The sequence below is a fragment of the Pituophis catenifer genome, unplaced genomic scaffold (assembly GCF_029215685.1).
Source record: "Pituophis catenifer annectens isolate HBS135680 unplaced genomic scaffold, rPitCat1.0.hap2 SCAF_13, whole genome shotgun sequence".
NCBI lineage: Eukaryota > Metazoa > Chordata > Lepidosauria > Squamata > Colubridae > Pituophis > Pituophis catenifer.
In genome coordinates, this window is record NW_027256893.1 from 1,219,118 (window position 1) to 1,360,861 (window position 141,744).

A 141,744-nucleotide genomic window follows, 5' to 3' on the forward strand; every position below is an offset into this window, starting at 1 on the left:
ACCTCAAAACATCTTGCATCTTGATACAGCTTTGCAATGCATTCCTTTCAGTTCCAGCTTCAGTGCAACTTGTTAACTGTTTATTGTCTGGCTAATAACTCTTTCGGTAACAGCTGCTCTGCCTCAAGGCCAATCGTTGTTTTATAAATACCTGGATTATTTTAAGAGCTGCTGGAAGGTTTAAGAGTTCAGATCACCAGGACCAAATGGATCACACCCCAAGGTTCTGAAGAAACTGGCAGACATGATCTCAGAACCACTGAACCATGTCTTTCAAAGATCCTGGAGCACTGGGAACTGCCAGAGGACTGGAAAAGAACTGATGTAGTTCATATCTTCAAAAAAGGGAAAAAGTGGATCCAGGAAACTACAGATCAATCAACCTGACATCGATACCTGGGAAGATCCTGGAAAAGATAACCAAGCAATGAGGCAAACAAAGTCATAACCAGAAGTCAAAAACGAATCTCGCCAGATAAATCTTATTGTATTTGTTGACAAAGTGACTAAATTAGTGGACCAGAGAAATGCTGTGGATAGAATTTATTTGGACTTCGGTAAGGCATTTGATAAAATTGACCACAGCCTATTTACTTGATAAGAGAAAAATGTGGGTTAGACAGCATCACCACCAGATGGATTTGAACTGACTGACCAATTGCACCCAACATGTAGTCCTCAATGGAACTGCATCTACATGGAGGGAAGTATGCAGTGGAGTACCTCAAGGCTCTGTCTTAGGCCCAGTATTCTTTAATTTCATGAACAATGAGAGAATATAAGGGGAACTCATCAAATCTGCAGACAACATCAAACTGGCAGGAATAGCCAAGATTCCAGAAGATAGGTTCAAGATTCAGAAAGATCTTGACGGACTTGACACTGGACCTTATCTAACAAAATGAAATTCAATGTAGAGAAAAGTAAGGTTTTACATTTAGGCAAGAAAAATCAAATGCACAGGTATAGAATTGGTGGTACCTGGCTGAACAGGTACCATCTGTGAAAGGGATCTTGGAGTCCTAGTGGACAATTGCTTAAATATGAGCCAGCAGAATGCAGCAGCTGCCAAAAAACCAATGCAATCCTAGGCTGCATTAATAGAGGGATAGAATGAAGATCATGTGACGTGATAATACTACCTTATAATGCCTTGGCTAAGACCACAGTTAGAATATTGCACAGTTTTGATTGCCACAATATAAAAAGCTGTTAAGACCCTGGAAAGAGTACAGAGAAGAGCAACAAAGATGATTAGGGGGCTGGAAGTAAAACAACATATGAAGAACCGTTGTAGGAATTGGGTATGTCTAGTCTAGTGAAAAGGAGGACTAAGGGTGACATGATAGCAATGTTCCAATATTTGAGGGGCTGCCATAAACAAGAGGGGGGTCGACCTATTCTCCAAAGCACCTGCAGGCAGGACAAGAAGCCATGGATGGAAACTAATCAAGGAGAGAAGCAACCTAGAACTAAGGAGAAATTTCATGACAGTGTAAACAATTAACTAATGGAACAGCTGGCCTCTAGAAGTTGTGATGCTCCATCATTGGAAGCTTTTAAGAAGAGACTGGACAGCCATTTGTTTGAAATGGGATAGGGCAGGGGTGTCAACTCAAGCCCCCCAGGCTGCATCCGGCCCACAAGGCTGCCCTGGAAACAGCAAAGGACCAGCCTGCGGTGCCTCTGCCAGCAAAAATGAAGTTGGCCCTTCCAGGCCCCATTTTCAGCTTGGACAGCCTCCTGCAGCCCTCTGCCAGTAAAAATGGAGCTTGGGGTGGGGGTGGGGGTGGGGGTTATTGAGACTCCATTTTTGCTGGCAGAGGGCTAGCAAACCAAAGCAGAAACAAAACAAAACAAAAGGAAAAATGTTTCCCCTTTTGCATTTGAGCATCCGAGAAGGGACAGGAAAGAGGAAAGAAAAAGAAAAAGAAGGGAAGAAAGATGGGAAGAAAGGAGAATGAAGAGGGAAGGAAAAGGAAGGAAGGAAAATCCTCCCTTAGGACTTGGCCACCAGCAAGGCTCCTCTGGAGGACAAGGATTTGGCACTCTCCCTGGTCTCACCTTCCTCCGCTGGAGACAATGGATCCCCCCAGCCCCCCCCCCCCCCCCGGCCACCACAGGTGCCCTGACAGAAGTGATGTTGAGTTGGCCACGCCCCCCAGCCTCCCCCCCACACCTGATCAAATTCAACCCTGATGCGGCCCTCACTGAAATTGTGTTTTACACCTCTGCTACAGGGCATCCTGCTTCAGCAGGGGGCTGGATTAGGAGGATCTCCAGGGTCCTTTCCAACCCTATTACTCTGTATTCTGCAACTTTGTAGGTCACTTGCAGGGTTAGCATTTGCAGATACCGTGTGATCATAGCTGTGCTTCAGTTACAGAGGGAGGAAAAATCTATCTGTTGGTTGATCCAATATGGGGTACCACAAGATCCGCTCTCTCTCCCTTATTGTTTAACATTTATATCCAGCAAGAAGGAAGGGTCGTTTATCAGTTCAGAGTGGGTAACGTCAATGTGCTGATGATGGACCCAGATTGTTCCGGGCAATATACTGACTCTGTAAGCAGCTTAGAGAGCACTGTGAAGCAGTATATAAGTCTAAGTGCTATTGCTATCATGAATTATATTTACCTCTACTCCAGACTTAGCTGGTTCTTGCCCAATCCTGGATGCTTTGCAGATTTGGAAGGAAAAAACAGACTGAAGCTGAATCCCAGTAAGACCAAATTATTGTTCATTCAAAAACAGTTTCTGCACCAGCTCTGAAAGAATTCCTCCCCATTAAGGAGCATGGCCATGATTTGGGAATCTTTCGTACAGCTTCTGTTGTTAAGCCGATGGTAGTCATGGTTTGAGAGACTCTCATCCAGCCTTCTGGCATCTAAGGCTTCCCTATAAGCCATTAATGAACCCTCCTGAGTTCAGTCATTAAGCCAACTGTGAGTTCATTTAGGATAGGATAATTTAACAGTAGGATAATTTATCTTACATTCACTATTTTATGAAGAATATTTGAGGTCATGGACTTTGCGAGATTCAGACGCTTGGTTCCTGAGCTAATAACTCTATCAAAAAAGGTGTTTAAAACATGCCAAATTGCAACTCTGGGAAGCCCTACTTGGAACTTTCCTTGGGTTGATGTAAAACCATTTGGGTGCAGTTGCAAATCGACCACATTGCGCTACTGCCCAGCCTAAGTTTATTGGTCTGGATATTGTGAGGTTTGGTTTACACGGAGTTCAAGATATGCTACATCCATAACTCTCTCCTGATCTATAAGCAAGTCATCCTGCCAGCCATCAAAAGAGAAAACTTCAAACTGCTGGCAATGGAAGCTTTCTTCTCTAAATGCTCCCAGGCAGTGCCTTGCCCAGTACAGACAGGAAACCATCGCTTCTCCTTTCTGAATATTGGGGTTCTCTTCTTCTCCCCCCTGCAGGCACCTTCTTTTGCCAGCTCCTTCAAGCACAACTTCTGCTGACCTTGAAGAGCCCAATCCATGCCAGGTGGTGATGTGGGCTCTGGCTCCACCCTTATCAGTCCTGATCTGGGCTGCCTCCTTTTTCTCAGCCATCTGGGGAATAACCATAACCTTTCCTTTCCTTCCACCTGAGCCATGCTGGGCTTTGGGTTCCCTGCTTCTTAGTCCTCCAAAACGCCAAGACTACAACTTGGTCTCCTCCCTCTCAGCTGCCCACTCAGCCTTTTGCTCCTCCTCACAAGGTGGCCTTGAGCTGGCACTTTCAGCCTTCTGCCTTCACATTCTCCTCTCCCGGCTTGTTCCCTTCAGATTTCTAGCCATGACCTGCTGTCCAAATTTCCCTGCATTCATCCAAGGCAAGGTCTGGCTCTCCCCTTTCCCTCGTTTCCCTCCAAGATGACTTGTGGTTCTCTTCCCCTCCCTGCCTGGCGGCTTTGATACCATTTGGGGGGCCTTGGGCTGTTCCACCTTAAAAGAGCTTTTTGCAACCTATAAAGTTTATTTCCTTGTCTATGCAATTGGCATTTGCTCCGTACAAAATTACATTTTACAGTTTTATTTTATTGCTAATAAAAAAGTAAATAGTTGTTTCCCGTTGCCATTAAAAACAGAAAGATTGCAATCTGGCTGGGGATGGCGGGGAGGCCAAAGGTGAATTCCCAAGTGATAATTGTGGGCAAGGCTGTGTGCATTGTGGAGTGATGAATGGCAGTGCCCCTCTTCACACACAACACACTGATCTGGGCCAAAGAGCAGGGGATGGGAGAGGTTTCCTCCAAGGAGCCCCCACCCTCTACAGGAGACAAAGAACTTCATCCCAGTAGGCCTGCTGCTGCAGGAAAGTCCTAGCCAGCCAACCGGCCCAGCTCAAGTGGAAGAGGAAGAGGTCAGAAAAAAGCAGAGGTGTTGTCCCAAAAGTGCTTTTTCCAAAAGGCAACTGGGCTTTCTTGGTTTTTTCTCTGAAAATGTTTCACTTCAGAACTGAAGAAGCCTCTTGGATGAGAAGCTAAATGTTTTCAGAGAAAAAACCAAGAAAGTCCAGTTGCCTTTTGGGACAACCCTGGCCTGGAGGATTGAGAACCTCCATAGACAAGCAGGCTGGTTCTCGACAGAACTCGTGGCCAACTCATCTCTGAAGCCTCGGTTGGCTGCAGTGGCCGAGCCACGCCACTACCCAGCGCATGGCAGAGACTTGCTGTCCTTATCTGCCCTGGAGAAAAGTCCATTTCCTCTTCCCAGCAACAGCCCTTCCAGTCTTTCGGGATGCCTTCGTGCTTCCGCTCAGCTGGCATCCAATTCCTCCTCTTCTTGGGATTTCGACTCCAAGGTGGTCACCCATTTTTGTTGCTGTTCTCAGCACTTGTTCCAGTTCCTCAGCATCCTTCTTATACTGTACAAGCAAAACTGGACACAATATCCAAGTTACCAACTTCTGTGAACTTGACACTATATCTCTGTTGCTGCATCTAAAACTGCATCGGTTCTTTCGGCCACTACAACACACCTCCGCTCTGTTAGGACACCAGGGCTCTCTCACAAGTAATACTGCCAAGGCAGGTCCCAATTGTTTTTGTTATCTGGGCATCCAGATTTTTCTGCCACACACAGGGCCCAATACAGTAATCCACAGAGTGCCAGGGCATACTTTCCTCCATGTGGACATGGACCCATAAAGGGCCACATACTGACTATGGTTGTTCAGTCCAACTGTAAATTCATCTGGTAGTGAGACTGTTCATACCATATTATTCCACTTTATCAAGATGGTGTGATCTACTTTATCAAATGCCTAGTCACCTTGTCAGAGAAAGCAATAATATATATTTTTAAGAATTCTAATACCGTAATGACATCTGCCAGTTCCTTTAACTCTCGGTCTGGTCCTGAGAACTTGATTCAGGGCAGCTAAGTGTTTCTCTCACCATTTCCTCAACAATGTTGATTTGCATTTCTCTTTTGCAACCCTCTGCCCGTTCATGATGATGCCATCTTGTCAGATTCAAGATATCTTTCAATTATCTGCTTTTGCTAATCTGCTCTCTGCTCTCCGTTTTTTAAACTTATCCCTTTTGTTTCTGTTTCTTAGTGAATTATTTATACAATAATGTCAGTTTCATCAGCTGTCTCCCATTTTTTCCTCTTTGATATTATTTGGATCTTAATTATCTGATTTTTAAAAATTTCCAATCCTGCTGAACTATTTATCACTTCAAAATTTCCATCTTTGAAATCCTTCCCACTGTTTTTCATTTACTTACTGAAATTGTATCTCTTGAAACTACCTTCAGTTCCCACTGCTTGCAATATGTTGAATTCTAAAATTACATAAAATAACATAGAAAAACAGAGTTGGAGGTCTTCTAGTCTGACCTCCTGCTCAAGTAGGAAACCCTATACCATTTCAGGCAAATCTCTTCTTGCAAACCTCCAGTGATGGACACCCACAACTTCCAGAGGCCAGTTGTTCCACTGATTAATTGTTCTCCCTGTCAGAAAATTTCTCCTTAGTTCTAGGTTGGATCTCTCACTGGCAAGTTTCCATCTGTTACTTCTTGTCCTGCCCTGGGGGGGGGGAGCTTTGGAGAAGAGGTCGACCTCCCCTCCTCTTTATTTATTGGTTCGATTTATATGCTGCCCTTTTCCGGAGACTCAGGGCAGTGACAACAATGCATTAAGCAATAGCCTTCATACTTTTGTATATACCTGCTTAGTAGGGCTTCTGCCCCCCCCCCCAGTGGTGTTCTTTTTTATACAAAGTCAGTTTATTGCCCCCACAAACCGGGTCCTCTGTGGCAGCCACTCAGATATTAAGAGCTCTGCTATCAAGTCAGCCCTGGTCCTTCTCTTTGTAAGACTAGACATGTGGCTGGGAAAAGAGCTGAAGCAATGTAGTGGCATACTGTGGCCCATTTTAAGGTCCTAATTTCCTCCAAAATGGAGGAGCCATTTTTCTCAGCAGGCAGGTCAGAGCGTCCCTGGGCACAGCAATAAATCATTCTAGGAACACAAAACACACATCGTGTGACTCAAGGGGGAGGCACCGATGAGTTGCTTTTAGTGCAGATGTAAATCAGCTGATGATAAAGATCAGCTACTGCAGAATACACTAATCTCATCCCATTTATGTGTTAGCTCCAGGGCTTCCACCTATGCATATTTCCTGTTCTTACATAGTAAATTAGTAAGAAGTTGTGTCCTACATTTTGGATGAGTCTCCAGTTTTGCTTGTGGGCTTCAGCCTTCATCATTAGTGGTGGACCTTCTTTGGGTAGTCAGGAACTGCCTTTATCTGGAGGCAGTTTGGGTGAACCCTTTATTCATTCTGACTTGAATTCTAGACTGAGGCACCTTGGATCATGTTTCAGCCTTTTGAAAAAGGCTCAAATTTGAATTCTATAGTCAGTGGCATCTGATAATCTTTGGAGAGGCAAGATTTGGGTGGTGGAGCCTTTTTCTCCCAAAGCTCTCTATGTGGTCAGAGCCAGGGAGGCTCCCAAGGGTTTCCATGGCTCTTCCTAGAATAGGCTGCAATGAGAATGGTAAGACCTTAAAGAACGGTATTATGCAGATTTGGAATAGTTAGTGGTAAAAGGAAATCAGGCCGCCAAGAACACGGTGGCTGGACACTATCAAAGCTGACACCAGCCAGCGCACAGAACAACAAAGAAGCAGTGCAAGATCGGAAGATGTGCAGAGACCAGACCCATAGAATTGCCGAGAGTCAGACTGGACTGGATAACATGCAGATTGCACTGAGCCATGTTCTGTTCTTAAGTAGAAGTACATCAATCCACTTTCCCGCCATGATGACAGTGTCATCTGCCTAAATTTCAGTCTGCTTTAATACTGTTCTGAGGTGGAAATGGCGCTATTTGCCCAGAATTGTTTTGGTTGGCAACTGGCCCAAAGGGCTGTATTCTGCTTGTTTCTGCCGGGCCTCTGAGCCCCTTTTTAGTGCATGGCACTGTTTATCATGGCACTGTTCTGGACCATCTGGCCGTGAGGTGCGCAGATGGTCCTGTTTTGTGGCCATTCCAACAGGAAGACTCGACATCTCGGTTGTTGTCCTCTGGCATTTCAGAGTTGTTTCATCTCCCACATTGCTTGTTACAAGAAACCACTGGAGAGATCTGGCTATCTCAGAAAGTTGCTGCTCAGCCTTCAAAGGGGCCAGATAGAAGAAGCTGCAAACCCCCATTATCACCATTACTGGCAGGTTTCAAGTGCTGGTTTGGACCTACAAAGTAGAAAACAGTTTGGGGGATCCATGAGCAGAAGGGCCCCCATTTCCTGCAAGTGCTAGATTTTCTGGAGAAACCCTTCTCTGTGATGTGATGTGCAATTGGTGAGACTCAGAGAAGCCTGTCTCGTTGCCCACTCTTGCTTGGAGTTTCTTCTAGGGTAACTCCTGGCCCTGGCATCGTGCCCTTCAGGTAGGAGCCTCCCCATGCAAGTTGTTTGATCCTTACAACTGACAACAGGCCAACATTTTTATTTATTGAATGTTGATTTTAAGCATTTACCTGTAAGGAAAGAATAGACATCAGTGATGGCATGATGATAAGATCTCCCCCTTTGGGCCATTCTGCACAAAGGCAGTTGGAGAGCTTGCTCCAGGAGTAATTAGACTCAGACTCCGCCTCAAACCATGGGAGAAATTAGGGAAGAGAAAATTGTTTGCAGCACTTGTGCCCGATATCGGTAGTGGGAGATAGAACATCTCATAAGCAGCATCCTCTTTCTGAAACCTCCAACACAGTTAAGTGGCATTTTCGGCCAGAGGGGTGAAATACTCAGGTTGGGCTGGGCAGCTGCCCAGGGTCTATCAATGCCAGATAGTACCAGGCAGGAAGCGCAAGGATTACTATCAAGTGGCTGTGTGGGGAGGGACCTAGAGAAAGCATAGAAGTTGATCAGCCTGACAAGGCGCAAGTGGTTCTTTCCCCTCTTTGCTATCAAGAGGAACCAGATCCATGAAGGCTGAACCTCTGGATCCAAGATCCAGTTGGTGAGGGCAGCGCAGGAACCAATGGCGATCTCAGACGTGGCGTTCTGCAATTGTCACTGGATCCTTCTGCAATATTTTAATATTTACCTGTTAATTACTGTCCCAGGATGTTCTTCTTTGGACAGACAGATCTAAATGGAAAGCAGAGAATAGCTGCGGTTTCACCCTTGTGCATTTTCTGGCAGCTTCAGTCACAGCACGGAGGCCAGCAAGGATCGCTTCCCTGGGGGTTGAGCTGCCTGTCTCTTGGGAGGCCCGAGCCCTGGTTGTGGGAAGGCAGCAGCTGCCACTCCCGTGTGCAGGAGGGGCAAATAGTGCAGCTGCTGAACAAAGGCCTCCTTAGGCCAGCTGCTGTTAGGGGCCCCTCCGGCCACCCACAGGCAGAGGGGAAGGAGGAGAGCAGGGCTTGAACACTGCTCAGATCGGACCGAAAATGCTCGAGGGGGAAAAGACTTGGTCTTCCTTTTGGGAGCACTGCCCTTCCCCATGAAGGCCCTCTGCTAAGGCTGGGGCTCCGTCCCCCTTCCCGGGGAAGAAGTGCCTCAAGACACCAGTGGGAATGCAGGGAAGGCATCCCCGAGTGGGCTGTTGGGGGAGGGGGGCTGTGTCTGGCACAACTAACCCATCAGCCCCTGGCCTACAGCTTCCCCCTCCCCCCATTAATGCAGGGAAGAGGGGCTGCTGCCTTTGGGCTCCCTCCTGCTCAGCCCTTGTGCCTCCCCAGAGAGCCTCCTTCACAAGGGACGAGCGAAAGGGGCCTGCGACTCACTTGAGGGCCGCTCGGCCTTGGGGGGGGGGGCACTTTTCGCAATTCCACTCGCGCATACAAGAACCGTAAAGACGAGGCCGGCCTCCTCGCCCTCCCTGCCCGTCGCAGAGGAGGCGAAGGCCCGACTGGCCCTTCCGCTGCGCCCGGCCTTCTTGCGGCTCCTGAGGCGCAGCGCTTCCCGGGCGGCGGGGAGCCCTCGAGGGCAGCCGCCGAACCCCTGCGCCCTCGGCGGGGCCCGGGTCCTTCTGCGTCCCCCACCCGGAGAGGCCTTCAACTTCTCCCATTGGCAGCAAGGCAGGGCAGCTCCGCCCTCCGCCTCTTTTTTACAACTCCTGTGGCGCTTCCCTCCTCACTCCGCCGGCCGAGGCGCGCTCGGGACACCCCGGCGCGGCCGCCGCCTGCCTTTTGTTCGCCGCCGCCCGAGTGGCCGCTTGCCTCTGGCGCAGCCCCGGCCTCCCGGTCCCTCCTCCCGCCCTGCCCCGCATGGAGCTGGGCTGGGCGTGCAGCCTCTCGGTGTGGCTGCTCTTCCTGGGCAGCCTGGCGCTGCGCCTCCTGCGCGCGGACCTGTTGCTGAGCCGGCTGCTGCTGCTGCGGGTCGGGCTGCTGGCCGTCCTGCAGGCGCTGGGCCAGGCCGTCCTGCCGCTGCCGCTCAGCGCCGCCCTCACGGGGGCTGCCTGCTGGCTCGTCTCGGCCAGCAGCGCCCGGCGGAAGCGGATCCCCACCGGGGGCAAAGCGGTGGTGGTGACAGGTGAGTCCGGCGGGCCCGCGGCGGAGCCTTCGGGGGGAGAGCCGCCCGGCGCTCGCTGGCGCCACAGTCGCTCCCGCCGAGCCGGTGGCCCGGAGCCGCGCCAGAGAGGGTTAGGGTTAGGGGCTCCCGCGTCTGCTCCGAGGCGGCGGGCCGGCCTGGGCGGGGTGCGGGCGAGCAAGGGGCCCCGGGCGCTCTCCATCCTTCTCGCTCGGGGCCGGCCGCATCAGGACCGAGCCTGGTCTCCGCGCTCTCCGGAACGGGAAGGAAGATGCTGGCGCCGGCAAGGCGTGCTCGCTGCTCAGAAATGCGCGCTTATCTCCCGCCGGCCCAGAAGGGGCCCCTCCGCCGCGGGGGACCGAGCGGGGCCGCGAGAGCAGCTGGGGGCTGCCGGCAAAGCGGACCCAGCGCCTCTTCCGACGGAGAGCCCGGCCGCCCCACCAAACCCCCCGCTGGCTCGCGCCTTTTCCCCGGCACAAGCGGCGGGATTGCGTCCCCCCGACGCCTGCCCCCCGGCCCCGGCTCCTCCCGCCCGCGGAGAGACGGCGCTTGAGAGCCTCGTCCTGGGCGGACGGCGGAGACGAGGCCAGAGGTCGGCGTCCCCGCCTAAGGCCCCGGCCGCGCGTGCTCGACCCCTTAGGTCGGCTCAGGCGCCGCGGCAGCAGCAGCCGGGACGTGGCCGGTGGAAGCCGGATCCTGCGCGGCTCCTTCGGGGAAAGGTCAGGCGCGGCCGGGGCCAGGCTGGAAGAACGCGGGACCGGAGAGCCCGGATGCCAGCGCCACGACGCCCCGCAAGCCGGCTGGAGGAGGCGCGCGAGGAGCTGGGGCTGGCGGAAGCCGCGGGCAGGCCGAGTCCTAGTTAAAGGCGTCCTTTCCAGGAGGGCGGCCCGGCCCAGTCTCGGTGAAAAACAAGGCCCGGAGGTGCAGGGATCTGGTATTGAAGCAGAGGAGAGGAAGGCAGGAACGGCCGCCCCTGAGGCTGCCTCGGCTCCACCTGTGAGCGCCCCCACACCTTGGATGGGAGGGACCGGTGGGCGCTGAGGGGTCAGGCTTGGCGCAGCCTTTTTCTCTCTGCCCAGTGCTGCCCCTGCTTTGCTCCCTCAAATGAGCCTCTCCTCCAGGAGACCGTCTGACAGAGAGAAGGCCCCGCGTACCTGCTTTCTCCCGGAGAATTTGCAGACCAGCTCTTTCTATAAATCTATTCTCCCTGGGCTGCAGGTGGTTTTGGTGGTGACAGCAGGTGCAGCCTTTCTGAACAAGAATAAGTCTGAGGAACAGTTTGGTTGGTGGGAAAATTACAGTTACTAACTCTGTAACTGTAAAAATTATGACTACTAATTCTGCCAAAAATGTGAGTTAGACAGCATCACCATCAGATAGATTCGTAACTGGCTGACCAGAAATGGTACTCAATGGAACTGCATCTACATGGAAGAGTTGGAAGAGTTGGGGGTGGGAGGCACTGTGTTGCGGTGGTTCTCCTCCTTTCTCTCTGACCAGTCGCAGTCTGTGTTGACAGGGGGGCAGAGGTCGACCTCGAGGCCTCTCGTCTGTGGAGTGCCGCAGGGATCAGTCCTCTCGCCCCTTCTGTTCAACATTTATGTGAAGCCGCTGGGCGAGATCATCCGTGGCTTTGGGGTGAGATACCACCAGTACGCTGATGACACCCAGCTGTACATCTCCACCCCAGGCCACCCCAACGATGCCCTTGAAGTGATGTCCCAGTGCCTGGAGGCTGTGCGGATCTGGATGGGGAGGAACAGGCTCAGGCTCAACCCTTCCAAGACTGAGTGGCTGTGGCTCCCGGCATCCCGATATAGTCAGTTGACTCCATCGCTGACTATTGGGGGCGAGTCTTTGGCCCCCACTGAAAGGGCTCGCAATCTGGGAGTCCTCCTGGATAGGCATCTGTCTTTGGAGGAACATCTGACGGCTGTTACCAGGGGGACCTTTTATCAGGTTCGCCTGATTCGCCAGTTGCGGCCCTTTCTTTCTTTTTTTTTTTTTATTGTAAAAGTTTTACCATTACATTTTCACCCCATTTTCACCCCCCCTAACCCACCCCAACCTCCCCAAACCCCCCCTAGCCCCCCCCTAACCCTCCCCTCCCCCCCGGACTTCCATAGAATGTACCCCATCATTATCCCCTTTATATAAAAAAAACCTTGAACTCTAAAACCCCCCCAACCCCCATATCATTTTTCATCTTCAGATAGTTCAAATATTTCTATCTTAATATAAAATAATAATAATAATAATAATAATAATAATAATAATAATAATAATAATAATAATAATAATTTTATTTCTATACCGCCCTTCTCCCGAAGGACTCAGGGCGGTGTACAGCCTGTTTAAAAACACAAACAAAACAACAATATAAAATTTAAAATAATTAAATAAAGTGGCTCAGATTTAAAACCCCAATAAATTTAAATATCCCAATTTAAAAGCTATTGTGTTGTTAGTCCGGCCTGGCGGAATAATAGGGTCTTCAGTGAGCAGCGAAACGCCCGGAGGTCGGAGATCTTACGAATTTCCGGGGGCAGTTCGTTCCACAGGGATGGGGCTCCCACAGAGAAGGCCCTCCCCCTGGGCGCCGCCAGTCGACATAACTTGGTTGACGGCACCCTGAGGAGACCCTCCCTGTGGGAACGGACTGGTCGGTGGGAGGCTATTGGTGGCAGGAGACGGTCTCGGAGGTACCCGGGTCCTGTGCCATGGAGTGCTTTAAAGGTGGTAACTAACACCTTGAATCGCACCCGGAAGACCACTGGGAGCCAGTGCAGCTCGCGCAGGAGGGGTGTCACATGGGCACAACGAGTTGTGCCCATAACCACCCGCGCGGCAGCATTCTGGACCAGTTGGAGCCTCCGAGTGCTCTTCAAGGGGAGCCCCATGTAGAGAGCATTACAATAGTCCAACCGGGAAGTAACAAGGGCATGAGTGACCGTGCGTAGGGCGTCCCGATCCAGAAAGGGCTGCAACTGGTGAATCAGGCGAACCTGATAAAAGGCCCCCCCTGGCCACGGCCGTCATATGCTCTTCTAAAGACAGCCGTGCATCTAGAAGGACACCTAGATTGCGAGCCCTCTCTGTGGGGGGCAGAGATTCACCCCCAATAGTCAGTGATGGCACCTGCTGACTATATCGGGGCGCCGGAAGCCATAGCCACTCGGTCTTGGAGGGGTTGAGTCTGAGCAAGTTCCTCCCCATCCAGACCCGCACGGCCTCCAGGCAGCGAGACATCACATCAAGGGCATCGTTGGGGTGGTCTGGGGTGGAGATGTACAGCTGAGTATCATCAGCGTACAGATGGCACTTCACCCCAAAACCATGGATGATCTCACCCAGCGGCTTCACATAAATATTGAACAGGAGGGGCGAGAGGACTGACCCTTGCGGCACCCCCCATGTGAGACGCCTCGAGGTCGACCTCTGTCCCCCTGACAACACAAACTGCGAGCGGTCGGAGAGGAAGGAGGAGAACCACCGCAAAACGGTGCCCCCTATTCCTAACCCCCTCAACCGCTGCAGCATGATACCATGGTCGATGGTGTCAAAAGCCGCTGAGAGATCTAATAGGACTAGGACAGAGGAGCAACCCCTGTCCCGAGCCCTCCAGAGATCATCCACCAACGCGACCAATGCCGTTTCTGTGCTGTACCCCCGCCTGAAGCCCGACTGGTACGGGTCTAGATAGATAGCTTCATCCAGGTGTCGGGAAAGTTGTCGTGCCACCACGCTCTCAACAACCTTCGCCACAAAACGAAGGTTGGAGACTGGACGATAGTTAGCTAATTCAGCCGGGTCCAGGGAAGGCTTCTTGAGGAGGGGCCTCACCACCGCCTCTTTCAAGGCGGCAGGAAAGGCACCCTCACTCAGAGAAGCATCTATAATCCCCTGGAGCCAGCCTCGTGTAACCTCCCGGGAGGCCAGTACCAACCAGGAGGGGCACGGGTCCAATAAACACGTGGCGGCACTAATCTTACCCAGAACTCTGTCCACATCCTCGGGAGTCACAGGATCAAACTCCTCCCATATAACATATAATTATATTATAACATAATATAATACTATCTTAATATAATACTACTTTCAGTGAAAAGCTATTTGATACTTCCTAGTTTGATATTTGTTCTGCACATAATCTATCCACTTTTTCCATTCACATTCATAAGTCTCTTGCGAGCGGTCTTTTAAATATGCTGAAATCTTCGCCATCTCAGCAAAACTGGCCATCTTCAAAGTCCATTCTTGAACAGTAGGCAAAGCTTCATTTTTCCAATATTTACCTATCAACAATCTCGCTGCTGTAATCATATACAAAATCAATTTTGTTTCATCCACTGTAAAACCCTTAACTATACCCAAAAGAAACAATTGTGGAGAAAATTGAATTTTTTTCTTCAAAACATTCTGCATGACCCACCAAATTTTTATCCAAAAAGCCTTAACTTTCTTACAGGTCCACCAAATATGATAATATGTAGCATCTGTACAATCACACCTCCAACATTTTGGCTGAACATTAGGGTACATACACGACAATTTCTTAGGATCTAAATGCCATCTATAAAACATTTTGTAAAAATTTTCCCTCAAATTCTGCGACTGTGTAAATTTAACATTCTGAACCCAAATTTTCTCCCATGTTTCCAACATCACTGGTTCTTCAAAATTTTGTGCCCACTTAATCATACAGTCTTTAACTAGTTCAGTTTCTGAGTCCCTTTCTAACAAAACATTATAAAGTCTTTTAATATGCATTGGACCTTTCTCTTTTATATGTCTAACCAGCTCTTCCTCATGCAACATAATACCAATTTTTTGGTCCTCTTTCCATCTCAATTGTAGTTGATTATATTGAAACCAAGTTAAATTAATCCCTTCGTCCAACAGTGTCTGTAAAGTCTTCAACTGCCATCTGCCCGCATCTGTAAAAAGAACCTCTTTGTATAAAAACCCCCCGAGTGACATTATATTTATATTCCACATAATATGACCAAGATCCAGCCATAGCGGTATTTTATAATCCCATTTGAATCGGTGCTTCTTCCAAACTCTCATCAAAGAATCTCTAAGTATATGGCTTTTGAATACTTTATCCACTTTGTTGTCATAGAATAAATAAGCATGCCATCCAAATTCAAGGTCAAAACTTTCTATATTCAGTATTCCAGTCTTTTTCCTTCCAAACCAATCACTTGCTGAGGTTAAGGCTGCTGCTTCATAATATAACTGTAGGTTTGGAAGTTTAAGACCTCCCCTTTCTGGAACATCTTGCATAATTTTCAATTTCACTCTCGGTTTTTTCTCGTTCCAAACAAACTTATTCACTCCAGTTTGCCAAGCTTTCAATTGTTTATCACTTTTAAGCACCGGAATCATTTGAAACAAGAAAAGAAATCTTGGCAAAACGTTCATCTTAACTGCTGCTATTCTCCCAAGTAAAGACAGCTGCAGTTTTTTCCACATCTCCATATCTTTCTGTACAACTCGCCACAGTACTTCATAGTTATTTTGAAACAATTTAATATTTGATTCTACAACCTGAACTCCTAGATATTTAACCTTTGGTACAATCTCAAAACCTGCCTTATTTTGAAGTTCATGTCGTCGATCTTGTGTCATATTTTTAACTATCATCTTAGTTTTTTTCTGATTCAATCTAAAACCTGATACTATACCATAATCTTGTATAATGTCTTTCATCTGGATTATTGATTCCATCGGCTGTGTTAGGGTAACAACCAGATCATCTGCAAATGCCCTTATTCTGTAATCCTCTTGCCTTATCACTATACCTTTCAAGTTATTTGAATCCCGTATTGTGTTCAACAAGACTTCTAATGCTAAAATAAATAACAATGGGGATAACGGACAGCCTTGTCTGGTCCCTTTTTCAATATTAAACTCTGATGTCAAACTTCCATTAATAATAATCTGTGCCTTTTGTTCTTGGTAAATTGCTGAGACCGCCTGTATAAATTGGTCTCCAAATCCCATTTTTCTTAAAGTCTTTAGTAGAAAATTCCAATCCACTCTATCAAAGGCCTTCTCCGCATCCAAAAAAACCAGCACTGCAGAGATCTGTTTATTCTTCTCAAGATATTCCAATAAGTCTATAACTTGCCTTACATTATCCTTCATGTATCTGCCTTCTATAAATCCCGCTTGGTCATCGTGAATCACCTCTTGGATTACTGGCATCAGTCTGTTGGCTAATACTTTTGCATAAATTTTATAGTCATTATTTAAAAGAGATATTGGTCTATAATTTTCCGGTTTTTTAGGACCTACTTGTTCTTTTGGTATCAAAGTGATATATGCTGATTTCCATGATGGGGGTATTTTACCCCCTTGTTGTATATTGCAAAATAAATCTCTAAGTTGTTCCACCATTTCTGCTTGTAAAGTTTTATAATATACTGCAGTCAATCCATCTGTTCCAGGAGCTTTAACTGTTTTCAGTTGTTTAATTGCTGCGATTATTTCCTCAACAGTTATAGGATAGTTCAATCTTTCTTTTTGTTGGCTAGTAATTTTTGAAACTCTTTTCTCTTCTAGATATTTTTCTATAAGTCCATTCTGTATATCATCTTTAGCATATAATTTAGTATAATAATCTACAAAAACTTCTTTAATCAATTTTTGTTGAGAAATTTCTTTCCCTCCAATATCAATACTCTCAATAGTCCGCAAGCTCTGCTTCTTCCTTAAAGTGTAGGCCAACCATCTTCCTGGTTTATTAGCATTACAAAACGTATTATGTTTCGCATATTGTAAATTTGTTGCAGCTTGCTCCGCCAAGAGCATTTGAAATTGATCTTTCAAAAGTTTTATAGCACCAGATATTCTTTCATCTGTTGGGTTTTTAATGAGTAACTGTTCCTTATTCTTTATTTCCACTTCCAATTCGGATCTTTTCTTTTGTCGATTCTGTTTGTGTTTAGAATTCATATAAATGAGTACCCCTCTCATATACGCTTTACTCGCATCCCATACAATTTCAATTGGGGTACCCTTATTCAAGTTCATCTCAAAAAATTCTTTCATCTGTTTTTTAAGTTCTGTTATATTTTTTTCATATCTAAACAAATTTTCATTTAGTCTCCATGACCTTCTCTCAGTCTTTCCCATCTCAATTTCTATCCATACAGAACTATGATCGGTTAAAGTTCTTGGAAATATCTTTGTTCTTTTTGTTTTAACAAGTAAATCATCTGATAACAAGATAAAATCAATCCTGGAAAAAGATCTATGTCTATCAGAGAAAAAAGTATAGTCCAATTCTTTTGGGTTATAAATTCTCCAAATATCTTTTAATTCCAAATCTTCTTTCATGTCAAAAAAAGTCTGTGGTAGTCTGAGCCTTACTTTCGCCAAACTCTTTTTATCTAGTTTAGAATCGATTACTCCATTCCAGTCTCCCATTATTAAAATAGATCTGTAATCCCATTGCAATATTTTATTATGTAAAGTCTTATAAAAATGATCCTGTTGTTGGTTCGGAGCATAAATTCCAATCAAAAGAATTTGACCGCTTGCCGTATGCAATTCAATTGCGATAAACCTACCACCTTCATCTGCTTCTATGATTTTAGCAGACAATCTTTTATTTACATAGATAACCACACCGTTCTTTTTTTCCGAGGTTGAAGCTATAAAATGTGTTCCTAATTTAGAGTTTATCAAGTATTTATGATCTTGAGTTCGAATATGAGTTTCTTGTAAACAAATTATGTCATTATTAAATTGTCTCAGGTATGTAAATAACTTCTGCCTTTTTTGTGGTGGATTTAATCCGTTAACATTCCAAGATAAAAGCCTAATTGTCATCTTGACCTTTCTGAAGCGATGAGCTGCCTTGCCTCGCTTCTTCTGAGGTCTTCGGCCTCGCTCCCCCCATGGCTTCACTTTGTGTGGTGCTTTTAGCTCCCCTTTTATGTTGACTTTCTTATTGTTGTTTTTCTTTTATTTGCTTAGAAATTGCACGAGTTATGCGCTGGTCCTTAACTTCAGGGATCCGAGCTAGATCCAAAGCGGCATCTCTTGTTGACAAAATTGGTGAAGATTCTAACAGGGATTCCTCCATAAAACCTCCTCCTCCAACAGCTCCCTGCATTTCCACTAATTCCATCTGCTTGGACTGTTGTTCCCTCTCATGCTGAGGTTGCTTTTCCTTGTCACTTTTTGTCTCCAACATTGTAGATGTACGTGGGGATGATGATCTTTCTTTAAGAATATTATAATAAAAATATTCCGCCTTCTGAAAAGTATTCAATCGATGGCTCTCTCCATTATATTTCAAAATTATACCAGTTGGGGCATTCCACCGGAATGGTATATCTTGCTTTTGCAATTCATTCACTAGAAACCTATATTCTTTTCGATCTTTTAACATCTTAGGTGGTAATTCCTTGTAGATTCCAATTTGAGCTCCCTCCACTTGTACAGAGGAAAGAAAGGATCTTTGCAAAATATCATTTCTTATTCTTCTGTCAGTAAAATATATCACCACATCTCTGGGCAATTTTCTTTGTCTAGCCACCCATGAGTTCACTCTGTAAATTTTGTCTATTTTATAAACCACGTCTGCTGGGTCAATTTTTAACAATACAGCCAGGGCATCCGAACAAATCTGTCTCAGATCTTGCCTATCATTCTCTTTTATTCCTCGAAGCCTTATAGCAAATTCCATGGATCGAAACTGTATCATTGTAATTTCATTTTCAACTCTCTGCACTTTATTGTCCACATCAACAATTTTAGAATCAGTATCCTTCATTTTGACATTAACTTCTGATTTAAATTCTTCCAGTTTGGAATCCACTTTGGTAATGGTTTCTGCCAAATCAGAAACCACATTTGACAATTTGTCAGACACCTTGTCATAGTTTTCTTTCATTGCCTCTTTAAATTCATTAATTTCTTTCTTCATTTCCTGTTGTGATTTTTGAAATTTATCATCCAGAGCCTGGGTAATAAAATCTTTCAAACTTTGTACATCAAAATCCTTTCCCTCACTCTGCTGACTGGGAGGGGGCTGCTGTTCCGGTTTGTGAGTGGGAGATCCCTCCCCTGCAACCTTTGCTTCCTGTTTCTTTGAAGCCATTCTGCCACGTAAATTAACTTTTCTAAAAAAAGGAAGTCTTTTTTCCCCCCCCTTTGCACCTCCACAAAGTCCTTTAAAAAAGTCCCCCAGATTTGATCAAATTAGAAATTAAGTAAGCTGGAGCAAGCTCAGGTTTATTTTAAAAAGGAATTTTTCTTCCACTCTTCTCTGTTCGCTTGCTACAAGCAATGCTACAATGTAGCTTGTTGAAATAGCTTTGCGAGATCACTCTCCCTTTCAGCTCGTTAACACTGGAGCGGCGCCATTTTTTCCAAGCCGTTTCCGCTCGCTCTAACTTTTCCCAAATCAAAAGTTCAAAAACAGGAAAATACTTGCAGTTTCTTGGTTTAGGGGTTGAGGTTGTGTTATAGCAAAATTATTTTTTAAATGTTTGCTGCAGCCGGCTTGCTCTGACAGGCAGAGTCGTCCCACGCCGTCCGGAGTCTCCGCAAGTTAAAAGGGAGCCGCGCCCGTTTCCTCCCCAGTAGCGGACTTCTGGGGGTTCACGGGGGCTCAACCTGCCTCTTGCTTCCCTCTTCTCCTCAAATCCTCAGGATTTTGGAGTTTTCAAGCCGCTCCCCTCACTCGGAGCGGCTCTACAGGCGGCGGGGCTGGCGGTCCTTCAGAAGCGACCGTCTTCGCCGGTGGCAGACAAACCCGGAAGCCAGTTGCGGCCCTTTCTTGATCGGGATTCCTTGTGCACAGTCACTCACGCCCTCGTCACCTCTCGCCTTGACTACTGCAACGCTCTCTACATGGGGCTCCCCTTGAAGAGCACCCGGAGGCTCCAGCTGGTCCAGAATGCAGCAGCGCGGGTAGTGATGGGAGCAACATGGCGCTCCCATGTAACACCGCTCCTACGCGAGCTGCACTGGCTCCCGGTGGTCTTCCGGGTGCGCTTCAAGGTGTTGGTTATCACCTTTAAAGCGCTCCATGGCATAGGGCCTAGCTATCTCCGAGACCGCCTGCTGCTACCGACGACCTCCCATCGACCCGTGCGCTCCCACAGAGAGGGCCTCCTCAGGGTGCCATCAGCCAAACAATGTAGGCTGGTGGCCCCCAGGGGGAGGGCCTTCTCTGTGGGGGCTCCCACCCTCTGGAATCAGTTGCCCCCAGAGATAAGAAGAATCCAGGACCTCAATGCCTTCCGTCGTTCCCTGAAAACCTATCTTTTTCAGCAAGCCGGGTTGGCTTAAGAAGAAATTTTTAAAATTTTTAAATTCTTTTAATTAGTCTGTGATTCTTAACTTTGGGCCAAAATCTATATATATTTTTAAATGTTTTAATATTTGTATTCTATGTTTTTTATCTTGGCTGTACACCGCCCTGAGTCCTCAGGGAGAAGGGCGGTATATAAATTGGAAATTAAATTAAATTAAATTAAATTACATGGAGGCCCAAGGCTCCATCTTAGGCCCAGTACTCTTCAATATCTTCATCAATGATTTGGATGAGGGAATAGATGGGGAACTCATGAAATTTGCAGATGACACCAAGCTGGCAGAAATAGCCAACACTCCAGAAGATGGGCTCAAGATACAGAAGGATCTTGACAGACTTGAGCATTGAAATTAAATGGGTAAAAAAGTAAGGTTCTTCATTTAGGCAAGAAAAACCAAACACACAGGTATAGCATAGGTGGTACCTGACTAGAGGACCTCCAAGGTCCCTTCCAACTATTCTATTCCTATTCCTATTCCTATTCCTATTCTTCTGCTGCATTTAGAGTGAGAAGTTTCTGGTGCAAAGACCTTCAAAAGGAAAGTATGGAATGCTGTTCAAGGCAATGTGGTACCAGCCAACTCTATGTACAACACTTCCTGTGCTTTCTGATGGGGTCGTTTGGGGTTTTTTGAACTGTAACTCAGAGCAGTGAGGATGGATGCTTATAAGCTTGCTTGGTCTGAAAGCCTTGGGTCAGCGGTCGGTTGGAGCCACAGGGAGCATCCAAAGGACACTAATCTGGTGCTGTTTGCGACTGGGTTCAGGAGAGGCTCTGTTCAAGCCAGATCATTTCTCAAGTGGGAGAGGTGCTCAGAGGGGGCCATTTGCGGCTCTCCACTTTTTACAGCCACCATGGAAAAAGTGAATTGAACTCGAATTAGACACATCTGGCCATGCGGTGCATTAGCTGCTTCTGATACACTCTGTTGCACAGTCTGTTCCCAGGTCGAACGACACAGACTCCAAAAATGCCAAAGTGCAACTGCAGACTCTCTTAGTGATTCTGGCAGCTTCTTCATCTCTAGGAAGAGAAGTTTCAAATAGCTTCTGGCCAACTGGGTGAAGCCCATTTGCTTGGGGCTGCTGCTTCAGCTGTGCTGCTCTAAGTCATAACGCTGGCCAATGACCTGAATGCATTTGGTTTTAATTAAGAATAGAAATCTGTACGCCTCAGGTTTGCAACCATTAGCTAGTCTCTACTTAGATCAGATTCTAATGTGATTGTTGGAGGGGGGGGAATAGAGTGGATCCCTTTGGTTAATAAGAAAATGATTGGGCTAGTGTAATCTGTTATGTGTGCTTTGATCTCTCAATTCTTTCACTATTATCATTCTCTGGACTGTTTTGTTGGTTAGTGCTGTAGGATACAGGGTTGTGATGGTTCCAGAAATTCAGTCACAGAAATTGGGTTCCTGCTTGAAAAAGAATCATTCAAATAAGTGAATCCTGTATTTAAGCTCAACAGCCTCTCAACTGATTGAAGCCTTCCAGATAAATGGCTGCTTAGCCTCGCTTGAGCCAAGAGAAGCTCCTCTCTGGGTCATTAGTTCCCTGCCAAAGGAAGTTTTTCTAGGATTCATGCAGAATCGGCCTTCCTGTAAGTTAGATGCTACTATTCTCTGTCCGTTCTGAAGTGAGAGTGAACAGGTCCTGGCCTGTTCACTCTCACCTTTCACTCTCACTCTCATCTGACCTTTCCAATACTTCAGCAATGTTATAGTATTATCTTCCCCCTTCAGCCATATTTCTCAGGAGTATACAGCCCCAGCTTCTCTTCATAGGGCTTCCCAGGCCCCAGGATAGTTTACAGTGCCTTCCTCTGAATCCCAATTTCTCAATATCCTTCTGCACTCTGCACTACATGGCTGGAGACAGAGCTCAAGATGGGATGTGACCAAAGAGCCTTGGTGGTACAGGGGTTTAAAGCACCCTGTTATTAAGCTTATTAAGACCAGCTGCCTGCAATTACTGCAGGGTTCGAATCTCGCCAAGGCTCAAGGTTGACTCAGCCTTCCATCCTTTCTAAGGTAGGTGAAATGAGGACCCAGTTTGTGGGGGCAATAAGCTGACTTTGTATAAATATACAAAAGGATGAAGGCTATTGCTGAGCACATTGTAAGCCGCCCTGAGTCTTCGGAGAAGGGCGGCATATAAATCAAATTAAAAAAAAAAATTAAAAAAAAAAAGCAGAATGCTGGTAGTCCTCAGATTATGACTGGTCACTTAGGGACAGTTCAAAGTTATGATAGGTCCCCTAAAAGTACTTACAACTTGGATCCAAAGGCCAGGGACCCCTCCCCATGGTTGCATGATGGCATTTGGGTGCTTGGCATCTGGTTCACATTTATGGTGGTTTCCTGCATCCCATAGTCATGTGACCATGATTTGCGATGGTTTTTTGCTGGAAACTGGCTTTTGCTTCTGGCTTCCAGGCAAACACATCCATTGTGACCAGTGGGTTTGCTTAACGACCGCAATGTTTGCTTTACAACTGCAGGATTTGCTTAACAACCACTGCAAAAGATGTCATCAAATCAGATCAGTCGTCTGGGTACCTTGATTTATAACTGCCATGACATACGATGAAAATTCTGGGCTCTATGATAGTCTTAAATTGAGGACTACTTACTGCAATTAGTTTCTGTAATTTAGAAATTACATTTCTAAATGTAGCCTAAAATTGTATTTTTTTTAAAAAAAACCACATCCCTAGATTGGCTCATTTTCAGCAATTAACTACAATTCCAAGATGATATTCACAAATAATATGATCTGCCCAGTAGAGAAATTCAGCATCCCTTCAGTGAACATTGGTTACTTCCAGTTGAAAGGCTGCCCATCTTCCCTATAGGGAGACTCTGGGTGACTTACAGATTATAATTGTTATTGTTGCTGCAACAGATTAGCAATAATGTACCAATAGTCTACAGATTATTATTGCTGCTGGCCATGGGATTAGAAAATGGGCATAGCAATCCCTGCATCAGGAGATGTTACATATTACTTAGGAATGCTTCCTGTTCTTGCTGTTTGGAGGAGAATTTGGAATTGTCAGATTGAGCTTTCACAGTTTAAGTGACATGATTAAGACTGAAGGATTGCCTACGTCCTTGTGGGGAACAGAACCAAGTTTAAAATCATAAAATCACAGGCCTGGAAGGGACTTTGGAGGTCTTCTAGTCCAACCACCAACTGAAGGCAGGAGTCCTTATTCCATCCCAGACAAATGGTTGCCCAATCTTTTCTTGAAGACCTCCAAAGAGGGCACACCTACAACTCCCAGAAGTTCTATTGGTTCATTGTTCTCAGTGTTATGAAATTTCTCCTTAGTTCTAGGTTGGTTCTCTCCTTGATAAGTTTCCATCTACCGTGTTTCCCCGAAAATAAGACAGGGTCTTATTTTCTTTTGAACCCTGAAAAAAGCTTGGCCTTATTATCGGGGGGGGGTCTTATTATTTCGGGAGTACAGGAGGCCCTGGGCGGCCTGCGCACTCACAGCTGGGAGTCGGCCCAAAAGCACCAAGCCGCACAAGTGCCTGTCCCCACCCTCTAGGCTTCACCACGTTGATGTGGGCGAAGCTGGTGAGCATCAGGTCCTTGAGGGGCTCATAGCCAATGCTGCCGGCACCCACCACCAGCACCCCATGCGGAAGCCACGGCCTGGCCAGCTCTCCCTGCAGGGTCCAGCTCCAGCCATCACCATAGAGTGGGAAGCACGCTCCTAGAGCGGCCGCTGCCCTGGCTGGGGTTTGGAAGCCGCAGAAGCAGAGTTTGGGGGAGAGAAAGAAGACTGCTGTTTTCCTTGCATGCAGCCAAAAGCAGAAGCAGCAGAAGTCTTTCTTTCTCTCCCTCAAACTCTGCTTCTGCGGCTTCCAAACCCCAGCCAGGGCAGTGGCCGCTTTGGGAGTGTGCTTCCCACTCTATGGTGACGGTCACCGGAGGCCTCCCCTTCCCCCCTGCTCCTCTCTGCGCTGATCGCCCTGCAGTCCCCCCACCCGAGCGCTGACTGACTGGAACCCTCCACCTCGGGAGTCACCGGACTTGACGGTGATCGGGCCAAACTTTTTCTGGGGAAGGGAGCCTCGCAGGACCCTTGCCCACCCGCCCTTCCTCCTGCAGGTCCAGTTTACTCTTTCCAGGCGCTGGGCAGCCACGCTGAGGACAACCTCGACAGACATAGCTCAGTTGGCCCAGCCATGGCCAATGTTCTTCGCCTGTGGCTGCGCTTGGCTGCAGGGGGCCGCTGGGCCTCCGCAGGCGGCGGCAGCAGCAACACCTGCAGCACCTTAGCCATCCCTGCCGAGATCCATGCCCAGCTATGGGATGCGCCAGGCCTGCCGTTGTAGTCCTCTGCAACTGCCCGCCACACAGGGAGGCCTCTCTGCCGCCAGTGGCTGCTCTGCCAAGGAAGCCCCGGAGCGGCGATGCTTGCACTGGGGCTGCTGTGGCGGGCACTAGGTAATGCAGGCTATACAGATGCGGTGCCTGGGTGTGGGGGCAAGAGCGGATGGGCCGCCACCAAGACTCAAGAGCAGGAGCAGGCACTCGAGGTCTACGGTTGGTGTCACGGGCGTCGAAAGGGGTAGGAGTTTGCAGGGATGTGGCTGCCTTGGGAGGATTGGGGGGGTGTGAGGGACCTGTGTGTATGTGTGAGGGGGGGGCTTATTTTCAGGGGAGGGCGTATATTTAGACCCACCCCAAAAATCAGGCTTGGACTTATTTTTGGGACATGTCCTATTTTTGGGGAAACACAGTATTACTTCTTGTCTTGCTCTCGGATGCTTTGGACAATAAGGTTTTTTGTGACAGCCCCAAGTATTGGAAGACAGCTATCATGTCACCCTAATCCAGTGTTTCTCAACCTCTACCACTTGAAGAAGTGTGGACTTCAACTCCCAGAATTCCCCAGTTGGCATGGCAGACTGGGGAATTCTGGGAGTTGAAGTTCATACTTCTTCAGGTTACCAAGATTGAGAAACTCTGCCCTAATCCTTCTCTTTGTGCCCAGTTCCTTAACCATTCTTCATATGTTTTAAGCCTCCAGCCCCCTAATCATCTTTGTTGCTCTTCTCTGCCCTCTTTTTTTGTATCGTGATGACCAAAACTGGATCAGTATTCCAAGTGTGGCCTCACTGGTGTAATGTAGAGCAGGGCTATCACTTCCCGTGATCTTGATGTTGTGCTTTTGTCAATGCAGACCAAGACTGCATTAGCCTTTTGGGCAGCTGATATCGGATAAAATTATTCCAGAATACTTTGGACTGGAAGAAAAAAGCAGTTCAGTTCTATAAATAAAGCTAGATTGCTCATTGGAAGCACTTTATAATGCAGCTAAAGTTAACTATTCTGAACGCATAATGCAAAGCAAGAGTCTTGGAGAAAGCTCTGAAGCAAATCAACACCCAGGCTGGCTAGATACCTCCTGCCATTGATGACACAAGCAGGACTTTACAAGAACTTAGAGAAATAATTGTAGACAGACAATCTTGGCAAAATGTTGTCTGTCCAGTCACAAAGAGTTGCAAGAGACTAACAACCTCACTACAGATGGCGATCACTTAATTTCTACATCACTTTCTAGGTCTCTCTATGGGGAGATCAGGAATTACTTCAGTCATCCTTAGATGAAATTATATTAGCTACTGAGATTGCTCTTCTTTCATTTTATCATTAATGTTCCTTCTAATGTGAGGATTCACACTCTTAGTTTTAAGTGAGGACATTGGAGTTATCAGGGCCTGGGGCAGGAGCTCTTCCCTCCTGTGCCATACGGGAAATTTTAGCGGAGAGCAGCATCACCAGCCATCCCCAGGGCTCTCTGATTCAAGCCCATCGCAGATGCCTTGCTTGAAATATGGCAGAGGAGTCTCAGGATTTTGTAGGATTTTAGTCGTGTGATCAAACGTCACCCTCCAAAGTGGCTTGTTAAAACGCGTAACTAAAGGTCTGGTAGTTGTCTGACTGCTGAGTCACTTTGTGTGCCGGTTGCCCTGCCTTCCTGTGTTCCAGAGGAGAGGTGTTCCAGATGCAAATGCAAGAGAAGCAGGAATGCCCGTGCCATGAATTCAGCCCTCCCTGGGGAAGCCCTGCCGCCCTTCTGGTGGGCAGGAAGGGAATTCTCCGCCCTCCCTCGGCAAGGAGGGCCTGGAGAAGCAGATGTTCCTTTCAGCACCAAGGAGAGCTGCAGGGGGAGAGCCTGCTCCAGCAGAGGGAGGGGGCCGAGGCAGAGCCTTCGGGGATCCCTTCTGGGCACCACAGTCCCCACCTAGGATCAAGGTTCATTCTTACTGTGTGTGCGTGTGTGTCTGTTGAGCAGCAGGTAGTGGAGCAGGACGGAGACGCCCCTTGGCTGAGCTGAGAAGTTCACTTCATTAGATGTGGTTTCCACAGGTTCCTTGCCCTATTTGGGGTGACCCCCACTCCTCCATCTATTGCCAGGAAACCAAGTCCCTGAGACTTTCCTCAGACAACAACTCGGATGTAGCAGAGATTTGCCTGGTGGAAATCCTTTCAGCTCTGAGGTTTCCCTACTCAGTTCCTAACCACATCTTCACTAAATCAGTTGAAGTTGAAGCAGAGAAGCCTTTTGCAGCTTTGGGAAGATGGAGCCTCGTGGCTCCATTAACTGAAATAGTATGTATGTAAAACACTCCTAATTATGTCTTTTCCCACAAAAGATTCTGATTTCTGAATGAACCCTTGTAGAATTTGTCTAACTTTTTTTTCTGCAATTTCCAGACAAAACAGAATTGCCAAAGGTCAAAACAATATAAGACGCATTTTGAGTTGGGACCACAGCTTAGGGTGTAATCACATGGTTCCTGGGAGAGGAATCTCAGAAAATGGGAGAACATCTCAGGACCCCTCCTACTGTGTTTCCCCGAAAACAAGACTGGTCTTATTTTCTTTTCGGCTCCAAAATAAGCACTAAGGGCTTATTTTCGGGGGATGTCTTATTTTTTCCCCCATGTATTTTAAGAGTACATGGGAGACCCGCTTCTTCTGCTTGCTTGTGGCGGGTCAGGAGGCCGTGGGACACACCAGTGCCACCGCCCTGTGCCCTGCACCCGCTTACCTCAGAGCCCCTACAGCCAGGCCATCCATGCCCCAACACCTGCCTCGCGTCGGCAGCTCCAGCAGCCTCATCCAGCACAACCTCGCGTGGCAGCTGGCCCACTTCTGCTTGCTTACGTGGCCGCAACAGAGCAAACAGAGGCTGAGTGATGTGCTGGTGCCACGGCTGTGAGGCAAGTGGCGGTAGAGCTGTCCCACGTGCCCTGCTGTCCCTCAGGGCCCCCCCAGCCAGGCCATCCAAGCACTGATACATGCCTTGCAGCCATGGCACCATCACCTCACTCAGCCTCCTGCTCCGTTGCAGCCATGCGAGCAAGCAGAAGTGGGCCAGCAGCCACACAAGGTCCTGCTAGACAGGGTTGCTGGAGCCACCACCTCAAGGTGAGGCAGGTGTTGGGGTGAGGATGGCCTGGCTGTGGGAGCCCTGAGGTAAGCCAGTGCGGGGCACATGGGGCAACTCCATCCCACCTCACTTTGCGAACGTGGTACCACAATGGGTGGTTGTGCGGCTGTGCAGGCGCTTAAGTAGGGCTTATTTTGGGGCTGGGCTTATATTGGGTGCAGGTGCAAAAACATGGTCTTATTTCTGGGATAGGTCTTGTTTTCACGGAAACACAGTAATATGGCTGAAGAAGAGTCTGACAGGAAGCCCCTCTGCCCTCATCCTGGTCCATCTATGCAGCTGGTGTTTGTTAAGATTGCCAAGTACTGCGTGCACATAAACACCCCCAGAGATGCACAATATACTTGGTTCCAGAAAAGAAAATGAGCAAGTCTGCTGCCCATAAAGTGGTTGATACCCATTTTCTTGTTCTCCCTTCCTTGTTTCTGTGTGGTCTCCTTCTTAAAATGCAAGCCCAGAACTAGATACCAAAGGTCCACCTGACTGGTGACCAGAGAGGAAAGGTGATTCTGTTGAACCCGAGGCTCTGTTAAGGATCACATTTGCCATTTTTGGAACTGCATCACAGTCTTGTCCCACATTTGGCTAGGAGACTCTGGTGCCCCAAGCCCTGGGCACATGTGTGGTTGTGCACTATCCCCACTTTACTTTTCCAATTTAGAAGTAATATACAGATTGGCCAAAATTGCCAAAATACATGGTCTTAGAGGTTGACAGTGATGAAGATTGCTTTGGTTTTTATTATTATTTTACATTGATTGTTGGCAAAATTCATAAAGACTCTTGGCAGGCCACAAGACAAAATACACTAGAAACAGCATGCAATAAAAGTGCACAAATGAAAGATCCTTAAGTAAACACAAGAGAGTTTAACAAATCTTGAAATGCTGAGCAGGTTAAAATCAAGACCAGCCATCTCTGGGAGGGCTGAGCAGATTCCACCAGGGTGGGAGAGACTGCATAAAGACCAGGGCAGCTGCTGAAAGGCAGTGCCTCCCACACCTGCCCCCACTGCTCGGATTGAGGGCCTCTCGGCGAGGTCGAACTGCTCTGGCTGGTTCCATTGGGGAGAGCTTCCTGCAAACCCTCCAGGCTCTACAATTGAACACTGGCGTTGGAGATGGCTTAAAGGGCAAGCAGCATTGGCCCTTGGGAGCGGGCCCTCGGGACCCATGTGCTGTTCTTACTGGCGAATGCTAAATTTGGAGCGATCTTCAAAGGCATCCCCTTGAAAAGCATGGCAGTGGGGATGAGGGCAGCAGTTACTGTGGCAAGAGCTCCCTGGTCTGAGTGGGCTGCAAGCGGCCCTCTGAGATACAAACCTGTCCGTCCAGGGTGATGCCGCTTGTCAAGAGACACCCTGAGTAGGCAGAGAATCCAGTGGGTCAACAGCAGCCAACTGGCCTTTTTCTCTCCCTCATGGCCTCCAGGCACTGGGACTGGGCTTCAAAACCAGTCTGGCCTGGACTGGTGAAGGGAACTGGTAGCGTCAGCACACGGATATTGAAGTCCTGACCTTTGGGTGAGTCCTCCTAGTGCCGTGATGGCGAACCTATGGCACTGGTGCCCAAAGTAGCACGCAAAGCCATGTCGCCTGGCACGCGCAACCTTGCCTTTTTGTTTTCTGAGTTTCTGGTGTGCATGCCACAATCAGCTGTCTTTTGCGCATGCGGCAGTGCCGAAAACAGGTGTGTGCATGCGCACCGGCCAGCTGATAGGTGTACATGCGCGCCAGAACCCAGAAGTTTGGCTTTTCCGGAGCATGATCCCTTCATGCACGCAGCAATGCTGAAAACCAGCCTGCGCATGTGCGCCAGCCAGCTGATTATCTGGTGCGCATATGTGCTAGAACCCAGAGGTTTGGCTTTTCCAGACCACGGCCGTGACAAGCGCACACGCATGTGTGAGACATTTCAGTGTGACCTTTTCGGCACTCGGTGCCGGAAAGGTTCACCATCACTGTTCTAGTGGCTTCATGGAAACACAAAAGAGGAGAGGGGAAAGAACTTCATGAGAGACTGGGCTTAAACCAATTTCTCCTGTTCTCCCCCCCTCCCCCCCGCAACTGGACACTGAACAATCCATGCTGGACCCATGAAATTGCACACTTTTTGTCGAGTCTCCAACTTGTCTTTTTAGGGAAGGTTGCGGAGGGACTGGTCAGCTTGCAGGCCCAGATACGAAGCCTTTTCAATCAGGAGTTTAGGCCATTGATCACCCTTGCAGAAGGTTTCCAGCAGGCTCAGGATGAGCTACAGGATCTCAGCAGCTTTTGATCCCATCAGTCCTGGCATCCTTCTGGATGGCCTTAGGAGATGCGGAGGCACTGAGGAACTCGGTGTGCCTGTGCCAAAGATGTCGTGTGGCGGTTTCATCTTTTCCTCATGACAGGTAGGAAAAAAGATGGACAAAGCTGTGAGGGAAATATGGGAAGTTGCTGTTAGAAAACAGCATGGTCTTCCATGAAGAACCATTGTGCGATTTGTGCCTCACTAGAAAATCCTACGGCACACTTTTTCTTCTGGATACATTGACTGGATTCACAGAATATGGTAAATTATACCCAGGTGAACGAAATACAACTGCTGACTTCACATTCCAGGTCATTCCCAAACAAAGCAACCACACACGTTATTGGCCAAGACAAAGGCTGTGTTTCTATAACATGCTGAGTCAAAACTTGCCAGGCACATTTCAGTCGGGTCAAGCACAGGACTGTTGGATGGGCGGAGGGCCCACAGGGGGTCCTCCCAGCCACCCGAAGAGAAGCTGAGCGGGGTGCTGGAGGCCGTGCGGGCCCTGGCTCCTCCGTGATTCCGAATTTCCAAAGATGACCAGGAGGAAGGGATGGTGCTCAGATTTGTCAGTGACACGTATACTGTAGAGAAGTGGTTACGTATATAGGAGAGAACAAGAAGATTCGGATCTGGACATGCTTGAACAATGAGCCAAAATGAGCAAGAAGAAACTTAACTGGATGGAAGAGATCTGGGAAATCCACTAAAGGCATAAAAGAAGGAGGGGGGGGGGACACTGGCCCAGCAGTAGTACCTGTGAAAAAGATCACAAGGCAATCACAAGTAGGACATGGATCAATAGTGAGATGCAGGTACTAGAAAGGCAAAATACTTAGGGATGCATGAACGGGGGCATCAGGCACAGTTCAAGGGAAGGCCCTGTCCCCCTCTGCTGCCCCGAGCAGGGCCCCCTCAGCATGACAGTTCAATTACAGCAACCAATGGGTGTCAGGGCAGAGAAAGGGAACAAGACAGTGAGGGGCCTGGAGGCCAAGTCTCACAAGGAACAATGAAAAGACTGGATCTGTTTGGTGGGAGGAAGAGAAAATGGAAGGTGAAGGCTTCGGATGTGTCAAGGTTGATGTATGGGAGGGAATGGACTTGGCCTCAGGAAAAGGCCCGTCCCCATCACTGGAAGTCTTAAAACAAAGGCTGACTATCCAAAAGGCTCTTGCAGATTTGCACCAAACAGCAGATGGAACTAGATGATTTCTGATGTGAAGCCTGAAAGTGCAATAGAAGCATTATTTTACAACCTCTTTCATTCCAACAAAATAACAGAACAATTAATATATGTACTAGAAATGTGATGCAACATTAAAATTTAATAGAAAAGTGCCTAGAAACATCTATCCCAAATGAAGTAGCTCCAGAAAGAACAATGACCAAATTACTTTTAAGATCATCTCTTTTTTTTTTGTCAGAGAAAGAATGACCCAGGTTGGGTGTTGACAGATATGCAGGAATCTAAAGCATCTGCCTGTCTAGCAGCCTCTTTAGAAACGCCGCAACAGCAGAGAAATCCTTTGGCATTTGAAGGCTGCCCTGGGGTTACCCACCTCCTCAGAAGCCTCTGGGGTAGTTGAAGGAGCAGCCTTGGGGCCTGGCTAACGTCCACCATCAGCTGGGTGGCCTCACAGGGTTTGTTCTCCAAGGCCATCAGACTGACCTTCCAGAGAAAAACCAGTTAAAATGCAGAGATGGGTTCAGGTGAGTTCAGGGATGAGATGGCCTCTTGCTCCAGGTTCGGTAACAGGATCACGGGGTCCGGTAAGCTCTGACGCTACTACAAATGGAAGATTGGATGAAGAAAGTCTGGAGGTAGAAGGCATCACCTGTGCAGAAATCCAGCCAGAGAGGGATCCTGCTAGAAAACAAACATCCATTTAGGCATGCAGGTTTATTGATAATATTGGTTTGCTCCCCCTCACTGGCTGCTTTGGGAGCAAATTATTGCAAAGGTCAAAGCACTGCTTTCCTTTAGTCTTGAGTTCAAGGGTGGCCCCTGTTTGGCCAAGGAGAGAAAAGGTCCCCTGGGCTGGCCGGGCTGGTTTGGTGCCCTTTGGGTGGAAATGTCGGGCCAAGGGAGTGGCAGCCGGTGTGCACACAAGCCCACAGCAGCCACTGCTTGACGCGCTGGCAGCTAGCCGGCAGCTGTTAATGGTTAATGTTGCCATAAATCTGCTGGAGAGGGAAGTTCTATCACCATACCTATCAGAGGGGGAAAGAACATCCTGTTCCAGATTGTTTTCATTCCTCCCCCTTTCCCTCCTGCTCAGCGTGAGAAAGTCAAGTCCACCCCTCCTCACCCTCCTGGGGGAGGAGTCCCCCCCTCTCCCCTCCGCCATTTTCTCCATTTGTGTGAGGCAGCCTCATCTCCTCTGCGCTGCAGGGTTGGAGGCCAAGAGCAGCTGCTTGGAGCCCAGGCGGAAGGACAGACTGCTCTCAGTGTTGCAGGTCACAGGAATGGAGCCCTCCCTCCCCCCCTGCAAGGAAAGCATCCTGGGGCTCCCCCCTCCACTGATACATTACAGTTTGCAGGACGCACCACTCGGGGGTTTCCTGACCGGCTGCCACCCAGCCCTCTCTGCTTTTTTCTACCCCCCCTCCTTTCTGAAATGGGGCTGGTTGTAATTTAAGCAAGAAAGTGTGATGGGTGCTCTGCCTCCCCCCCCCACTTGGTGGCTGAATCCAGAAAGAGGCAACCCTGGGCCACTGGATGGGCCTCTGCGTGGCACTGTTAAGACTCTGGTTGCTGTATGCCACACTCTGGTCTTATGAAGTGACTGATTTTCTGGGCATGCTCAATAATACTCTGTATCGTACAACTAATTCATGCTTGCACCTTCCAAGCAAACTAATAGTGATATAATATTAGCTCATTGATTAGATGGGATTAACAAATTGAGAGAACTTCCCCACCCCCTCAACACAAGCTGTTCTTACACTCAGTGGTTGGTGAGAAACCTCAGTTCCATGTTTGATCTGCTGCCATGGTCCATAAAAGCTGCCAAGCTTTGAACGAGGGGAAAAGCAGGCCAAGGCCCAAAGTCCCCTGCAGTCAGTGGGGACTGCAAGCCACTCAGGCTCCTGGCATAGGTGAGAAGCGGGTGCAGCCGGCCTGGGCAAGGGCTGTGCAGGGACCAGAGGCCCAACCAACAGGCGTGAGGGCTTTGGGGCCTTTCACCAGCTTGGCTGAGCGGGAATGGAGGCTCCCTCATCAGCCGTGGCTGGGCACTTCCTTTGAGGCGGCTCTTGAAGATCCTTTGGAAACCTGTGATTTTTAATGCTGATTTTATTTCCTGTCATTTTAATGTTTGCTTTGCTTATTTTATATTTTTGTCCTTAAACCTTTTGTGTTTAACATTAAATGCATATTTCTAGGCTGCTCCAAAAGTTCACGAAGTTGCTCTGTGTGTGTGGGTGGGTGTGTTGATGTGGTGGGAGGTGAGGGCCTCTCTTGCCCTGCGGCGTTCTGCTGGGTCTGATTAATGTCCTGTTTAGGCCTTCTGAGAAGCATCCCTGCTCCATGGGCCGTTCCTGTCCTGGTTTAGGGTCCCCTTTGCCCTGAATTGACAGCAAAATGTTAGTGGGGAGAAGGTACCTCCTCGGGAAGAAGCAAGTGCAGGAACATAGAGAACGACTGTGGATGATGGTAATGAAAGAAGATGGCAACTATTTTGTGCTGCAACCAGAACTGCTTTCAGCTGAGCCGACTGGTCAAGCGAGGCCTGGTTGGCCTTCCCATCATTTCCATAATCCCAGTTCAGCCCGATTTGGGAATAGGGCCTTCTGGGTGCACAGAACACCAGGGCCTCTGGCTTTGGGGCTACTATCGAAGTCCACCTCTCCTATCTCCCCACACCCTCAAATGCCAAATTCTGAAGTGGGTCTGGAAAGCTCAGACAGGAAGAAGGGTCTCTCCCGCAGCTGAGTTACAGGGGCTCTTCCATAATGAACTTGAGACCTTTGATAGGCCCCCACAATGCCTTCTACTCAGCACCTGAGTGAAAGTTGGTGATTGCTCATTTGTGGAAGCACAGCACAACACCAACCCCCTTGTGATATCAGCCTATCTTTGAAGTGCTGTTCTTGAAGATGAAGCAACTTGGCTCAGATTGACCTCCCTGCGGGTCCCACCATCTTCCTGGTACCTGTTTCTTGATGTTAACATTTTTTTGATGGTGTGATGATTTTTTTACTTTTTGTTATTAAATTGTTTGGCTCAATCAAGGATGTAATCTTGAGGCTGACAAAATGATGGCCTCCTGGCATCGATCAATGCAGAGCTTTGCGGTGCTTTGGGGACTCTAAAAATCCAAAATAGTTGCAAAAAATAATTAAAACTGAAAAATCAAAAAGTTGTCAAAATAGAGAACCTAGTTGATATTGTAAGGTCTCTGGTCATACTTTCACTTCCAAGATTGAGGTGCTCATTTAAATTTTTCTCCCCCTTCCCTCCCTTTGTGCCACTGTTTACAGCAAAGTTCTTACTGGGGAGAAGTCAACCACAGAGTCCAGACTATTTTGAAAACTTGGGTTATTTCTGGGTTCTGCATGTTCCTCTCTCCTTGTGTTTGCCAGGGCCCAATAAGCAAGACCTCAGGCATTTAGTGATACTATACAAATACATTTCATGGGGGGACCCTGTACCTGGCCCAAATAGTGTTTTTAAATTCCCATCATTCTCTCTGGGAAAGTTAAGTATACAGTTAATTCAATTGAAATTAATTCTTAACAAGATTTTTATTGTGATGACCTATTCAGTGCATTTAAATGTCTCCATTTGACTTGTGATTATTCTTTGTTTAAAAATTGTGAAAAACAACAGATTCTTGGAAGCCTTAAGGGTAAAGCATAATCGTCCCATAATCAGTTGATTCTTGGCCCCCTCTCTTCCACATATTCCAATATGGCCCGCCTTTGTGCTTTCATCGTTTCTGTCTTCAAAATAACCATGGAAGGGCAGGGCAGGAGGTCTCTTGTCCAGCTCTCCCACCTCTTTCTTTATGCTCCCCAGGATGCGATTCAGGCTTTGGGAAGGCAGCTGCCCAGCATTTGGACAGGCTGGGGCTTACCGTCTATGCCAGTGTGCTGGACCTGAAGAGCTGTGGGGCAGAAGAACTTCGGCAGACGTGCTCCCCACGGCTGACCCTCCTGAAAATGGACCTTACTAAAGCAGAGGACATTCAGCGAGCCCTGCAGTTCATCAAGGCACAGACCGGAAGGACAGGTAATTGGCCCTCAGCAGCTCTCGGTCCCATAGAAGATGCTGAATAGTCTCCGTCTATTCAGAAGTAGCTATCCCTCTTTCCTAAGATGCTGATCCCCAGGGATCATCTGACTGAGGGGATGAGGATCATGGAGACTTCTCCAAGTGGGAAGACTACGACTGGCCTTGAAATGGTGTCCAGTCACTGGCCTATAAATGCCAAAGGAAAGTGCCCCCAACCTGTTTTCAGAATTTCCTGTGTCCATTGACCTAATGTGACCTGACCTGACCTCCCTCCCCCAATGTGCTGATTTCCAAGGTCTCTGCCCCTCTTTGCTCTTGGCCACGTCTCTCCACCCAGGCCCTGGCCAGCGTGTCCTCCTGTGGAGGGAGTTGATCTGAGATGTTCTGAGGACAACTGTTCTGCCCATAGAAGAAGCAATCAGAAAATAGCCACTGCCAGGGATTACTGGTTTTCGTGGGCTAGACTTCATGTTTGGCTTAATTCGTGCCCCCCCCCAATCTCCTCCTTCTCTCAGGCTGCAGGGAGCATTTCCATACTTCACTGTTTTGTTTCAATGGGCAGGTCTCTGGGGCCTCGTGAATAATGCTGGGTTCAACGACACCATTGCCAACGCGGAGCTGACACCGCTGCCCCACTTCCGCACCTGCATGGAGGTGAACTTCTTTGGGCCCTTGGAGCTGACCAAAGGGCTGCTGCCCCTGCTCCGCTCATCCCATGGCAGGATCGTCACAGTCAGCAGCCCGGCTGGTAAGGAACCCCTTCAGAAAACGGGGCTTGCTCAGGCTGAGCCCACAGGAGAGAGTTAGGCCTATGACGAGAGTGACCCTCAACCACCTGGAAAACAAATGTGGTTTTCTGGTTCTGGTTCTTTAGCAGATCCTTCTGAGGGCTTTATCTGCAACTTTATTCGCTAGAAATAGGTGTGTCCCAGTGGTGGGTTTCAATTTTTTTTACTACCGGTTCTGTGGGCGTGGCTTGATGGGTGTGGCAGGGGAAGGATACTGTAAAATCCCCATTTCCTCCCTATCAGTTGGGACTCGGGAGGCAGAGAATAGATGGGGGTGGGGCCAGTCAGAATTTTTACTACTGATACTCCGAACTACTCAAAATTTCTGCTACCGGTTCTCCAGAACTGGTCAGAACCTGCTGAAACCCACCTCTGGTGTGTCCTCCCCTTCCCTGGACTACGACAGGTTGCCACAGCAACTTGGTGCATTGTGTGAACCGAGGCCCTTGTGCCAAGCATTGTGCTCTATGCAACTGCAATTAAAGTTGCTGGCTGTTATCCTGCTCACCAATAACAGTGACCTGTGGAGATCTCTGGGGAGGAGGCCCTTGAAGCCTTTGGGATGGCCAATGAGAGGCCTAGCAAGGCTTATTTGTGTTCCCTCAGGCAATATGCCCTACCCCTGCTTGGCCAGCTATGGGACCTCCAAAGCGGCTCTCAGCCTTCTGATGGACACCTTCCACTGTGAACTCGCACCCTGGGGGATCAGAGTGAGCGTGATTTTTCCTGGGTACTTCAAAACAGGTAAGGCTGAAAATACTTGGAAAATGCTGTGCTGTATCCTCCTCCTCATTCTAGCCATGGTCTATCCACTCAGTGGTGGGTTGTCCCCGGTTCGCACCGGTTCTATAGAACCAGTAGTAAAACTGGCAGGAGGTTCTGCCCACCAACCCCGATGTCATCGAAACGCTTCCGCGCATGCGCAGAAAAGCATGTGTGCAAGCAAAGCAAGCACACATGCACGGCCCCGCTGCGAACCGGTAGTAAAGGTAAGTAGGACCCACCCCTGTATCCACTGCAGGATGAAGGCCTGTTCCACATGTTTCCAATACGGTCCTGAGTTTGCCAGTTGGGCCTGCAGTATTTGCTGATGTTGTCAGTTGGGCCTGCAGTATTTGCTGAAGTTGTCAATCTGTCTTGTTTAAGGTCTCTTTTGTGGACACTTTTTATCAAGTGGAATCCATTCTATGACTGTCTTGGTCCACCTGCCCTCAGTTCTTCTTGCTATGTGACCGGCCCATTTCCATTTCAATTCTTTGACTCTTGATGGAATTATATATTTTCATTTGTTCTCTAATCCATGTGCAGGCTTTCTATCTTGTCTTGTGATCCCGAGCATGTATCTTTCATGGCTCTTTGTGCCACTGGTAGCTTCTGTATCAATTGTGAGGTTCATGTCCATGTTTCACTGACATACATTAGAGTAGGTAGCACACACTGATTGAAAACTTTTCAAGCGTAAGGGGAAATTGTTCTTCAGAATTAGGCTTAGCTTGCCAAATGCCTCTCAACCACATTTAACAATTTCCTTTATTGCACCACCTTCCATTGAAGTATACAGTATATCTCTGTTGTCCAAGGTATACAGCATATAGTGGTCTACTATATCTAGTTCTTCTGCAGATATAATTTTTTTTCTTTGAATTTATTGAATTTATTAAACATGACCTGGCTCTTTTTCAGGTTTATTTTTAAGCCGAATGGTTCTCCTGCTTCGTGCAGCTCTTGTATGTGGCCTTGTAGCTCTTCTGGGTCTTGTGAGAAGAGAACATCATCATCTGCAAATCTTAAGTGATTTAAATAGGAGCCATTGATTTTTATTCCATCTTTTGCCCAATCCAGTTTGCAAAATACTTCTTCAAGGCAGACCAAGAAAAAGATAGGCGATATTGTATCATCTTGTGTATGACATAGCTGTGCTATGTATGGATATGTGCATTTCTCCCACATACAGAAACTTGACATATACTTTAAGATCTCTGCTGCTTTCCAATGAGATTTTTCACCGCAATCTTCTGAGCTCAGCAATTTCCCTGGAAAGTAAATGCATCTCAGGAATTGGTCATGCCAAGAGGTCCTTATCAGTGGACGTTTCTCTGCATGTTGCATGACTTAGCTACTCTCGGGGAAGCTCACCAGGGGGCTTCCTGTGTATCCTTGCTAACCTTCCTTCACGAGCGGGTATTCCAGAAGCCCTACAACAGAGCTCGAACAGGAGACGGGTGGCCCTCATTGGGGTGGAACCTGCAGCAAGGACTCTGAATGTCTAAAATGATGGTGAGATTGTGTCGCATGCTGTGTAGAGCAGGCAAACACTCCTCTGCTCTCATTTAAAAATACAAACCGAGATTCTTGGAAGACCAGGCTTTACATTAGCAACCATCTTGAGTTTTACAAACACCGGCCTTCTCTGGAGCCTTATGAAAGTAAAGCTCTCCTCCTCTCTCCCTTTCCCTGCCTTACAACAGGTGGCAGCTGTAACCCCGAGTACTGGAAGGAGAGGAAGGACCAGCTCCTTGCAGCTCTACCTGACGACCTTCTGGAAGCCTACGGAGAGGAGTATCTTGAGGAGATCAACAGGCAGTTTGTGGACTTCATGAAGATGGCTGTGGAGGACCTCAGCTCGGTGGTGGACAGCATCACTGACGGCCTCCTTTCCCCCAAGCCTCTGCTAAAATATTACCCAGGGAGAGGCCTGTGGCTCATGTACTTCATCCACCATTACCTCCCTCACACAGTCCGGGACCTTTTCCTAAAAACCTTTTTTATCAATCCAAAACTGCCACAGGGATTGTGTCCCAAGGCCTGCCACACACAAAAGCTGTTGTGAGAGCTGCTCGGGTTCTTTGGCACCATCACCAGAGAATCTCTGGAGAATGTTTCCTTGGAAGGAATGTTTCCTTTTTATTCCACCCGTTTCCAGCTAGCTAGAAGAGGAATTTGTTCCTATAGAAACAAGCCAGGGCAATTCTGTCAGTCCTGGGTTGTCTCTCACAATGACTTTCCTTGGGGGGATGGGAAGCACAAATGCCCTGGTCCTAGAGACAAGGCCCGAGACACCTGGGTCGGGATAGAAGCCGCATCCTTTCTAAACAAAGCCTATCTGGACTTTCTCTCCCCCACCCCCGGTCCCCCAAAATGTGCCAAAGGAGAGGTCAGAAGCTGCTGCTAGCCGAAACAAAGAGCTTCTGGGCACCTCTAGTCTACCATATACCTCCTTAAAAGTTGCCTCAAGTAAACTAAGCTACCTTCTCTTGCCACGTGCTGGGCAAGGACTGACCTCAAAGTCGTGGCCTTTGGCTTCTTGGTGAACCAACCTCCTCTGTGGCTTGGGCCAGTTCTCCTCCTCCGCTGCAGCCCTCATCATTGTGCAGGAATAGCATCAAGGGGACCTCACTGTTGAGCCAATGGCCTGCCATGTTTTTTCAAAAGGAGCACAACTGTATTGTTACTTAGTTAAATAAAAAAAAAAATTATTGAATTGAAAATTATGTTTTACTGGGAACCACCCAGATACTGTTGAGTTCAGGCCAGGAGCTCATGGCTGTGACCCCCCTTAAAAAGGCTCTGCAGTCAGAGAAGCGGTGGCCTCCCACCCCTATTAGCTGGCTCCGCAGAACGAGGCGGCCCCCTTCCAGGCTAAAAGGAGGGCAGGACAACCATGGAAAGAACCGAAGAGCTTTCTAGGGCAGGGCTCTCCAACCTTGGCAACTTCAACTCCCAGAATTCCGCCCCGTGTCTCTGGGAGTTGAAGTCCTCCAGGCTTAAGGTTGCCAAGGTTGGAGAGCCCTGTTCTAGAGGCTTCTCAAAGGAAAGCTTCTTAGCGCCGGCCTTTGCTTGTTCTGCTATTGGACATCTAGGATGGGGCTATCACTTGCCACACACTTGTTCAGTTTTTCTTATTTGCTATACAGTTGCTTAAAGTTGTATTCCATGACACGATAGAGCAAATTGAAGAAGTTTTCATCTTTTCCGTAGGTCAAACAATTTCAGATTAACTGGGAAATAACAGAGTTGGAAAGGACCGTGGAGGCCGCCTAGTCCAACCCCTGCCCAAACAGGAGACCCCATTCCGGACAAATGGCTGCCCAACCTCTTCGTGAAAACCTCCAGTGATGGAGCACTGTTAGTAAGGTAGCAAGCAGAGTTACCAAGGATTAAGTCCAGAGTATAAATCACTTTATGTTCATGCAAGCAAACCTGCTGGGGTTTCTCAAGCCCCATCAGCAAGTTCCCTCTGCACGGCACGCACCAAGTCAGGCGGCTCTCCCCCTGGAACAGACCTCTGGTTGGAGAGGGGAGCCGAGACCAGACACATGCAGAGGAACAAGGGCTATTTGGATGAAGAGCAGGAGCTACTTGGCCTGAGAAGCAAGACGATGGAATAGCCACATTCAAATATCTGAAGGGCTGTAAAGAAATCGGGTGTATTAGCCATTTCTCCAGAACAGGAAGACCCAGAGGCTGAACTACAACTGGCCCTGTTGGCTAGGATTGCTGGAACCTGGAGTCCAAAACCATCTGATAGGTCAAAGTGACCCCAGTCCAGCCCCAGAAAGCAGGATCAATCAAAGGGGCAGTTTCCATCTGGTCTGCAAGCTCCTCTTTCCAGGGAAGGTCCAGGTGAAGAGTGGTTGCGTGGCAGCTTCAGAGAACTCTGGGTGAACATTATCTAGTCCCCTTTCAGTTAGGGATTCAGACCAGGGTTGGGGACAGACGGCATTGATTGCACCATGGAGGACCTGTGGCAGGAGCAGCACTCGATACCACCAATCATGGAACCCTTCTGGGCAGGCTTGGCAAGTTGGGGATGGTAGCACTGCATTGTGCTGGTTCTCCTTCCTCCAGGGCCAGTTCCAGTCATTGTTGATAGGTGGGAGAGTGCCAGGTTGTGGCCCCTACTTTGTGGGGTGCCTGTTCTCTCTCCCCTGCTCTTTAGCATTTACATGAGGCTGTTGGGTGAGGTGATCCATCGTTTGGGGTGAGACATCATCAGTACGCAGACACCCAGCTTTACGTCTCTACGTCCCATTCCCTTGAGTGATGCCGTGGATATCCTATCCCAGTGTCTAGGGACCGTTGGGGACTGAAGGTTGCAAAACAGGCTCCAACTCAACCCTAGCAAGACAGAGAGGCTGTGGGACCCCTGGAGACAAGACTTCCATGTCTGGTTCTGAAAGGGTTTGCACTGCTCCAAACAGACCCAGTGCACAATCTAGGGCAGTGTTTCTCAACCTTGGAAGCTTGAAGATGGGTGGACTTCAACTCCCAGAATCCCCCAGCCAGCGCTGCTGGCTGGGGGATTCTGGGAGTTGAAGTCCACCCATCTTCAAGCTTCCAAGGTTGAGAAACACTGATCTAGGGGATCCCCTGGACTCCTGCTCAGAGCAGGTGACACCCATGGGTGATGCACCGGTTGCCTCCATACTTGTACTGGGAGGCCCTACTCACAGTAACTCATGCCCTTGTAACCTCCAGGTTAGACTACTGTTATACACTCTACATGGGGCTGACCTTGAAGACCACTGGGAAACTTCAATGGGTGTAGAATGCAGCCGCATGGGTAGTAACTGGTGCCACCTGTGCAGCACACGTAACACCATTTCCTGTGTGGGCTGCATCGGCCACCAGTGTGTTTCTGGGTGCAATTCAAAGTGCTGGTGGTTACCTATAAAGCCCAATCTGGCTTGGGACTGGGGTACCTGAGGGATCGGCTTTTTCCCATAGTCTCTACCCATCCGCCAAAGAGTGTCAGCTGGCAGGGACCAGAAGGCAGTATTTTCTGCAGTGGCTCCTGCTCTGTGGAACATCCTCCCTTCAAGATCCAGTCCTTCTAGTCTTTTGTAAAACTTTGAAGACCTGGCTTTGCTCCTGAGCCTGGGATGCTACGTGTTTCCTGACTGTATTGTTAACAGGCCAAGTATCTTGCTCTTGTGTATCTTGAGTTGGATGTTTTAATGCTTTTTTACTGGTTTTATTGTTTTAAAAGTTTTTTTCAAATTTAATTGTAATATATTTTATGAACTGTAAGCCGCTCAGTCATTGATTGAAATGGGTGGCCATAGAAATTAAACCAACAACAAATTTAGTAAATAGAGTACGCATTAGAACCGCCCACTTGCAAGAATCAAGTGGAAGCCATGGGATGATCCTTGGATCCTTCCGTTCACCGTTTAGGGAAAAGCTGCTTGTGATCAGCCCAAACTCCCAAGAAGCCCAATCTTTGCGGTCAAGTACAAGAGGCCAGAAGACAGAAACAGTGTTTCAGTGGTTCATTACATGGTTTAAGAGGAAGATACACAAACACTGGGAACAGCACAATCACTGAGCACACACGGAGGCTCTTACCCACAAAAGCCAGGAAAAGGCAGCATTTGACTGCACCCACAGGGGAGGAGACCCAAGTCTCGGGAAGCTGGATAGGGCAGGCCAAGCCCATTTTCTGAAGAGTGTTGCAAAGGGATGAACGTCTATCATTTTTTGCTACTCAAGTGTAGGAGGCCTGGCAACAAAGACATCCCCCCACCCCCAATTCCCTACGGGACAAACTGCATGCTCACAATGAAAACATGGGACTTTCAACAAGAGCTCTGGGCCCGTTCAGAGGGAAGCTTTTTCGATTACCATTGGTAGGAGAAAAGTTGCCTTTGAGGTCAAAAGCACCAGCCTCACCTGATTCAGGTAAACGGGCTGATGCAGGTGCCCAGCCAGGCCTTACGAGTGCCCAAAACAAGGAGTGGGAAGAGCTCGGAACCATCCCAGGCAGGGAGATCCTTGCCTGAACTCGGGGTCGAGACCCTCGGGGCCCTTGGAAAGACCTACCACTGACCATATTGGCAGGAGGACAGGGAGGGCTGGAGCTGCTGCTTAAGGTCAGAGCCACCACTTCCTGGGGAAGACAGGATGGAGCCCAGCCAAGCCAATGCTGGGCCTGTTTGGGGACCCAGAGGCCACCCAGGAAGGGAGAAACAGGCAGGGCCATAGGAGGGTGGAACTGGGGGGGGGACGGCCCAGGGGGAGGGCAATGCCTTTTTAGCAGCACTCCAAGAACAGGATCACTTGCTAAGCAGCCACTTCCAGGGTGCCTCAGAAGGGCCGCCCTGACCTGGGCTGAAAAGCCCCTGATGATGGTGGCAACAGGCAGCAGATGTGAAGAGTGGTCATGAAACGAATTGGTCACTCAGTGGGTCCCAAATGGAGCCCCCAGGATGGCTGCGGATGTGAAACCTTCTGATGCGCCCAGCAAGATGCCTTCTCAACAGCACAACGAGTTGGTACAGATACAGCACAATTTAGCCTGTCCGATTCTGTCAGGCACAAGGAGTCCAACAGGAAAGGGGGATGCATGTGGAAATCCTCCTGCCTGTTTCCCCAGGCAGGGCTGCAGAAGCCATCCAGGACATCTACGGGCTTTGCCAGACAAAGGGAAATACTCAGAAGATGGGAATGTAGTTGTCAATCTTTGCTCGGTGGCGCTGCGCAATGCATTCCGCGATCCACACAATGTTGCGACATTCTTGCTCCTTCAGTTTCACAAAAGCGTAAAACACACCAAAATGGAACTGGTTCAGGAAGGCCAGCTTGTTCAGCTTCACCTGCAGGGAAGAGACACACCTGAGCAGGCGTCCTGCTATTCTGGGAAGCCCCAACCGTCCCGGGGAAGAACCACTTTCTTCAATGGGATTGGCAGGGGAGATTTTTGCAGTACTGGCAGACAGCATCGCATATGGAGGGCTCCCACGTGACCTCTGCTGTGATGGCCACCCTCACCCAGAGGTGAGCCTGTCGCGGCTGAACATTGGCCTTAGAAGCATGGCTATCCCCCTGCTGAAGTCAGGCAGCTGCTCTTGAGGGCGCAGCTCACCACTGCCCTGCTCTGGACTAAGGGAGCCCCCTGGGCGGAAGCAGCAGAACGGACTCTATGCTGCGTCTGGATTTATAGCTAGGAATTGAGGATTCTCCTCTATTCAACTGCAACTTTAGCTATGGCATAAAGGTATGGAGGGCAACAAGGCTGAACCACAGGTTCTTTGTCCAAAGGCCTTCAGCAAACCTGACTGCATGGAGTGAAAAACTGCAGAAGACAGCAAAGGATGGCTTTGAATTAATCCGCTGCCATCTTCTGATGCTCATCATCCTCACAACACACAGAGGGCAGCCTTAGAAAAGGGTCCCAAGAAGAGCCACAGCACAAGAGGGAAGGCTCCTCTGGCTGCTGCCCCTCCTTCTCCCTTCCTGAGGCTATCACAGGCTGGGGAGAGGGGGCTTCTCTCTTTGTCATAGAGTTAAAGAACTACATGGGTATGGGGAGCTCCCACCTGCTCACCTCGTGCTCAAAGAATCGGTCTTCGAGAGTTTTGTCACCAGGGTTGCTACCTGCTCCTTCAAAGAGCAATTTATATTCCTGCAGGAGAGAGAGAAATGAGGGGAGAAGCTGGCATCCCACACACCCGTGAGGCACCTTTCCTCAAGCAGTAAATGGAATACACTTTGGTTGAGAGGTTGTAAGAGCAAAAAAAGGCACCACTCAGGCTGCCTTTATGGACATGTGCCAGAACATCCTCTCCGAGACAGGGAAGAGCCAATTTGGGGTGGTGGCTAAGGGGCTGCTGACCTCGAAACCAGAAGACCCTAAGCTCTGATTCTGCTTCAGGCCTGAAAAGCGGCTGGGTGACCTGGGCCAGCCCTCTCCCTGCCCAGCTCACAGGAGGAGAAAACCTGAGCTGCCTTGGTTAATCAAAAATAAAGGAAGGGTAAACATCAACCCAGTCTCATTTTCATTTTCATTTTCATTGGACCAGTACAAGATGAAAGCAAGAAGAAATGTCCTCTCAGCAAATGCTACCACCTGTACTGGGAACAGCAGCACATCCAGGACTCCAGCCCAAAGATCCAGAGGAGGCCAGGCTGGGCCATACCTGTACTGAGGAGAGTCACAAAAAAGACACCGGCTCTAATGTAAAACTCAAAGTTCAGAAGGACACCAACGCAGGCAGCACTGTTCAAGCCGGACTGCCCTTGTGAACTGGGCTCTGTAGCTCCCTCGCACTGACCAGCCCCACAACACACGGGTGCCCTGGAGCCCTTACCGGGTAGTAATTGGCCACGGTTTTGACTTGCTCGTAGTCATCTGCCCGAGCGAGCTGAGCCAGGCCCTCGGGGTGGAGTTTGCCACAGTGGGGGAAGAGCTTGGCGCGGTCCTCCTTGGACAGCTCGGTGCCAAAGGAATTGATGGTGATGATGAAGGCTCTGCGATCCGCTTCGAACTAGAGGGAAAGAGGGCCAGGTCAGCAAGGGAAGCAGTCGTGGGTGGGTGGGTGGGTGGGTGGGAGGGTGGAACCAAGGCAGCATCAGAGACAAGAGGATGGGGTACAGTCCATTCAAAAGCATAGAAGAGACCAAAGATAAAAATTGTGAAAAGCTAGAAAACACAAAAATATATTAAACTATTAAGTAGATATAAAAAAACAAGTCCAAAAGAATTTAAACTTGATGATGAGCATGAAATTGCTAAAATGTGTAAACTTTTGTTGAGATTTTAAAGAGAAGAGGAACAGGTTAACAAATGTATGATAAAGTGGGCTTTTTGATTGCAATGCAGGCAGTCCTCAACTGAGATTGGAACTTCGTCACTAAGCAAGGTGGTTAAGACAGTCATACCCAATTTTGTGACCTTTTCTGCTACAGTCATTGTGAAAAACTGTGGTCATTAAGTGAATTGTGGTTAAATGAATCTGGCTTTGCCCATTGATTTTGCTTGTCAGAAGTAATTATGTAGTATGTATAAAGACACTTCAAATGTTTGTTGGAAAAACAAACAACACGAAGGGACATTTTAATCAAGTTTGGGTATAAAAAGGCTGAAAAAATGGATTCAAATACATAGTTTGATACAGAGGATTTTAAAGGTTAATATTTAATTAAAGCCAGAACATTTCCTTTTAGGACTAATGGTAAACAGTTAGCAAAAAGCCACAAAAGTTTATTTAAAGATACAATTACTACAATGAAATTATTATATGCACTGAGATGGAAAAAGGACACCACCCACTGTGGAGGGATGGTTGGTGAAATTGAAGATCTCACCGAGATGGTCAAATTAACATTTGATTAGAGAAAAGATTATCTGCATTTACTGGACCTAATCCTTACTAATAGAGAATAAATGATAGAGGGAGTTGAAGTTGGCAGAACCTTGGGTGAGAGTGACCATGTCATATTGGAATTCAATATAATGCAAACACAAGCAATAGAACATAATCCAGTGTCTTAAATTTTAAAAGAGCTGATTTCCACAAACTCAGAGAGAGCCTAAAAAAAATTCCATGGATGAAAATCCTAAAGGGGAAAACAACTCAAAGAGCATGCGAAACTCTGACAAATCTGATCATAAAAGCCCAGTCCAACACCACTGAAAAAGAAAAACAAGAAATCCAACAAGAAACCAGCATGGCTGCACATCAGCTACACTCTGATAAACTGAAAGACAAAAAGGAAAAGTACAAAAATGGAAAGAGGGACTAACTAAGGCAGAGTATCAGCAGATAGCCAAAATCTACAAAGAAGAAGTCAGGAAAACAAAGGCTCAGAATGAACAGAACTAAAAAGTATTGTACAGGCAATTCATGAAGATGTTAAGGAACGAATAAACAAAGTAGAAGTAAAAGAGGTGAAAGAGATGATGGGGAAAAATGAACGACGACTGAAAGTAGTGGAAGAGAAAGCAGAATCAACAGAGAAAAAGGTGGAGGAGATGGACTATAGACTCATAACAATAGACAAAATCAGGAAAGAACAATTATATATCTGGAAATGGATAAGGCTGAATTTTATTTAAGATTCCAAAATATAGAAGAAGAAAAAGGAGAGAATTTACCCGAAAAAATTGCCAGAATACTAGCAGAAGCAATGGAAGAGAATGCAGAAAAAATATTAAATGGGATAGATGAAACTTTTAGAGTACATACAAGATACGCAATGAGAAATAATCTACCCAGAGAAATACATGTCAGATTTACCAAACTGAGAACTGAGAATCTGAGTCTTCGGAGAGGGATGGCATATAAATTGAATTAATTAAATTAAACAGAGATTTTGCAGTTTATGAGGAACATGACGATAAAATATAAAGGTAGAAAGATAACAGTGTTGAAACAAGTCCCAAGAAGGGTTAGAGATCTAAGAAAAGAATACCAATTCTTGACGAAATGCTTGAATAAAAAAGGAGTGAGTTTTAGATGGTTGGTACCAGAAGGAATTTTGGTGAACTGAAAAGAACAAAGACACAGATTAGATACAGTAGAAAAGGCAGAATTATTTTATCAACAATATATAGAACACTAAGAAGAAGAGAGATTGAGAGAAGAAGGAGGGGCAGGCTACCAGGAAGAAAAAAGAGAACAACTAAAAGAGACAACCAAGGAACAAGAACAGAGGGCAATAAGAGAGGGAGCAAGAGCGAAGGAAGCAAAAGAACAAAGGGAAATAAAAGTGACTAGATCAACTAAGCAAACAAATAAGTAAAATATGGAAGAATTAAAAATAATATCAATAAATATAAATGAACTAAACTCAGCAATAAAAAGAAGAATATTTAACAAATTAGAAAAACTAAAACTAGAGATTATATGCTTACAAGAAGTTCACATTAGGAAACAACATAAACAGCTGTTGGAGCAGACAAAATTGGGAACATTATATACAACGCTTGCTAATCAAAGTAAAAAAGGGGTAGCACTATACATTAAAAAGACAATCCAATCTAAGCAAATCTTTGATGATGAGGAAGGAAGGGTGTTAATGGTCGAAATAAGAATGAACCAAAATAAAATATTGTTAGTGGCAATATATGCCCCAAATGATAACCAAGAAGAATTCTATGCAAAATTGCATAAAAAAATAATACAATATGAAGATGAAGATATATGTATAATGGGAAGATTTCAATGTGATTGTAGATAATGAATTGGATTACAAATCTACAAAAGTGAACAAGAAATTTAGAAAGACTCTTCCAAAAACATTTTTTATAATGATAGATGAATTAAGTTTGCAAGATGCATGGAGACAAAGATACCAAAAAGAAAAGCAGTATACATTTTATTCAAATAGACACTTGTCGTGGTCAGCATCAGTTCTCCATTCAGGTGAAGAGTGTTTGGACGCCTATGGGATGCTTAGAAACGGAGCGGGTGTTGTGGCCTGCCAGCGGCCTGCGCAGCCTGTTGCTGATCCCGACGATGAGGAGGCTGGTGTGGTGTTGCGCCAGCAGCCTGTGCATGCAGGGGCACACAGAGCTGCCAAAAGGCAGGAGTGGTTCCTCAGGAGGAGGTCTCCTCGAGAGGAAGGCTTGGGGCTAATTGGCCACTCCCTTAGCCTATTTAAGAAAGAACGCAGCTTGTAACAAGCTGCAGGAAAAAACTTTAGTTCGCTAATCATCGCGTTGGGATGTCTCTGCAACCTTGCTTCTGGACTTTCTGCCAACTCCAGTAAGACTCTGACTATCTTATCTGTTGAATTCTGGCAGGCTGTTAAGAACGTTTTATTAACAGCCAGCATTTGCTAAAACTGCGTTATTTGAGTAAACTAAGTTTTGTTCAGAGTTTGTGTGTGCTGTGTTCTTTGGGATCCGTAGCTGGGGCAGAACAGCGGGTGGCTTTTCACTTGCCAGATGAAAAGTGTCTGGGCGGTAGCAGAAAGGAATTGGGGGAGGGAGGGAGGAGCAGGAGAAAGGCACCGCAAACACTTTTCACGCCCAGAATAAAAGTTTCTGGCGTCCGTGATCTCGTGAGAGTTCAGGCACCCAGTCCCTGCAAAAGAGAATTACCTGTACATTTTTTTAGCCTGAGGGAAACTGTTCTTACATGCAAAGAAAAAAGAAAAAAAGAAACCAATGTCCAATACCTTGTGCCATATTAAGTTTTTCCAGACTTGAGCAAAAACCAAAAGGAGCAGAGCTGCCTTCTTACAGGTCGTAAAACAGCTGGGACCCAGCACAGGCAGAGACATCCAAGGCTCCTCCTCTCCTGCCAAGCAAGCAGGAAGCTGAACCCCCACAGAGCAAGTGCTAAGTTGGCTCCTACCTCCAAAATTGGGCACATGGCATCTGCTGTTGTGCCTCCCAGGCTCTTGCAGAACTTGTAGAAGGACTCCAGGTAAGCCTGGGGAGAAATTGGCCAATAGTTAAGATCTGGACAGCAAGGCCGACAAGAGCAACCCATGCAAGCTACAGAATGGCCCACAGAGAGTTTGGAGCTGACAGCCTGGAGGGGGCACTGCCCTCCAAGAAGGTTGGGGGGGGGCACCCAGTTTGGCAGAACAGTGAGCAGCTTTGGGACAGGGGAGAATCTTGAAACCAAATCCCCAGGTGAGACAGTCTCTACGTATGTTTGGGAACATACAAAAGCAATCAAAGCAGACAACGTAACGGGTGGGCAATTTGCAGGCTACTTTGGGCATTAGCACTTAACATCTCCCCTCCTGAAATCTCTGAAGGCAGATGGACTGGCCTTTTCTTTTCGGAAGATTCAGCCAGCCAGGCTGGACTATGAAGGCACACAAGAGCTTCTTAAAGGAAGCAGGCATCCTCGGCCAAACCTGTCCAGCAGCCCCTTTGCTCAACTCTCTGCCCAGGGAGCTTGGCAGACCCCACCCCACCACTTCCCACATTCCTTTTTCGCTTTGATATCCACTGGGAGCCATATGTTTATGACCTCTGGCTCGTGGGAATCTGTCTGATCAAGCAAAGTAGGTAGAAGCAGCATCCTGGGCTTTGCCAGGCATGAAATGAACCAGGAACCTGGAGCAATCAAGCCAGTCCTTGACCTCCGTGCTTGGAGGCCGAGGGAGTGGCAGCAGCTTCCCACAGCACACCTGGCATTCCCACCTCCTCACTCTCCCTCGTCTCACAAAGTGCCAACACACTCTTTCAGCAGCACTACCAGTTGTTATATCATGGCAAAAAATTGTTACACTGAACTCCCACAGGGCAAAAACTCAGGTCTTCCATCAAGTGCTACAAGTGGTCCAACTCACCTTTTGCCCTTCAAATCCAAATGGATGCTCATCCCCCATATTTACTTCTCAAATATAACATGTGTGTTAAATTAATTCTGAGAGTTCTCTTAAACAAGTAAGTCTATCAGATTAACTCTCCCTCTGGCTGCCATCCAGAGACAAGAGCCAAACCCGGGGGTTCTCAACCTTTTCTTCATCACGGACAACCCCCCCCCCTTAAATACCATTTGTGGCTACCACCAAGACTCAAGATTGAAATCGTAACATTTCTTCAAGCTTTTGCAGAACCTCTGTGATGACATCTCAAAGACAGGTTGAGACCCCCTGGCCTAACACATCCTTACAAAAGCAGGACTTCTATAGAAGTTGCTCTCTACTATTTGTTTACTCTGCAGTTCCTATGAGGGACTGAGGAGAGCAAAAGGGAGCCTCCAAGGTGCAGGAGGCTGAGGCCTGGCCAACATGGCTCCTGCCCCCCACCCCGCTGTGGAGGAAGAGGGGGCTTTGTCCTGGCCCTTCTCGCTTCAGTTCGTCCTGCAGACCCAGCAACATTGCACAAATGGGAGAAGCTTTGTGGCACCGCATTTATTCGTCTCTTAAGCACTAACCTTATATAAAGTGTTTCGTATAATTTCTATGTTCATCTCATCCAGGTCCTGCTCAGATATGCAATCCTGGAAAAAGGCGGCTGAAAGAGAAGAAAAAGGGTGAGCAGGAGAAGAGAGACCCCTTAGCATCCCTGCTCAGGCCTGCAGCTATCACTGCTTTGTGGAGGAAGAGGAGGAGACCCCTCACCTAGCAGGCCCTGAGGTGCTCCACAAAGACTCAAGCCAATGACTAAGCTTGGCAAGGCTGCCAGTTTTTCCGTCCACCCAGGACTGAGCTCCATTTGATAGCTACCCTCTTATCTTACCAAGAGGTGTGTCCACCAGGATGGCATTGTATAGCTCAGCTGGTGTCTGGGCAATATTCACAGCCTCCATCTGCTCAAAGCTGCCCAAGGGATGGCACTTGGGTACCAATTCTGCAATGGAGCGTTGATGGAGTGTCCCAGTAATCAGCAGAATGACATTATCGATCATGTAGCTGTAGCTGAAAGGAAGCCACGACAGCAGGGTTAGAAAGCAAGCACCCCGTCCCACCCTCTCTCCAGGGCAGTTCCTGTCGCCATCCACAGAGCCTCATCACTCACATATACAGTTGTGCTCATAAGTTTACATACCCTGGCAGAATTTATGATTTCCTGGCCATTTTTCAGAGAATATGAATGATAACACGAAAACCTTTCTTTCACTCATGGTTAGTGTTTGGCTGAAGCCATTTATTATCAATCAATTGTGTTTACTCTTTTTCAATCATAATGACAACAGAAACGACCCAAATGACCCTGATCACAAGACCTGATGAACAGAGGTCAGCGTGGCATTGTGGCAAAAGCATTGGATTAGAACTACAAAGACCCAGTTCCAAGTCTGTCCTCAGCCCCAGAGGTTTGCCACATGGCACTGGGTCAGTCACTTTCAGCCTAGCCACAGCAAACACAAGAAAATCACAGGTCTTCTCCGGGAGGGGGGGGGCAGCCCCTTCATGCTCAGAAGCAAGCCGAAGCAGGAGTCTGAAAGCCCTGCCAGAGGTGGAAGTAGAGCAAGGCTGCTTTACTCTGAGAAGCTTCTCAAAAAGCTGCAAAACCCGTTTGCTTCAAATGATGCCTGTTTTACTACAGATCTTTCATAGTGAAAAGGTAAGAAGGCTCCTCTCCCGAGCAGAGTGCGCAGACCAGCCCTTAAGGCTGGATAGCAGGACTGATCAAGCCTGCCCCAGATTTATTTATTTATTTATTGGTTCGATTTATATGCCACCCTTCTCCGGAGACTCAGGGCGGCTTACAATGCGTTAAGCAATAGCTTTCATGCTTTTGGGCTTTTTGGGCCCCCCTAAGCGGTGTTCTTTTTTATACAAAGTCAGCTTATTGCCCCCACAATCCGGGTCCTCATTTTACCTACCTCGGAAGGATGGAAGGCTGAGTCAACCTTGAGCCTGGTGAGATTTGAACTTGCAGTAATTGCAGGCAGCTGGTGCTACTTAACAGCACTTTAGTCTGCTGTGCCACCAAGGCTCTTCCTTGAGATGCCCTCAGTCCCACTGCACAGCCCAGGGCAAGGGAAGGCAGCGTACCCACAGGCTCTTGAAGCCTCATCTGGGCAGAACAGCAAAGCTGCCAGAGCAGACAGTGTTCTGAAAAGCAAGAGGGCATGGACCCAAAAGATTTAGGGGGCCAGGAAAGGAGTTTGAGTTCTCTGCTGTATCCCAAGCAGTCCTGAAAGCAACCAGACCCAGCTTCTGATCAGGACAATCAATGTTTCCACTGCCTGCCAATGCTTAAGATTTCATCACACCCGCAGAGTCAATTCTCATGTGACCTCTTTACATTTTTGGCCTTTAACTCTCATTATAAAACCAGGAGTTAGTGATTTAAAACACTGGCTGTCACATTTCTTTGTCTTCCCTTTCTCACTTGTCTATATAATTCTATCATCATATCCTTTCTGTTCAGTTCCTCAGTAAATGACTTTTGAATCATCCATCCAGGAAGCCAGAGATGCTTAAAATAGACTTTACCCTCCTAGGCACCTGCCTGCTTCTTCCGTGCATCCTAATTCCACCCATTCTTCTGCATTTCAGATCCAAAGCAGCAGATCCAGCAGCTGTCTCCTCAGTTTCAGAAGGACAATGGAAGGATTCTTTTAGGCAGGCAAGGTCAAAAGGGGGCTTTGAGAAAGGACTTTATGGATCACACCAGTTCACTTACACCAGGAACTGAATTTCCTTGAGCCATGACAGTCCCACAATTTTTTTGAGAAAGTCATTGTCCATTCCAAGACTGAATGCCATTTTGAAGGAGCACTTCCATCATCCATCAATAATTTCAAATCATCCAGATGTTTAGATATCAGATTTTCAAAGAACTGCTACGCTAGGGGTAGGAAACCAGCACACTGCTACTTTCCCACAGTTTTTTGCCACCTTGGTGCCACGCAAAATGACATTGCTGAATCACAGTGATATAATATTCTGGAATTTAACTGTAAACAATATCTATGTATGTATGCATGTATTTATCAAATTTATCTAGCTGTTAATCTCACAAGAGATTACTCTGGGTGGTGTACGATAATCACCCATTATTTTTGTATCCTGTTTCCGGGGACCCCCAGACCTGACAGCATAACCAGGTCTTGAGGGACTTCTGGAACTTTGAAAGGGAGAAGGGAGCTGATCCAATGTTTGGGGGCAGAATCCTCCACAAGATGGGTGCTGTGGCAGAGAAGGCCCGCCACCTTGGACCCACCAAATCTAAGTCCCTGGCTGTAGGAGGAGTGGCAAGACCTGGTGTGGAGTCAAAAAAGGAATCAGCCTAGTATCTCTACATAGCCACAAATGGACTGAGTCAGGCCCTTATTGAATTCTGTTGACCCTTCTCTAGTGCCAAAATAGTGCTAACCATTAGTTGAGTAGATTCCTGTGTACATGCATGATTAGCAATAAAATCAGTTTAATTGGGCCTTCATGTGTGGGTCTCGTCTTTTGCGCCTGACACTGGCAGATGGCATCAGCAGCCTCCTCCTCTGCCAATCTAGTGGGACAGGCTGACATAATCAGTCAGAGATCAGCTGTGTGAATATGAATCTCTCCAGCAGAGCTTCCCAAGGACTTTTCCATTCCTCAGCCAGGAATCTGGAAGCCCCAGTGTGAGCACAGCAGCGCTAACCAAGCCCACGGATGTCTTGATATTAGGAGCCCCCTCCCATAGTCTCCTTCTGCCAAGCATCCTTTACAAGGAGACGGGAGGGTGGTGCAGCCCTTCAAAATGGGGAGAGGGGGCAGAGGGGAAAGCAGGGAGAATGTGGGGACATACACTCTTCAGGAGGGGTTTAGAGAAACCACCCAAAGGAACAGGGGATCCCAGAGAGGTTTGTGGCTCAGTCTATAGGGGCCCAGGAATGCGCTCATAGGCCTGAGAAGAAATGATCTTTTTTTTTAAAAAAAAAATTGATTTATATGCCGCCCTTCTCCGGAGACTCAGGGCGGCTTACAATGCGTTAAGCAATAGCCTTCATACTTTTGTATATTTATACAAAGTCAGCTTATTGCCCCCACAAACCGGGTCCTCATTTTACCTACCTTAGAAAGGATGGAAGGCTGAGTCAACCTTGAGCCTGGTGAGATTCGAACTTACAGTAATTGCAGACAGCTGGTGTCTGCCACCAGGCCCTGCAGACTAATGCTTCCATTTCGGGCATAAATACTTGGAAAATTTATTTCTGAAGCACTTAGTTAGAGATATGGTTTGATGGCAAAGCCAGGTTCACTGTGTTTTGCACCTGGCCCCAGATTTTAGTAGCCTGTTGTATAACTACACAGCCACACTCTAAAAAAAACAAACAGTGGAGCCATGCTGCAACTGCATCTACCTTCAAGATGGGATGCGCAAAATCCTACAATTTTGGGTTGTCCCCAGGTGAGGCAAAATGAGTTGCAAGGGCAGCTGCAACCATGTGACCAATGCTCCACCTCTTTTTTACACACCTCCTCTTGCCACAGCCATGCTTGGCCTTGTGTGGCCACAACCTGCAACCGCTATGGTTGCAATGTAGCTGGACTGTGCAGTGGGGTCCCTGACTTAGAACTGGTAACTCTGGAAGAGGATTAGTTCCCTGCTTTGGTTTTTTAGCAGCCACTTCCATTAGGCTTCATCACTGTTCTGGACAAAATAGCAGAGTTGGAAGGGATCTAGTCCAACCTCTGCACAAGCAGGAGACCCTGTACCGTTCTGGATAAATGGTTGTCCAATCTCTTCATAAAAACCTCCAGGGATGAAGCACGCTAAAGACAAGCCATTCCGCTGATTAATTGTTCTCACCGCTAGGAAACGTCTCCTTCTTGACCTTACAAAATATGTCTGTGTTGTCTCCTGAGGACTCCTGGACAATCCCCGCAGTTTTTTCAGCAAGATTTCAGAAGTGGTTTGCCATTGTCTCCTCCCTAGGACTGAGAGAGAGGAAATGGGCCAAGGCCACCCGGCTGGCTTTGGGCTCAAGGCAGGACTAGAACTCACAGCCTGCCCACTTCTAGCCTGGTGCCTTAATCACTACACCAAACGGGCACTACTCAACCACAAAGGAAAAAACAACATGAACATGGGATTTCTCACTCTTGTCATGACAAGCCTGCTAGGTTTTCTTCTGGTCCACGATTCTGCACAGTAGGTAAGTGGCTCCAAAAGAAAATCTGTCTGAATTGATTTAGATGAATTAGCACATGGCTGTGACCTCTAGATGATTCGACCTGACATCTGGAACCAAGCAGGGACAGCCCCAGTTGTGAAAACTCTTGGCCAGACAAGCCAGTAAAACCACCACCCGGGAAGAAAGCGTCTGGAACACCGCCAAGGCAATCGCAGGAATGCAGTCATCAGGAGTGGAGCTTCATTTGAAAGGTAGTCCATTTTTTAAAAGTTATTATACATGACTGCTGTTCTGTTCTTAGAAAGCTTCTTCCTAAGAACAGGGAAGGATCAGCTGCTGCTCACGTTGGCAGTTTTGGCTGGACTGCCCCCACCAGGAACTCCTCCTCTAGGTTTTACAAGCTAGAAAGTAGAAAGTATATTCCTCATTTTTGCAGATGGTATGATAGAAAAGCATATATCCCAATGCAAGTCATTCAATGACTATCTTGAAGATCGCCCAATATTATCTGGTTGTTGCCGCAAAAAAATCAGCCTAACATTTCTCTGCCTGGAGCCAGTGACCATTTTGCACTCCTCGGCTTCCCCAGGGGACCTCAAACTCCAGTGCCCAGAGGCTTTCTTAGGAGATGCATAAAAGCAGCCAACTTCTCAGACCAGGCCACCCAGCACAGCAGATCGCCATTCAAAGCAGCTAAAAAAAAAACATTTTACAATTTCCATAAGGGAATATACTTATAGTCTGTTTAAACAGGAAGCAGAACAATTGAATGTTATTATTAAACTCTTTTAAATATACAGGTAGTCCACACTTAATTATTGTAACTGGGATGGGCAACTTTGCCATTAAACAAAGTGGTCACTAACTGGGAAATCACATGATTGCAACAGTGGATGCAAAGAGGCAAGATTAGTCATTTTCATACTTTTAAAAAATATTTGCTTGACTTCCGTTGGCACCGCCGGCGTCGCGGATGGTCTTTTCAGACTGCCAGCCCCGCGATTCCGTTGGAGCCGTTCTGACAGCGCTAATCAGCTGTCAGACGGCTCAAAAACCTCTCCTTCGGGAGAAGAAGGAGAGGAGAGCCGGTGGGCAAGGGTAGAGCTCCCTGGGAGCCCCTGGAGCAATTCCAGGGGCTTGGAGGGTGAGAGCTCCCCGTTCAGCCCACTGAAGCTCCGGATCCGTGGCGACTCCGTTTTAAACGGAGCTAGACGCCGGCGACCAACTCTGCTGTCAACAAGAAGATTAATTGATTCCAAAAGCAGGCAGAAGGGAAGCAGGAGAACAAGCCTTTGCAAGTATGTTGCTTAACTCCTGGGATACATTGTTTCTATTTGATTTTGCTGAGCGAATGGCGTCTTTATTATGGCTGGACTGAAAGTGAAAGCTAAGTGCTTGTTAACAGATTTGTGCTTAGAGACTGGACTTAAGCTGCTGGGATTTGAGAGCTGAGTGTAAAAAAGACTATCTTGCTTGATAAACTACAAATAAATTTGAGAAAGTTGCTTAAGAGATGTTTTGGCTTTGAAAAGAAAAATTTTCTTAAAATAATATGGCTTCCAAGCAAGGAGTTTCTGAAAGTGGTGGAAGCTCTTTAATGGCGTCAGAAATGACACAGAGAACTGATTCACAGAGCCAGGAGGATTTTTTCAGAGATCTTACAGAATTTATAAAGGAAGCCACGAATAACCAAATGGCAATTATTAATAACTTTACAGCAACCATAGAACAAAAATTTATAGAGCTGGTGGAGGATTTAAAAGCAAATGAGGATGTTTTTGAAGGAAAGCACAATGACAATGAAGGAGACATTTTGATTAAACAGAGAAGCTGGATTTGGCTGATTCTCAAGGAACTTCAAACCCTTTTCCTGCCCTTGTGGAATTAACCAACAGTACTTTTCAAAAACATAATTTGGAGCAGAGAGAAGAAGAAACTGATCAGCCCTACGAGGTTTCGGAAGATTTGGCAGAGGCTTTCACACAATTAATTGAAATGCAACAACTGGACTTTTTTTTGCAAACTCATCGAGTTAACTCTTCGTTCTATGGACTGACTGATTATATAAGCAAGAAGAGTCGATATGGGGGCTCCAAATCAGAGGAAATGATTCCAAGAAAGGGGCAAGTTTTTAAAGATACATCAACCCCCAGTTGAAAATCAAAACCTCCTTAAAATAAAAGCAAGAGGGAGGAACAAAGATTGGAAAAAATATAGAAAGAAAGGAAGAAGGGAAGATTAATTTTCTTTGGTTTAATAATTGATGTATTAATGACTAATTACAATGATTAAGTAAATGAATTAAGAATTCAATTAATGATTATTTAAGGTTTAAGGAAAAATATTTGAATCTTGAGAATAAAAGTAGGAGGGAGAGTAAAATGATTAAGAAAATGAACTAAGAATTCCTTACAGATGTATTATGAGAACTTTAGGCTTTGAATGATCCATTAGTGTTTGTTAATGTTTTTAAAACTCTTAGGCCTAAAGGATTATATGTTACCTTGAGTTTAAAGGGAGGTTGATGAATAATTTGTAGAAGGGCAGTTAAGGGGTCTAGGGAATTATAGTCTTGCATTATTAGCATATTTTAGCGTATGTTTGATAAAACTTATACCCTTTTTTTCTTCTGGGAAGTCGGGGAAGGGGGGTGGGAAGGGGGGGTGGAAGGGGGTTTATAAATGTTTAAATATACAAGTGAAAATGTTATCTGTTTGATTATAAAAAATAATAAAAACCTTTTATTCAACAAAAAAAAAAAAACTTGCTCCTGGGGAAGAAAACTATGACAAATCTAGACAGCATACTAAAAAGCAGAGACATCACCCTGCCAACAAAAGTGCGTATAGTCAAGACTATGGTTTTCCCAGTTGCAATGTATGGCTGTGAAAGTTGGACCATAAGAAAGGCTGAGCGCCAAAGAATTGAAGCCTTTGAACTCTGGTGCTGGAGAAGACTCCTGCGAGTCCCTTGGACTGCAAGGTGATCAAATTTGGCCACCTAATGAGAAGGAAGGACTCACTGGAGAAGAGCCTAATGCTGGGAAAAATTGAGGGCAAAAGAAGAATGGGACGACAGAGAATGAGGTGGCTGAATGGAGTCACTGAAGCAGTAGGCGTCAGCTTAAATGGACTCCAGAGGATGGTAGAGGACAGGGAAGCCTGGAGGAATGTTGTCCATGGGGTTGCGATAGGTCGGACACGACTTTACAACTAACAACAACAAAAAACCAGCATTTTCAATTCCTGTCCACAAGATTTAGTATCTGGTCTCATCATCCCAACGTTCTTTCGTTCATTTCTTACTTTGCAGAACATTTAGAGTAACTGCCAAATTTTCTGTTTTGGACAGCTTAGGCCCCCCTTAATCTGGAATTGTCACAAAATTCCCCTCTTTAAATTCAATTCTCTTCAGCTTCTAATGAATTCAACACAGAAATTCAAGGCTAGAATAAGGAGTTGTGATCTTAGTGAACAATTCATAAGCATGAAGTAAGAAAGACTCTAGAAGCTCAGAGTTTTCCCTAGATAAATGAAAGCAAAGAGTGTTGTGTTTCCACATAATCCCCCCCCCCCCCCCGGTGGACTTGTGCCAGCCAGATTGCCAGGGCTTTTTGGCCCTGCAGATCCAGCACTTACGTGATGAAATCCAGGAAGCTGGCCAAAGGCTCGTAAGCGTGATTCCGCATGTGGCGGAACTCCACAACCATCTTCTCCTTAAGCTTGTCATCAATGACAGAGACAGTGAGAGGAGAGGCCTCATTTGCCAGGAAGTTCCCATAGTCCGTACTCTGGAGATGAAGCTTCAGATCTGAAAAATTAAAAACAAATTTCAGGCAGGAAAATTGATGGAAGACAGACCTGGCAATCACTGACAATAGTTTCCCCCCTCTAGGCTGGAGCTTGGCATTTTTACTTGCTTAATGTATAAGGTATGTCAGCTGCCACCTTAGCCTTGCTTGTGCTTCACCACTAGGCAGTGAAAGACCTCCATGAACTGTGGGGGGAGGGGGAATGAAGGGGGGAGTGCCTCGGGAAACTAAAGCAAGCGCTGTATCAGTTGCCTCATACCAAAGAGGTGGGGGGGACATACCAAACTATGCTTGGACTGTCCTTTAGGAAAACATCTTGCCTGAACTGGATTGGTTGCACTGGGGGAAGCAATGAGAGACAGTTAAGGGAAGGAAAAGTAGAATTTAGGGATTTTGGCGCACAATTTTCAGTTTTGGCTTTGCACTACTGCAATACACTTGATTTCTAATAAACTATACCTTTCTCAACAAATGGAGCCAAGGATCGTTTTTAATTAGAAGTTTGTGACAGGTCTAACAAGGGGTACCAACTGTCTTTCTAGGGATCTAGAAGCATCAGTCCCTTGGGACAAATCTCTGACAAAACAGGCACCTCTTTCCAGTGCCTTTTCCTATCTAGTAGCTAAGACACCTTCTGGAAGGCGTAGCTGCTAGGGAGACTTGAGTGGCCCTGCATGCTTCAAATCCAGGTCACTGCTGAGTCGCACTTGAGAACCCAGAAGGTATTCTGCAAGAAGATTGCATAGACCAGTGATGGCTAACCTTTTTGCCACCGCATGCCAGGAGGGGGGGACGGGGGAGGGTTGTGCGCGCACGTGCCCACACGCATGCGCGTGCAAACCCCCCCCCGCTCCTGGCACATGATGGCCTGGTAGGCCCGTTTTTCTTTCTTACATGGTTCCAGATCCTCTCTATTTATCTGGGAAGGGCGAAAACAGCCTTTCTCACTCTCTCTCTCTCACTCCAAAGGCCTGAAACGGCCCATTTCCCAACTCCTGGTGGGACAGGAAGTGACGTTTTTTGCTGTCCCCAGCCTCCAGAGCCTCTCTAGGAGTCTCTGGAGGCTGGGGACAGCAAAAAACGTCACTTCCTGTCCCACCGGGAGTTGGGAAATGGGCCCTTTCAGCCTCCGTAGGGCCTCCAAGAGAGTGGAAAAGGCTGTTTTCGCCCTTCCCAGATACACAGAGAGGATCTGGAGCCAGGTAAAAAAGAAAAACGAGCCTTCCCCACCCCCCAGGCCCTCCAGAGGCAGGAAACAGCCTGTTTCCCTACTTCTGGTGGGCCCAGAAGGCCCGAAAATCAGCTGGCCGGCGTGCACATGCACCCCAGAGCTGAGCTGGCGTGCCCACTAATATGGCTCCGCATGACACCTGTGGCACGCGTGCCATAGATTCTCCATCACGGGCATAGACTGACGACAAACAACGGCATGACAAAGTAACAACGGTGTATTGGAAGATCCACAAGAAATACCATTTGCCTGCAAGCAAGAACTGGTCAGACCACAAAATAGACAAAATAATAGAAAACGTAGACGCTAAAGTGGTCTGGAACTTTAGAATTCAAACAGACAGGCACTTGCCCAGATTCTACAACTGTCAATAAGAAAGACACAACCCGTCTGAACAGTGGACTTGCCAATACCCGGAGACAGCAGAATAGAGAAGATAACAAAACAAAACAAAACACAAAGACCTTAAACAGAAATGGAACGACTTCAGCAAAAGAAAGCAAAGATAGCATCAATAGTCCTAGGCTCCTTGGGTGCAATCCCAAAACAGCTGGAGCACCACTTGAACAGCATGGGCATTGACAAATTCACCTTTGATCAGTCAATTGCAAAAGGCAGCTTGACTCAGAATAGCTGATATCCTGCGATGGAACCTTTAACACCATCAAGCATCAACATCTGCCTATCTGAGGTCTTTGGGAAGGACTTGACAGATGGATAAAAATGCCAAATCCAGTCTGAACATCTGCTTTACTATGCGACGAACAATAATAATCGAAGTCTTTTTAGCCAAAGAAATGAAGTGCAAAGCACTAGGAATATAGAAGTGGGCAATTGATATACCTTCAATCCACTCCTACATCATACAAGACCCAAATTAAGCATCCTTGAAAGATGGTGGATTATTTTTTTTTACTTTGTGAGGGACCTGTCTCTCCAGCTTCTCAGTATCCCAACAACTACTCCTGCCGGACTGCTTCCCCATATCTCCCACCTCATGCAAATGTTCCTCAAATAGCAAATGTTCCATAAAAAGAACAGTCTTTTCTTGCTGCAAGTCCAATGCCAGCCCCAACAGACTGAGCTAAGGCAGCTAGAATAAAGACTAGTTCAGCTCCTCTCAGAACAACTGGGAGCCTTAATCTCCCTCTGACCTTTTCAGTGGTTCAGTTTGACATGTTCTAGCCAGCCAAAAGTCTCAAGTCTTGGGGTAGAGATGAGGGGACAGAGAGGGGGGAAAGTGTGAGAGAGAAAGTGATTGGAACCAGATGGAATTGACATGCTTCTAAAGACTTCTCAGATTTTGGGAATCTGGAAGAGTTCAAGGCACTCTCTGCCTTCAGGGAATCCATAAATTGCATAATTACTTTTCAGTTCAATATCAAAAAGGCAGAACAGAGAAGGTGAGGGATTACATGCTAAATCAGGAGACCCAGAGCACCACTTTCTTAGTGAGTTGCACAGAGATAGAATGGAGGTAGTCCAAACATGAGTGCAGCCATGTATGAAGCACAGTCTAGAAAATGTTGACTTTCAGCTTCTGGGTGAGGTTTTACGGCATACTAGATGTGACCAAAATAGTAGAAAAAGTGAGTGAAATGAACAATGGCCAGTGATGATTCCTGGCCAGTTAAAGTCTTTCTGGGCAAAGGACAGAAGGAGAGATCACCCATCTGTGCCCCAGACAGCAAGGAGATTGCAGGATGGAAGTCTTGTGGTCCTCTCATGAATAGAGCGGGTGGGAGGGTCACAGAAAAAAACAGCTTGCTTGCACTTGTCATGCCCAACTTTTATAGGACATTGAGTTCAACCCTTTACTTCTTAAATCAATCTGAGATATAATCAATTTACAGTTGAAAACAAGAGCACAAAATAAACTTCTTGGACAGTCAGCTTTCCTTCCAAATTACAAAAAGCAATTGTACTTAAATCACTTCCAATTAGAATACTGCACAAAAGGGAGAAGTATTGTTTTTTTGATCAACAAACTTAAACCTAAAAAATGTATTATATTGATACATGAAATGAAATCATGTATGAAAAAGAGTGATGTTCACTTTTAAACAATAGAGGTTCAGATTGAACTTGGTCCAAAAATTGAAAGAATTGTTAGAAATGTTTAAAGGTGAACTGCACTGAAAATGACAAAGAGCCTTAGCACTTTGGATTCTGAACATCTACAACAAGAATCTGAGGGAGAGATCGCCATATTGGGCATTACAAATCCTAAGTTTTTGGCATAAATATGGAATATAAATGCCTAATGTGGAATATAAATGGGACAGGTGATCCTCAAAAAAGAAGAAAATTGTTTCACTATTTAAAAAATTGAAATAGGATTTATAGTCTGTTTACAAAAAGCATATATTTTAAAAAAGGATTTAACATTTGACTCGTTACCCTGATACCTGGGATAACATCAATGATGAGGAAAAAACAGAAACGTACTGGCTTTTATCTTATACCAACATGGGGAAAGGGCCTGGCACACAATGAGCGCAACTGCAAACAGAATTCCTGATGCAGCAACAGAGAACAGCTCCCAGGAATGAAAAGGCAGCCTGCTTGAGGTTCTGGTTCGTGGCTCAAGAGGCTAAAGAGGATGAGTTGCTCTTGACTTGGTCTGGATGGGGTTCTTCTACCGTGTTTCCCTAAAAATAAGACCCTGTCTTATATTTTTTTGAACCCCAAAATAAGCACTTAGCCTTATTTTCAAAGAGGTCTTATTATTTTGGGGCACGTGGAGCAAGATGGGGATCCTCTTGTCGTGTTACCTGATTTCCAGCTCTGCGTTTAAATATTTTTGGGGAGGCTTATTTTAGCGCATGCGATTGGGCTTATTATCAGAGGATGTCTTATTTTCGGGGAAACAGGGTATGTCCCTGGTTGCTGTTTGGGATCGCTCAGCTGTTGCTGGATTTGAAAGAGTTGAAACAATTGCAGCCAGAATGCCAAAAGTCAATTTAGCAAGGGTTCCCTCTGCCTTGGTTACAAGTCCTGCAAGGCACTTTGTACTTCACTCTTAAGAAGTATCCAGAAATTAACAGATTAACAGAGTTGGAGGGGACTTTGTAGGTCATCTAGTCCAAGCAGGAGACCCGACACCATTTCTGACAGATGGCAGCCCAGTCTCTTCTTGAAAGCTTCCAGGGATGAAGCTCCCACAACTTCCGAAGGCAACAGTTACAACAGGCGCAGAATGAAAGGAACAGCCAGGCCACTGATACAAGATAGAGGGACCATCTCCTTGCACAATTTAAGTCTTTTTTTAAAAAAAAGGACGAGCTGACAGTCTGCAGGGCCCCATCTCCCACCAGGAACCGGTGGCTAGGGGAGGCTGCAAAGGCCCTGCTGCCCCTGCTGCAGAAACCCATTTCGCTCCCACAACTTCCCTTTTAATACTTTTCAAGATTTTAATTTTTCCCAATTTTTAATGGGTTCTGTGTTTTTAAAGCTTATAAGCTGCTTCGAGTGTTGAAATAAACTGAACTGACGGGATATCCATTCAGAAATAATTGAACAAGAAAGCTTATATTTCATATTTTCAGTCATTAAAGAGACACGAAAGCAGCCCCGGTTGGAACCGCACGCAAAGCAGCCAGGCCAAGAGAAGAAGGCGGAGAGGCCGCCGCTTCCCCTTTTTCCGGCCCGCCGCCAGGCCCGCATCGCCCTCAGCCTCCCCGACTCCGAAGCCGCGGGGCAGCCCGGCGTTCAGCCCTCGAGAAAGCGGGGAGGGGGCCGCGGTGGCCCTCCCGGGAGCGGCGATCTCCCAAGCGGAGGTCCGTCCGGGAGCCGAGCGCCGGGAGCGCCGGGGCGGAGGGAGGGAGGGAGGCGCCACCGACCTTCCAGGCTCTCGCACTGGACCAGGTTGAGGTAGTCGGCCTGGCTGAGCACCCCGGCCTTGAAGCCGCGCACCAGGCCCTCCAGGTAGCCGCTGTCCACGTTGAAGTAGAGCTCCGGGAAGCAGGAGAGCAACATGGCGGCGGCGGCGGCGGAGCCCGGTCTGTCCCGTGACGCCCAGCACTTCCGCCGCCGCCGCCGCAGCAGCGGCCATAGAGACGGGCGGAGGAGCGGCTTCCGGCGCCGCCAGAGCGCCCGTCTGCGTGGGAGCCGCGGTGGGGCGCCTCTGCTGGACAGGCCCGGGAAAACTCCGCCGGAGGGATGAGCGGGTGGGCGGTGTCGTCGGAAGCTTCGGTTGTTGGAACGGGAGTCCGAGAGCCGGAAGGGGGCCGGGAAGTGCGGGCCCCGCTCGGGCAGGAGAGCCTGGGCCCTTCCCACTGAAGCGCCCTTTCAGCGGCCGGCCTCGCTCCCCAGCCCCTGCCAAGCGCCCCGAAGGAGCCGTCCCCGGCAGCGGCTGGGAAACGGGGCCAGGCGGGGGAAGGGGCTCCTGGGCCCGCCTCCAAGAGCTGCGAAGAGGGAGGAGGCGGCCGCCCCGACAGCTGCCAAATGCGGGAGGGAGGGAGGGAGCTCCTCCTGCAGAGCAGACGGTCGGAGGCACCGAACCAAAAGCCTCGGGAGCCGCCAGGGCACCTGCAGAGCCGCCCCGGGGCCTTCGTGTGTGTGTGTGTGGGGGGGGGGGGGGGGTGACTCGCTTTCTGGGCCTGGCTATAAAGTCCCCGCCTTCCTCTCCTTCAGAGGGCAAGGGCCATTCCAGAACGTTCCCTTGTTGGAAAGCCACCGTAATGGCCGAGGGGCCTCTAACCATTTGGGGAAACGGGGTGTGGGAAGGGCACCCCAAAGAAGACGGTGCCAGGAACCCCTGAAACAGCGCAGGAAATGAAAACAGCCTTTTTCCTTAGCAGAGTAAAAAAACCGGAGACAAGTGCTCGGGAGATGATTGCAAGTCTGGGCAGACTGCCAAAAGCTATTACTAAAAATAAAGCAGATCCTTAAGGAATCAGCCTAAAAATAACTCACCGAGGCAAAACCAGAACTCCCATTTCCTGCCCCTTGATAGGATTAACCCCCAGGATAGGAAAGACAAAGGTCCTGGGACAGGATTAATCCATTAAGGCAGGAAGATCCAGGGCAATCACTTCAACCAAAGGCATATATCAAAACCCATCAAACTCTTAGGAGCTTCAAAGGAAAACCAACATAAGGCATGAGTTTGCCTCCCTAATCTGCTTGCAAGCCAGGAACACTCCAGCTGTGTCATTTTTTGCTTCTTGCCTTCCTACATTAAAAGAATTCCACTTCCTGGCAGCTGGCTTCTGCATCCATTTCTTCTCAACATCTGTGGTGTGTCCCAGTTGGGAACGAACCAGGGAAATTTCTTCCAGCAGGTGTTTTGAGGGGACAAAGGCAGCACCTTCCTTAGGTTCTTGGAGGAGATACATTGGGCACCTTTTGCTATCACTAGATGTTACAAGACAGACAAATATCCTGCTGATCTTTCATAGAATGTGTTCTAAAACATTTTTTGCAGCACCAGACTCTACTCCTTTTTCCTGTTTGATCTTTCCTCCCAAATCCCATATTTCTACAACCTGAAAGATAACGAAAGACAAAAGAGATTCTGGAGAATCCTGGGCTGGCAGATACAGTTCATTTAGTGACTGTTCGAAGTTACGATGACACTGCAAAAAGTGACATGACCATTTTTCACACTTATGACTGTTGCAGCATTCCCAAGATCATGTGATTTACATTCAGATGCTTGACAACTGGTTCAGATGATGGTTGCAATGTCTTGGGATCACTTTTTGTGACCTGGCAAGCAAAGTCAATGGGAAAGCCAGAGTCACTTAACAATTCTGTTACTGATTTAACAACTGCAGTGATTCACTTAATAAATGTGGCAACAAATGTCATAAAATGGGGCACAAATTTCTCATTTAGCAACATAAATTTTGCCTCAATTGTCGTAAGTCAAGGACTACCTATAGTATACCTAGGACAAGTTCTCCAGAGACACTCTTTGAGTAATGTTTACATTTGTTTTTTATTCTCTTTGTACTATTTGCCATTCTCATGGGTGTTACCATATTTTTCACATGTATGAGATCTGTTTTTGAGTCACCTCTCTATGTTTTTTAGTTCTGGTTTGGAGAATAGGGAATAGTGCTCCCATTAGAAGAGACCAGAGATAGTTTGGCTCCTGCCTCCTGAGTTGAGGCAAAAGGATATTTTTGTAAATAAAAGATTCTGAACACCATATTCTGGAAAAGAGAAATCCATGGAAAGTAGGGATAGGTTTGAGCAATAAGGTAAAAGTCAGATGATGGCAATGGTGGAAATAAAATGAGAAGTTGGGGACCCTGTTAACACTCCTGTTTCGGTTGAGGTTGGGTGAAAGCTTAGAGATCCTAAATGGTTGAAGCTAAGGCTAAAGTGCTTTTGGCTTTCTGGTTTTACTTAACATAATTAATGAAAAAAAAAAGGTCACATTTCATGAGTTCTTTCTCATAGGTGATTTATTGGAATGTAAAAGGAATATATATGGACCTCACATCTATTCAAGATTAGTAAATGGCAGCCTGCATAATGCAAGCTAGTTCCTGCTACAGGGGAAAGTGCTGCTGAATTTCTTGCAGAAGCAGTTAGCGTTGAAAAAGCGGCAGTAACAAGTGGCACACGGGTCACAGCATGGCAGTTTGTGCCCAAGGCAGGATTCCTGGACACGGACACATCTCCGCGGGGAACGCCCTTCCCGCTCCTGGGCCTCCAGTGCTGCTGACATCATCTGCAAGGACACCACAAAGAGGCTCACAGTGGGGCAACATTTAACACAGGTCTGAGGAGTTCTAAAAGGAAAGTACCTGGAAAATACATTAAAAATGCAAAGTTGCTTTTTGCTAAGGAGAGAAAACCATGCTTGTATGTATGGCAGTTTAATATGTACGTTTTAAAACGAGTGAAGGCATTAACTAGAAAAATAGTTGGGGGCTTTTTTGAATTAGGGTTTATTATTGAATCTCCAAGTCTTGTTTATAGATTATGAATGGGTCTCTAAGAGGGGCGCATGGCCTGGTTAGCCACCAGTGGGCAAACCTGAGTTTCCTATAGCTGCCATCAGTAATGCAGCTTCCCAGGAGGAGAATTGATCAGCCCATATTTTTACCAATTTATTAATGTTTTGAATAAGACACAGCCATGAAAAACACAGCTAAAAGTAAGCCTTAAACTCATGTACTAATATTTTAAAGAAAATATACCGCAGCAACCGAAGAGGATCCAGAACTGTTTCTATTGCAGAAACGGTGTCAGAGACATTAATCTTAAATGCCAGCAGTAGCAGAAACAGCTAAGTCTAAAACTGCTCTGAAAGCCTAAGTTATGATCCGTATCTTAGTCATTTAGGTGCCAGGAGATTAGTTGGGTTAGAAGGGTTAGAACACCATGAGCAGGCATCCTTGCCTGCTCATTCTTCGCTCCGCTCTTCACATATAGGCAGAAAAACTCTTAACTGGTATGCAAAGCTTGAATAAAAATACACCAATGTGGTTTATTTTTATGTTTATACACATGGAGGGAAGCATGCAGTGAGCTAACCCAAGGTTCTGTCTGGGGGCCAGTGCTCTTCAACATCTTCATAAATGATCTAGAAAAGGGGATAGGAGGAGGATAGATTCAAGATTCAGAAGGATCTTGCCAGACTTGAGCATAGGGCATTGGTGAAATCTGGCTGGATCTTTCCAGCTCGCGCGAACCAGTAGCGCCGGTGGTGGGAGGCTGCGCCCACCCACCAAGACGTCATCAAGTCATCACTCTTTTACCCTCTGCACATGCGCAGGAGAGGTACGTGCACACTCCTGTTCCCGAACCAGTAGCAAAGATAAGTGGATTTCACTGCTGGCATAGGGCCTAGCTGATAAGATATAATAGCTCATCCAATTCTACAAAGCATCTGAAGGCAGGACAAGAAACAATGGAGAAATTTCCTGACAGAATAATAAATTAGTTGCCTTCAGAAGTTGTGGTTGCTGCATCACTGGAGGTTTTGAAGAAGAAGGTTTTGTCTGAAACGTATAGAGTCTCCTGCTTGAGCAGGACATTGAATTGAAGACCTCCAAGCTCGCTTCCAACTACCGTATGTTATTCTGTTAAAATGTAATTCAGTAGAGAGAAAAGGTTCTGCACTTAGGTAAGAAAAAACAAATGCACTGGGACAGTATAACCATGGCTGAACAATAGCAACTCTGAGAGGGACCTAGGAGTCCTAATGGACCACCAATTAAATATGAGCCAACAATGTGTGCAACTGCCAAACAAGCCAATACAGTCCTAGGCTGCATCAACAGAGGGATAGTATAGAGCTAAAACCAGAGACATTTTTATTGGGAATATTACCGGAGAAGTATAGTAAAGAAGATACATATTTGATTATTCATATAATAACTGCGGCTAGAATAGTATTTGCAAAAAATTAGAAAGCTGATAAAAATCCCATCAGAAGGTAAGATAATAAAGAGAATTTTAGAATGTGCAGAAATGAACAGATTAACATTGAGAATAAAAGATAAAGAGGAATCGATGTATTTCAAGACATGGGGAAAATTTTATGATTGGTTAGAAAAGACATATGAATAAAGGTATAGAGATAAAATGGATAGGGAAAAGATAAATAAGAGAAAAAAGAATAAAAAGAATAGAAACCCAGATGACACTAGGTAAATGAAAAAGGGGGGGGAGGGAACTATAAAAAGTGTACATGAATGATGAAATAGTTGTAGTTATTAAACAAATAAGAAATTGAAATGAAAATGTATATGAATAGAAAATCGGCTGCTCGGATACCATTCTAGATTGAATTGAAAGTGGAAGCAACAAGGGAGTGGAAAAAGAGAGAGGGGCAGAGAAAGGGGAAAAGGGGAGAAGAGAGGAAAGGAGAGAGGGATAGAAAAGAGGGAAAAGGAGAGGAAGAAAGGGGAGGGGAAAGAAGAGCAGGAGACAGAAAAGGAAGAAGAGTGGGGGAAGGGAAGGGAAAGTAGGAAAGGGAAAGAGGAGGAATGAAGAAAGTAGAAAGGGTCAGAAGAAGGAAGAGAAGGGAAGAAGAAGAGGGAGAGTTGTAAATAAAAGAGGAAATGGTAAAAAGGCAGCCCCAAAAAATTAATAATTAATAATAGTTAAAAGACGAGATGAATGATTAATGATGGATAAGATAAGATAAGATTAATGATGGATAATCTTCCGGGTGCGCTTCAAGGTGTTGGTGACCACCTTTAGGCTTAGGGCCGGGGTATTTGCGAGACCGCCTTCTGCCGCCGATAGCCTCCCACCAACTGGTTTGCTCACACAGAGAGGGCCTCCTCAGGGTGCCGTCGGCCAGGCAGTGCCGGCTGGCGACCCCCAGGGGGAGAGCCTTCTCTGTGGCAGCGCCTGCCCTCTGGAATGACCTGCCCCCTGAGATACGCACGATATCAGACCTCCGGACTTTTCGTCAGGCCCTGAAGACACACTTGTTCCATCTAGCTGGGCTGGCTTGATCCCATCCTCTCAGTTTTAATTGAATTGGTTTTAATTGGGTTATTTTAATTACTGGGCCGAAATTATTTAATTGTTTTTAAACTGTTTTTTAAATTTTATATGTTATGTTTTATCTCGGCTGTGCACCGCCCTGAGTCCTGCAGGAGAAGGGCGGTATAGAAATATAATAAAATAAATAAATAAATAAATAAATAAATAAATAAATAAATAAATAAGAGACTGTACATTTAAATATGCTTATGAGAAATAAAAATAAAAAAAATTCAAAAAAAAAGATAGTATCAAGATCACAAGAAGTGATAGTATTGTTTATTACTGTAGCAGCTAAGCCACACTTGGAATACTGCATCCTATTCTCATCACCATGATACAAAAAAGATGCCGAGACCCTAGAAAAAGTGCAGAGAAGAGCAACTAGGATGATAAAAGGCTGCAGGTTAAATTGTATGAGGACTGGTTGAGGGAACTAGGTAGGTCTAGTCTAATGAATAGAAGAAATAGGGGTGAAATGATAGCCATCTCTGGTACATGAGGGACCACAGAGAGGTGGGGTTGACTTATTCTCCAAAGCACCCCAGGGCAGGACAGGAAACAATAGGTGGAAGCTTGTTAAAGAGAAATCCAACCTGGAACTAAGGAAAAACTTCCTGACAGTGAATGTAACCAACGAAACAATTTGCATCCCAGAGCTGTGGGTGCGCCAAAAGATTGGACAACCATTTTGAGGATTCAGTTGCTTAAAACACTGTTGCTGTGCGCTCCCACATGCCTTAAAGCACAGGGAAGAAGGAGAACTGGTGTGGACAAGTTCAACTGTGATGACTTGAGGATGGGATTTCACTTGGAAGCTGTCAAGATACTTTCTTACAGCCTATTTCCAGATGTTTGACACAATTGTTAAGGAGCTTCCATATCTAAAGTTGCATAAGGGTTCTTCCAGGTGGACAGTCAGCAAACTAATCTGGTTATCAAGAAGTTTCTTCTGCTGTAAGGCAATGGGGACCCTCCAAACATGGCATACTCTGGTCTAAACTGTGAGGATTGCTTTGTGTAAAAATTGATATTCCAACTTTACAGAAAGGCATTCTGTAAAGTTGATCACTTTGCTAACTGATGGATTAGCAAAACATCTGCAAGAAATCCAGTTTAGAAAAATAAGTGGCCAGATTACACCATCAGTCCATGGACCCAGCTGGGCCAAGGCACCCCAGAGTGTAAGGAAAGCCACACCTGAGAAAATGGGCCTTCTGCATGCAAATCATGGGTTATGGAATAGCAAACATTTCTATAGGTTAGAAGCTTTCAGGGCTGGAAAGGAAGGAGCCTCCTCTGGCATCTATAGAGGAGTCTGCAGAGTTCCTATCCATCACAGCAGAAAACAATCAGCAGTTATTTTTTGGAGATTTGCTTTTTGCAGGAGCAGAAAAAATGAGTCAAAAATTATTTAGGTTACCATCATGCTGGCTTCTGGCGCAAGATCATCTTGGACTCTTGGTGTTTCCAGAGCCACTTGTTTAAAATCTGTGAAAGAAAGTAAGAAAGTGAAATTAGATTCCAAGAGCTGAAGGGGTTTGAGAAACCAAACTGGACTAAGGCCTATTTCAGAAGCCCCATAGTATTGTGGGAAAGGAGAAAGGAATTTATTGTTTTTACAGAAATTATAGAAGAGCATACTAGTCTTTGAAATGAATACACTGTGTACTTACCTAATCTCATAAATGTTGCTCAAGCCTAAAGCTGCAAGTAGGAACAAGGGGATGAGAGGTATGTTCAAAACTGGTTTTAGCTAGAATTTGCTGGCATGGTAATTGGATCAGAGACAACCCTCAGAAACCAATAGCTACTAAAGATAAATTGTAAATAAGGGGCAGGGAATAATGTATTCATTTTAGGTGCCTTGGATAGATTGTGACAGCCTGAGTGCTCAGCCAATGAGGAAAAGGTGGGAGGTAAACCTGCAACGGTGAATATAAAGAACATAAACAAAATATATTGATGGCTTGGGGTATGTCCACTGTACCTGCGAGTATGTGATCCACCCTCTTTGCAAAGTAGTAAAATAAAAATTACCATTGTTTTCTTTTATAAGTTTTGGCTTGTACTCATTTCAAAACCTAGACAACGAATCCCACAGTATCAATAAGGCTAACAAATAATTCTCCAACAAACCAATACACTATTAAAACCTCTAGCTTCAAATGCTTAAGAAGTCATCTGCATCCTTCCCATCAGAGGTTGATCTGAAAGCAATTCCAGCAGAGATCCAGGTAGGGGTGGGAAAAGTTCAATGAGAACAACTACCACCCAGGTAATGTAGGCAACTCTGTTCTATCTGTTGAGCTTCATGAGGGTCCATTGGGTATTAAATGTAAGGAAATTGGGAGAGAGATGATAACCCTCTTGGCAAACCTCCAACAGTAGTTCTAAGCAAGAGAAGGCATTGCTCATGAGGATTAGTTCTTGCTAAATAGAACATAGAATATTAGGGTTGGAAGGGGCCTTGGAGGTTCTTCTAGTTCATCCCCTGCCTGTGTCAAGAGACCCTACACCTGACAAAAGGCTGTCCAGTCTCTTCTTGAAAACCTCCAATGATGGAGTACCCACAACTTCTAATGGGAAGCATTCCACTGATTAACTGTTCTCAGTGATAGAAAACTTTTCCTTAGTTCTAGTTTGGCTCATTCCTTGATAGGTTTCGATCGATTACTGGTACTTCTTGTCATGCCCTCAGATGCTTTGGAAAATAAGCCGCCCTCCTCTTCTCTCTGACTATCAGAGAGTCTCTACTCAGACTATCCTATCAGCCCTAGTGTTAGACTAGACTTTCTCAGTTCCCACAATTACTCATGATATGGTTATATTTCAGACCCCTAATCACCTTTGTTGTTCTTCTTTGCACTCTTTCTAGAGACTCACCATCTTTTTTTATTGTGGTGACCAGAAGTACACACAGTATTCCAAGTGTGATCTTACCAGTAAAGTATAAAGTGCTACTGTCACTTCACATGATCCTGAAACTATCCCTCTGCTGATGCAGCCTTGGACTGCATTAGCTTTTTTGCATTAGCTGCAGCACACTACTGGCTCATCCTTAAGTGGTGGTCCATTAGGACGCCTAGATCTGCCTCACTTGTGCTTGCATGGAACCAGGTCATGCCTATTCTGTAACTCTGCATTTGTTTTTTTTTTCTTGCCTATGACCAGTGGTGAAATCCAATTTTTTTTACTACCTGTTCTTGGTGGGCGTGGCTTGGTGGGCATGGCAAGAGAGGTGATATTTGCCGGTTCTCCGAACTACTCAAAATTTCCGCTACCAGTTCTCCAGAACCTGCTGGATTTCACCCCTGCCTATGACCTTACTTCTACCACCACTGAACCGCTTCTTTTTGGAGAGAGCTCATTGTTTGAGTCTGACAAGATCCTTCTGAATCTTGAATCTGTCCTCCTCCTATCCCCTCGTCTAGATCATTTATGAAGATGTTGAAGAGCACTGGCCCCCAAACAAGACCCTTGGAATACCTCACTGCATGCTTCCCACCATGTGGATAAACATAAAAATAAACCAGTTTTACATAGCAGTGGAGAATTTTTCTGCGCTGTGAAGAGTGGAGCGAAGAATGAGCAGGCAAGGGATGCCATGGTGCTGTAACCCTATGGTGGAGCCCAACTAATCTCCTGGCACCTAAATGACTAAGATACGGACCATAACTTAGGCTTTCAGAGCAGTTTTAGACTTAGCTGTTTCTGCCACTGCTGGCATTTAAGATTAGTGTCTCTGACACCGTTTTCTGCAGTAGTAACAGTTCTGGATCCTCTTCGGTTGCTGCAGTATATTTTCTTTAAAATATTAGTAGATGAATGAGGAATAGAGGAATCAGTATGAGAAGACAGATGTTAGATATATATATTTTTGGGGGGATGTTTAATAGTTTTTTTTTTTAACAGGTCTGAATGCTGATGATTATTTCTGGTCATGTTTGGTTGCTTTTTCCATGTGACTGAAATTTGACTATTAGAAGATAATAGAGGACAAAGATGATTAAGGGTTCTAGGACTATCCTATCTGTGGTGCTAGATGGAGTTGCAGTGCCCCAGACAGCCCCAGTGTGCAATTTGGGGTTCCTCCTGGACTCATGACTCATAGAGCAGGGGGAACTGTGGCTCGGAGCACCATTGCACAGCTTCATATGCACCACTTGCAACTCGTCCTAGGTTGGCAGGTTCTGCTCACTGTCACTCATGCCCTAATCACCTCCCAATTGGGTGACTGTAATGTGCTCTACATGGGATGAAGAGTTTCCAGGAACTTCAGCTGACCACAATGCAGCAGCCTAGACAGTGACTGGATGTGTGTTCCTCAGTTAGCACAGTACAACTCTGCTCCATCAGCTGCACCGGTTGCCACACTGGGTCAAGGGGCATGCTTTGACCTTTAATGGCAGGGGGACCAGTTATTTGAAGGATGCCTCTTCCTGATTACATCTCATCCCATGACATTGAGCAAGTGAGACATCCAGAAGGTCCCATCTCTGGGCAGGCCTTCTTCGCTCTCTTCTCTGAAGTGAGCTCAGCTCCATCCCTCCTTATTTACCAAAATCCCCCAATGCCTGGTTTTGTCATCCAGCCTGGTGGGGGAGCTTAGGGGACTGCTAGAGATGGCTCCATTGCTGATTGAATCTCTTCAATTAGTGGATCTGTTCTTTTTTTTTTTAATAAGACTGTCATGACATGTTTATGGTTTTGTTTACTTTTTTGCTAAACATTGCCTAGAGTCACTTCTTGTGAGATGGACAGCCATATAAATTTGATAAATCAATAAACAGGACTTTTTTCGCTTTGCAAATAATTCTTGCTTCCATCAATTCTTATACTGATTTATCTATTTTCATTTATTGGAGATCTCATCAATGTCATGCAATCACCACATTTTTGGTTTTCCTATTGATCCATTCAAACTTCCAAGGAAGTAAGAATTATTTGCAAAGGTGGAAAGACATGAAGAAGTGTAGTGAATCGTGTGGTAAAAGGGACATTTCCGTTATCTCTTATCTTATGTCTTTCATTTTTTTGGATGGTTATTTTTATTCCTTCTTTGGAATTTCATGTGCTGCATCATCTTAATGTCTAGGCATGACTGCACTTTGAAGGAGAAGAAGAGGCAGAACTGGGGGGGGAGGGGGCTGGAGTCAAGAGAGGAATCAGTCTGAAGTAGTTAAGTTACCACAAACAATCAAAGTCTACCCCCCTCCTTCTTCCTTGAATTCCATTGACCAGATTGTTGTGCACAGAGGTGAGCAATAAATCTTCTTAAATGGAACTTAATGTGTGGTTCCGATGCTTTAGCCTGAAACTTTAATATAGTCTTGTCTTTAAATCTCTGTGTCTTTCCACTATTGGAAGGAATGAGGTTGCTTAAATATCTCATTGGTTGTACACTTGGATACTTCTCTCTCATTCACTGGTGGAGCTGGACACAATGTGCAGCAACACCAGAGAAATTGCACCAGTAAGGTTGCCCACAGATAATTGAGGCAACCATTAATGGTTTAGGCAACAAATTGAGGTGACAAATACAAATAACCCCATCAAATTGCCCTGGACTTTGTAAATGATGTTCCTTTCATAGTTTAAGTTTGTACTCATAAACTTATTTTATTTGTTTGTTAGATTTATATCCCATCTTTCCTCCAGGAATCAATACAACAATGATCCAGTAAAGGCTGATCTGAAAAAGAAAGACCCAGCCACACCTCGTCCAGTGAACTTGCACGGCTCACTGTCAAGTGAGCACACACGCACTGTGTGTGCATGTGTACGCGTGTGTGCAAGGCCTGGAGTCTCTCCAGGCCTATCAAAGATGTGTTTCTCTGCTGATCAACAGGAAGACTCTGCTCTGTTAGCTAGAAGACCAAGGGCAGGTGGGTGCTGTTCATGTGGGACGGAGTAGATGTATTTTACAATCTACTGTAAGCTATTTGGTAATCATTCAGTCACACAAACACAACAATTTTTGGCTAACAAAATCAAAACAGCCACCAAGCGAAAACTATCCGGTATGGGAAGGTGTGGGAGTATACAGGAAATTCTCTTCTTTCTAAGAATGAATCCTGTCATTTTTATCAACTTTTTCTATTGACCAACAACCAAACATGGAAACATCTGGAAGCTGCATGGAGAAGACTTCCCACCCCACTTACCTGGGATGTGGACCTCCTTGAGCATCTCAAGGCCTGGGGAACTGGGCCTGCCTGTCTCTTCCAGGACGGGTCCCCTCTCATCCAGATGGCCATGGCCAGAAGCCAGGAAGGCAAGGGTCACCTGTAGGACTCCCAAGGATAGCAGCAGTTGCCTCACCATGATCCCTGCAAGTCACCTGCAGGCCAAGTGGATGGGGAAGAGTTCAGGAGTTGTGGGAGACCCACCTAGAGCCACTAAGTGACAGTCGAGCAGAAAGCTGAGCTTGCCACCTCATGGTCTCCATCCATCACTGCACAAACACACATTCAAGACCCTTCCCAACATCGTCCTTCTACCCATCTCCCTCCTCATTACTCTGCCACAGCAGGTGATTTTCAATTACTCAAAAAACAGAAATGGATGCTGTATATTATTTTCACTTTAAAAAGCACATTTCACCAACCTGCATCATGCAACAGTCCAAGATAAGTCTGGCTACCTGCAGCACTGTAGGTGCTGTACCTATTCAGATTTGCCAGGAGACCAGACAAGCCTTCATCTGAGATTCCTGCTCTGTGAGGGGGATTGGATAGGAAATCTTCACAGTGCCTTCCAGTTCTATCATTCTGGAATTCTATGATCAGTATACTTTTTCTGTCATTTCTGACACACTCGGGGCCTTATTGTGAGATACAGGCATGATATTTAATTCCAAGGACAACATATTGTAATAGTATGAAGGCTATTGCTTAACGCATTGTAAGCCGCCCTGAGTCTCTGGAGAAGGGCGGCATATAAATCGAACCAATAAATAAATAAATAAATATTCACTTCCCTGTGCTGTTCAGATGTCTGAGGTGCACATCTCCATTGGAGGGCATACATCACCTGCCCCAAATTAAATGCAGACAATTGGAGGGGGGCATGCTTGTTTTCCTTCAAAAGGGCCCTGTGTGCGTCATAGTGGGACTAATGCAGGCTAATTGATCTATTAGAAGAGCAGCTGTGCCTCCCAAAGGATGTGAACAGCAGTGCAGAAAAATATCTATACCTACATCTATATCCCATAAAAGATAATAAAAACTAATTAAATAAGATGTTCCCATGAAAACAGTATCTTCATTGACATTTTGGCCCCAGAGTTATTTTAGCCAGCAAATAACAATACCTTACATTTGAAGCGAGACTGCCTGGGGATTGGTTGCAACTCTCCATGGTTTTCCACTAAAGGGGGGAGTGAGGGTGGTGGGCTGCAGAGGCGACAGGGGGAGATGTTCTTTCAGGCTTGCAAGACTGATGTCACCTTTGCAAGGTAGTCCTGACAAGAAGCACAGCTAGATTAAACGTTTCTGTTCTATTGTAAAGTTACATTAACAGAATCTTGCAAGTCTGAAAGTTCATCCCTTCCCCGCCATCTTTATAGTCCAAGAAACGGGGGGTGGGGACGACACCCTCGTTCCACACCCACTTTCCAGGCTAAGCTGCCTCTGCTCTGGCTGCAGCTCTTCCCCTGCCCCCCAAGCTCACTCCCACATGCATCAGGCCCACGGATGGAACCCAAGCATGCTTTGGGTAGCAGATCACAATTCACAGGCTGTCTCGGGAGGGAGACCATTCTTAAGTGCTGTATCTCAAGCCATTTAGGGTTTGAGGGATTGATGAGCGCCATTTCAACTGAATCGATGGGTCAGACAGTTATGGGGATGCCTTAAAGCTTAAAGGATTGGTGTGATGTATTCTACTTCATGCTTCCTGTTTGGCTATTGAAGGATTGCATAACAGGAGCACCACAGGGTTCAAGTGAGAGACATGGGAGCCCTGTAATCCAGCCCCCCCCAATGGCAAGCCATGGGACCATCTTGCCATTGCTTCATAGTCCGTGGAGTGAAAGGGGAAGAATCCACATTTTGATGCATCGAACTGGCTCTGAATGATAGAAGCAAAGACTGGAGATGCTGTAGTTCCTCCTTGCCCAGCGCAGGCATCAAGGACTGAGCCTCAGGCCTTGCTTAAACAACCCCAGCGAGCGAGAGAGAGACAGCCACACTCTCAAATAGCTTTTACTGGTCAGTTTGTCAGGCTGTTGTTGTTGCCTGCCAATAATGCAAGTAATAAATTGGCCACTTTGCCAAAAAAAGGGAATGCTTGACCTTGATGAATCCATTCTTCTCCTGCCAAGCAAGTAATTATTTTCTAAATGCTCACAAACTGACCGCTTGTTAAACTGTTCCAGAGTTTAACTCCGTTTGAGTTGAATTGAATTGAATTGAATACTTTATTTGGCCAAATGTAATTAGACACGCAAGGAATTTGTCCCTGGTACAGAAGCTCTCAGTATACTTGCAAAGCATCAGAGAAAATAATAACAATGTGGGACTTTTGAATCCAAACAAACAGACATCTGGCCCACAACACACCTGACATCACTATTGTGGAAAAGAAAAAAGTCTGGTTCATTGATGTTGCAATACCAGGTGATACACAAATTAACAAGATACAACTAGAAAAAATAACAAAATACCATGATCTGCAAATTGAAGTTGAGCAATTGTGGAGGAAGAAACCCATGGGTTTACCAATAGTAATAGGAGCCCTTGGAGCAACACCCAAAGGATATGTGGAAATTCTGAACTTCTCAGACCTGAATATCCTGACTTTGTAAAAAATACCCGCCTTACTCGGACCTGCCTATGTACTCAGACGTTACCTTAACAGCTCTTAGGCCCTTGGTTTGGACTTGAATTGTTAAGTTTTTACCAATCCCAAACTGTGAATCAAATTTTTATTATTATTATTATTATTATTATTATTATTATTATTATTATTATTTATTAATAATATTAATAATTAATAATAATTATAAATTAATAATAAATACTATTATTATTATTAATAATAATATTATTAATATTATGTGGAAAAAGAAATCGTGTGTTGTCCCGATTATAATTGGAGCCCTTGGAGCAATACCCAAAGGGCTACCCCGCTATTTAGAAATTCTAAATTTGCCGAACTTGAACATTTTGACTCTACAAAAAACCACCTTACTCGGAACAGCTTACATCCTCCGACGATACCTTAACAGTTCCTAGGTCCTTGGTTAGGACTCGAGCTGCTGAGCTATTAACCAGCCTCAAAGGCTGTGAATCTCACTAAAGATTAACTAATAATAATAATAATAATAATAATAATAATAATAATAATATCATTAGCACCGGTCAGTGGTATTTGTGACACATTTTTAAATGTTCAGTTGAGTGAATTTCATGTTTAATGAATAAAAAAGATAATAATACCATTATTGAAAAAGGGGAAGTAAAGAAGATAATAAAAAGGATAAATAATAATACTACAGCCACACTGTATAGATCAATATACTGGTACACGCTCATTAGACAGACAATTAGGTATTTGGCTAGTCTGAAATGACATAGATATTTTCCCTTTTTTGAAGTCCAGAACATTTGGCTTCCTCTGGTCCTCCGGCTCCATTCCTGCCTCCAGGATTTCTTAAGGATCCTAAAAAGGGGTTTTTAAGCAGAATAAATCTGGTCCTAGAAGTTTAAGCTCCTTCATGGGAATCATTTATTTCCTAACCATTTATTTCTCTTTATTTGCAGTGTCTCTCCTTTTACTTAGGAAGGGAGTTCTTTCGGGTGTTCTCCTTATTTTGGGTGTCAATTTTGCTTGAGTCCATTTGGACCTTTCCCCATCCAGAAGACTAAGCAAAGCAGTTATGGTGGCTTTGAAGGACAGGAGGAAGAGCCACCCAGAGTTGTGGGGGCTTCATCACTGGACGATGTTATCAAAACTAGACTGGACAACTGTTTGACCGGGATGATATAAGATCTCCTGTCTTGAGCAGGGGGCTGGAAGGCCTCCAAAGTCCCTTCCAGCCCCATGATTTTATGTTCTATGTTCTATGAAAAGATGGTTTAGATAAATAAGTAATTTAATTTGATTAAATAAAGGACTGAGGATCAAATTCGGTATTCTAGGAGGTGCAAATTTTATTTATTTATTTATTCATTCATTCAATTAATTTTTATCCTGGTTTTATTACTTGATAGGTAACTCAGGGCAACAAACATTTTACTATCACCATATGGCTGGATCACTTGCTCTCTCTTTCAGTGGCAGGAACACGGCCCCTTCTTACCCCTTGCAGGAGATCAGAAATATGCACAGCCCCCCTCCCATTCTGGGGCAGAGTCTCTAGTGGGGGCTTGCAAACTCAGGTCTACTCAGCTCCAGGATGCCTCTGCCAGGTCTAATAGAAGGGGAGTCAATGGAACCTGGCTTGTTTGCTCCCGATTTCAAGCAATTTAGTAATGATGGGGGAGGACTATGTTATGCTAGTTAATAACCTCTCTGCCTGTCCAAATGCTGCCCTTCCTGCCTCTGAGGATGTCTTGTTCCTATGAGGTGTCCTAGTACTCTCTCTCCCCCTCCCTCCTCCCCCCAATTAACGCAGCCTCCTGTTCTCACCAACTTTGCCCAATAAGCTTGTTTCCATCTAGAACTAGAGGTTGATTTTACCTTCTTTCCAAAGTTGGATTTTGTTCTTGGCTAAGGTCTAATTCAAGGGACACGGTGGCTCAGTGGCTAAGACGCTGAGCTTGTCGATTGAAAGGTCGGCAGTTTAGCGATTCAAATCCCTAGTGCCGCGTAACAGGGTGAGCTCCCGTTCCTTGTCCCAGCTTCTGCCACCTAGCAGTTCGAAAGCATGTAAAAACGCAAGTAGAAAAATAGGGGCCACCTTTGGTGGGAAGAAAACAGCATTCCGTGCACCTTTGGCGTTGAGTCATGCCGGCCACATGATCACGGAGACGTCTTCAGACAGTGCTGGCTCTTCGGCTTTGAAACGGAAATGAGCACTGCCCCCTAGAGTCGGGAACGACTAGCACATATGTGTGAGAGGAACCTTTACTTACCTTTAAGGTCTAATTCAGCTATTCATAGTTAGGCTAGAACTGGGCAAGTCTTTCCATGGCTTTATCTCTGCAAGATTCAGCTGCTCAATTGTCCCTGGGGAATGCAGTCTCCTTCTCTGTCCCAGATTGGGGTTCTCACCAAAGCTGCGGCAGCCTCACCCCCATCAGGCCAGCTCTGGAGGGCACCTATGCCAGGAGAGGCATCCTACAGAGGTTGAGTTTTCTCTCCTGTGGCCTCTCGGGGGTTGAGAGAGCTGGCTCTTCTGCTGCTACGAGAAGGGCTGTGCTTAGTTCCTATCCCTCCCCCTCCCCCATCTTCCCATATTTAAAGATTAAACACTTAAGTTTTGCACAGTTCCAAGGGTTAAGGTTCTTCCTTTAAACCCAGCATCTTCATCTGGGAGAGAAGGACATGCTCATGCTTCCTTGCCTTTGTTTCAAACCCTGGTGACTTCTTATTCACCAGAGGCTCAGCAGGTGGTGGCAAGGCCAACTTCCATCTTGGGGGTGCAGGTAGGGATGCCCGAGTGGACAGTTCGGTCAACTTAAGAGAAGTTGGTCCCCATTCCTGCTGCCATGCCATGCCTGACTCAGGGATGATTTCCTACCTGGCTAGTGACAAGAGCAATAGCACTGTAGAATTTTTTTCTTTTTTTCTTTCTTCCGCCCCTCTTCCTTTCCTCCCTTCCCTCTCCCCACACTCAACAGTCAGGACACCTTTTAACAATGACCCAGAAGAGTTGCAAGAGAACCAGAGCAGGGACTGACAATGAGGTAGCAAATCTTGTACAGTATGATACAGGAGAGCTCTCTGATCTATGGGGTCTTTCCAATCTGGCGAGTGCTTTCTGACCCATAGCATTTCAGGTTCCCCCCTTGCAGCTGCCTAAAGATCACTCAAGTTGCTCTTGTTCTATCCCCTTGCAAAAGGTTGAGAGCCCTCCAGATAATTCTTTTCCCCCACCCCCATCCTAAGGTAGGTGATGATGAAGTTGGGGAGCAGGAGTCTGCCTTCATCTCCCCGTCATAATCATCCTTCTGCCCATCCCTGCCTTCCTCTGGAGCTCCTTTCAGACATTCTCCCAAAGGGAGAAAACTGACCCACCGCCAGAAAGTCTAGTCTGTTCCCAGGCTGTGGCTCCCATCCATGGACTAGGACGCAGCCACAGTCCAAACTGCTTACCACGAGAGATGGAAGTTCGCCGTACCTGGAAGTGGTTGCCAGCCTCTCTTGTCAAAAGGTCGAAGCTCTGCAGAGAAGCTGGTTGACCACAGCTTTATATCCATCGCTCGGAATCAGTTGACTGGAGCACATGGTGGCGATCTAATGGGTGGGAGGGATTCTAAACAAACATAATATTGATGCTCCTCCCGTGGTCTCCTTATCGGCACCTGGAGGAATATCACGTCTCCTCCTGGGATATCATTGAGGGTCCTACCAAATCCCCAGCCGTTTAGGCGCCCAAAACCTTTTTATTTCATCAAGTCAGGCTGGCCTAATCTCTTCAATTGTGTATTTTAATTTGGATTTTTAATGGGGGATTTTAACTGTCGGGCCAAATTGTTTAATTCATTTTAAAATTGTTTTTATATTTTGTATTTGATGTTTTTTACTTCTGGCTGTTCACCACCCTGAGTCCTTCGGGAGAAGGGCGGTATATAAATTTAAATATTATTATTATTATTATATTATTACAAAGAAGTTTCTTCAGCACAGAGGCCGCCTGAAGAGCACTTTATGTACCGCATGGGGAGAAAGCATGGGATGCCATTAAATGGAAAAAAAAAAATAGCATAAAACTAAACCATCAGAGAGGCTTATTTTCAAACTGTTTGAAAACCAGGATAGTTTATTAGATTTCTGCAAACAGCGATAATATGAAGGATTCCTTGTGTTAAGTCTCAAATGTCTATCTGGTTGTTTAATGGTAATTGTAAGGAAGACACCAATCCTTTGTCCACTTGTCCCTCAAATTAATTGGAGCTTGATCCCTGATCTCTGGTTTTTAGACGTTCATCTCCCTCTGAGCTGCTGACCACCGGGTGACTGGCTGCTCTTTGCTAACTGTAGCAGTCAGATTCCTAGAGACCAACTGAGGGAGAAAACACAGAGCACCGTCACGATTTACCAGTAGAATTTGGAGAAAATGTGTTTTTAAGTCAAGAGATTTAGACAACCAAGCAAATCTATGCTTAAAAAAGAAGAGAAAATGCAAGCCTTTCTTCTGGGGACACCTAGAGAAATGGACGTGAACAGGTAGGAATCAGCAGTCATATCCTGCAATATTTGTGGTATACAGATAGTCTTCGACTTACAACAGTTCTTTTAGAGACCATTCAAAGTTACAATGGCACTGAAAAATGTGACTTACGACCATTTTTCAGTTACCACCTTTACAGCATCCCCATGACCATGTGATCAAAATTCAGATGCTTGGCAGCAGATTCATATTTATGACCATTGCTGTGTCCCAAGGTCATGTGATCATATTTTGCAATCTTCTCACAAGCAAAGTCAATGGGGAAGCCAGATTCACTTAACAACTGGGCTACTAACTTATCAATTGCAGTGATTCACTTAACAAGTGTGGCAAGAAAGGTCATAAAATGGGACAAAACTCACTTAACAACAGAAATTTTGGGTTCAATTATGGTTGTAAGTCAAGGACCACCTGTATTACTGTTCCCGCTCAAGAAGAACCTGGCATGTATTTGTAGCAAAGGCATCAAGAAGCCATTGTGGGATTAGTGATGATGACAGTCCAGCTGGTGAGGAAGGGGGGAATTTCGCATTTCTGATAACGTTTTCCTTAAGGCGATCAAATAAAGAAGGAAGCCCAGCGGAAGAGAAAGAAACGTGGAACTTATTTATTTATTTATTGGTTCGATTTATATGCTGCCCTTCTCCGGGGACTCAGGGCGGCTTACAATGCGTTAAGCAATAGCCTTCACATACTTTTGTATATACCTGCTTAGTAGGGCTTTCGCCCGCCCTCCAAGTGGTGTTCTTTTTTATACAAAGTCAGCTTATTGCCCCCACAATCCGGGTCCTCATTTTACCTACCTCGAATGGATGGAAGGCTGAGTCAACCTTGAGCCTGGTGTGATTTGAACTTGCAGTAATTGCAGGCAGCTGGCAGCTAAGTGCTACTTAACAGCACTTTAATCTGCTGCACCACCAAGGCTCATTCACCAAGGTTCATTCTTATTCTGTGCCAGAATTCAGAAACGAGTCTCCGTCCTTTGCTGCCCATCTTGCTTATTGTAACAAAGGAACCTCACAAAGGCTGTTTTAAGGGGGCTCCATTGGGGAGGCCTGTGGGGCAAACTGAACTCAGACGCCGCCTTCTTGACACGGTGGTTTCTCTCATCCTGACCCACATCTCAGCATATCCGTGAGGCTGCTGGCCATGAGGATGTCTTTGCAGGAGCCTCTCTTTGGCCACCTAAGACTATGGCAGGCAGACCTCTCTGCTGGGCCTGGCCCCTTCTGGCTTAGGGGCCTTGGCCTTTGCTCACAGGGACCACCCTGTCCTGGGAACTGTGGTCCTGTGCCTTAAAAAAAGAGGTTCCCAGTGCCTGATCTGGGCCCCAGATTCTGGAGGTGCTACTTTGGTGAAATCTGTCAGGGGGGGAGCTGGAGGGGCCCCCGAGGAGACCACGAAGGCAACACACACCTGCAAATACAGATCCACCCAGGTGGCCTGGCTGTTGCGCGATGGGGGGAATCTCACTCGCTGCAGGGAAGGCAGCCAAGGGGCATCGACTGCCTTGGGCACAAGGGCCCCGGGGGCTGTGGGTGCGGGATGCGCAGGGAAGCTTTGGCCCCTTGGGGGTGTCTGAGCTGCACCCGGCACCCAGTGGCGGTCAGCAGAACCAACCTAAAGATCCGCCCGGGCTTTCGAGATGATTCCGCTTAGATGAAAAGCCATACAACGAAGTTCACAAACGAACAAGAATTGGGGGAACTTCGCTTTGGGTTCAGGCGGTGCCTCGCTTTGCTCCCGGGGGCCTCGGGCACCTCTCGGCCTGCCTGAGTCCCACTTACACGTCGCTGGGCGAGCTCCTTTCTCCCCGGAAAGGCCGGCCTGGGCAGCCACGCGTCGAAGGGGAGATGAAGGGGGTGTCAACACTCAGCCCAACGACGGGCCGCGGGAGGCTTGGCAGGGCCGAGGGGGGAGCCCATCCGGCCGCCCCAGCCGAGCCCCGCACCGGCTCTTCCTGAGCGGCATCGCGCCAGAAGCCCCGCCGCGCTCGCTCGGAGGCAGCCGGGCCGGAGGGGCGATTCTGGGAAGGGCCTGCTCGCCGCCCCCGCCTCGGCCAATCAAGGCGCTAATGGGCGCTGCGGGGCCTTTCCGGGAAAACGCCGCGCCCGAACGAGCCCGAGCCGAAGCGGCCTGCTGGCTGGCTGGCGGGGGTGGGGCGGCGCGGAGCGGAGGGGGAAAGGACCCCCAAGGGAGCGGCAGCCCCCCCAGCCCACCCCCGCTGACCGGGGGCCTGGGCTGCGCGGAGCTTCCGGGCCCGGCGGGGAAGGAGCCTCGGCTGCGGTTGGGCCCCATCCACGCGGGGTCTCCGGCTGGGGGGAGGGGGGGCTGGGCAGCGTCCGGAGGATGGACCCCCCCCAAAGGCCCCGAGGCGGCCTGGCTGGCCGGGAGGCAGACGGAGGCAGCGCGGAAGGCCGGCCGCCCCTTCGCTCCCTGGGACTCCGCCGTGTGGGGAGGGGGCAGCGCGGGCCCTCCCCCCATCGGCTCCCGAAGAGCCCGGCCGGGCCCTTCGCCTCGGGAACCCTAAGAAAGGCGGGCCGCTCGGCTGGGGAGTTGAGTCTCCCCGAGGCTGAGAAACGGCGCCTTCAGCCCCTGGTGGGATTGGGGGGCTCCGGGGGGGCGGTTGCCAATGGGAACCGGGGTTGAACGGTGACGGGCGAAGGTCTGCAGCCTGCGCTTGTTTGCTGCCAAAGCTGGAGCCGGTAAACAGGGCCGCTCAGCTCAGCGGAAGGGAAGCCATTAGCGCCGCCGCGGAGAGAAGGCGGCTGCCGCCCACGCGCTGCCGTTGCGCTGAAAGCTTTTTAATCTGCAAGCGAAGCGTCGCACGGATGTTCTGGCCCTGACATTCAATAAAGGGCAACATGAAAACGCGCTTCCAGGAAACCAGAAACTCCCAAACAGCCATTAAAGATGCACGGTCAACATGCGGCTTCCCCCCCCCCCAAATAAAACTAATGCAGGGATGTGAAACTGACGCCAGAAATAAAACTAATGTTGTTGGCCCTGATCAAAAGTTTCCTTCCCATGAGAGAAGGTGCTGCGTCCAGCAATTCTCTCCCCAACGGTCTGCCTTCCAGGAGCTGCTGCCTCACCTTCCTGCTCCAAGGAGAGACTTCAAGGTTTATCTCTGCTCGGCTGGGGTTACAAGGGCCTTTTACAACCCTTGGAGTATTGTGAATTGGGAGGTGGGGGAATTAAATCCATTTTCTTTAGCTTAACATCTCTGTCCCTAGACTCAGAAAACCCCACCCCTATCCAATGAAGAAGAAAAATAACAGCTCTCAAAAGAAACCAGCATGGCTGCATAAAGAACTTTCTGATAAAAGAAAGACAAAACAAACAAGTATAAAAAGTGGAAAGAGGACATAACTAAGGTAGAATATCAGCAAATAGGCCGAGCCTGCAAAGATGAAGTGAGGAAAGCTAAGGTTCTTAAGTCTTGCGACAAAAGTCAAAAATAACAAAACAAAACAAAACAAAAAGCTGCTTTGAACATGTAAAACACAAGAAAAAAGTCAAGAAAATGATCTGTCCACGATTCGACCAGAAGTGTGGCGGCGAGACAGTCGGGGAATTAGCAGGCTCTGATGAGCTCCGCGAAAACCCAGACTGACAAACTGCTGCCAAGGGGTCTTTGGACCAGAACCATCCTGTAGGGACAGGGAAGAAGGAGAGGCACCTTGGAAGACCAAGAGGAACAGGCAAGTTCCTCGAAGTTCAGAGGAAACTCTATGACTCCGCGGCGGGGGACGGCAGCCATTGCGGCTGTCACGAAGCTGGGGCAACCAGACTAAGCATTGAGCAGGAGTGGTGAATGGAACAGAGTTTTTTGAAGCCGGATGAATGACAGCCATCCATGGTTGAAACAACAATAAGGAAAAAATTTTTTAACTTTAAGACCCCTAGCGATAAAACAGCAGGTAATGAGCACGGGGGGGGGGGAGATTTTGAAGCGTAATCTTAAAGGGACAAAAACCCAATGAAAACTGACTTTTGAACAAAATTATTTGGAAATAATTTGGAAAATTTTAAATAACTAGAGAAATTGCCCCAAGATTGGTTAAAGGATCGGAAATAAATAAATAGATCCTTTCCCCCCCCCTTTCTTTTTCGAATTTCAAGAAAAATAAAAGAGAATGGACAAGAAGCCCTGTAACAGAAGTGTTGTATAAATAAAAGGAAAAAAGAAGTGAGAAGCGCTGTTTAAATTCGAACTGGACTATAAAACTGATTTGATATTTTTAAAGCTAAAAAGAAAAAGAGAAGCTAAGTAAGATTGTTAATGTAGATTGAAACAAAATGGATATTTGTTAGACAATCGGAAATTGTGGATTGCAGAGAGACACCTTCAGGAGTAAAAAGGAATATTGCAACTTGGTCTTTGTTTTGGAAAATTGTGAACTTTACAGATAACAGCCGTGAGAACTGTTGGGGAGGATTTCTTTGTCTGCAAGCAGCTTGACTTTGGAAAAAAAATGGAACTTTTACAACGGAACTTTTAAAATTGGAATAATATTAAAAAGAATAAAATGACGCAGAAAATTAGAGAAATATTAAATCGATTTACTCATGGAAAATGGAAATAAGAGGAATAACTACAATGTTACATGGAGGATTAAAATCTGAGGACACAAAAGCTGAGATGGAGCATACACAAGCGGACAAGGAAATGAAGATGGAGAAGACATAGAGGCTGAAAATAAAGAAGATAAAGACAATGTGTTTAAATATGAAGGAGTAACTGAACATGTGGATAGTAATAATAAAAGAGAGGTTTTTAGAGATTACATTGGGATTAACAATGAAAAAATAAAGAGATGGAAAGAGACAAATAAGGAAGGGAGGATGGAACAGAAAGAATATAAAGCACTTAAATGATTACACTGGGATTTACAGTGAAAAGATAAAAAAGAGAGAAAAAGGGTGGAAAATAACAGGAAATATAGGGCAAAATAGAAGAGTTGAGGACTTTGAAATACATGAAATCTCATGAACCCATGAGACTGGAACTGGCAGATCACTGGGAAACGATCCGTTTCATAATAGCCCCCAAGATGACAGACCCAGTCATATTGAGACTCTCGTGGCTGGACAAATGGGGCCCAATCATTTGGTGGCAAGAGGGGACCCGCAGACTGAGGATAGCAAAGGGCCCCCAACCCCTGCTGTCCCGACCAGAAGAATTCGCTCCCACACTGAGACCCCAAAGCAGGCCGCCACTGCAGAAGAAAACACCACCAACACAAGGGTCCCTCCCAGAAGGTACAGCGAAGCAATTGGCAGCTGCACCCACCAGCGCTCGTAATGCAGATCAGATCCCAGGGGAGTACCAAGACCTTGCAAAGGTATTCAGCGAAGCCGAGTGTGACATTCTGCCTCCCCACCGCGAGACCGATTGTGCCATCGAGATTATCCCGGGAGCGAAACTACCCAAACCTAAAATGTATACCATGACGCCCCGTGAAATGCAGGAAATGAGGGACTACATAGACAAGAACTTACGAAGGGGATTTATTGAACCAGTAAAACCAAGGGTAGTGGCGCCGGTCCTGTTTAAAGAGAAAAAGGACGGCTCTATGAGACTGGTAGTCGATTTTTGAAGTATCAATGCCGTTTGCGTACAAAACTTATACCCCCTCCCCCTCATGAAGGACATGTTAGCCCACCTAGCTAAAGGAAAAGTTTTCACCAAACTAGACCTTCGAGAAGCTTACTACCGAGTATGCATCAAAGCAGGGGATGAATGGAAAACAGCATTCAACTGCCCCCTGGGTAGTTTCCAGTTCAAGGTAATGCCCTTTGGATTGCAAGGAGCCCTGGCAGTGTCCATGCAGTTGATAAATGAAGTCCTACATGAGCTGAAGACGTGGCTCTTCTGCCAATTAAACTGATCCATTTGGGGGTACACTGGTATAATTTTAAATCGTTTTTAATTGGGTTACTGATTTTAATTTGGTATTGTGTTGTGATTTGTATTGAAGTTGTCATTTTGTAAGCCGCCTTGAGTCCCTAGGGAGAAAGGCGGCATATAAATCGCAATAAATAAATAAATGAGCACCTATACAAAGGGGTCCTCGTCTACCTGGACGATATTCTCATCTACACGGAGACCATAGACGAACACATACCTCTCGTCCGCCAAGTACTGAAAAAACTGCTGAGGGCAAACCTGTATGTCAAACTGTCAAAATGCAATTTCCATCAATCACGGCTAGACTACCTAGGCTACTGAGTATCAAACGAGGGGATAGAAATGGACCCAGCCAAGGTCCAATCAGTTCTACAATGGCAACCCCCTCGCACCCGCAGACAACTGCAAAGCTTTCTGGGCTTCGTGAACTTTTACAGACAGTTCATCCCCTCGTTCGCGAAAATTGCCAAACCGTTGATGGACCTCCTAAAGACAGGAAGCCCAGTGACAAAACCCCGCCCGGGACAACCCCTGCAATGGGACCTGACCTGCCAACAGGCATTCGAGACGCTAAAGGGAATGTTTGCGAAAGAACCTGTCTTAAAACACTCTGATCCGGAACAACCTTTCGTCATCCAAGCAGATGCAAGTGATGTGGCAGTAGGAGCCGTGTTACTCCAAAAGAACAGTCAAGGTGATCTACAACCCTGCGCCTACACCTCCCGCAAGCTCACTGACACAGAGAGGCGATGGGCGGCGTGGGAGAAGGAAGCGTTTGCAGTAAGTTGGGTGTTGTTGACCTGGCGGCACCTGCTAGAGGGAGGCCAGAAACCGTTTGAAGTCTGGACTGATCATAAAAACCTGGAAGCCCTAAAAACCCCATGGAAACTGTCGCCCAGGCAAGTCCGGTGGGCTCAATACTTCAATCGTTTCAATTTCGAGCTTAAGCACATCCCAGGAGGGAGGAATTTCCTGGCTGACGCCCTCTCCCGAATGCCCCAATACAACAGTGAGCGGGAGCAAGTAGTGAATGCCAACATCCCCTCCACCCAAGCAGCGGCTCAAGTGATCACCAGACGGCAACAACGTGACCAGCAGGGCCAACTTGCAAGTGACTTAACTGCAAAATTAAAAAATGAGACACTGACAGACCCCTGGTTCCGAGACAATCAACATCTCTTGACAAAAAGGGACGACCTAGCATGGAAAGGGACAAAGCTCTATGTCCCACAGACTTTACGCACCCTGATCCTCAAGAGGAGCCACGATGTTAAACCAGCAGGACACTTCGGTTTCCTAAAGACGCTGCACCTAGTACGAAGGCAGTTCTGGTGGTCCCACATGAGAAAGGACGTGGACAGTTATGTAAAAAGCTGCACCATTTGTGCCACGATGAAAACAAGACCAGGTTGCCCGCCTGGACTGTTGCAACCAGTAGCTGAGCCGACAAGACCATGGGAGGAGATTGCGATGGACTTCATAGTAGACCTACTGAGGAGCAATGGGAATACAGTGATCTAGACTGTAATAGACTTATTCTCCAAACAGGCACACTTCATTCCTTGTAGCGGACTGCCCTCAGCCCACCAGTTATCCAAACTGTTCCTGAAACACATCTACCGCCTGCATGGAGTCCCCAGGAGAATCATCTCCGACCGAGGGGTCCAGTTCACAGCAAAGTTTTGGAGGGAGTTTCTACGATCCATAGGGTCATCCCAAGGGCTCAGCTCAGCATTTCACCCGAGCACCAATGGGGGGGCAGAAAGACTGAACGCTATGATAGAACAGTACTTGAGATGCTACGTCGACTACCAGCAGTCCAATTGGGCAGACCTCCTATCTTTTGCGGAGGTCGCATATAATAATGCTGTCCACAGCAGCACAAGGCTAACCCCGTTCAAAGTAGTGAGTGGCAGGATTTTGTCCCCATGCCAGAGTACCCGAGGGAGCCCCCTTCCTCAGTCAGCTTGACCGACTGGATGGCAACATTGAGAGAAACTTGGGAGAATGTCAAGAGGGCGTTGGCCAAGGCGGCTCAATCTTATAAGAGACAAGCAGACAAGCACCGAACTCCCCAAAGACCATTTCAATTGGGAGAGAAAGTCTACCTTTCCACCAAGTACTTGAGACTTAGACTCCCGAGCAAGAAATTAGGCCCGAAATTTATAGGACCGTTCCCTATAGTAAAAATAATCAACCCTGTTACTGTACAACTGCAGTTGCCACGGCTCTTGGGGAAAATTCACCCCGTTTTTCACAGTAGCCTTCTGAAACCTGTAGTGGGGCCTACCTTAAGGCCGCCGCCACGTGATTCCCCTGGGCCCCTGGTTGTTGGGGGCCAAACTCACTACGAAGTGCAACGAATTCTTGACTCAAGATGGCATAGGGGGCGCCTCCAATACTTAATTAAATGGAAGGGCTACCCGTTATCAGAGGCTTCCTGGGTGAAGAGTTCAAACATCCAAGCTGACCGCCTTATAGCAAAATTCCATGCAGACCACCCGGGAAAGCCGGGGGGGGGTTCGCAGCAAAGAAGGGGACAATGATACTTATCTTGTTGTGTTTTTCCTATGGGGCAGGTTACGTCGGAGAAGTGAAGGGAGAGGGGCCGGATGTCAGCGTTCCAAATTGTGATCTCTTTCAGCGCTGACATAAAAGACACAGGAAGATTTGCTTAATGCTGGGATGAACTTTCACCTAGTTCCTGGCTCTTCAGCAGATAGCGTTACCTGGGCAACAGAGGGAGGGGGGAATTCTTGTGAAGAGAAAGTACATGGGACGAAGAGATGGATCTGGATAGTGGCCAATGAGACATTGGGGTTGAAGAATGGAAAGGGAGGGGTGTGGAAGGAGGTGCCAATCTTGGCTGCAACAGAGTTCAGGAATGTCGTTCTCTATTCTTAAATAAGGAAAAAAGATTCATTAGAGACTTTGCGTTTGAAAATGAAGTTTATTTAAGATAGCAACGAAACCTGACAACAGGGGGAAAGCTATATGATTAGAGGATAATAGAATATTTTTAAATTCAACTAAGTTTTTTTTTTCTTCTGGTTCATATATAAATGAAAAAGATATATAATCAATTGATTTATATTAAAATGTTGGATTATGTTAGTTAAGGAAATGTATGTTATAGAATAAGTGGGTTTATTATTAATATAAGAATTAAATAACTAACCATATAATTAATTAATTTGATGATGGATATAAAAATTAGATTATAATGGGAAGGGGTTTAATATAGAATAGAAGGGAAAATGGAATTTGGTCAAAATTAGAGATGAAAATAAAGGGTACTATTGGTACAAAATAGATGAAAATAATTGTTATGGCAAAAAAGGAGGTATAGAAATTGTCATTTTAGTTGAAAGGACTAAAAATTGTTTAAATTTGTTAACTGGCCGAATACTCTGTTCAGCAAAAATACATTGTATGTTTGTGTGTGTGTTTGTGTAAAAAATAAAAAAAAACTTTACAAAAAAAAAAAAAAGAAAGAAAAGAAAATGATTGGTCCATTTATGGAAGAAAGTGACAAGAAGGTCACAAGCAATAGGGAGAAAGCAGAACTACTTAAGTCATTTTTTGCATCTGTCTTTACAAATAGAAAAAAACAGTCCAATCTATCAAATACAGTACCATATAAAACAGATTAAGAATATAAATTAATGTAAGGTCCCAAAATATACTTGAGTCACCAGAATGCCAAAGAGAGAGACTCAAGACTCTTGCAAAAAGAAGCAGATTTTATTTATGGCCAAAAACAAAATACTGGGTGGGACTATATCCAGAACATACAGATACAATGCATGTGAGGAGATAGCCACACCTTGGGGAAGGTATGGCGTCCTTTTTATACCCTCAAAGCACCGTTGCGAATGGTAGTAAAGGTAAGTAGAACCCACCCCTGCTGCATGTGACACATCCAACCCACAGGCCACCAGTTTGCCACCCCTGACCTAGAGGCAAACAAAGCCATAACTAAAAGCCAACATGGGCTTGTCAAAAACAGATCATGCCAGACAAGTCTTATTGCATTCTTTGACAAAGTGACAAAATTAGTGAAGAATGCTGTGGATATAATTTACTTAGACTTTAGTAAGGCATTTGACAAAGTAAGACAACTTACTACATGATAAGATAGAAAAATGTGCGTTAAAACCATCACCACCATAACTGTTTCACCAGCTGCACTCAACATGTCCTGTAGATGCCATGGAATTGCATCTACATGGAGGGAAGTATGCAGTGGGTACTCCAAGGCTCTGTTTTTAATGATTTGGATGAGGGGATAGATAGGGAACTCATCAAATTTGTAGACGACAAGCTGGCAGGAATGGCCAGCATTCCAGAAGAGCCTTGATAGTACAGTGGTTTAGTGCACCCTGTTATTAACACAGCTTCCTGCAATTTCTGCTGGTTCGAATCTCTCCAAGGCTCAAGGTTGACTCAGCCTTCCATCGTTTCTAAGGTAGGTGAAATGAGGACCCAGTTTGTGGGGGCAATAAGCTGACTTTGTATAAAATATACAAAAGAATGAAGGCTATTGCTTAACCCATTGTAAGCCGCCCTGAGTCTCCGGAGAAGGGCGGCATATAAATCAAATTAAAAAAAAAAAGATAGGCTTAAGATACAGAAGGATCATGACAAATTTGAACATTGGGCGCTATCTAACAAAATGGAGACAGATAAACCTCCAAATGGCCTCAACATTCTGTCGAGGGTTTTTCTATCAATGTGTTGAGTGGGAGGGGCAGATATGGCGGGAGCAGGGGGCCGCATCATGTGGTGGGGGCGCGCACTCGCTATCTTCGAGCGGTGGCGCGCCCCGGTCCCCATAGCCCTTCTCGTATCCCAGGCTGTTCAGACTCTCAGGGCCCGAGCCTTCGGCTGCTGTCGTGCAATGCCAGGTCCGTGGTAAATAAAGCCCCCCTCATTTGCGATCTTATTCAGGAGGGGGGAGCGGACCTGGCAGGTATTACGGAGACCTGGTTGGGCCATGAGGGGGGGGTTCCCCTCGTGGATATGTGCCCACCAGGTTTCCGAGCATTCCATCAGCCGAGAGCTCAGGGCAGGGGTGGGGGGGTGGCGGTTATTATAAAGGAAAGTCTTGATCCGAGGGAGACCACTGTTCCACAGATAGCCGGATGTGAGTCCCTTTTTGTGAGATGGGGTCGTGGAGTACAGATGGGCTTGTTGATCACGTACCTGGCTCCCTGCCGCGTGGCAACGGCCCTGCTTGAGCTGCTCAACGTCATAGCTGAGGTGGCGGTTGGTACCCCCAGACTTCTAGTCATGGGGGATTTCAACCTGCCATCTGTAGGCGAAACGTCTGAGGTGGCTCGGGAGTTCATGGCTTCCATGACGGCCATGGACCTTACTCAGTTAATTCATGACCCCACTCACATGGGTGGACACACTCTGGACTTAGTTTTTGTCTCTGGTCAGTGGTCGAGTGGCCTTGATACAGGGGATATAGTCATCGAACCCTTGTCATGGTCTGACCACTCGCTCCTTCGACTGGACTTTCTAACCGCTGCACCCCGCCGCAGGGAGGCGGGACCGACCAGGTGGTTCCGCCCCAGGTGCCTGATGGACCCTGATAGGTTCCAGATGGAGCTTGGGCCATTTCCTGAGACTCTGGCTCACGACTCGGCTGAGGACCTGGTGGCCGCCTGGGATAGTGCGGCTGCCGGGGCCTTGGACCGTGTCGTGCCTTTGCGGCCTCTGACCCGGCACCGAACTCACCTAGCTCCTTGGTTCTCCGAGGAGCTTAGGGAGATGAAGCGCCGGAAAAGACGCCTGGAGAGTAGTTGGAGGACCAGCCGCTCCGAATCCGACCGAACACTGGTGAGGTCTCATATTAAGACCTACCTAGTGGCAATAAAAGCGGCAAAATCTAGCTATTTTGCCGCTCTTATCGCGTCATCAGATAATTGCCCGGCCGCCCTGTTTAGGGTGACCCGCTCCCTCCTCCATCTGGAAGCGCGGGATGACCCCTTGCAGGGCCGAGCTGAGGACTTTGTGCAGTATCTGTATGACAAAATCGCTCAGATTCGGGAAGGGCTGGCCTCTGACTGGGTATGTCCGGACGGGATGACTGAGGCAGGTCTTGAGAGTGTTATCTGGGGGGAGTTCGATCCTGTAGCTCCCGAGGACATGGACAGGGTCCTGGGACGGCTGAACGCGACCACATGTTTATTGGACCCGTGTCCCTCCTGGTTGGTACTGGCTTCCCGGGAGGTGACACGAGGCTGGCTCCAGAAGATTGTTAACGCTTCTTTGAGTGAGGGGGTCCTGCCGGCCGCTTTGAAAGAAGCGGTTGTGAGGCCCCTCCTCAAGAAGCCCTCTCTGGATCCAGCTGTTTTGGCTAACTATCGTCCAGTCTCCAACCTTCGCTTTGTTGCGAAGGTTGTTGAGAGTGTGGTAGCACAACAGCTTCCCCGGTACCTGGATGAAACTGTCTATCTAGACCCGCTCCAGTCCGGCTTCCGACCTGGGCACAGCACGGAAACGGCATTGGTCGCGTTGGTGGATGATCTCTGGAGGGCTCGGGATAGGGGTTGCTCCTCTATCCTGGTCCTGTTAGACCTCTCAGCGGCTTTTGATACCATCGACCATGGTATCATGTTGCACCAGTTGGCGGGGTTGGGGGTGGGGGGCACCGTTCTGCGGTGGTTCTCCTCCTACCTCTCTGACCGGTCGCAATCTGTGTTGATGGGGGGGCAGCGGTCGACCCCGAGGCACCTTGCTTGTGGGGTGCCACAAGGGTCGGTCCTCTCGCCCCTTCTGTTCAACATTTATGTAAAGCCGCTGGGTGAGATCATCCGTGGCTTCGGGGTGGAGTTCCATCAGTACGCTGATGACACCCAGCTGTACATCTCCACCCCAGGCCACCCCAACGATGCCCTTGAAGTGATGTCCCAGTGCCTGGAGGCCGTGCGGGCCTGGATGGGGAGAAACAGGCTCCAACTCAACCCCTCCAAGACCGAGTGGCTGTGGCTTCCAGCGTCCCGATATAGCCAGCTGACGCCATCGCTGGCTATTGGGGGCGAATCACTCGCCCCCACGGAGAGGGCTCGCAACTTGGGCGTCCTCCTGGACGCACGGCTGTCTCTAGAAGACCATTTGACGGCCGTGGCCAGGGGGGCTTTTTATCAGGTTCGCCTGATACGCCAGTTGCGCCCCTTTCTAGATCGGGACTCTCTACGCACAGTCACTCAGGCACTAGTCACTTCCCGCCTGGACTACTGTAACGCTCTCTACATGGGGCTCCCCCTGGGGTGCACCCGGAGGCTCCAGCTGGTCCAGAATGCGGCCGCGCGGGGGATTATGGGGGCGACGAGGCGCTCCCATGTGACACCTCTCCTGCGCGAGCTGCACTGGCTCCCGGTGGTCTTCCGGGTGCGCTTCAAGGTGTTGGTGACCACCTTTAAAGCGCTCCATGGCTTAGGGCCGGGGTACTTACGAGACCGCCTACTGCCACCAATAGCCTCCCACCGGCCAGTACGCTCGCACAGAGTGGGCCTCCTCAGGGTGCCGTCCGCCAGACAATGTCGGCTGGCGACCCCCAGGGGGAGAGCCTTCTCTGTGACGGCGCCCACCCTCTGGAATAACCTTCCCCCAGAGTTACGTATAATAACAGACCTCCGGATTTTTCGTCGGGCCCTGAAAACTTATTTATTTCAACTAGCTGGGCTGGCTTGAGCTAAATTTTAAATTGGTTTTAAATTGGGTTGTTTTAATTTACGGCCAGAATATCTAATTATTTTAATACTGTTTTTTAAATTTTGTATGCTTTGTTTTTACTTAGGCTGTGCACCGCCCTGAGTCCTATTTGGAGAAGGGCGGTATAGAAATTTAAACAAACAAACAAATAAATAAATAAATAAACAACTCTCTAAAATAATGCAAATGACCAGCTGTTTGCAAGGAATATAAAACCATCCATTCTTCATCATCCAGTCAGAGCTGAAGAAGCTTCTTGGATGAGAACTTGAACACTGGATGCTATCTAACAAAATGAAATTCAATGGGGAAAACAGTAAGATTCTACATTTAGGCAAGAAAAACCAAACGCACAGGTATAGTATAGATGGAACCTGGCTCAACAGTAGTAATTGTGAGAGGGATCTTGGAGTCCTAGTGGACAATCACTTAAATATGAGCCAGCCGTGTGCTGCAGCTGCCAAAAAAGCCAATATTTTTAGGCTGCATTAACAGAGGGATAGAATCAAGATCACATGAAGTATTAATACCACTTTATAATGTGTTGATAAGACCACACTTGGAATACTGCATCCAGTTTGATCACCACAGTGTGAAAAAGTTGTTGAGACTCTAGAAAGTATGCAGAGAAGAGCAACAAAAATGATTAGGGGACTGGAGACGAAAACATATAAAAAATGGATGTGTTGGAAGCTGCCTCACTGTATCTTAAATCTACTCAGCTATGCCTCTACCCTGAAATGAGATGGACCTCAATTACATGAATTTTTTGTGGGTATCTGAAAAGAGTTATCATACCCCTCCCAGTCTGCAAGGAAAATATTCCCAATTCCTTCCACCTCTCATTACCAAATATAATTTCAAGTCTCCAGATCTCTTTTTGCTTTTTAATAAACCTAGTATTCCAACTCCTTGAATGCTTCTTAAAGTTTTCCAAATTGATTCACTAGAGATAAGGTGAGTCCTTTTAGTGAAAGACGTCTGGTGATTTTGGAGTTTATACTTCTGTTGAGGCAGCCTAAAACTGCATCCTTCCTTTTTTTACAACCACAACTCGCTTCAATTTACCATCAACTAGCATATTTTCCCCAAATACCATTAGGGAGCCAGATATTGCCCACAGTGTATTTGACATTTGTTTGTTGAGTGAGGTGATTTGCACTGTATTACATTTCATTCTGTGGGGTTTTCAGCCCATTTCTCCATCCAATCTTGATCATTCAGAATTGTATTTCTTCTAGGGAATTAGCTCTTTCCATTTTTTATAACCTGAAGATTTTGTGAGTATCACTCCTGCATTTTTGTTCAAGTCACTAAAGCGTCGGGAGGGTTGTGGCGCCACGCTTGACAGTCTTCAGGCTGACTTCTCTAGACTGCAGGAGGAGAGCCCGGTGGGTCTCAGGACCCGAGGAGATGGTGGCTGGGACCCCGCTTGGGCACCTTATTAAAACGTACAAAAATAGGTAAAAGGAAGGGAAAGATACGGGCCAAGTTGCCCCCACGGTTTCTCCACTAAGAAAAGGAGGGGGGAGGAAAGTTTGTCTAGGCGCGTTGAAAGAGGAGCCGGGTCAGGTTCAGCCAGTTCCCCCGGGGACGGCTCCGTTTGGAAGGCAACGAGTCCTCGGTCTCCTTGCTCAGAGACGTTGGCAAATGTTTCTTTAAATGCCCGGGAGCGCTCCGTGTCACGAGAAGCAGCTCCGCGCTCGCGGGGGAGATTTTCCGGCGGAGCCGATCCCGCGCCCGCCTTCCGTCCTGCCCCGGGAGAAGCGCCGCCCGCTCCGGCCTCGCCGCCGCCCGAGCCCGAGTCGCCGGCCGCCGGAGTAGCGCTGCCCAGCCGGGAGGCCCGCGCCGAAGCGGCGATGGAGGGGCAGATGGCGGGGCTGTACGACCTGGGCCGCCGGCTGGGCAGGGGCCACTTCGCCGAGGTGCGGCTGGCCCGGCACGTCTTCACGGGCGAGCGCGTGGCCGTCAAGGTGATCGAGAAGGGCCGGCTGGGCGGCGCGGCGGCGGCGCGGCTGCGGCGGGAGGTGGGCTGCATGAAGCTGGTGCAGCACCCCAACGTGGTGCGCCTCTACCAGGTGCTGGAGACGCCGGCCCGGCTCTACCTGGTGCTGGAGCTGGGCGACGGCGGGGACCTCTTCGACCTGCTGACGCGGCGGCCGGGCGGGCTGGACGAGGCGCGGGCCAAGGGCTACTTCGCCCAGGTGGTGCACGCCATCTCCTACTGCCACCGGCTGCACGTCGTGCACCGCGACCTCAAGCCCGAGAACGTGCTCTTCTTCCAGCAGCAAGGGGTGGTCAAGCTCACCGACTTCGGCTTCAGCAGCTGCTTCCAGCCGGGCACCATGCTGGCCACCAGCTGCGGCTCCCTCGCCTACTCGGCCCCCGAGATCCTGCTGGGCGAGGAGTACGACGCCCCCGCCGTGGGTAAGAGCCGCCCCGCTGCGCCAAGGAGGAGAGGCAGCGCGAAGCCTGGAGGCCCAGCCGAGGCCCCGGCAGGATGTCCAGGCCCCGGGGGGGGGGAGGTGGCGCTGGGTGGACCGGGCTGCCGGGCCCGTCTTGGCCTTGGGCCGGCGAGGATCTCCTGGGATGAGGGGAGTTGGGGGGTGGGAGTCCCTTGTCTGGGCTGGCTTGTAAGACTTTCTCTTTCGGCTTCTGTGAAGCACAAGCAACATTGAGAGCCAGCCAGAGACGTTCCCAAGGCCTACAGCTGCTTCTGACCCCTGTGCAGGAGGGCTGCTTGAGGGAGGGATAGCCCTGGTGCCCCTGCCTCAGCAATGGGGGTTGTGCAGCATCCATCTGGGCCCTGATGGGATCCAGGAATTTCTTTGGGTTGCAGCTGTTCAGTGGGAAAAACATAGGGAGAAGCAGGGCACAGCTAGCCTTCCTTTCTAAACATTTTAAGATGACTAGAAGTTTGTCCTCCCTTTTCTAATTGCTAAAATCAGTTTATAACTTCACCTTCTCCAGCTCCTTTATGGTGGCCCATCACCCCTCATGCCTCCCTTTCCAATTTAGGAGATGCTTCATAACCTTTATGTCAGTGATCCCTTTTATCAGCCCTTGCTCGCAGGATCTGTTGGCAGATTCAAGCAGATTTTCTTCTCTAGAGATCCAGAGAAAAAATGGGAGAATAGAGACTTCACACAGAGGTTTTAAAAACTCCCGGGTGCAAGGAAACCACGTAATATCCACACCATCCCTATTTTAGACAGGGTAGAGACTGGCCCGTTGGCTGAGAAGCTCCTGGCAATGGTGAAAAGGAGTATCTGGGGAGGGGGGGGGAGGTTGTCACTAAAAATTCTGCTGCATTACTTAGTTTAGTTCCCATATTGGGAGGGGGGGTTGTTAGAATTGACCATGGATATTATCCCTGTGAGATATTGGGAGTCTTGAAGGATTTGGCAGCAGATCAATCAATCTGGATAGTTGAGGGATTAGCCTGAGAACAAATATTATTCTAGATGACTTTTTCCCAAGCTGGAACCAACACAATTCCTCGGCAGACCTTTCCCATGTCATTCTTGTAGCCTGTTGTTTGTAAATCCCCTTCCAATGCTGTCTTAATCTTGTCAGGCAGAACCTGTTCCTTTTCCATAACATTTTTTAGATACAGTGTCTCCATAGAAGCAGATGGCTCTGTTGACACTATTACAGTTAATTTATGAATCCATTGTTCAAAAATATCCTTTAATATGACATGGAAAATATGTTATGCTGGACATACAGAAGAAACAGGTTGATGACTTAATAATTAAAATGGATATATAAATAAACTGAGAAAGTGACCTGGATAATTTTCCTGCATTGGAGTTACAAAAAGAGGATTGTTAAAGCTTTGAAGAATTTTGTGAGACGGGACAAAAAATAAAGGGAAAAGAAATTAAGTTCTACAATATTAGTTTAATGGACTAAAGATTGTTAGAAGCAGAAGGAAGGAATATAACATTGGTTTATTTGATCAAGTTGATGTAGATATGTTGTTATTTCTAGTAATCTTTAATGAACCAGCAGAACTGAAATGATGTTTTATGGATTTGTTTATAAATAAGAAATCAGATATTGGAAGAAGAGATAATTTGTTGTCTTTTTTAGATAAGGTGATAAATCTATGTAGGAATTTCCCATGTTAATCCCATTTTTTAAAATGGATATTCTAGAAAATCTTATAAAGTATCATCTTTAGCCACCCTGTATCTGGTTCTGCTAAATTTTCTGATGTATGCTTTGGTTTAAAATCGGAACAAATTGGAATTCTCACCCAGATCAGTCAAATGGATGGATCCATTTGATTCCTTATTGAATTTTTTTTTTTAAATTTGATTTATATGCCGCCCTTCTCCGAAGACTCAGGGTGGCTTACAATGTGCTCAGCAAAATTGAGAAGCTACCACATGACTCCGGTCTGGAACTTCTCTGCAGGTTGGAGGGTCTCCCCCACTTCATTTCAGTGTCAAAACCTTCCTGGGTCTTTGGTTGTTGGGCCTTAGGAAAATCAGCTCTTTTCATGAGAAGATGTTGAAACACAGAACTGGCCCTTCTGCTGAATATACTCGCTAGATACTCTTGAGTGGGGTGCTTGAAGCTGAACTCAGCATCCCAGACCATTCTATAATCACAGGGCTGGAAGAGACCTTGGAGGTCATCTAGTCCAACCCCCTGCTCAAGCAGGAGACCCTATACTATTTCAGACAAATGGCAGTCCAATCCCTTCTTAAAACCTCCCGTGTTGAAATACCCACACCTCCAGGAGACAAGCGATTCCATTCCCACAGCCAGGAAATTTCTCCTTACTTCCAGGTTGGATCTCTCTTTAATGATCTTTCACCTGTCACTTCTTGTCCTGCCTTCAGGTGCTTTGGAGAACAAATTGACTCCCTCTTCTCTGTGACAGCTCCTCAAATATTTTTATCATATCACCCTAATCCTTCTCTTTGATATGCTGGACGTACCTAGCTCCCTCAACCGTTCATCATACGATTTAGCCTCCAGATCCCTCATCATCTTTGTTGCTCTTCTCTGCATTCTTTCTAGGGTCTCATATCATTTTTTGCATTGTGGTGACCAAAACTATGGCCTCACTAGTGCAGTGTAAAGAAATACTAACACCTCATGTGATCTTGGTGCTACCGCTCTGTTGATGCAGCCCAGGACTGCATTTGCCTGTTTGGCAGTTGCAGCACACGGCTGGCTCCTACTTAGGTAATCAGGAGTCCACTAGGTCTCCTAGATCCCTCTCAGAGTTGCTATTGTTCATCCAGGTACCATTTATTCTATTTACTCAGGTGAGTCTGACTAAAACCAAAGCAAGAGGGACAAATGCTTAACTATGATTTGGAAATTATATTAATGCAGCAGCCCAAAATGATATCATTGTTTTTAATCTACATCACAGTAATGGCTGTGTTCCATTTGCAATCCAGCCATACATTTTTTCATTATCCCCATCTTACACCTCTGCAATTGACTTTTGTTTCAATGTACAGTTATGTGGCCGTGGAGATTTAAATTCTTTCAAAGGAAAGAAATATCTCCTGACCGTATTTTTGTCAGTTCAAGCTTCAGCCGTGACCTCCAGCTGCTTCTTACAATATCCTGAAAACCGAATCAAAATAGAGTTTGTTTTTTTGAGCAGCTCCGCTTCCATTACTTGCTAGCATTTTGTCTTTTCACTGAACAGCTGATATATGGATTCTTGCTTCTTTTGAAGGTATCTAAAGAATACCTCTTTGTTATTTTTAGTATGATTTGCCAATCTCAGTTCATTCTACCCCTTTGTTTTCTTGATGCTGTTTCTAGACAATTGCACATCTTTTTTTCTTGGTGATTTAGCTATCTGTCTCCTTACATTTTGATTTCCCATTCTTCCATTTTCTCTCATTGTTACATTCTTACAACTGAAAATGATTCCTAAATTCTTTTTAGGAATTCTCACTCCCTTTGATCTGTTTTCCACATTAGCTTTCTCTGCCATGAGGAAGGGTTTATAAAATCTGCTTCTCTTGATATTTCAAAAAGGTGCCCAGCTACTGAGTTACAGGTTCCTAATCTCAAGGCTTTCTTTAGCCCCTCAATAGTTCATACCATGTTTCTATCCCAGGCTGTTAAGCCCTTCATAATATTGGTAGTTTGGAGGATTTGACTGGCATACAAATAGGACATCGGCCTTGAGTTCCCTGCAGAACAGAGTTTGCATTGGAAGTCAGTGGAATAAGTGGATTTGATTGGATTACTTAGGGCAACGGGTTCCTTTTGCAGCAGGGAGCTGTGAAGGGGAAGAAGAGAGGCGTCTTGGAGGGCTGAGCCCAGAGCACGGGGAGGGCTCCTATTCAGCCCACTCTCCTCTTTTTCTTCTCTCTTAGATATCTGGAGCTTGGGTGTCATCCTTTACATGCTGGTCTGTGGACATCCCCCTTTCCAGGAGGCCAACGACAGCGAGACTCTGACCATGATCCTGGACTGTCGCTATGTGATACCATCGGGCATCTCCCTCCTGTGTGCAGAGTAGGCGGCCCCTCATTTCCTCCCTCTTTGTCACTGCCTTGTTCCTTAGGAAGCAACCTTAACCTCCCTGCCTATTGTGTTCATAGCATAGAGGCGTGTGGGCAAGTGTCAGCAGGAAACCCCCAGACGGTGCCATTTATTTATTGTCACATTTCTATGTCTCCCAACCGCTTTGGGTGATTCACAACAATCAAAGAAGTTACAATAAACCCCATTAAAAGGCAGGAAAAAAAGATGGCAAGCATGGCAGACCAAATGGGATGAGGCCGGGGGACTTGGGGAAGAGGTGGGTCTTCGTGGTTCCTCGTAACTAGAGCAGACAGGGGCCATCTGGATCACAGGCGGCAGGACTCATCATGGAGGGCAGGCACTGCGACAGAGAAGGGACATTCCCAGAGTCCCAAGAGGTGATACGAAGGAACCTGACATGTGCCCACTCTGCAGGCTCAAGTCATCCGGGAAGATACTATGGGAGATGGGCAGTAACCAGGCCCTTTGCCAGGTAGGGCTTTGTGGGTAATGACTAGCATCTCAAATTGCGCCTAGAAGCAAACTCACCAATGGTGCAGTTTCACAGAAAAGGTGTTATGTAGGCATAGGTCTAGATGAGGTTTGTGGCACATATCCAATAAGTAAGGACATAAATAAATAACAATACTGAGGCAAGCCTGTGCTGCTGCATTCTGGACCCGTTGAAGCTTCCAGGTGGTCTTCAAGGACAGACCTTACATAGCAGTAGTCAAGCCGTGAAGTGGCTAGTGTGCCCAAAGGGCCCCTCGATGTAGAAAAGGATGCAGTTGGCACCCTTTGTTTTCATCCTTGAGCACTTGAAGGGAAGGATTGTCTGGGAATATAGTGCCTTATCTATCTCTGTCCTCCCCTCAGACCCCTCTTTCTCCGTGGGAGGGAGGCCCTCTCAATTTGGAGCAGAACTCACGAGGTGAAAGCTCAGCCGCAGAGTCTCTGGGGTTTGGGCGCACAAGGCCTGTTTGGATTATTGTTCTGGTCTAACTGCTCGATGGTTGAGGGGAACAGATCGCCTGGCTGAGTGCTCTGCCGGGGGCTCTTCTGCCTTCCCTGGGAGACTTTCGAGCCATGCAGGCTTTCTGCTGAGCAAAGAAACATCGGTGGCCCAGGAATAAGGAGCAGGCTCTCCCCATTCGGCACCGTGATGCCTTTCCAAGGTCCCATTTCACCTCGGAGACGTGGATTAGGAGGGAGGGAGCAGGGCCTTGGGGGGCAGAGGCTGAGTCACTCTCGCTCTTCTTTGCACAGCCTTATTGTCCAGATGCTGCAGCGGGACCCCAAGCAAAGGGCCTCCTTGGAGCTCATTGAAAACCACGCATGGCTCCAGGGGGTGGACCCCTCCCCAGCCAGCCATTCTCTTCTGCCGCTGACATCACACCGGAGGGTTTTGGAGGAGGAGCATGAGATCATCATCCAGACCATGATGTGTGGCCACATTGCAGACCGAGAAACCATCCAGGAGTGAGTGAGGGTCCCGGGGTGGGCGTTGGCACAAATTACTCTGGTTGATTAAGGAAGGTTGTGCAAGGGGAATGTGATTTGGGCACAGGTATCACGGCCACCGGACAGGAATTTGAGCTGACCTTCAGTTGGTTGGGACAGAGCTTCACTAGCTGAAATGATCAGGTAGATATTTTGGGACTTCCTTAATGCTCGAAGGTGCTTCTGACAATGCCCATGAACTGTGAAACGTCCATCATAGTTTTGAAATGGACATAAATCGAGACAAAGGTAATCCTTGATTAATGACCACTCATTCAAAGACCATTTGAAGTTACAATGGTGCTGAACAAGTGGCACTTAAGAGCAGTCCTAGAAATTCTAGCTGTCCCAGCATCCCTGCATTCATATGATTGCCATTTGTGACATCCTCTGCCAGCTTCCCACAAACAAAATCAATGGGGAAGCTGGCAGAGAAACTTGCAAGTTGCTTCCACTGCTTTTTCCCCTGAGGAGCCGTGCCACAGAGTGCAAGATCCTGGAGAATTCATGCACATACTTTTGCAGTGGAACCTCTCCTCAGACTGCATGCATTTGCCACCGTTATCACCCCGCCTCACTCCACAGTATTCACTCAACCTCCAGCATGCTTGCAAGCCACCATGACTTGTAACTCCACACAGGCTTCCCCAATGACTTTGCTTGTGGAAAGTTGGCTGGAAGTTGCAAATCCTCAGTGGTCACATGAGGCTCTCACTTAACAACCCATGATTTTTATTTATTTAGAAAATTTATATTGCTGCCTACTCGCACATGGTCACTCAAGGTGGCTTAAAAACACAATATAAAATATATAAAAATAATAAACAATAAAAATAATAACCCCCCACCCTGGTGACAACACACATTCATACCAGCCATGATCCTTGCTTAACAGCAGCAACAGAGACTGCAGGATTGCCATTGCTTAAGCAATATGGGCACATGACATCATGCTTTACAACTACATTGCTTGGTGATCAAAATTCCAGTCCCCGTTATTGTTGTTAAGCAAGGACTACCTGGTTTACATTCCCATTAGCCAGTAGAGGAAAAAGTGAATCTACAGCCATGTAAGATGTTGGTGCACTGTAGGAGCCAGGAGCCCAACCTGGTATGGCATGCTGCGGATTTCAGCTCAGCAGCTTCCGGACAGCTGTGGGTTCTCCATTCCTGGCTTAAAACATGGCACACAGCTTGCCCAAACCTGGGATCCCATAACTGTGGCCTGAAACAGGAGAACCAGTCCCAAAGTGTCAGGTTCCTGAATAGAATCCAACAGTGAATAAGTTGGCAGAGCCACAGAATAAGTGAAGATGTTCAGTCTCCCCCATGCCCTCCAGTTATCTGTCATCAAGCCACACACCTGTACTCAAGGTGAGGCTGGTGTTCCAGATGTGCTTCAAGTCCAAGGAGAAATCCATAATTAAGGCAGCTGGACTTTATGTACCAAGCTGTATGTAGAAACAGGGCATTCTGGTACACAGCCGATTGAGTTTACAGTCTAGACCGGAGGGCAATCAGTCAGTTCCTGGGCAGCCCTGAAAGTGAGCAGAGCCTCGGAAGTCTCTTCCTGTGTCCATGCCTGACTCTTTCCACTTGACATCTCCTTGCAGAGCCCTGGAGGCCAAGCGCTACAATCACGTCACTGCCACCTACTTTCTGCTGGCCGAACGGATTCTGCGTGAGAAGCAGGAGAAGCAGACCCTGGCTGAGCAGCTCCAGAGCAGGCAAGCCCCCCTCGGCCCTTCGAGCGTTGGTCTCAGCCGGGGGGATTTGCAGCTGTTCACCTCCTCTCTTTGCTCCTTCTTCTTCCTCAGGAGCCCAGCAGGCGAGTCCTGTCCCTCTCTGCCCACAAAGCTGCCCCCAGCCACCAAGGGCACTCTGGAGACTGTCGCTGCGGAGTACGCCGGGAAGCCTCTCCTTTGCCGCTCATCCTCAGGCGAGGGCAGGTCCTCTTCCAGCTTCCGTGGATGCGGGCAGCCTCTGGGGGCCCTCATCCAGCCCTCCCTCATGGAGACGGGCATCGCCAAGAGCACCCTCGCCTTGCAGCAGATTTCGGAGGAGGAAGAGGAGGAAGAGGAGGAGACAGAAGGGAAGCCGGGCCTCTCTCGAAGGCGGACCTCCTCCTTGAACCAAGAGCAGATGAGCCGCTTCCAGAGCACTGCATCGTCCCTGCTCTTCTGCCGGGCCCTTGCGGCCCACTACAAAGCAGGGAAGAGCCTCCTCCCTGCACACGCCAAGTCCTCCTGCCCGGAACAAGGGCCTGGGATGGCTCCAGCAGCTCCACCGGAGCAAGCATCCCCGAGCAGCCAGTTAGGGACAGGCCGAGACCCACAGATGGAGGAGCCTGGCAGCAGCCTCAGCTTGCAAGGGAGGAGGAGGCCTGATGAACCCCCAGGGGAAGCCACCCCGCTAGGCAGCCAGGGAGGGGGCCCTGTCAGACCAGAGGGAAAGCCTGGCCAAATTGAGCCCCTTCTGGCAGAGGAAGAAGACCAGAGTGACCTCCTTCCATCGAGAGAAGGAGATCCTGTACAGGAGGAACTCTTGGAGGTTGGGGGGCAGAGCCCCCAGCCCCAGAGCAGCACAGCTCTTCTGCAGGGTGGCTGTGCCCCAGGAACCACTGGAGCCGACCTGGTGCCAGGAGCAGAGGGCAAGGGCCAAGAGCTGGGGCCGCCCCATGGGGCCAAAGCCTGCTGTGATGGCCAGAGCCATGGCAGCGGCCATGACAGCCTCGCGGACAGCATCATCAAGCTGGACCCGGCGAAAGGCAAGAACGCTAACCTGAAGGATCGGCTCCTGCAGTTCCCGCTCTGCGAAAAGGCCCTGGCCTTCCGGATGCAGCCCAGCTCCAGAGAGAGCCTGCTGTCCTTGGGGCAGTTCAACTGTTGCCACGTCATCTAGGCATGCAAGAGAGAAGAGCAAGGAGAGCTGAGAAAGACCTCCAGGGGAGAGCAGGGTAGCGGCAGTGTCCAGTTGCCAAGGTCCGTGCTTTGCTGTCTATATCCTCCCTTGGGAGGGGCTTCCTGTGTGAGAACCAAGCAGCTCCCAGAATCCACACGGCACCTTTGGCCGGGGTGTTTCCCCTTATGTCCCACTGCACTCACAACTTCTCACACAAACCCTCTTCCTGGTCAGTGATGGAGGAAGTCTTAAGCCTGCTCTGGTGCAGCTGGAAGCTTTGGAGAACTTGGAAATGAGAAGGAAGCCAAGGCTGCGCTCCTCAGAGTCGAAAGTGAACTTGGGATGTCCACTGACCCTGGAGGTCTTGGAGAAGTCTTTCTAGGAGATGCAGGATCTCTCCATGCCTCTCCAGGGTAAACTAGGGTTTAACTTAAGGTAATCGGCCTACTACACCTGGGGGGTTATTTATACCAAGCAGGTGGTGGGCTTGATTTTTCCTGGCAGAGCCACCTGCTTGGAAGTGGCCTTGGCCATCTCCCCCTTGTGGTGCCTCCAGGCCAGGGGAGGTCATGCGCCCACCCAGCGTCTCCATCAGCAGCTGTTGATGAGCTGGCAGCTCTGGTGGGCCTTGATCCTTTTTCTTTCTGGTTGCTCACTCTCCACCCTGGCAGAGCAGTGGGCTTCCTCCCTTTCTGGGCCCACTCTCTCTCACTCCCCCAGCTTCAATTTTGGGAGCATGCGCTGCTGTGGTCACCACTTCGAAGTCCAGCTCACTCCTGGACCAGGACCAGGCTGGGGGAAAAGTGTAAGCGTGGCAGAGTCAGATTGGGGACCTTTGTGCAGTGCAGGTGTGAGCAGGGCAGGCAGGTGTTCATTGCTAGGTCCCTACATCTGGATTTGCCGTTAGGCTTGGTTGGTTCCTGCCTTCCTTCCTGCCCCCAGTCTGTGGAGGACGATAAGCCCTTCGGCCAGGCCTCTGTTGCTGCCGCTTCCTCCATCCCGAACTCTCTGTCCTGGCTGCCAAGGAGCGTGTGGCTCTCTGAACCCTAGGAGACGGGCAGCTTTTTATAGCAACTGAGGTATTTTAGCATATTTTAAGGTTTATCACCTAGCCTGGGTTGGCCCTAGGTGGCCAACATACCTTCTTCCCAGCATGAACCAAGCTGTTGGGTTGCCCTCCTTTGCCTGCAGGCTGGAAGAGGAGCTCGGAAGTTCCTGGCTGGGCAGAGAGGGCAGAAGAGGGCACTTATTTCCCCCCGCTCAATCCCCCGAGGCTCTGTGTTTCTCCCCTCTCCTGCCTGGCCCCCCATCCTGTGACCTGTGCCCAAACTCTCATCCTCTCCCAGAGGCTTCTGGGGAAAAGCAGCTCTCCCTCTCTGTATTTATCCTCTTTTCTTGCTGGCAAGGAATGGATGGGGGCAGGGGAAGGGGAAGGGACTGAGCTCTTGGAGTTCTGTGTCACGTGCACTGATGGGATCGAAGGGAAAGCAAGTCCAACCCAATAAAATGATCACTCTGGATCCCAAAGCAACTTGTGGCTCCTTGTCAAGAAAAAGCTGAGGATTTTACTCGGGTTGGTACCACTGAGCCTGGCTGTGCAGGCACCTCGGCCCTCGCTCTGCAGGCAAGCCACACATCCACAAGGGGGGTGGGGAACCCAGGCTACCATTCACCTCCCTAGGCCTTCACTGGATCTGCCAGAGCCAGGTAGCTTCAGGGGTCTCTGTCTTTCCCACCTGCAACCCCAGAGGAGCCTTTCAAGGGAAATCTTCCATCTCAAGCTGCGGAGGGCTTTTCTGACTATACTTTCCCTTGTGGGGGGAGCCGCAGACTAGAGGCCTTTTGTGGTTTCTCTGAGAACAGAAGAAGAGCAAAAGGCCTCCCTGTTCTAAATGTGTTTTGTTTGGCAGCTGAGTGAAGAAGCTTTGAACTCACTGCAGTGTCTGCTGTATTGAAAGCCACTCATTCTGATGATAAATTGTCCTTTGGAGGACAGCTGCATTGGGAGGGAAAACTAATACAGGGAGATCCAACAATGGAAATATGTCGTTAGCCTGTTCTCTACCAGTCAACCTTTTGACTGAATTGTCCCATGGGTTTCTTCTGGTGGGAGGTTTTGATTGTGGGAAGGGGGCTATCTCAAGCTGGGTGGGTTCATTTGAAGCCATGTCTGTTGCTCCACAGGAAGGCTGAAACCTGGGGAATATCTGTCTTCCCTTGGCCATCAGCTGCTCATACTTTCAGGCATCCTGGGCTCTGGGGAGATCTGCCATATTCATCTGATGCTTAAATCCCAGGATTGATGTGGACCCTGGGGTTGGATGCACCACTGAGGACTCTTTTTTTTCCAAGTTTTTTTTATTTTTTAGACAAACACACATACAAACATACAACGTATTTTCTTTGAACAGAGTATTTTCCCGGTTCACAAATTTAAACAGTATTTAGTCGTTTCAATTAAATTTACAATTTCTATATTTCCTTTTTGCCATATTCATTTCTCATCTATTTTTAAGAACCAATATTACCCTTCATTCTCATCTCTAATCTTAATCAAATTCAGTTTTTCCCTTCTATCTATATTATACCCCTTCCCATTGTCATCTATTTGTATATCTATCTTCACATTGGTTAGTTATGTAATGTTACAGTTGTTTAATTCTTATAATAATAAATCCGCTTATTTTATAACATACATTTCGTTTGATAATACAAATCCAACATTTTAGTATAAATCAGTTAGTTATATAATTATCATATATATATATATATATATATATGTTTTCGTAGATTTTCACGGGTAGAGGTATGCAAGTCTTGGCGTATTTGGGTCTTTTCCCGTGTAAGATTGAGAGTATTTTGGTGACGTTTCGACAAGGTCCCACTTGTCATCTTCAGGCTGGTGCCTTCGGTTTCGTGCCTGTGCAAGCAAAAGAAAAAAAAAGTGCACAGGCACGAAGCCGAAGGCACCAGCCTGAAGATGACAAGTGGGACCTTGTCGAAACGTCACCAAAATACTCTCAATCTTACATGGGAAAAGACCCAAATACGCCAAGACTTGTATGTGTGTGTGTGTGTGCGTATATATATATATGCATACACACACACACACACACACATCAATATGAACATGAATATTCCAGTTATTTCCAGGCAATCCAATTCCTTAAAAATCAATTAATTATAGCCATTTCTGCTTTCAACATAATATACAATTGGAAGTATTTCAATTATTACAATTAATCATTTCTACTTTCATCACATTATAGAATTAAAGAATTAAAAATATTTCAACTGTTACAGCTTCCCTAGTCAACTTTAAAAATATTCTAGCTGTTATCCAAGCCACAACTTAATCCTTTCTACTTTCCACCATATACCATTAAAGATATTTCAATTGCTACAATTTAAACTTATTCATATTTCTTGAAAAAAAGTAAAAAAACCCCAAAGCTTATCATCTAAATTTCAAAGATACAATATAAATATTCCAATTATTATTCATTTCATTTTTACAATGTTTCCCATTTTTTTACTACAATTCATATTTCAATTCTAAATACATATAGCATCTTTCTCTTTCATTTCTTTTTCTCCCCATTTTTATTTTTACTTTTTTCTTTCCCTTTTTTCTTTTGTACTTTGAAATCTTGAGCTGTCCTCTTTTGCCCTAAATTTCCCATTGTTTCCCATCTCTTTTCTCCTTTTCTTATATCCCCATTGTTTATCCCACTGTTTATCCCAGTGTAGTTATTCTGTGTTTCACAAATCTGGACTCTTCTATTTTGCCTATTTTGCTCTTTTTTTTCTTTTCACTGTTAATCTCAGTGTAATCTTTTAAGTTTTTTGTGTTCTTTCTATTCTTTCTATTCCACCCTTCTCTCCTTCTTTGTCTCTTTCTGCCCTTTGTTTTTTTCATTGTTAATCCCAATATAATCTCTAAAAACCTCCTTTTTATTATTACTATCCATATATTCAATTAATTTTTCAAAATTAATCTCATTGTCTTTATCTTCTTCTTTGTTTTCAGTCTCTGTGTCTTGCTTCTCCGTCTTTGTTTCCTTATCAGCTTGAACATGCTCTCTCTTAGTTTTTGAATCCTCAAGTTTCAATTCTCCATGTAGCATCGTAATCCTCTTATTTCCACTTTCCACGAGTACATCATTTCCATCATTTTTCTAATTTCCTGCGTCATTTTATTCTTTCTGTATTAGTATTGTTCCAGATTTAAAAGTTCTGTTGTTTTTCTTTTTTTTCCAAAGTCAAGCCACTTGCAGACAAAGCAAGCCTCCCCGAAAGTTCACAACTATTATGACTGATATAGTTCAAAGTTTTCCAACAGAGTCCAAATTGCAATGCTCTTTTTTCTCCTGAAGGTGTCTCTCTAGAATCCACAATTCTCTTAATTGTTTAACAGTGACCATTTTGTATCAATCTTTGTTAACAATCTAACTTCTTTTTTCTTCTTTTTAACTTTAAAAATACCAAATCAGTTTTATAGTCCAGTCCAAATTAAACAATACTTCCCCCCCCTTTTTTCTCCTTTATTTTATCTTTAGGTATAGAGCACCTGTGTTACAGGGCGTAATACCCAATTGTCTTTTATTTTTCTTAGTCTTCAACAAGAAAGGATCTGTTTATTTTCTTTCCAATCCTTTAGTCAATTTTGGAGTTATTTCTTCTAATTCTTAAAATTTTCCAGTTAATTTTATTCAAAAATCAATTTTCTTTTCGGGTTTTTGTCCCTTTAAATTCCGCTTACATCCTCTTTTCTTCCCCCATGCCCATTAGCTGCTAGTTTTACGCTGGGGGTTTCAGGTTTTAAAATAATTTTGTTGTTGTTATTATTATTTCACCTGTGGGTTGGCTGTCACTCACCCGGCTTCAAAAACTTCGTTGTATTCACCGCTCCTGCTCAATACTTAGTCCGGTTGCCCCAGCTTCTTGATAGCCGCAATGGCTGCCGCCTCCGCCGCCAAATCGGAAAAAGATTCCTCTGACTTTCGAGGAATTTGCCACTTCCTCTTGGTCTTCTGAGGTGCCTCTCCTTCTTCCCGTTCTGGTCCAAAGACCCCTCGGCAGCAGTTCGTCAGTCTGGGTTTTCGCGGCGCTCATCAGAGCCCGCTAATTCCCTGACTGTCTCATCGCAACGCTTCCAGTCGACCACTGAGGACTCTTGATGGGACCAAATGACTGAGAAGTGCCTCCAGCCAGCCTGGCTGATTCTTATAGGGTCAAAAGCTCCTGGGAAGCCCACCAGTGGGGAAAAATCCACTCCTCTCTGTCCCAAAGGTGCTTTTTCAAGAGACAGGAGCTTCTTGGATGAGAAGTGAAACATCTTCAAAGCAAAACCAGTTGTTCAGTTGTTCAGCACTTTTGGGACAACCATGACCTGGATGACGGAGAATCTCCATGGCTCTCTGGTTCTTGCCCAGCACTGTATGTAGCTTGGTCTAGGATGCTGACAGTTTCCCAGTTGAAACTATGGTTGAGTCTGTCCATGTGTGAGAAGATTAAGGAGTTATCACATACATTTAGACTTTGATTGCTTTTTCCCATGAAGGCTCTTTTTAGCCTTTATCCTGGGCATTAGTTATTCATAGCATGCTTGTCTGTTACAAAGACTCAAAGCATCCTAGAATAGAATAGAATTCTTTATTGGTCAAGTGTGATTGGACACACAAGGAATTTTTCTCCGGTGCATAAGCTCTCAGTGTACATACAAACAACAAAATGATAAGTCACAGATCATAAATCATAAAATTCAATCATAAGATAAAAGGATTGATAAATCATAATATACCAGGAAGCAATCCAAATCCAATAATTTTTCTTGGGCTCCCTGTCACCCCATGACCCGTGGCTGAGTCATCTACAACCTGCCATGTAAGGACTGCAACAGCCACTACGTAGGACAGACAAGCAGAAGACTGGCAGAGCCATCCATGAACACCAACTAGAGGTCAGGATGAGAAGTCCTTAATCTCACCACACACAGACGGACTCAACCATAGTTTCAGCTGGGAAAGTGTCAGCAGCCTAGACCAAGCTAAATCCAAAAAAATGCTAGGGAATACCTGGAAGCTTGACACTGAGACAAATCAATCACAATAGACACACACACACACACACTACATTTTTACTCCTTCAAAAGAGGCAATAAAAAAGCCAAAAAGGAAACAAACCCAGAACACTTCCTCTCAAGCAGCCTAGACCCAGGTAAGCAAGGATTCACACCAAGCCACAATCAAGTAGAAAACAGTATCCCAATCATTTAACTACCAAGTAGAAAACCATATCCTCACCAACACTGGCAGTTGGCAAACTTACATAAACAGGAGCAAACCCTACACACCCTTCCACTGAAGATGCTACTTGGCTAGGTTCTGAAAGGTCTGCAGGCAAACAACCCAGCTCATAGAGCACCAAAGACCCCAGAGACAAAGATGCCGGGGTTACAAGGACATTGTGGTATCCAATCAGCTACCATCTGGCATTTTGCAAGTGTGTATAGAATTGCTTGTGAAAATACCATGACCTTAGATTGGTTTCCCCACCAGGGCACAATAGCAGCTATGTAGAAGACTGCAGCCCAGTTAAGCTTCTTACTTCAAGGTAGCCTAAGAAGAAATATTACAGATAAACTATCAGTCATAGCAGGTTCTGCTGGTAAAGAATCGGCTTGGCATCTTGCTTTCCTCCCTGCTACAGAATGCCGAAAATACATGTCGTTATTGGCTATTTTAGTGCAATATTTGGGTGCCTGTTACGTCAAAGGCAGGTAAGAATAAACTCTGAATGTCATAGCAGATTTATATAAACTTGAGCATACTGCACAAGTTTGGTTTAATAATTAGTTTAAAAAAGAACAATATTACAGAACTGAATTAATTTTCAAAAAGAACAAGCAAAACTTGCTATAGTTGAGCAATTCCCTTATGAAGGAACACTGTGATACAGGATGGCTGTTTAACAAAGATTCCTGCCAGGCTATTTTATAAAGGACAAACGTCACAGAAGTCTAAAGCACTTTGGGCTTTTGTTTGTTGTTCATTTTGTGCTGGCCTGGTGCCTGCCTGGAGTTTCCCTTACAAGGTTCTTCAGGTTTGCCACTGCCTCCTTCCTGGGGCTGGCCCAGGGGCACCCAACTGGCTTTGTGCCTTTGTGTTCTTTGTGTGACTCGAACTCACAGCCTCAACCGCTACACCAAACTGGTTCTTGTAGATGGTGGTGAAAACCAATTTTTTTTACTACCGGTTCTGTGGGCGTGGCTTGGTGGGTGTGGCAGGGGAAGGATACTACAAATCCCCAATCCCTACCCACTCCTGGGGGAAGGATATTGCAAAATCTCCATTCCCACCCCACTCTGGGGCCAGCCAGAGCTGGTATTTGTCGGTTCTCCGAACTGCTCAAAATTTTCCACTGCTGGTTCTCCAGAACCTGTCAGAACCTGCTGGATTTCACCCCTGCTTGTAGACCTGGAAAATCCTGGAAAGCTTGATGTTCCAAAGGTTTGAGGCCTAGATAAGTGAAAGCTTAAAATATGTACCCAAAGTCTTTAGCAGGACTAATGGATAGGAAGAGACATTCTCCTGCTAAAGATGCCACCAATGGAAGCCTGAGAAAGAGGCCTTTGCTTGTGTTACAGAGCGTAGCCATCAGAACTCCACATAGTGCTGAAGAGATTCCGAAAACTTCACTTTTGGAAATAAAAATGACTGGAGTTTTTGAAAAGCAAATAGAATAGAAAAGCAAACAGTATTGCTGCACATTTCAACAAATATCCACAGTGTCATTAAACATGCTAAAGGTTCTAGCGCTAAATTAAATATTGAACAAGAGAGGGAACATTGGTGTGTTCCATGTTTCTTGTGTTTACATAAGAGACAATCTTATTAGCCTCTTAAAAGGATTAAAACAATATTGTTTTATCCAATAAATTATATTAAAATCTGTTTTGTAACTAATTCCAAATAAAAATGCTTGCATCATATTGAAATAAAAACATATTACAGCATTCAAATAATCTGATATTGACAGATTTGATGGCATTTTATGAAACCAGGCTGTGCTGATAATTTATTGAAGGTAATGCCTTCTGTAATTTTGTACCAGATTAGCTTCAACATTTTATAAGGATATCAGATGATAGTTTAGATAATTCAGAGGATGCTTCTTATTTTCAAAATAGCTAGACTCATGGAATAAAGTGGGTAGGATCCATTTAGGAGTACTAATCTGGAATAATACTTCCATGATTTCAAGAAATCTCAGTCAAATTAATCAACCTCATAATTAATAGGCCTTCAACTGGTCAGTCAACCTCTCATTCAGCCCATATTCTGAGGGAAGGTTGAAAGCCAGATCCATATACCTGTTCTCCATCTTGCTTCAGTCTTTGAATCCGATGGTCCCAGCGGATCATAAAAGCAGCTTCTACTCTGACAGCATAAACAGGGTTGTTTATTTCCCAGGCAAGGGATTGCCCATTTATAATGATAGATTGTCCATTTCCAATTGAGCGATAGAAATTTGAAGCATGTCTAAAATTCTGCCATACTCAGCAAGGAAGGTGCAGTCTGAGCAACCCCTGTGGGAGACAGTGCTGCGTGTGGCAGCTGCTGGATCTGCTCCACTGGCTGTGCCAGGAGATGGGCCAGCTGGAGTGGTTCATTCCAGCAGCTTCCAGGCTCTAAGATCTAAGCTCTACTTGCACTGGAGCCGCCTCAGCAAACGTGGTTGCCGTCTGGGGCTAGAAACGTTCATCCTGGATCCCGTTATCAGCTGCTCCAATGCAACACTGAAACTGGAAATGTAATAATGAAATGTTACAATCAAGCTGATGTAGACAATCTTGGATCCCCCTTTAGACAGAAGTTTGGCTTATGTGCTACTTTACTTGTAACAAAACGTCTGTTTATCCAGAGATGCCAACGAACAACTCAGGCGCTCCGGGAACGCTGTTCTCCACGGCAGCGGAGGGAGGAAGGGAGGGTGTCTCTTGTCAGGGCTTTGCTTTGCCTTCTTTCCTCGGCCTAAGCACCGGGAAAGGTCAGGAAGAGGCCCGGCTCTCTCGGGGAGAGGAAGGCCAAGCCTCCGAAAGGAATCTGGCTGGCGCCTGCCTCGCAGGAGCTCCCGGCCTCGGATTCCCCTGGCCATTCGCGGCCAAGAATTCCCCCGCGCGCGCCTTGCCTGATCCCTCGGCGGGGCCTCTGGAAGCAGACCTTCAAGTTTAGGAATGCCTCCCCCCCCCCAGGCCAGCCCCGCCGGCCGCTCTGCCTGGGCTGGTGGGTTCCCACCTTCCGCTCCGCCCCTTCCCCAACAGTCCGCGGGAAGAGAGCGGAGCGGCCTTCGCCAGCCCAGGCTGGGCGGGCCAGAAAGGCTTCTCGGCAGCCCAGGATGCGGAGCCTGGCCGGATGGAGCGCTGCCCTGGTCCTCCTGGCGCTCCTTCAGCCTGGCCGGGCCTTCTGGCTCCTCAACATGCTCTTCCCGCCCAGCACCACCCCAGAAGCCGCCGCCGCCAACAGGACGCCCCCCGTGGTGCTGGGTGAGTTGGCCCGGGGGACAAGGCCGGGGAGGGAGGGGGCGCTGAGGTGCCTTTCCATTCTTCCCAAGAACCGAGAAAGGGGGGGGCTGCGGCTAGGACTCCCTGCAGGAGACGGGAGGGCTGAGCCCCGAGCGGGCTCTCGACGGCGCTTCAGAGCCCGAGGCGGCGGAAGGGCCCGGGCTTTGGTCCTGCCGCTGGCCCGTGTTTGGTTGTCGAAGCTGGCAGGCAACCGAATCGCTCTGCGGCCTTCGGATGGCAGGTCTCCCGTGGAAAGGTGGCAGCGCCTGGTTCCTTTTGCCCGCCTCCGAAGAAGCTCTCCTAGCATTGACGAAGCCTTGAGGGGAGGCCCGGCCTCTTCCCTTGCCCCGAGAGGGTCCCCTGGGAGAGGCTTCAGGCCCCCAGGGGAGCTTCCCAACAACCAGCCGGCTTCCCCCACAGGGCTGCAGGCGGTGGGGCATCTTGCCATTGCTGACCTGCCGGGCATCTGAAGGACAAAAATGACTGGGAAGGGAGAGCAATGGGACCGGGAGCATCGCCACACACAAGAAGCTCCCAAATGGCTGGCAGCTGCCGATGTTGGAAAGAGAGGGAGGAATGTCTGCTCTGCATGCTGAGTTTGGAGGTGGATGGAGGCCTGACTCTCCTTCCATTCACAATCCAGAGGGTGGTGTCTCCATGTGGTGGCCCATCAAAATGCAGAGTGAAGTCAAATCAGATCTGGAAGCTAACTTTACCAACCGCACAGCCACCACTTTTAAGCAGGTAACTTGCAGTTTGCTTCTCCTTAGTTCTTTAAACTGATTTAGGCCTAAACCAGTTAGGAATTTCTAAGAATCTGCCTTGAGTTCTTCTCCAAGTTGCTGAGGACCTTTAGCAAAATGTTCTTTTCAGGAGGATGAAGAGGAGGAGGAGGAGGAGAAGAAGCAGGAGCTGCAGGTGGGGAGCCAGAGGAGATCCTGAGAGCTTCCAGCAGTGGGAAGAAGGGCCCTCTTTGCTCTGCTGCTGCAACAGAAAGGGGAAAGCCCCCCCACCGACATCCCCCTTTCTGTGGCAGTGAAAGGGAGCAAGCACTCTGCCCCACAGTGACCCTGCAGCCAGCCTGCCTCCCCTTCGATCTCTGAGATTAAATTTTTACCCAGAGTACTGACTCCCCGAATGGCACTTGCTGGACTTTGCCTTGTTTGCATGACACTGTTTGCCTGGAGGGAGCAGCCAGACCAAGTTCCCATCAGGATTGCAGGGACAGCAGGGCCATGGAAAAAACCAGGAGGGCTTGGGGGGGGCATCTCCTAAAGTTCCCCAGAGGGAGGGCCACTTCTGGAGCTCAGAAGCCATCCGGCCCCTTCCCTCAGCCCAAAGGTGACAGGGGAGGCAGACATTCCAGCATGGCCCCTGCAGAGGCATTTCTAAATGGCTGTGACAGGAAGGCTCATCATGTTCATTAAGCAGACATACCTCTCAAACTGTACAATCCTGAAATGTGTAATTATCAATGTATAATTGCAAGTCTGTAACGTGAGTACAAGGCAATCAAATGAAGCAACAGGTATCTGCAGGGTATGGTCAAAAAAGTCAAGATGGCAACCACGATGGTGCAGTCAAAACTTTGCCCACATTTTCTATGACCGGTATCATGGCCACACTCCCCAGACCACACCTGGTGGATTCTCTGAGAAAATACCAAAAATGAGGAGGAGGAAGGAAAACTCCAGGGGCCTCAAATCTCTGCAGCTGTTTTGACATGGGAAATGGCCCAGGAACAGACAGATGACTCACGTGGCTGTGAGGCACCATACAGAGTCTAGTATCCTGTGTACCCCTGATTTTAAACAGGGCAACTCCTGGCCCTCAAGGCCACTTGCTACTTTGGGGACATGTCCAGAGCGTGCTTCCCCCAGCTCTTGGCAAATCAGGGCTACCCGGACCAGAGGGGGTCTGCCTCAGCCGGCCTCCCTCTTTAGCATCAACAGACGCCCTCTTTCCCCTTGACCAGTGGTGGGATTCTGCCAGTTCTAGGCGGTTCGGCCGAACCGTTTGTTAAATTGCTGACTCACCCTGCCCTTTGCCCCGCCCCTCCGCACCACTATTTATTGCAATAAATAGTGGTGGACAAGGGACGGGTGAGCCAGCAATTTAACAAACGGTTCGGTGTTATTTTGTAATTTTATTGGCCTCGCAGCACACCAAACAGTTTGTTAAATTGCTGGCTCACCCGCCTCTCACCCCGCCCCGCCTCCCACCCGCGCGGTGCCAGCCTACCCTAGCCAGGGGTGGGCAATTGTGACTCTCTTACAACCTGTGGACTTCAACTTCCAGAATTCCTGAGACAGCTTGGCTCAGCCAGCCTGGAACGCTGGCTGCCCAGGTTGCAGCCGAAGCTCCGCATCGTAATGGGCTCCAGGAGGAGGAGGGGCGCCGTCTGCCCCATTGCGAAGCTCAGTAAGAGCAACAAGAGCCGGCTACAGGCGCAGCTGGGCATGCGCACACGCAGTGGGGCGCAGGCTTAAGGTGCCGCCTCCAAGCCAAGGGGCGACCCGATGGTGCGGTAGGTTCACTGCCACCACTGCCCAGACGAGAGAGGAGAAAGAGATGGAGAGAAAGAAATGAAGGAGAGATATGGGGGGAGAAAGAGAAATGAAGGAGAGAAGGGGGGAAAGAGATGAAGGGGAGAAAGGGGGAGAGGAGAAAGAGATGGAGAGAAAGAAATGGAGAGAAATGGGAGAAAGAAATGAAGGCGAAGGGGGGAAAGATGAAGGGGAGAAAGGGGGAGAGGAGAAAGATGGAGAGAAAGGGAAATGAAGGAGAGAAATGGGGGGAGAAAGAAATGAAGGAGAGAAGGGGGAAAGAGATGAAGGAGAGAAGGGGAGAAAGAGAGATGAAGGGGAGAAAGAAAGATGAGAGATGAGACACCCAGAGATACCTGTTTAAAAGAAAATACTAGGAGCCACAAAACCTGGGTGGGAGTAAGTGATTTGGAGTTGGCAATGCCCACCCAGGTTTAAGGTTGTGCTTAAGTGTTTACATGTGTTTAAGATTGAGTATTTAAGGTTGCAGACCCCTGACCTACCACATCCGATCGCTTCACCCTGCAGCCAGCCCTGTAGGCCTGCGCCTGTCTCCCACCTGGGCAGCAGCGACCTACCTACCCCGGTTGTATCACCTTGCCCTGCAGCTGGCCCGAACGACTGCCTCGGACTGCTCCAGTAGGTCATTTTTATTTAATTAATTTAATTAAGAATGCTGCAATGGGCATAAATGATGACCGGTCAAAAGTGCGAGGACCTTTCAGAAATCACTTTTTTCAGCCCTCTGGATAGTCCCTATGTGCATATGGACTACTCAGGGGGCTGAAAAAGTTATTTTTGACCGGTCCTTGCACTTTTGACCAGTCCTTGAACTTACGACTGTCCTCACATTTTACGTTTTGCGCCCTATCTTGTCACCGTGGTGAAGAGAAGCAGTTGTGAAATGAGTGACATGGTTGTTAAGGATGCCGCAACGGGCCTAAATGTGAGGATGGTCAAAAGTGCGAGGACCAGTCAGAAATGACTTTTTTCAGCCCTTTGAGTAGTCCCTATGCACATAGCCACACCCACCCAGTCACATGACTAGCTAGCCACACCCACCCGGTCACATGACCAGCTAGCCATGCCCACCCAGTCACATGACCAGCTAATCACGCCCACCCAGTCACATGACCAGCTAGCCACGCCCACAGAACCGGTTGTTAAAAAAATTGAATCCCACCACTGCCCTTGACCCTTTGCTGGGAGAGGGCCCTCTGCCCACCCCCCCATCCCTGGGATGGGAGAACTGCCAGCTGCTTGCAGGTTGCAGGAGGTGGAGTTCACTGCCCTCCGAGTGGATGGAGTTGCTGCTGCTGCTTAATTGCTGCTGAGGTTTTTCCAGTGGGACAACCCTGACAGGTGTTGTTAATTTATCTCCCCCTAGGGTCCTTTCCTTCCCATCTTGTGATGTCCTGTATCAAAAAGCAACATTTGTGTGAATGGCTCCCAACTTTGATAAGATTTGGAAAGCAGGGAGGGAGAGGAACAAAAGATAAAGGATGAGAGAGAAGAGGAAACTATTGCGGAGAGAAAGAGGCAACAGGAGGGTACAACCTCTCTTGACAAGCCTTTTCTCAGTCAACCGGCTGTTATGGGGGAGCAGCTCCTCGGGACAAAGCAGGGGAAGGAAAAAGAGAGCCGGGTCCATTAATTCTAAACAGAGGTACTGAAGAAATGGGGAGGGGGAGGGGAGCCGCAGAACGATCTTTTTTTTTTATTGAAAAAGTTTTTCAAATACAAATTTTTCCCCCTTTCCCGCCCCCGCTCCCTAACCCCCCCTCACCCTCCCCTCCCCCATGGCTTCTACAAGATGAAATCCAAATTAATATCACATTATATAATACTTTACCACCCTTTTACACCACCCCCTATGTGCTAAACATTTCTTTCTAACATTATTATTATGTCCCCCATATACTATACATTTCAAAACTGCATTTGGCTATAAAACTATATAATAAATCCTAATTTGGCATTTATTCTACTCATAATCTACCCATTTCCACCACTCCCGTACATATATCTCTTAATTCAAATCTTTTAAGTATATTACTATCTAAACATAACATCCCTTTTCCTAAACTAAGCAATCTGTAACATTACCTATCACCTTATACCATATCAATTTTATTTCACCCACTTTCCTACAGGTCTACCATACATAATATATTTAATATCGTTATTCTTCTGCCCATATCACTAAAAGATATCTCCATATATAAATAAAACCCTCAAATGACTTTAAATTTGTATTCCATATAGTATCTTCTGTAATGTCTTTCAACTAGATTGTTAATTCCATCGACCATGTTAGGGTAACATCAAGTCCTGCTTCCAACAGTATATTCAGTATCTTCAATTACCATCTGCCCCCATCATTAATAAATATTTCTGTATATAACCCCCCCCCCGAGTGACTTTATATTTATATTCCATATGGTATCTTCTGTAATGTCTTTTATCTAGATTATTAATTCCGACAACCATGTTAGGGTAACAGCCAGATCATCTGCATGCCCCAATTCCATAGTTCTCTTGCCTTATAGCTCAACATATACGTAATCCATTTTTCAGAGAGTCCAAAGTAGAAAGTTCCAAGCCGCTCAATCACAGACCATCTTCCACATCCCAAAAACACCGGCACTGCAGAGATCTGTTATTCTTCTCAAAATAGTATAAGACTGTAATTTGCCTCAGCTATATTTTCATGTATCAGCCTTCTATAAATCCCGCTTATTATATTTAATCGTCTCTTAAATAACTGGCATTAATCTGTTGGCTAAAAAAGAATTGTAGTTTAAAATTTTTTAGTTTTGTAGAACCTGCTTCTTCTTTTCTTAACTTGTTGTGGTTTAGATCTCCACCCTGGTTGCCTTTCTAGGACTTGTATATCAGCTGATTGAATTACATGCTGGTCTTTAACTTGATAAGACATCAAATCGAGATCCAAAGCCGCCTCTCTTATATTTATAGGTGATCCAGCTATAGCCTCGAAGGAGAATCCAAAAGCGGCTCATCCAAAAAGCCCTCTATAACTTGTCGTTTTTCCATTACCTCCATCTCCATCTGCTTAGCCTGAGTTTCAATCTCTTGTTCATTTTGCTTTTCTTTATCCCCCTCCTGTATTCCTGACACTGATGACATACGTGGAGATGTTGGGCCCATTTAAAAACCTTGTAATAAAATTCTTCCGCTTTTTCAACAGTGTTTAATTGATATCTTTCTCCTTGATGTCTCAATATTATACCAACTGGAGCATCCCACCTAAATGGGATGTTTTGTTTCTTTAGCTCAGTCACCAAAAATCCAAAGTCCTTTCTATCTTTTAACATCTTGGACAGCAGCTCTTTATATATCAAGATCTTCATTCCATTCATTTCTAGAGTGGAGTTGAAAGACTTTTGCACAATATCATTTCTTATTCCTTTATCAGTAAAATAAATCACCACATCTCTAGGCAATTGTCTTTGCTTTGCCACCCACGAATTTACTCTGTAGGGCTTATCAATCTTACAGAATACTTCTTCAGAGCTGACCTTTAAAATCACAGCCAGAACTTCAGCAGACATCTTTCTCAAGTCCTCTCTGTTATTTTCCTGTATTCCCCTCATTCTGATTGCAAATTCCATGGATCTGAATTGCATCATTGTAACTTCATTTTCAATCCTTTGCTTTATATTATCTACATTGTAAATCTTGTGATCAGCTTCCTTCATTTTAGACTCTACTTCTGAGCTATTTTCTTGAATCATTGTCAAATCATTTTCAATTCTTTGTATTTTATTATCCAGATTATGAATCTTATAATCAGCTTCCTTCATTTTAGACTCTATTTTTAGATTGATATCTTTATTCATCTTTATAATTACTTCTGAAAAGCTTTTCAAAGCTGTTACAATATAGCACTTCAGGTTATCATACTTTTGTTGAACCAACTCTTTAATTTCCTGTCTAAATTTTTCAAGATTCTGGTTCATAATCTCATCATGTCTTGCCAACTCCTCCATAACAAATTGCTTTAAATCTTTAAAACCATTATTCTGCATCTGCGAGCTCAAAAATTGCTCTTGTGATTTATAAATCAGGGAGCCCCCCCCCCCACAGCTTGGTTGTCTGGCTTTGTCTGTTTTAACGCCATCCTGCCACACAAACAGACTCTTTTTAAAGAAAAAGTCTTCTCTCCACACAATATCAATACCAAATCTCTAAGAAAGGAAGAAGCATGAAAGAGAATTTTTTTCTCTTCTCTTGTAGCCAGCACTATTGCTTCAAAGAGCCTTGGTACTACAGTGGTTTAAAGCACCCTGTTATTAACACAGCTGCCTGCAATTTACTGCTGGTTCGAATCTCTCCAAGGCTCAAGGTTGACTCAGCCTTCCATCCTTTCTAAGGTAGGTGAAATGAGGACCCAGTTTGTGGGGGCAATAAGCTGACTTTGTATAAATATACAAAAGGATGAAGGCTATTGCTTAACGCACTGTAAGCCGCCCTGAGTCTCCGGAGAAGGGCGGCATATAAATCAAATTAAAAAAAAAAAATTACTTTGTAACATATTAAACCATTCAAACGGAAAGACTTTCGCTTTCAGCTTTCTTCTCAAGCCTCAGCCAGCCGCCATTTTAAACTTTTTTTTTCCCTTTTCACTCTTTCTTCATTCTTAAAATCAATCAAATACTTGCGATTTAGAGTCCCAAATCCGGATTTCATCCTGCTTATTCAAGCAATCTGTTAGTTTTCGCTGATTAGGTTGGTCACATCGTCTAGCTCTGCAAAGCGCAGAGTTCTCCCGAAGCCCGGAGCAGCGGCGTGCTGGATAGGGAGCCTCATCCTGCTTCCTCCCCAAGAGTAAAGAAAAACCTCTGGGGACTTCGCAGAGGGCTTTACCTGCTCTTGCCGGCTCTCCTCACATTTCCTTAAGGAAACGGAGTTTTTCGAGCCACCTCTCAGCTGTAAAGGCGGCTCTTTACGGGCGGCGGGGGTGGCGGTCCCAAAAGACCGTTTAGCGACGACGGAAGCCAAACCGGAAGCCACGATCTCCTTCATAAGGTCCCTCTCCCTGAAATGGGCTCTTTCCCGGCCCTGATGGGGAGTCAAGGAAATCAGAGGGGTTCAAAGCACCCGACCCTTTTAGGATGGGAAGGCTGCTCTGGGAGACCCCAAGATGAGATATGGAGGGAGGGGAAACCGCCACCCTCCAAATCAATGCCTTCTGTTCTGCTGGAAGAGGTGAGAGTCCCAGAAAAAGCAACTGATAACCCAGAATGGGGTAAAATGCGTTAGTAAATACTCTGCTTTGAAAAATGTGATTGCATCAGGTGCCTGTGAACACATCCCCATGGGGAAGTAATTAATATACATTTAAAAGCATAAGGAAAGTTGAGAAAAATTAGTGAAGGAGACAAGGGAAATTGAGTTGTTAGAGCCGAAAATCTAACTCGAGTTTAGGAAAAATGGACAGGGAAGAAAAGGCAGGAAAAAATGACTCTAAGGAAAGGAAATGCAGATGCAATACGGGTTGGCTTAAGACCAACTGAGCGCAGAATTTAGTTTGTGAGTCATTGTGGTTGTTAAGCAAGATGCCCATATGATTGATTTGCTAAACAACCACAATCCTAGCTGTTCTCATTGCAGTCCTTAAGAGTTAAGCAACTGCACAGGTCATTAAGCGGATGGAACGAAAGAGTTACCTGCCAAAGGATATAACAGAACAACAGAGGGACCTTTCAAGATTCAGGCATGGAACCCTAGACCATTTCAGACAAATTAAGGACTACATGTTGAGTGTGGTTGGTCAGCCAGTTACAAATCCATCTGGTGGTGATGCTGTCTAACCCACATTTTCTATCTTATCCAGTAATAGGCTGTGATCAATGTTATCAAATGCCTTACCAAAGTCCAAGTAAATTATATCCACAGCATTCCTCTGGTCCAGTACTTTTGTCACTTTGTCAAAAAATGCAATGAGGTGAACATGCGTGGAAGCAAGGAAATTTTGGACTAAAATACATATGTGGTTAGAAAAAATGACAAAGAGACATATTGACTTTAAACCAGAAATATTTTTATTAGGAATTTTACCAGAGACATTTAATAAAGAATTACAATACTTAATTGTGAACATTTTAACAGTGGCCAGAATTGTATTTGCCAAAAACTGGAAAGGAGAGAAGATAATTATTGATGAAGAAATTATTATGAAAATGTTGGATTGTGCTGAAATGAGTAGATTGACATTTGAAATAAGAGAACAGGAAGATAAACAATATTATTTGATATGGGAGATATTTTATCAATGGTTTGACAAAAAAGTATGGAGATGAGATAGCGTATATGAAATGCTTAAATATTTATCTTCAGTTTAAGTAAAGAATAATTGTTATATGATGAGATCTGGAAAATTGTAAGCACGAAATGATTTTAACCAATTGAGACGCTGTCTATAATTGTTTGTAAGGATGATATTTTTATATTGTTGTTGTTTTTTTATTTTAATCTAAAATAAAACTTTTTTCAAAAAAAAATGCAATGAGATTTATCTGGCATGACAAACCCACGTTGGCTTTTGGCTATGACTTTGCCTCTAGGTGTTCTCTGATTCGTTGTTTGATTATCTTTCTAGAATCTTCCTAGGTATTGAGGTCAGGCTGATAGGTCTGTAGTTCAATGGATTCCCCCCCCCCCTCCTTTTTAAAGATGGGAACTACATCAGCTCTTTTCCAGTCCTCTCGTAGTTCCCTGGTGCTCCAGGATCTTTGAGAGATACATTTCAGTGGTTCTGAAGACGTGCAGCTCCCCTCCATGTACAGAAGGGATCTCCAGGCCTCGGCTGGAGAAAAAACCTCTCCGATCTTTGTAATTCTGAGCTTCTTTTCTCCAGCCCAGCACTGGAGTTCTCCTTCCCTCCGTGCACGGATTTCTATCCTGAAATCCAAGTAGGATTTTGGCACAGAGTATTTGCAGCATAGGCAATCCTCTTGTTTTGGGGAGCTGACTGCAAATGCCCCGTGCTGCAAACACTCTGCTGCATTTTGGAAAGTGTGTTTTCAGTCAGCCTCCTTCCAGGTAGCGAGCAAACAGAATTAAAATTAAAAATAAATAAAATTAACCTGGACTGGCTGAATGCTGGAAGGAATATTTAAAGATTTGCATGGAAGTTATAGTGTGACCTGGAGGTCTTCCACAGTGTCTTGCAAGCCAGCCAGGGCCCCCTTGATGTCCACATATGGTGATATACAGGGAGTTGAGCAACTCCCAGCAGCCAGAGGCTCCAACACCAAGGCCTTGCTCAAGACAGCTCCCCGGCTTTGCTCCTGGCTGCCACCCTTGGGCATGTGGCTCTGTTTGACTCTCTCCCTCTTTTTCTCCTTTCTTGGGACTGTCCTTTCTCACCTTTTTGACTGTTCCTGCAAGGTGGCTTAGGCACAGTAAACCCTGCTTGGGGACCTCCAATCTCCATCACGCATTTTGGACAGGGTTTCCTTAGATGAAGAGCCAGAATGAGACCCGAGCCCTGAGCTGGGTTCTTTCTTGGAGAGTTCTTAATTGAGATTCCAGAAGGAGTTGTTACAAAATCTTTTATTTCATAACAATGTTAGCATTTCATAGTTTTCGATTTTGCTTCTCTACCCCATTCTTCCCTCCTCTTCCTTTTCATTAGATATGTAGTGCTATGTTACTTTTCTCTGTTTTTTAGATAGGAATAAGCAACAGTGATAAACCGGTTTTTCTAATATTAGAGAAGGTCACAGGTCAAAGACGAAACAGACTTATGTTGAAGACACCACTCCAAATTTGTCAGAGTTTGTTGCAGAAATCAAACATCCAGAAAGCACACACTGATTCAGCAGGATTCATTAGCTTCTCTTTATATATAATACAACACATGAAGATAAATGTACAATACCAATAGCAGATTCTTCTAACGTAGCAGTTACAAGCAAAACACAAGCAGAGTACAATAGACTAGTTTTAGTTTCCCTTTTGCACATTCAGAGCTGAACCCCGCCCAGACTCCAAACTGTTTCAGCTCCCATTGGCTGATTTAGTTGCTATGCCTATTCATTGGCTGACCTTGTTACAATGTCTTCCCAGTTTATTTATTTTATTTTATTTTGTTGCATTTCTGTACCGCCCAACTCCCAAGGGACTCAGTCATGAATATTCTGACAAAATTACACAACTTAATTGTAAAATCTGTTTCTCTCTCTTTTTCTCCTCCTCCTCCTCCTCCTCCTCCTCCTCCTCCTCCTCCTCCTCCTCCTCCTCCTCCTCCTCCTCCTCCTCCTCCTCCTCCTCCTCTCTTCCTCCTTGTTGCACGATCTTTGGTGATTTCTTATATTTTACCCCCAGTTTTAAAGGAATTGCTCTGTGGTCCTTAGGCTTCTTGACCTAAGGTCAAGATCTTAATAAAGATATTAAAAGTTTTCACAATTTAAGCCAAATATTTAAGGCCTCCCTGGGCGTAACGGCCATCTGGAGGACAGGCTGTCCCTGCTCTTGGTTGGTAGAAGAGGGGTGCTCGCATCCAGAAAATTGTGGCAGGCCGATGGCCCAGCACTAGCCTAGTTGGCATTTCAGCACCAAGCAAAGCTGGATTTTCCTCAGGCATTTGGGACTTAGCAATTATAGCCTGGCTGCCTGTTGGTTGTTTAGGGCTACTAATCCAGACAAACATGGATAGCGGCAAAATGCAGAAAACTCTGCTGCCATCTGATGACTGTCTGGATTTTTGCAGACCAGAATTCGGAACTGACAGCTGCTGCTTCTGAGATTCTGTGCTTCTCTGTTAATGAAAGCAGCACTTAACCCCTTGCCTGATGAATTGTTTAATTTCATCTGCAGCATGCAGGGAATCTCTGCTAACACACAAATCTTTTACTAATTGCAGTTGCTCCAGCGGCACACGCAGGCATAGACAGGTGTGTACATGCTATGCTGTACAGGTGATAAAAGGGCGACTGGGAAGAAAGGAGCACCATGCAGATAAAACGGAGTCTGTAAAGGAGATCTCCCCACCTTCTTTCTTCTCCTTGGCCAGCAGGGACTCATTGCGTGTTCCCTCGGATGTCCTGAACCTCCATCTCTGCAGGCCATTTTGTTCGGAGATGGGAAGGCAGCTGCTCTCTCTGTTTCTCCGCCCCTGCAGTGCCCGGGTACCTCGGGAATCAGCTGGAGGCTAAGTTGGACAAGCCAGACGTGGTGAACTGGATGTGTTATCGCAAGACCGATGATTACTTTACCATCTGGCTGAACCTCAACATGTTCCTGCCTTTTGGAGTGGACTGTTGGATTGACAACACAAGGCATGTCTGTGGGCGAGCCCCCCTCTCTCTTCCCAGCCAGAAGCACCACACCACCCCCCGCACATCAACTCCACTCGCCGGCCTCTCCTCTGCCTGTTGGGATGGGGGTCCTTGCAGGCCCAGGCCCTAGAGTGCCCCTGGCTCCCAGTCCGAGGAGAAGAGGGGGTGTTGCAGAGGGAGGGGAGACTCCAAAGACGCAATGAGCAGCAAGTTGAGCCTCTCCCAAACACACAAGATATTGTGCTAAGCCATTGTTTGTTTTATACAACTTAGTGGGTGACTTGCACAAGCTCTGCTAAACTATAAACCATGATTTATGAACAATGGCCAATTCAAGAGCATGCCAAGCCAAAACTAAGCAAAGCATTTTGGGACTTACTGCAGTCGCTTAGTGCTTCTCTCGTTCATTTCACCTCAGCTCTGAGTGAAAATATGACCCCACAACTTTCCAATAGAACCTCTTGGTATTAATTTATTCTGGGAACATCACCCCCCACCCCCGCCCCCATCCTTCAGTGAACCTCAGAGACTTGCTGATTTCATTATTATAGACTGCCTGGTCTCTATCAGGGTCACTGATCCTGATGGACTCTGGTTGCTTTCAGATGGGACACCCAGGCTGGACTGGGGGCCCCCACTTCCTGCCCCCCCGACACCTCATCAACTGTTAGGCAGGCTGAGTTCAGGACTGCCTTAGAAGACCTGCCCTGGTAGCCCCCCTAAGCAGCTGGCAGGCATCAAGAAGGGCTTCAAGATGCAAGCCCACAACTCCATCTGCTGTTTCAGGAGTTAGTTTTAATCATGGCTTTAGCATCCCTGAAAAAATGGGAAACTCCTATTTTAAGATAGCTAGACAAACGTGGCATGGATTGCCCCAATGTGACAGGAGTCTCCCTTCCCTAGTAGCCCCTAATTGCCCCCATGCCCGCTTCCTGGTGGGAGGCAGATTTTGACAGAAGGGAGGCTGCTGAGGCCCCACAGTGGCATTTGGGGGCTCAGTGAGAGCCTTCTTTTTCAGGGCCTGTTGGCAGAGACCACAAACACAGGAGGCAACCAGGAGGCCTCCAGTCCACAGGATTTGAGGTCTCAACCTGGACAGTAGATCTAAAGGATTAAAGCTTGGAGTTTTTAGATCAAAGCTGCTAGTGATCCTGAGTGTGATATCTAGCCCCTTAAAGTTCTCTGGTAAGATGGCCTTTGTTGGAAGTGGCCCTCCTAAAATAATGATTGTGTTTTCTCTTGACCGGCCCTTGGGTGACACAGAGTGATTTTCAATAAAACCACCCGGAGCATAACCAACGCCCCTGGAGTCCACATCAGAGTTCCTGGGTTTGGCCAGACCTTTTCCGTGGAATACCTGGATGGTGGCAAATTGGCCGGTGAGAAGAATGAGGGGGGAGGAGGAGCTGGAGAGAAACCCAACAGGGTAAAATACGTAAGATCTCCGACCTCCGGGTGTTCCGCTGCGCACTGAAGACCCTGTTGTTCCGCCAGGCAGGGCTGTCAATATAATAATTTTAAATTGGGGTATTTTAATTTTTGGGGTTTTAAATCGGCCAAATCTATTTAATTATTTTAATTTTTAATTATTGTTGTGTCTTGTGTTTTTAAATTGGCTGTACACCGCCCTGAGTCCTTCAGGAGAAGGGCGGTATAGAAATAAAATTATTATTATTATTATTATTATTATTATTATTATTATTATTATTATTATTATTATTATTATTATTATTAAAATGCAGCCCCAAATGTCTTCTTCTGAGTCTTTGGTTCCTCTGGGTTCCTGGATTTTCCTTCATGAAACAACAGCAGAGAGTTTGGGCAATAGGCTGCCTATTGCTGGTTTTTGTTTTGGGGGGCTACCTGCACAAGCATCCTCCCTCTGTCTGATATACAGTTGTGATGACCAGAGGGGGGTAGCTCCTGGCCAGATAGCTCCATAGGCAGCTTTTTTGCCCGTGTGGCAGAGCAACCACAGCCCTTCATGGGTCAGTCAGTGGCCAGAGCATTTCCCTTCAAGTAGAGATATGTTTAGGGAGGACAATAATACAGTGGAAATTACTCCTGCTTTCTTGGAGGCATTGGAAAGATGGGACACCTTTGAGAGGTGCTCATTGGAGGGCAGCCCTTTGGATTTCAGAAGTTGCTACCAGGTGGTGCAGGATCTGCATGACTCTCTTTGGAATCACTTTGATCTTGGTGCTTTTTCTAAAAACCGCTTGGCTTCTTCCGAGGGAATCAAGAATGGTTTGGGGAGGAGAACATGAGCAGATGCCTGGAGCATGAAATTCCAGGAAGGTCTTGAAGCCCCTTGCCAGAGGAAAGCCATGCCTGTAGTCTGTTCCCTGCCCTCTGCCCTCCACTAACCTCCCTTCTCTTCCTTGCTCTAGGCTACATGCACACCCTGGTACAGCATCTGGTCAACAACGGCTATATGCGTGATCAGAGCGTGAGAGCGGCTCCCTATGATTGGAGGCTTGGCCCCAGTGAGTACGCCTGGGCAGAGGCAGGGGAGCCCCGCTCTCCAAGGGCTCTCAGCAGGGACCCTGGGCCGAACCCACTCCAAAGTGTAAGGCAGCTTCTGCCTCTGTATCAGCCATCTCCAGTTCAGATCCTGCAGCAGGGCAGCCCATTTTTTCAGCATTGTTTTACTGTTTTCTGTTATGCCCAAGGCTGTTGTTAAAAGTCTTTTAATATCAGTCAATCAAACAATCACTAAAACCTGATCATTAGTTTCAGGCTTTCCATTTTTTTAAGTGGCCCCAGCGAACAATCACAAAGGAAACCATTTTCTGCTCCCCACTGAACAAAATTGGTATTAACTTTTTCCCAGTTAAGGGTTTTCCTTTCACAAATCCGGGTTAAGAAGAATGAAGAAAATTTATTTATTTATTATTTATTGGTTCAATTTATATGCCGCCCTTCTCCAGAGACTCAGGGCGGCTTACAATGCATTAAGCAATAGCCTTCATGCTTTTGTATATACCTGCTTAGTAGGGCTTTCGCCCCCCCCCCCCAAGTGGTGTTCTTTTTTATACAAAGTCAGCTTATTGCCCCCACAATCCGGGCCCTCATTTTACCTACCTCAAAAGGATGGAAGGCTGAGTCAACCTTGAGCCTGGGGAGATTCGAACTTGCGGTAATTGCAGGCAGTTGGTGCTACTTAATAGCACTTTAGTCTGCTGTGCCACCAAGGCCAGATCTGCCTCATAATGTAACACATCATCAGAAGGATTTAATATTTCCCACCTATCCCTGGCTTATCTGTTTTTGAAACCCTGACACGGCAAACACACAAATAAAATGTGCCATGAAACGAGTGACGGGAGGGATCCGAGGTGGAGGGGAGTATGAAATTCAGCAGCGTAACTTTGGGCATCTTTCATTACAGCCCAACCCAGCACTTGGGGGCAGCTGGAAGCCACCAAGGAACCAGAGCCTCAGCATCAGGGCTGAGCCATGGGGGGGGGAGAAGTGGGGTCAAGGGTCAGCTGTCTTCTCCAGGAGCATCCCACACCCTAATTCCCCCCATGGTGTGCCCCTCACCTGCCCTTCTTGAAGGCACTGGAGACGGTTAGCCTGCAGCCTGGTGGGGGGGAGGCAGGGGTGGAAGGAGCCCTCCGGCACTCTGGACAGGGCATGGGAACATTCCCTCTGGATCCCGGGGGGTGGGGGTGAGGGTGCAGTTTCCCTCTCATGCTCCTCCTCTTTCCACAGACGAGCAAGAGATCTACTATTCCAAGCTGCGGGGTCTCATCGAAGAGATGTTTGAAGCTTACCAGAAGCCGGTTTTCCTGATTGGCCACAGCCTTGGCAACCTCCACATCCTCTACTTCCTGGTCCAGCAGCCGCAGGCCTGGAAGGACCGTTTTGTTCAGGGCTTCATTTCCCTGGGGGCCCCCTGGGGGGGAGCAGTGAAACCCATGCGGATCATGGCTTCGGGTGAGTAGCTGCCCCGGCGCTGCAGCCGTGTCTCCCTGGGGCCTGCACCAGCTATTCTTCCTGGTCTCCAGCTTTCCCCATTCTACCCACTCTTTAGATCTTTATCCTGGGTGTATCTTGCCCACAGCCCCCATCCCTTCTGAGGAGCAAACAGAGAGGCATCGATCTGGTTCTGTCTTTGTACCCGGTTTGTCTTTAAGAAGAGGGAAGATTTGATCTTGTTCAGTTTATTCACCAGCTGTCCTCTCTGGCTGAATAACATTGTAATGCAATTTTTTATTACAAATTAGCAAACCTGAAAGTGGGAGTAGAATAATGCAATTCCATTGGTGTCCTTTGCAGGTGACCATCAGGGCATTCCTATTATGTCCAACATTAAATTGCGTGAAGAAAAGCGAATATCCACAAACACTCCCTGGGTGTTCCCCACCCACACAGCCTGGCCAGAGACACACATCTTCGTCTCTACCCCTTTCTATAACTACACCTACCGGGACTACCAGCAGTTCTTCAACGATATCAACTTTGAAGATGGCTGGTTCATGTGGAATGACAGCAAGGAGCTGCTGGCAGGGCTGCCAGCCCCAGGCGTGGAGGTCTATTGCCTGTTTGGCACCGGATACCCCACTCCAGAGACCTACATTTACAATGACCGCTTTCCCTACGAGGACCCAGTGGATATTATCTATGGGGACGGGGATGAGCTGGTTAGCTGGCGCAGCATAGAACTGTGCAAGGAGTGGCGCAACCAGCAGTATGAGAAGGTCCATGTCCTGGAGCTGCCTGGAGCTGATCATCTCAACATGGTCTTTGACAACCGTACTCTACAATACATCAGTGAAATCCTGTTCGGGAACCTGGAGAATGTGACTGCTGCACAAGACCTGGGAGGAAGAGCCCACTGAATCCCCAGGGAAAGGAACGCCCTCCCCACCGAGAAACTGGCTGCTTTTGGTTCTGTTAGTGTGGGAAGGGAACATGAATGCTCACACAGCCACAGCACCTTCCCTGTGCTGGAGAGACTCAAGGGTTGGCTGCCCCCCACCCCCCAGTGTTTGGTTTAAATATGATAGTTCCCAAAGGAGTGGTCAGATAAGAGTCAGCATAGCCTGCAGCTGTATGGTGGGTGGAGCAAGAGACTCAGAAGAGACCCTTCCTAATTTCTCAGGCTGTAAAGGAGACAGTGGGAGATTTGTACCTGCAGACCTGCAAGCTTCTATTAATATAATTTTACAATAAAGTAGACTTAGTACATCTGGTCTTGTTTCTTATCTTGGTCTATTTAGTAAGGCTGATATTAATCTTGCAAGTCTCTGATGCTCTTCCAAAGAGAAGAATTTTAGGAATGGCCTCTGGTCCTCAAGGAACTTTGCTATCTGCTGAGCATCTGGCAGTAGTGTTGTTGTTGCTAACATGACAACAAGTGGATGCACAATGACCAATTTGCAGAAAGCCATGGTACAACACAACAGTACATGTCGTACCTGTGGCAACACAAATTGCTCCTGCATTCCTAAGGTAGCTTGCTGGAAAAGTTCAGGGGGGCTGGGATCAGTTCTGGTCATTCACTCACTCAGTGTGAAATGGAAGGGCAATGCCATCGATTGCACCAAAATTACTTTGCTGAAGGAAAGAGCAGCAAAGTGGGCAACACTGGCCTTTGAGGGAAACGATTCAGTGCTGGGCAACTATCAGGACTTCATGCGTGAATTTAAAGGGACACTTTGGAGATCCCTTATCTACTCATGAATTAGCCATTCTCAAGGAAGATTGGAATATTAACACTGAGAAAGAATTCATTCACTCTTCCAACTCCCCAACATTGGCATCCACAATTGTGCCAGTGGTGAAATGTAAATTTTATTACTACTGGTTCTGTGGGTGTGGCTTGGTGGTGGGGGGGGTAATGTGACTGAGTGGGCATGGCCAACTTTTTTTTTTAACTTTTAAAACCATCTTCAGCTGAAGAAGTTGTAAAAAAAATGCTTTTAAAAGCCTCTGACGATCCCAGCTGATCCGTGTGATCATCAGAGGCTTTTTTTTTACTTTTAAAAGCATTTTTTCAGCCGAAGAGGTTGTAGAAAAAATGCTTTTAAAAATTAAAAAAAGCCTCTGATGATCGCGCAGCTCAGCTGGGCATGGGGGGGGGCAGGGATTTTTGCTACCGGTTCTCCGAACCACCCACCATCATCACTAGTGGATCGGACGATCCGGTCCGAACCAGGAGCATTTCACCCCTGAATTGTGCTCTAGAAACAGCCACTCTGGAGGGAAGTGGGGAACATGGCTACAAAGACCTGAACAGAGGGACAACAAAACCATGATCCATTCTCACTTATCTTAGATTCACTACACTGGCTACAAAAGACATGCATCTTCACAAAACTAAACTTGAAAAGTGTCTACCCCTAAGAAGGACACAAGTACTGAATAGACTTCAGTACAAAATTGGGGAAGTTCTGAGACAAATGATGCTTAAATGTGGAGGTGCCTCAGGGAGAGCAAATGACCCGGCTCCTTTCACACCAGACACACAGGATGTGGGGGGAGACCCACAGATTCCTGATAAAGGAGCAGTTGCCACCTCTACAGGCACAGCTGAGTTACAGGATGCCTTTTGTGAGCTTAGGGAGTTATTACCAGAAAAGGGGAATGACTACATTTAATTCTGATTTTCCCTGGGAGTTCAGGAGGGGTGATGTAATGGGATGCGAGAAAGACCTTGGGAAACAGGGTAAAAGAGCTCTGCCAGGGGAAGGGGCAAATAAGCCTGCAGTTGGATAGTGAGTGGGGGAAGACACTCCAAGGGGCCTCTCCCTAAATTCTCAGACTGCAAAGGTGACCGTGGGAGAATTCTACCTTCAGTTTTACATGAGTCTTGTACATGTCAATATTCTAGTCTATTGTAATATTCCATTCTATATTTTATACATATATTTTATTATATTCTGTTTTGTTCTAGTCTATTATTATATATCTTTACCATAAAGTGGAACTTGCTTATCTGGTCATGTTTCCTCTCTGGCCAACCTAGTGAGGCTGACAGAAATACATTTTTCTCCTCTTGCCCTCAGTTGTATTCAGCCATCCTTGGGGAGGGTCTCTTCTGCCCAAGAACTTGGCCATGAACCATATTGCCAAAGTCATCTGACAAGGGAGGGAAAGGGGAGAGAGTTGACATCTCCCTCCCTCCAGAGACTCTCCCTCTTCAGGCTGAAGAGGCCAACAGGAGCCCCCCTTTCCTCCATAAGGTAGGAGGGTCACCCAGAGGAGGGTCTCCTCTGCTCCCAAGCAGCAGCACTGCTTAAGATAAGTGCTTAGTGCTCTGATAAGCCTCAGTGTCACATGAATCTTTCCGATAAGAAGGACCCTTCGAAGTTGGAAGTGCTGCAAAGGGAATGGGGGAAAATACAAAAACCCCTCAGGGATGAACACCCTTCGAATCAGAGCTGAAGAAGCTTCTTGGAGGAGAAGCGAAACGTCTTCAAGTCTGGTTGCCTCTTGAAAAAGCACATTTGGGATCCCAACTGGTGGTTTTTGTGTGAACGTTCTGCCTGTAAGTATTTGCCAGCCTTTTGGTCTTGGCCGGCCAATGAGGAAAATGAAGCTGCCAATCAATGCCCAAGGCATGGGTTACTTGCTGGGTGATGGTGGAGACAAAGTGGGGCCCATTATCAATACCTTGATAGGGAAGAGGAAAACGTGGAATGATTTCCTTCAAAAGGGCCTTGACCACTTCACGTGCCTTGTTGGTGCAGAAGGGAAGGCCTCAATCCACCCAGAGAAAGCATCCACAAAAACCAGCAAGTATTGAAAGCCCTGTTTCCTCAGCAATTCAGTAAAATCAACTTCCCAAAAATTGGCAGGAGCATGGCCTTGCCTAAGCTTGCCCAAGTGGAACTTGTGGATTTTTGCTGGATTGTTTCTTTGACAAAGAACACATTGCCTGACCAACACATTTGAGAGCCTTACCTAAGATTCCTGGACAAATATAGTCCTTTAGGAGAGATTTGGCTACAGCCTTGGAACCCCAATGTTTACTTTTATATAATTCCCTCAAGAGGGCCCATAAATCATGTACTGGGAGAAGTCTTTTCCCATCCTTCTCCAACCAATTCCCTTGATAAACAGCACCCATATTATACGCCCTGTGCCTATCCCGCAAGATACATGAAGGAGCCAGCAGGCAGGTGAGAAGGAATGAGTGCACAAGGGGAAAGGGGACCTGAGGCAGCTGACTTGGTGGCACAGTCAGCCAGGGCATTTCCCTGGCCGTGTTTACTGTCATCCTTACCGTGGGCCCTTAAATGCATAACAGCTACCTTTCTGGGAAGCAAAACAGCATCCAATAATCTCAATATTTCAGGTCCATATTTAACAGGGATACCTTGGATGGTCAGCAACCCAAGCTCCTTACACAAGGCACCATGTACATGTACAAGACAAAATATGTACATTTACAAAAGCAAATTTACTATCTGTGAACATATTATTATTTTTTTTAATTTGATTTATATGCCGCCCTTCTCCGGAGACTCAGGGCGGCTTACAATGCGCTAAGCAATAGCCTTCATTCTTTTGTATATTTTTATACAAAGTCAGCTTATGGCCCCCACAAACTGGGTCATTTCACCTACCTTAGAAAGGATGGAAGGCTGAGTCAACCTTGAGCCTTGGAGAGATTCGAACCAGCAGAAATTGCAGGCAGCTGTGTTAATAACAGGGTGCACTAAACCACTGTACTATCAAGGCTCTTGATATTAACAACAATGCCTTCCTATAAATCTACGCCTGTTGTCAAGGCCATGACTCAGCCTTTTGGGCTGAAGTTCCTTCAGGTAGGGCTGCTGCTTTCAATACTTGGTCCAAAGTGATCACAGCATACCCAGCTAGCCTTTCTCCTTGGTACATGAAGCTGCTGCCATCTGTAGACAAGTCCCTATCTGCATCCTCAAGTGGCCGGTCACCTGGATCTGGACAGCCAGAAAACACCTCAGCAATGATTTGGACACAATCATGCATAATAACATCTTTGTCATGCCCTCGAAGAAACTGGCGAAGGGCAGAGTCAGTCCAGGCAAGGCCTGCAGGCAGGGAGGAGATACAGAGCTCAGACGAGGAGCAAGAACCACCCACTCCTGATGGTTAGGAGAGTGCAGAGAAGGCAGGATCAGTGCAGGCAGAGAAGGCCACATGTGAGGAAAGTGCCCTGCCCAGCTTCACCAGGAGCACCTGGGGAATGAGACTTAAGTAGACACCACAGGGAGGGGCATTTGTTGGGAACAAATGCTGAGTTCCTGCAGTGTTGTGTGCCGACGTTTGAACTTTTTTATTTATTTATTTATTTTATTTTGTCAAGTTCATATTAGATAATATATATAAGTATAAGCATGAACTGAATACATAAAATGAATACAATTAAAGAGAACATTAGGACAGAGACGAAAGGCACGTTGGTGCTCTTATGCACGCCCCTTACAGACCTCTTAGGAATGGGGTGAGGTCAATGGTAGACAGTTTTAGGTTAAAGTTTTGGGGGTTTTGGGATGAAACCACAGAGTCAGGTAGTGCATTCCAGGCATTGACTACTCTATTACTGAAGTCGTATTTTCTGCAATGCCAAAAGCAGGCTTGGGAAGGTAAGTGAGGCGGGGGAATAACCTGTGCCACGTGGGTTAGCTTCGCTAGAAAGCAGGAAATCTTGTTTTCTAGCAAAGCTAAACTGCGCGCCACAGGTGATGTCATCGTAGCTTTTTTAAACTACAGGTTCAACCAAACCAGTAGCTTTATTTTACCACCGGTTCGCCCAAACTGGTACTTTTTATCACTGCCGGTTCACCCAAACCGGAGCAAACCGGTAGCATTTCACCCCTGATCTGCCATGTTTTAAGTGCACATGTGGATTGTCAAGAAAGACAATCTGATATCTCTTGAGGCGACTGGCTGTAAGCCAATGAACTTTTGACTGAAGTAATTCCTGGATGGAACAAGGAGTCTCCTCTACAATGGTGACACCAAAGGCGAATTGCTCGTAGCTTCTAATAAAAGGATGATGGCTGCAGTGGAATGAAGGCACACTGGCCATCCTTGAGCAACGGGATCAAGTTGTTTGGAGAAATATGCTACTGGGCATTCCCAGCTTGTAAGAGTCTGGCTTAGAATGCCAACTGCCACCTCCTTGCTCTCCAGGACAAATAATGTAATGGGTTTTGGGACATTAGGAATTCCAAGGGCAGGGGCTTGCAGTTAAAGAGGTTTTAATATTATCAAACACCATCTGGCAGTCTTTTGTCTACTCAAAAGGGTCCCTATCAGAACCTTTTGTAGTCTGATGCTTTACCATACTGTAGTTTAATGGCTTTGCCATCAAAGTGAAATTGAGTATCCAAATGCAGCAAAAACCCGCTATCTCCCAGAAGCCTTGTAGCTGGTGTTCAGTTTTAGGTGATTTGAGAAGACAGACAGCTTGGATCTGCGCCTGTGATAGCTTCCTGGTATCCTGAGATAGAATATAACCATATCTGACCTCCTGTTGAAAAAGCTGTGCCTCAGCACGAGAAACCTAATAGCTCCAGCGGCTATAATAAAGAAGCAGAATTCAAAAAACAATTATCCTCAGAAGGGGCGGCCAAGAGCAAGACATCTACATTATGTATTGCAACACAACTGCAGTGGTATCATCAACTGGCCACCAGGTGGCTAATACAATGACCAACACATTTCCAAAGATAGTAGGACTGTGTTAGCAATACATACTTTAAAACAAAGCCTCAACACAGAGTCTCTTGCAGACATCCAAGATCACTGCATTGGCACCAGCTCAACTTGATTCTTACTAGACAGTCCAACCTCCCCAATATTAAAATCACATGCAGCTATCAGGGCGCTGATTGCGATACAGACCACTCCTTGGTGTGCAGCAGAATAAAACTGCAAACAAAGAGATTGCATCACTCGAAGAAGACAGGAAGACCATGAATTGACATCAACAAGACCCACAATCAGGGCAAAGTGGAAGAATTTGCACAAGCACTCAAGGAAACTCTCCCAGTCCCGGCTGAAGCAAATGCAACTGAACGATGGGAATATTTCAAGAATGCTGTTTATAACACTGCCTTGTCTGTATATGGTAAGGAGATCAGAAAGCCAGCAGATTGGTTTGAAGCCCACTTGGAGAAACTGATGCCAGCCATCGAGGAAAAAAGGAGAACTCTAATTGCATATAAAGCCTGTTCCAGTGAGCACAACCTACAGATTCTGCGAGCTGCTCGTAGCAAAGTCCAACAAATCACCAGGAGATGTGCTAACGACTATTGGTTACAGCTTTGCTTGTGGATCCAGATAGCAATTGATCAGTGGTGGGTTCTAAAAATTTTTACTACCGATTCGGTAGATATGGCTAGGTGGGGTGTGTGTGACTGATTGGGTGTGGCCAATGTGATGTCACTCATGCACTCAGTCACATGACACCCTATCACGAGTGTTTTCAGAATTGCTGTGGCTACTTGATCAGTCACAAACAGTATGGATCCAATCAAGCCATCTCCTGTTTGCAATTAACTGCAAGCCTTCCCCGCACTAGTTAATTGCAGATTAACTCCCCATATAAGCACGGACCTTTCTGCTTGCTATTCGGGCCTAGACGCTGTTTAGGCCTAGATGCAGAGCCAGTGCTGAAGCACCTGGACGCAGAGCCCAGAGCAGAGCTGCAGAAGGGAGGAGAACTCAGCTAAGGAGTCCTGATGGCTGCAGCAGAGATAGCAGCAGAAAAGGAGCCGAAGAGCTGTGTAAAGATACTCCCACGGAGCTAGCTGCAACTGTGAGTTGAGATATCTGGGAGCCTTTTGAAGTCTCCAATTTCGGCTTGCCTTTTGCTGAGTTGAAGCACGCAAGCCAACATCTGAACTGTTGCTGCTGGACAGTTTCCCTCCCAGGAGCTTCAAGCCATGTTTGCTGATTGAATTGTTTTTCACAGGTGACTTTTAGCTGTGAAGCCTACACTGCTGCCCTTCTACCACTTCGATGATGTATCGACACCGAAGCTGTTTAATGTCATGTTAGTTTTTTCTTATGGACTGTTTCGGTATTGTGGAGAGGAATTTAGGGAGATGGCTTGGCTTCATTTAACCAAGAAAAGCTTTGTTATTAATGTGCCTTTTTAAAGATATAGTGTTTTTTAAACATTTTGAAGTAAAGTATATTTTTATACAAGACTCCTCTGCTAGTTTTATTTCAGTCCTAGTGTGTTTGCTCGTGAGCTGGTTCACGGTTCGGGGACAACCCTCTACCCCATCCTAACAGTTGGTAGCAGAGAATGGTTTAGCGAACCTACACTCATGTGGCGATACGCTAGACTGAAATGTCTGCAATTGAATTAATGCAGGAAAAACAGATGTTGACTAGGGCTGCAGTGAAAAGCAGGGAGTCACAAAGTGAACTGTCTGGGGCTCAGGCCAAAACTGTTTTGGCTGAAAAACCCCAAACTTTAATTGACCAAGAGTGTAGTGGAGCTGCAGGTTTTGGAGGAGAAGCCTTATTTTTTGAAATGCCTAAGGCAGTGTGTAAACCACCATCACCTA

The 141,744-nt window shown here is 46.7% G+C and overlaps 5 protein-coding genes across 6 annotated transcripts; 3 read left to right on the forward strand and 2 right to left on the reverse strand.

Moving 5' to 3' along the window:
• The first annotated feature begins 9,747 nt into the window (after window positions 1-9,747).
• On the forward strand, window positions 9,748-39,595 carry HSD11B2 (hydroxysteroid 11-beta dehydrogenase 2). Its single transcript, XM_070953172.1, has 5 exons — window positions 9,748-10,012; window positions 35,146-35,358; window positions 35,924-36,109; window positions 36,756-36,893; window positions 38,618-39,595. Exons 1-5 carry the CDS (start codon window positions 9,748-9,750, stop codon window positions 38,977-38,979), a joined length of 1,164 nt encoding a protein of 387 aa, XP_070809273.1. The 3' UTR covers window positions 38,980-39,595.
• A 2,811-nt stretch (window positions 39,596-42,406) lies between these two features.
• Window positions 42,407-64,463, reverse strand: ATP6V0D1 (ATPase H+ transporting V0 subunit d1). Its single transcript, XM_070952889.1, has 8 exons — window positions 64,296-64,463; window positions 59,050-59,221; window positions 51,079-51,257; window positions 50,774-50,853; window positions 49,232-49,309; window positions 45,239-45,415; window positions 44,476-44,553; window positions 42,407-43,744 (listed from the first exon to the last, which is right to left on the reverse strand). Exons 1-8 carry the CDS (start codon window positions 64,429-64,431, stop codon window positions 43,583-43,585), a joined length of 1,062 nt encoding a protein of 353 aa, XP_070808990.1. The 5' UTR covers window positions 64,432-64,463; the 3' UTR covers window positions 42,407-43,582.
• Window positions 64,464-66,918: 2,455 nt separating this feature from the next.
• On the reverse strand, window positions 66,919-76,239 carry AGRP (agouti related neuropeptide). The gene is made up of 3 exons (XM_070953133.1): window positions 76,080-76,239; window positions 71,336-71,403; window positions 66,919-67,138 (listed from the first exon to the last, which is right to left on the reverse strand). Exons 1-3 carry the CDS (start codon window positions 76,237-76,239, stop codon window positions 66,947-66,949), a joined length of 420 nt encoding a protein of 139 aa, XP_070809234.1. The 3' UTR covers window positions 66,919-66,946.
• Window positions 76,240-98,629: 22,390 nt separating this feature from the next.
• LOC139323471 (SNF-related serine/threonine-protein kinase-like) lies at window positions 98,630-110,420 on the forward strand. The gene is made up of 5 exons (XM_070952849.1): window positions 98,630-99,320; window positions 103,256-103,397; window positions 104,673-104,885; window positions 106,520-106,633; window positions 106,724-110,420. Exons 1-5 carry the CDS (start codon window positions 98,753-98,755, stop codon window positions 107,805-107,807), a joined length of 2,121 nt encoding a protein of 706 aa, XP_070808950.1. The 5' UTR covers window positions 98,630-98,752; the 3' UTR covers window positions 107,808-110,420.
• A 6,704-nt stretch (window positions 110,421-117,124) lies between these two features.
• Window positions 117,125-134,419, forward strand: LCAT (lecithin-cholesterol acyltransferase). 2 transcript variants are annotated; one of them, XM_070952857.1, is made up of 6 exons: window positions 117,125-117,354; window positions 129,067-129,223; window positions 130,487-130,602; window positions 131,614-131,709; window positions 132,941-133,165; window positions 133,508-134,419. In XM_070952857.1, the coding sequence occupies exons 1-6, from the start codon at window positions 117,207-117,209 to the stop codon at window positions 134,068-134,070; spliced, it is 1,305 nt and encodes a 434-aa protein (XP_070808958.1). In that variant the 5' UTR covers window positions 117,125-117,206; the 3' UTR covers window positions 134,071-134,419. The 2 variants fall into 2 exon arrangements, with proteins under 2 accessions (XP_070808958.1, XP_070808959.1); XM_070952858.1 differs by lacking the exon at window positions 117,125-117,354 and adding an exon at window positions 118,016-118,116.
• Window positions 134,420-141,744: the final 7,325 nt, after the last annotated feature.

What these genes read in the sequence shown, in the direction of transcription:
- HSD11B2 (XM_070953172.1), top strand. Translation starts at nt 9,748, where the DNA reads ATGGAGCTGGGCTGGGCGTGCAGCCTCTCGGTGTGGCTGCTCTTCCTG. An exon ending in CAAAGCGGTGGTGGTGACAG is followed by an intron (nt 10,013 to 35,145) that starts GTGAGTCCGGCG and finishes TATGCTCCCCAG; the next exon opens with GATGCGATTCAGGCTTTGGG. An exon ending in TCCTGGGTACTTCAAAACAG is followed by an intron (nt 36,894 to 38,617) that starts GTAAGGCTGAAA and finishes GCCTTACAACAG; the next exon opens with GTGGCAGCTGTAACCCCGAG.
- ATP6V0D1 (XM_070952889.1), bottom strand. Translation starts at nt 64,431, where the DNA reads ATGTTGCTCTCCTGCTTCCCGGAGCTCTACTTCAACGTGGACAGCGGC. An exon ending in TACGAAACACTTTATATAAG is followed by an intron (nt 49,310 to 50,773) that starts GTTAGTGCTTAA and finishes ATTTCTCCCCAG; the next exon opens with GCTTACCTGGAGTCCTTCTA. An exon ending in CCGTGGCCAATTACTACCCG is followed by an intron (nt 44,554 to 45,238) that starts GTAAGGGCTCCA and finishes TCTCTCCTGCAG; the next exon opens with GAATATAAATTGCTCTTTGA.
- AGRP (XM_070953133.1), bottom strand. Translation starts at nt 76,239, where the DNA reads ATGGTGAGGCAACTGCTGCTATCCTTGGGAGTCCTACAGGTGACCCTT. An exon ending in CAAGGAGGTCCACATCCCAG is followed by an intron (nt 71,404 to 76,079) that starts GTAAGTGGGGTG and finishes TTTCTTTCACAG; the next exon opens with ATTTTAAACAAGTGGCTCTG. An exon ending in CGCCAGAAGCCAGCATGATG is followed by an intron (nt 67,139 to 71,335) that starts GTAACCTAAATA and finishes GTGTCCTTGCAG; the next exon opens with ATGATGTCAGCAGCACTGGA.
- LOC139323471 (XM_070952849.1), top strand. Translation starts at nt 98,753, where the DNA reads ATGGAGGGGCAGATGGCGGGGCTGTACGACCTGGGCCGCCGGCTGGGC. An exon ending in GACCGAGAAACCATCCAGGA is followed by an intron (nt 104,886 to 106,519) that starts GTGAGTGAGGGT and finishes ATCTCCTTGCAG; the next exon opens with AGCCCTGGAGGCCAAGCGCT. An exon ending in GCTGAGCAGCTCCAGAGCAG is followed by an intron (nt 106,634 to 106,723) that starts GCAAGCCCCCCT and finishes CTTCTTCCTCAG; the next exon opens with GAGCCCAGCAGGCGAGTCCT.
- LCAT (XM_070952857.1), top strand. Translation starts at nt 117,207, where the DNA reads ATGCGGAGCCTGGCCGGATGGAGCGCTGCCCTGGTCCTCCTGGCGCTC. An exon ending in GACGCCCCCCGTGGTGCTGG is followed by an intron (nt 117,355 to 129,066) that starts GTGAGTTGGCCC and finishes CCGCCCCTGCAG; the next exon opens with TGCCCGGGTACCTCGGGAAT. An exon ending in GGATGGTGGCAAATTGGCCG is followed by an intron (nt 130,603 to 131,613) that starts GTGAGAAGAATG and finishes TCCTTGCTCTAG; the next exon opens with GCTACATGCACACCCTGGTA.